We start from the raw sequence: 144,179 nt of genomic DNA on the forward strand, positions 1-144,179 counted from the left end.
TGGAGATTTTCCATTTTCTTCTTCTTTTTCTCTTCCAGCTGCCTTCTGCTTCCACTAGGTGACTTGCTATGGAGGCATGAACACTATCCATGAGAAGAAGCTAGTAGCATCTTGGAAAGAATCTTACTCGGACTCAGCCATGGCTGTTGCTCGTTCTTGGTTTGCTCAGTTGATGAGGTCGGACACCCAGCCGACGTCGGGGCCGGCTGCGGTGGCGACTTGGGAGGTGGTGGCGGCGTCGGTGGACACCGTGGCTTCTTTGCTCAGACGCTCGAACACCTTCTCCCGGAGTGCTCTCCCGGACTCCACCCTCTCCATGGGCTCTTCCTCCTCGATGAGGCCGAGGTCGAGCGGCTCTACGGTGACGGTGGCGCCGGACGCGGTGGTGACCGTCACCGGGGATGGCCTGGTCGGGGTGGACGGGAGGCTGTAGAGCGCGGCGGGGGATTTCGGGGAGCCGAACGCGTAGCCGGCCAGGTACGACGCGCCCGTCGACGCCGACCTCGGGGAGGCGAGGCGGAGCTGCCGGAGCGAGACGAGCACGTCGCTGACGGGGGACCCGACCCCGCTCCAAGAACAGCGGCGGAGCGCGCCGGCGGCGTCGGGGGACAATGGCGGGGACTCGGACGGCGGCGACCTCGGAGGCGACACGAGTGTGCTTGTCGGCGAGGACGACATGATGCTCTTGGTGAGGAAGGTCTCGAACGCCTGGCGCCGGAGCGGCGAGCCGTCGTATGACTCGGCGAGCGGGGACGCCGCCCCGGCGGCGCCGCCGCCACACCTCGGGCTGTTGGGCCCCTGCTGCTGCGACGGCAGCGGCAGGACGCGGAGCTGCTCCGGCGTGTGCGCGAAGAAGCAGACGCGGCGGCGGCACGCCGTGCCGTCCTTGCACGGCTGCGTCCGGTAGCGCGCCGGGTGGAGCCAGCACTCGAACACTCCGTGGGCGAACTCGCACGCGTCGCCGCGCTTGCACCCGCCCTTGCGGAAGTCCGGGCACGCCGTGCCGGAGTAGCAGTACCGGCGCGGGTCCCTCCGCCGCGCCTTCTCCCCGGGGTGCGCGAAGGGGCACTCGGTCCAGTCGTGGCTCCGCCCGCGCGCGCACCGCCGCACCTTGAACTCGTACATCCTGAACTCGTCGCACGCGTACGCGTCCACCGCCGCCGCCACCGCCGCGGCCTCCTCATCCTCCTCCGCAACGCCCACCCCGACCCCGACCCCCGCCGCGTCGTTCGACGGCAGGAAATGCCGCAGCGCGTCGAGCAGGTGGTACGGCGGCGAGGCCAGCTCCCCGTCCCTCTCCCTCCCGCCTCCGTTCCCCCCTCCCTCCACGCCGCTCACCGGCGCCAGGTGCTGCCACGGCGGCGCGTGCGCGCCCTCTCCCATCATCATCATCCTAGCAGCGCTCTCTTCCCTCCTTCCTCAGCTCCGGCGAGAGATGTGAGTGCGTTAGTCTCGCGTCGTCGTCGTCGTCGCCGCCGCGATCGGCCATGGAAGTGGGGAGGGGAGGTCGGGTTTATAAACCGGAGGGGGGTTAACCGCGGGTTAACCTCGTGTGTCGCGACGCTCCCAAACCATGGTTAGAAGCCCTAACCGCGGTTAGAGCGATGCGGATGCGTCTCGCATGGGCGGGGCGGCAAACTGACGCCGTCTCTCGCGTGGGGCAGCGGGGTTAGGTGGGGCCCGTCCGTCAGACCCACGTGGGGGAGGGGGACACGTGGAGGGAGGGGAGAGGCGGTGTGGGACACTGCGCATCGGGAGGTGGACCCAGGCGCGGACACGTCGCGGAGCGGAGATGGGATGGGATGGGATGGGATGTGATGGGCCGGCGTATAGCCCAAGCGGAAATTGCTACGAGCACCACCGTAGCTTGCGCTATCTATTCTTCTGCCTCCGGCGGCCGCTAGATGGGTTAAGGGGCTTGTTTATTTCACCAAATCATACCAGCGTTTATCGGATATTGGCAAATTATTTTAGTGACATATTAAAAAATCATTACATATAGATGGTATAAATCACGAGATAAATTTTTAAGTCTAATTAATCTCTCATTAGCACATGTTTGGAGTAGAGTTTAGGAGTTTTTTCATCGTAATTTATTTTCTAGCCTGTCTTTTAAATCTTTAAAAACATGTAGATAACATTTTATTCATAAATTATTTTTTATTCGCAAATATACCATTTTATTTTTTTCCTAAATAACCCAAATAAACACAGCCTTAGCAACTGCCAATTTTTATTACTTTTTATTTGAACCATAAAAAAACTGTTACTAGTAGAAAATAAATTGTTAGATGATAAATTCGAATTTTAAAAATTTAAATCTCTTCCTTTTATAATCCATAGTACTTGTGGCTGAAACGAACGGGCCGCTTAGCAACTTTAGGCCTGGATTAGTTTCAAAAACTTTACCAAAAATATCAACATCGAATCTGTGACACCTAAATAAAACATTAAATATACATGAATAATAAAACTAATTACACAATTATGAATGAAATCGTGAGACGAATCTTCTGAGCTTAATTAGAACATGATTAGCCATTAATGCTATAGTAACCAACCTGTGCTAATGATGGATTAATTAGACTCAAAAGATTAATCTCACGGTTTCCAGACGGAATCTAAATTTTTTTTTCATTCGTGTCCGAAAGCCCCTTTCAATATCCGATCAAATGTTCGATATGACTCTTTTAACAAAAAGATTTTGCAACCAAACAAGCCTTAAATGTATTAATATATATACGTCGATTTTTTCCAAGTCAATCTGTGCTCTTCGAGAAAAGAAGTCAATAGTGTGTTGTCACGTCGATTTTTTTACCCCTCTTAAACCCGTAAAAACACGAGGCTCTGCTCACGTTAAGAAACTTTTACTGTTACAGTGTAAAAGATATGTGTTCCCGTAGAGTTGAACTGCGTGGCATAGGAGATACATTTTTGTTTTACTGAGAAAAGTAAAACAGTATATTTATAAAAAAAATAATTTATAAATAAAATAATTTTAGGTTTTTATCATACATATAATTGAAAAGATGAGACCACCCCGGGGACCTTTAAAAAAAGATAAGGCTACCCCAGGGACCTTTCAAAAAAAAGATAAGGCTAATAATAGCGAGTAAAATAAGATAGGGAGGTTGTAAAAAAACTATCATATCAGATTTGTGTTTAGGCAGTGGAAGGAGAAAAGAGGAGAAAAAAATAACAATAAATTTGTAGCCAACCGGAGGATGGAGAAGAGAGATGAACCATACATTAATATTATCGTGTATCATAGTATTATCTATGTTATTATATTAGATATATATTATATTAGATATAGGCCCCGTTCGGAGGTAAGGGATATGGATTAGTTATCCGGCGTGAAAAACAGAGTAATTGATTAGTACATAATTAATTAATTATTAAAAATATAAAATACATCAATATGATTTTTTAAACAACTTTCCTATAGAAAATTTTTGCAAAAAATATAACGTTTAACCGCTCGGAAAGCGTGTGTGTAGAAAACGATGGTGTTTTGATATCTTGCCGGTGGTGCCGAACACGGGCCACATAGGTTAGTTACATGTACGAGCAGGTACAATAGCAGGCTATAAACCAACTATAAGCATATTATAAAGAGATAAGAGGAGAGAGAAGAGAGGTGAGCTACTAATTTGTAGCCAGCTGTACACGGGCTCTAAAACAAAATATGTGTATGACATGTGAGACCATGTATTGATGTTTTGTAGATAAATATTATATGAATTGGCTATTAGATTAACTATAGACGAATTAGAGCCAGTAGTTCGCTATACTACTAAACTTGCTCTACCGTTGATTTTGCTATATCGTGTTCTCTCATAGAGTAGTATTCACCTCTGCCCACTGGCACAAGAGCGTCAGTGTGCTTCTCGAAGGAAAAAAAAAGAAATAGAGTGTACTAAATCAATCGGAATTTTTCAGTGTCTACAACAGGGTTGAGATAGCTGAGGTCCCATTTAGTTCACGATTTAAAATTTTATTATTACGTCGAACGTTTGATTAGATATTAAAAGAAATTTTTGGACATAAATAAAAAACCGCGGGACGAATCTTTTGAACCTAATTAATCCTTCATTAGTACATATGGGCTATGATAGAACTTATGGTTAATCATGGACTAACTAAGCTCAAAAGATTCGTTCACATAATTTCTCCACCTAATGTAATGTCTAAAAATTTGATACGATGTTTTAAAAAAAAAGTTAAGAACTAAACGGGCCCTGAGTAATGGTCTAGGACCAGACAGATGGTCACTGACATATAAGGCTCACCATTTGTGAACCTATATATTATTAATTAAATTTCTATAAAACCAACATACGCAACAGTCGAGCAGAAAGGAATAAGATCTTATAAACAACATTTGTAACATCCTTTTGATTTTTTTCCTCCCACTCTTTATATATTTTTTGTTGTACATATTTCTTATCTATTACTCTGTTCTAAATTCTAGTTTGTTTAGCAGGATTAATATTAAGAACAAAAGACTACCGTACCTTTTAACAAATAAGGAATGTATGGGGTGGAAGGGTAGATAGGGGTAATATGAGATGAATTTTGAATGAAAAGTGAATGATGAGACAAATACTAAGAATAAGAATAGTATAAAAATACTTATATTTTGGTATAAGAATGGTAGAATGCTTATTTTTAGAAAAACAGAGTATTATGTTTAATATAGCACAATAGGAAACTCATGTTTTCTCCTAAACCCTAAACTCTACGCATAAATACACCATCACCCACACACAAGTCGAAAGAGACGGAGGACAAATGTAAATCCCTAAACTTAATAAATTCCAATTCATAGTGCAACAACATATACGTAATATTAGTGAGCATCAGAATTTAAAAAAGTAAATTCATATATCTATAATTCACCATCACCCTACATCTGCCTCTAATTACTAAACTAATACTTAATTTAATTATGACTTCGAATAATTATCATAATCTCTAATGAATTCACTTGGTGTGTGTAACCGGAGCAGAGTCAAGTGTTGTTGGCACGTTGAATATTTACCCACCTATTAACCTGTCAAAGATAACCAATAATACATCATACACCTGCCACGCTGAAAACAGAAACAATGTACTGTAAAAAGCTTGCATAGATTCACCTCGCCCACCGCCAAGACAAAGTCAGTGTGCTTCGCCATTAATTTTTTTTAAAAAAAAGATTAGTACTAAAGTCAGCCGAGATTTTCCTCCGTCTTATTTAATAACATACTTTAAATTAATTGCGAACTTTAGGTGCACAGCCATTTGTATTTAACACAAAATTTTGGCTTCGTCTTTTCTGACACTTCAGAAACATAACGGAATCATCTTTCTTTCGTCCATTCTCCCCCAACGCGTGCATCATGTCCGTCTGCTTCTTTTCACAATATGTGCGCAAATCACCGTGTAATCCAGCGTTGTGTCCTTAATCTAGCTCTCGTTCTATTCTAAAAACCTAGTCCGTTCTAACGTACGAACATGTTGCTGTGCAAAAAAACTGGACCGAACCAAAAAAAAACCGGAATCAGCAACCTTGGCGGTTCGGTTCTGCTTAAAATCGGCCCTGGAATTGAACCGGTAAAAAACTGGTGGACCATCCAGTTTTTTAAAATCAAACCAGTTTTTTAATTTTTCCTATGGCGGTATGGTATTACGAATTTATTAGGTTACTGTCCTATAATTACTTTTTTTATGTTGTAGCCATGTAATAATATATTTTACTAATTTATGATGGTTGTGTATTAAAAATAATATAAATTAAATTAAATATCAATAAATAAAAACTCATGGTTCTACCGGTGACATAGTGGTTGGACCAGTGCACCGATGAACCGACAGCCAGACTAATCATCCTCTGATCTGGTTTTTTTTACTATGGTAATGAAATATAATTAACACTCATATATATTTCTATTTTATGTAGTGTTTATATTTATAACTATGGATACATGTATGAAAAAAAATGAACTCGTTAATTTTGACACGCTTATGAAACTAGCCTATATTTCCATAAGATGGACAGCTCGTTGCGTATAGTTTAGGCTCGAATAGTGGACTCTTTTAGCTGTGGATGAGCTGATGAAACATATTTAAGAAAAAATAGAGGAGGTTTCTTACTAAAGGTTAGCCAAATGATCGGTGGAGACGTTTAGGTCACCTATTAGTCAATCGCTTAAACCATCAATCGATTTTATGAGATGTTGAATTAAAATCAAACCGTAACAAACAAAACCAAACAAATTAGCATGTTGGAATTGATGCATAAGATGATCTATATGACGACAAAGGAACATTACACCGATTTAAAATATAACTAATAATCAAACATATCAGTTTCTTACAACAAAATCTATCTCACTTGAGATGTGGCAAGGCGAGACAATCTATGGTCATTGGTGGCAAACCCAACAGCCTTTATAGAATCAATATTACCTTTTTTTTCCATTCACCTTATATTTTCCACGTCTCTTCTTTTAGCAATCGTTATGCAGCATTTTACTCAGCGTTGTTTTCAATAGATCACAATTTACTTCTTAACGCAAGGTCCATCAAATATGGAGTACCATGAGGTCATATTGGTACCACTATAACTATCTTGGAGAAATCGTAAAGTCTTCCTTATTCATTCCCTATTTTCTAGTGTCCTTGTTATTAGCCTTAAAACTCTTTGGGGCTCGTTACTTTCCCCATGATATTTTTGACACGATGTGTCTTAGCTCCACTAGTGGACAATGAGCACATCCCTAATGCCCTCCATGTGTCTACATGGTAAGATCTGGTCATGGTGCTCGTAAAGCTTTTTTAGTAGTAGCATCTAAATTGGAGCCGTTGCATAGGATCTAGGGACTCCCCTACCTTTGGGGCCTCAAATTTTACCTTCAACTTCAATTGAAGCCCTCAAATTTTTGCCTATTTTCTTATGACACATGGGACCCGCTAGTTAGAGACTCATTTCATCACTCTCATCATCATCACTATCTTTAGGTCAGGGAGGTAGAGATTATCTGGCACCTTTTTGCCATCAGGCAAGTGCTACCATAGTAGATTGTCCTTTTAGGTGGATGATTTTACTGCCACAGTTTCAACTATCTTCTCTTCATTGAAGCTAGACTCACCCTGGGATGTCCATTCTTGTCCAATGTGAGCATATTCGGAGCTCACGTTCTTATGGTACTTGGCTTTGCCATCTTGCTCCTTGTTCTTCTTAGCAATCGGTGGTGAATTAGTCGTACTTGCTGCACTTCTAGCATGCTCTTTTCGATTGTCGAGTCTTGGTCTTTTCGCCATACTTCATCTTTCCCATAGCCACCATCTGTTAGGAACTTTGTAAATTTCTTGGCAACAAGAGTGATGTCTTTTTCTTCACTGTCATTGTCGGAGCGTGAGCTCGTCTGGCGGGAGTCTATGGGACCCCCCTTGTGAGTTCCGCCTAGGGGTGCAAGCCAGGGCCAGAAAGCCTCGTCAAAGAGAAGAAAGCAAAGCGAGAGAGATTTGAGGGGGGTTCAGGCCCCTCAGTGGACTCAAAGCGATTATCCAGGTTCAGGCCGCCGTGAGGCGTAATACCCTACTCCTGTCTCTTGTGCACTATGGGAGCAAATGCGTTACAAGCTCATGTGAGAACGCTCTACTTCTCTTCTGTTATCGCTCATTCCATTGGCTAGGGCCTCTTTTTATACCGTAAGGAAACACCACAACGGTCATGGTTTTCCCCCCTGCAGTATGCATGAGATCATCGTTCTTGGGACTGCTGCGGATGTCGTCCTAAGTCAACAAGTTGCCATACTGCCACTGTTGGGTCCCATCGGTCAATGGGTAGAGGAGTAGACGGTGCCCCCCGTTTGACCTAACGGTCCAAACGGGAAGCCGTCACTCCTCTCACGCGGTCATCTGTCGCATTTAATATGATGGTGACGCGAGGGAGACGGGCTATCCCTGCGGTGATAGAGCTATCACTATGCGGTCAGGGGTAGCTTAATTGTCTCTCCCCGGTTTTTCTCGGAGAGGGGCACAGACAGAGGCGTGCGCCTGCAACCACATTTAATGTGGCCAAGCGCACGCCTGCGCCTACCATGATGGTGACATGGCACACCAGACGTCCTCCCATCGTCATAAATGCAGTGGTTGGGCGCCGAGGTTGCGTTTGATGCAAGGTGGGCCCTGTAATGGGCATCCCTTACGCCAAGGAGGCTCGGGGATGGCCCGACCCCTCTGGCGCTCGGTCATCGGCAACCTTTGGGGCCTGACCCCCTAGGGGCACGTGGCCTTCCGGGGCCCAATCTCCCATCCTGGGGATTTCAGTCCGTGGGCCCATGATCGCCAACGTGCCACACACAGGGGTATACCCTCGGGCCCATATCTTTGACAATTATCATCTTGAGTCTTCCATTTTGATCTTGTTCGTGGCCTTCAAGGCGATCTCCTTGTTCTTGGTGATGGTGGTGTTCTTGGTGAGCTCCTTGATGTGTTTGGCATCCTCTTCAAAGAACTCGTGGGAGATAATTATTGAGAGTTGTCACTTGACGTGAGTATCTTGAAGTTCTCAAATTCCTTACCAAGGTTAAGTTTCTTGGAGCTATTGCTTGGAGGAGTTACTTGACAATGAGTCAAGTGGGATGTCTTTACTCCCTAGCCCACATATGTTTTTCATAATGGCCATCATGCAGTCATACGTCTCTTGAGGTGTCTTGTAGCTCTACAACAAGAATTTTTTGATTTATTCTAACAACATTATTCTTGTCTCTCTCTCACTCTAGGAGAACCTTTATGTGCTACGTGGAAGTTTCGTAAATCTCTTTGATCTTATTGAGTTGGTTCACCTTATTGAATTATGTAGACTCAAGTACTAAAGAATCCTACTAGCGGCTTGATTATGGTAGATGACAGACTCTTGTGCCAGAGTGAGCTCATTATCGTCTTCGGAAAATCAACACTTAGAGCTCATTGTGGTAGTCCCTCGAGGTTTGTTGGATTGTTCCCGTTTGAATTTTCCTCCGTCACTGCCAAGGTAAGTACAAGTCTACGGATCATTTCATACCAACTGTCATTTATTTATTTTAGTGATTTCTGATTTCATAATCCGTATAGTTTTATGTTTATGCTAGCTCTAAAAATACCATTAATTGAATGACAAAAAAACACAGAACACATAACTTAAATTTGGATCGATGGACAAAATATAATATCCTAGCATGCCAGATATCCAAACTGATCGTCGACAAAAATATTACGAACAATACAAAACGGACAAAAACGTTATCCTGTGGCACGACTACGGAGTTACTACTATACTAGCTAGCATCGGCCTGCAGGGTGGTACGTGTATGTGCAGGGGGTGCAGCTAGTGTGTACCTAACCTGTACGTGGTTCATCACGTGATCGAGCAGGGCCGTGGTACACGTACCCCCTGATCCCGTCCGTCCGTGTGGGACCCACCGTTATCTGCCACGTCGGCGCGCGCGCCCATCCCGTTCCCGTGCACCACGCCATCATCGCACGTGGGCATCCGCCTCAGCCCCCCTCGCCACGTGGAACTTGAGAGGAGAGCGCGGCGACGCCGGCGAGGTCGAGTGGAGTGGGGGCCCACCAGGGGTACGAGAACGCGCGTACGTGGCGGCGATTTTGGGGGACCGGTGTTCGGACGGGCCGTCGGCGTCCAAACAAACCACCCATGACCCAGAAGCCCACTTACGTCTAGCATTGTTTTATTAAATCTATAGGAAGTTTTATACATTTATATATATATATATATATATATATAAACTAATATGTGCACCCCTCTTAAAATAAGCTATTCTATGCCCACTCTCTTATAAGGCCCAAACCCTCTTCCACTCCCTTCCAAAGACCCAAAACCCCTCTTTTAGCCTGGTCAAAACACTCTCCCACCGGTCAAATCCGTCATTTGACCTTCCTTCACACCTCACATTTGTCAACTCTTGTCTATCTAAAAATGTACAACAACACGAAGTAAAAAATACAGTACCATGCCTTATAAAATATAGTAACAACGTCAAAATATAGTCATGATGGATCTAGTTTTTTAAATCACATTTTTTTAACCAATGTGGTGTAACGGTTTTAAAGAATAATATAAAACACATGAGACATTGCTCTCTAAAAATTGAGAATACAATATTTTTAACTCCCTCACATACATTAGTGGTACCGTAACAACAATATAAAGTCATGATGTTACTGTACTTCTATCGTGATGTTAATATATTTCTATCACGACGTTACTGTAACTGTGCAACATACATGTTACTGCACGTATATCGCGATGTTACTGCACATCTATCATGACGTTACTGCAATTGTGCAGTAACAATACATATATTTTATAGCAACATAACGCTATTACTGTATAGGAGGCGCATCATTACTGCACATATAGATATTTCTTAAGAATTTGAACTTTAAACAACTTTATCTATCACCTCATATATTATTTTTTAAGAACTTTTGTACCATATTATTTGAAAAATTGTTCTAAAAAAGCATATCCCTCATGGGTATGTTTCGACGTTGTTACTACAAATTAGCCATCGCGTTACTATATTTTTGTCATCGTGTTACTGAACAATTCCTGTGAGACGAGATGTGAGCTTAGATAGAGATGAGAGAAAGCCCATAAAGGGGTTGACCTACGGGATTAACCCTTTGACCAGCCTTTAAACAAGGTGGGGGTGGTTTTTAGGCCTTAGGAGGAGGGTGGGAGGTAGATGGGTCTTGGGAGGCCTTGGAAGGGAGGGGGTGTAGAATACCTTATACGGAGTGCACATATTATTCTTGTCATATATATATATATATATATATATATATATATATATATATATGTTTTGATTTATGCAAATGCACTTGATTTATACATGTCAACGTTTGGAGAGATATATATATATTCTACAACTTTTCTAAGATAATACACGCATATATTCTACATTACAAACTGATTTTTAGGACGATGACCTACTGTGCTTGCTAGACAAACGTGTGTGTTAGACTGGAGCAGCAATAGTCACGTTCGGGCAAATACACAAAATACCAAACCAAATAGATTGAGATTAAGAAACAGAAATTCAATCATCAATTTGGTTTCAGACGGTGACACACTGAATTTTGTTAAGTCAAATAGGTCCAGTAGCGCAGGGTGGGCACAACATTTATATTTATGTAACGGACAAAATTCCCAAATTTTCGAAAAAAAATTGTAATAGATTTATTCATAATCTCTTTCGATTTTAGCATTTCTATTTCAAAATTTTTAAGCTGAAGGCTTGCCTCTATAAATTTGTTTCTTTTCAATATAATTAAGAGCGGCATTGGCCGACACGGAGGTACGCGCGCAGGCCACGTCCTCGCCAGCCGTACGCCGTCCTCCTCGCCGGCCACGTAGCTAGTAGCTTGGAGTAGACCGGTCTTACACATGCCCCATGCCAGTACAGCTTAGGGCACAGTGTATGTATGACTAGGCAACTCGTCCTCGTCGTCGGTCCCTAGTTAAGGGCGATTGTCAAGTGACATCCCAGATAAACTTTTTTTCCTTCTCTTTTTCTGTACACGTTACTATTTATTGCTGACAAAAATTATATATATAAAAGTTGTTAAAATAACCAGATCACTTTATTTTTCCCCAATTAATTATGCGGACTTTCTTCGTTTTACGTATTTCGATTAGACCTATGATCTCAGGCGGATAAGAACGAGCCCTAAAAGTACCGGGCCATAGTTCACGGTTTGTTTTTCTCGTCGAACCATTTTTCTATTTAATATTATTATTAGTATTATTATTATTTTGGTTTTATTCGATATTGTTGATTTTTAAAATTTATGTTTAACCATCCATTATTTTAAAATTTTATGTAAATGTTTAAATTTATAAGTTATTTTTAAATTTTTTTAAGTATAAATCAAATCATAAAAAATGAATTAATGAATATATATTGAATAAGACGATTGATTGAACATATATTTAAAAAATGGACTAAAATAAAAAACTAGAGGAAGTATTTGATTTGTATTATTTTTAATATACAACATCACAGGTTGATAAAATATATACAAATAAACAAATATATCTATTATTATATGACCAAAACATATAAAAAAATTGTAGTGTAGTAAGATAATTAATTCATAATGTCTTTTAAACCGATTCGATTTTGAAACCAGTTGTTGGCTCGACAGAAACCATCGGCTTGATGGTATGGATGGTCTTTGAGCAGAACCAGGCTAAGAAAATCGCTGATTCCAGTTTTTTGGGTTCAACTACCGGTCCAGTTCGGGTTTTTTATTTAAACTATGGTCGGTCTCGGTCACTCGGTCTCGTTAAAGCGGGTTGCCTGCCTCTCGGATTCCGTCGCCGTCGTCGGTTGGCGTGGTCGGCCGGCGTGCCGCCCTCCGTCCAGCGAATCAGTGGCTGGTTAGTTGGGGTACGACCGTGTTGTTCCCTTGAAGATCACTCTGGCTAGTTAGTTAGTCCAATATTTGTTAGTATTAATTTTGTCTGATTTTGTGTTTTTGTCCTCCTCCAAATAAAGTCAATTAAGCTTCGATGTTACGTGGTAATGAAGTCCATGCATGTATGTGTACCCTATCTCTTGATCTACCCAATAACATAACCAGAGATCGTATAAGTAATAGTATTTCTTTAGTTAATGACTATCGGCAGTACATATGAGTGATACTAATGTTACCTAGAGCATCCCTCGACCCATTCAGAAGTTGCTCTGCCGCTAGATCTACCTTGGTATCAGATATATTACGATATTTCTCGCTTAAATTTGTATAAAAAGGTTCATATCCCTATTTTTCAATTACAAGTTAATTTTTGATGACTTTATCATATACTATCTTTGCAGTGATTAGTAAAAGGTAGTTAATGAGGTGATGACGCAGCTAGCTAGCATGTGTGCACATGCGCGACAATGGCGGTGTAGAAGGCATCTGTGAGGAGGACGAAGACGACCGAAAGAGATCCTCCATTGGTGACAGATATCGTCGTCGCTTTCGATACGTTCTTAGGCAGTCCAAATGGAGTATTAATGATATTTGTCACATACTCCTTCCGTCCCAAGATAAACCAATTTTTCACTTTTTATTTTTAATTTTTGATTCTTCGTCTTATTCAAAAAAATTTTGCGATTGATATTTTTATTTTTATTAGATGATAAATTATGAATAGTACTTTACGTGTGACTAAATTTTTTTTTAATTTCCTGAAAATTTTTCAAATAAGATGGATGGTCAAACGTTGGACACGGAAACCGAAGAATTCGTTTTTTTGGGACAGAAGGAGTAAGTAAAATGGTGACATGACAACGTAATTAATGAAGAAAAAAATAAAAAACTTAGAAATGGTTTCCTTGTGAAGAAACCAAGTATTCTCTTCACCCAATACGAAATCATAAATTCACTGTTAGGAAGAAACTGATAGTTCCTAGGAGACATGTGTCACGCTCACCATTGGGAAAATAATATATAGTCAGGAGAGAGACAAAATCATTTATGACTTGAAGATACATTCATTATGGAAAATTGTTTCTGTAGATAATTTTATACTACGCTAACTGTGTCAGTTTCTTCCATCGATACTGTCCTTATACTTCCAAATATTTGGAAGGAATTAAAGTGTTAATTAGTTAATCTATTCGTACGTACACGTGGAAGATGCCAAGATTGATCATGATCATTCCTAATTAAGGTTTCTTTAACTATTAGCTTTCGTGCACACAACTTTTGACTAATCATAATCCGAGGATCAAGGAGAGGAAGGATCTTAATTAAGTAAGCAAGGGCAGTACTTATCTGTTACAAGTATAGTATATTAAGATGTTTAATAAAAGACACCAGTTTCTTTTCTTGTAAGGGTCTACGAAAATGTTAATTATTTCCTGGTAACTCAGATACTAAGTGCATCTCCAAAGATGTCTAAATTAAAACAGGTTCTTTAAAAAATAAATTTTGAGATTTTAGTCAAAAACAAGCCCTGATCCCTCCCAAATACTCCATCTGTGTCCACACAATTGATGGATTTGCGTATTAGTTATTTCCCAAAATTGATTTACATATAGCTCGTGTATCTTTAGTTTTGTTGCCATATTGGATGAATATCACACACCCAAAGCATGCATGGATACAAACTTGATGCATGGCATTTATTTAATTTGTTTCCATATGCATACAACTTCACCTTAAAATTAAAGATATGATAGATAATTTAATATGAGACAATGCATGCAATTTTGTTTTGGTCTTAATGGAAATCTAAATATGAGGATCATCTGTGTAGGAAGGGAAGTAATTTTTATGCTCGTCACATTGTACTGTCATGAGAAATAAAACGATCGAACACGAGAAATTAGGAAACGGGATCCTACTTGACTAACAGGTTATTGATATGCTGTAATAGTGGATATTGTTCTCTATGCATGCACGTGTACAAAAAATTTAAGTTGAAGAGATAAATCTTATTAATTCCATACGACTGCCCGGAAAAATAAGGTACTTTGACATACTTGCACCTCACTTTATCCAAAATATAAAGAATTATAGATTGGTTAAAAAAACTTTTAAGGTAAAAGTGAATTTATTTACTTAGATGCTCATGATTGGAAATCATCATTAGTGATTGAATCGATTTAGGACGACATTATATAATTAATACTTCAAAAATCCTTATATGTACACATAAAATTTGAACCCTGAGTATGGACAAAGTGAGAACATATTTTGGTTTAAAGTAGCTTAATTGGCTAGCCTAATTAGCTTGCCTGCCGTCACATGGGTCGACTTAATCATATGTACGACGGATCTGATCGTGATCTATCAAATTAGGCTAGCTACTGATCTTGTCTGTTAAGCTAAGCTATAGCTCTCTTCTAGCTTTGCATGCACACGCCGCGGCGTAGTCTAGCTAGCTTTCGATCAGTCGTCGTTTGGCTTCAACTGTCGCAGCAAATTACGGTTCTGTTCGACAAGCTTTTAAAATGATGAAAAGAAAGGCGCGCAATAGAAAGTCAGAGCTTCTCATACTCGGAAAAAAAAAGCAGGGTTTTGAGCTTTTGATCTGAAACTTATTTTTAGATTCTACAACTACGTATTTCAAAAATAGGTGTTGTTTTTAAAAAAGATTCTGTAGGAAAGGGTAGCTAGTTGTTAGAAGTTCTCCAAACAAACATATGACCTATTTGAAGAGTTTTAGATTCTGAAAAGCAGCTGTTTGGGAGCCAGCTTCTGAGAAAAACTCCTAAACCCAAATTCTAGATTCTTAGTTCATTTTTTAAAATATGTAACTATAGATTATCAGAAGTTATAAACTATTTAAGGCAACTTCTGATAGAAACAACTTAAAAAAAAGTGCATGCAACCTGTAGAAGCTTTCCAAATATGCCGATAAGCTTGTTGGAGCGACCTTACGCAGTGGGTGCACATGTACGTGCTACGTGTGCGTGCCCTAGAGCTATAAGCTATTATTAACTGGTATACGTTATTATCAGGCTCATTAACCTAGGGAACACGTCTCCCCATCGATGCTTAATTGCTTCAACCGGCAGTTGTACGTGCTATCTCCGTCCGAAATAAAATCATTTTTCAGTTCTCAGATATAATGTTTTGACTCTTCGTTTTATTTAAATTTTTTTGCGATTAATATTTTTATTATTACTAGATGATAAAATATAAATAGTACTTTATGTGTGACTAATTTTTTAACTTTTTATAAATAGTTAAAGCGTTGGATATAGAAATCGAAAAATAATATTATTAGAGGATGGAGGTAGTAGGAAAGTACACACCGGCTGTAGCTTGTTTTCGATCAGCTAGCCCTAGCAGGGAGCACATGATGTTTTCTGATACGTGCCACAGCTTTGCGCCTAACCTGTCGTCGTCTATAAGGTGTGGCATATATATGTGCTTTTGGTTAGTTATATTTCTTTTGAAACTATAGACCACGTGGAAATATGTAAGTTTTTTTTAACTAGACGAGTGATAAAAAAAAAATGTACATAAAGTTAATGATATATAGCATATATTAAAAATCGAATGGAGTATTTGGCTAGGAACTACCTATCAGCTTTAACTAGAACCCTCACCGCTTAATTGCATATGAATGTTACATGGTACTATCTATTTAAAAAGACTTTATTTTTCCTATCCAACACCTCGTGTCTAACATATTGTCCATATAGTTTGGAAATTCTTTATATTTTGGACAATTTTGGATCAAACTATTAAGACTTTAGCTATTAATAACATTTAAAATACTTATTTTGAAGACACTGACACATGATGTACAGATTAATCTTAGAAAGTACTTTTATTTTAAAAGAGCAAATATTTACTTCTTTTTATATATACTAGCACATGCGTTGCAATGGATTTTCTAAATAGTTAGCCAGAGCTTTAAATATGACTTGAAGATGACAAGAGCCAACATATCAATAGAAATTATAGAACTGACCTTGTCCTACGCTCCTGTCCTGTTTAAAGTTCAAACAAATGTGGAACTGGTTCTTAAAGCACATACATACTCCTCATATAATACACTAACCTCATGTAGTACGTCTTATAAAACAACATATCAGCGCTGTGGTGGTGGCAGACTCACGATCACCTTCACCTTTAGTGTCTTTGGAATTAGTATAGATTATAAGCTATAAAAGAAAATTCTAATTAGAGATATGCTCTGGAGACCGTATCATTATCCAAATTGCTGAGAATTATGGAACCAGGAGGAGTACCAACACAAAGCTACAAAAACTAAAATATCCATCACTTTCACAAACTACAATGCATTTGTCACCTTATAAACATCTATATATGTTTTACTTTCACAAACTCTTGTACGATAATTTCTTTAAAATTAAGTTTCTTTGGGTAACAAATAAAGAGGGTAGAGATCGAGTAGCTACAAGTAACAATATGCTACGGATGACTTATGCATAGATGATACATTGCAGATGGATCCACTGATCTCATGGTTACGAGGTATATATTAGATGAGATACCCCTTCGCTTTATGGTGAAAATTCGTATAGAGTAAATAAGCAATTTAAGTAAAATGCCTGTAATATACGCATGTTTAAGGAGTATAATTTCGGTTAGCCGATTGTAACTGTATAACTATTACTCCCTATTTATATTGTATTATTCTGTCGTCCCTTCTTACACTCTCTAGTCTATTCAGGAGATCGATCGGAGATTATATATTGTGTAAAATATAGAAGAAGATGTGCCATGGATATAATCATGTGCCTTCTAGAAATTCCAAAACCTTATTTCTAGAACTCACTGAAGTGTCTTTTGGTAAAGCATTTTTTTTCGAACAGGGGAAAAAAAAGGAAAAAGGACCACCTACCGTATATATGACATGAAGCCCATCACGGCCCATTGGACCCAACAGTACATGCATGGGTCTGCCAGCAAGCTAAGCCTGCAGTCCGGCTCCTTCCTGCCTCCACAGTTTCTGACATTTTTCTGCAGATAAATATTGAGAAATACTAAAGGATAAAATATTTTTCATCAGATATCTCCCAAGTTCCTTTTGAAAAAATATTTATTAATTTCCCACGCAATTTTTTTCCCTTTTTTTGGTTATTTACCAATAAAAATCGGCTCATCTCATACGCTTGTCTAATCATGGCACGTATCAACAGGATCGATTATTGGACCTTGCTCTGCTGAACTCTTATCGGTTTTTGATTTTCTTTAAATTTGATTTTAGGATTAATTTGGAGGACTTTTTGTTGTAGTACTCTCTTTTTATTTTTCTTTTCAATAATGGAAATCTCAATCTTTTCACGATTTCTGACTAGTCTCTTTTCTAATTAGGAGTAGGCAAGTGGGAAAATTACTACACGTAATATTCTTTATTCTTAGAAACCACCCTTTTAACCTTTAAAATCGCTTTGGTGTGGTACAAATGCTAGTTAGAGAAGACAGATAATTAATTACGCATACATTTCATAAATCATAGCGAAACAGTTTCAAAATGACATAAACGAGTACGATTCTCCTATCCACGCATAAAGAACATTGTTTAAGCAAAATAATTACCAACAAAAGCAAATAGGGACTGCAATAGAAATCGCTAAGAGCAATATCACGTTATCACCTGCTAAGTTTCAATACAGTATAGGTACAGTACCGCCATAAATGACCATTCTTTTGTCCACTACAACACTACTACCTCCGTTTCATAATAAAAAGTATTTGACTTTTTTATTGTAATGTTTGATCACTCGTCCTATTCAAAAATTAATATAAATATAAAAAATGACAAGTCATGTTTAAAATTCTTTTGATAATAAAGTAAGTCACAAGCAAAATAAATGATATTTCCATAATTTTTTGAATAAGACAAATGGTCAAAAATTACAAGCAAAAAAGTCAAACATCTTACATTATGAAACGGAGGGAGCAGTTATTACACCTCGACGAGTAGAAGGAGGAGAGAACATTATTGGAGAAGATATGTTGAAGAGAAAACCATGAAAAAAAAGACATAAGAGCAAGTTCAATAGTATAGCCAACTAATAGCTCCAAATCATCAATAGTCAATCTAATAGCCAATTCATATAATAGTTACCTACAAAACATTAATATATGGTCCCACATGTCATACACATACTACGTCTTGGAGCCCGTGCTGTAGCTGACTATAAATTAGTAGCTCACTACTCGTCTCTCTCCTCTCTTACCTCTTTAAAATATGTTTATAATTGGCTTATAGCCTGCTATTGTATCTGCTCTAAATGTAGTAACACATGGCATGGAGGTGTGGATAGCATAAAAGAGGAAGAAAAACTTGAACCGATGGAATACAAGGTCATTATTCCCAGTGGGGTTTTATTCTAATTAAACATATGATTATGTTAACATTTTTGATGATGTGACGAGTAGTTAATGAAAAAAGGGATAAAATGGGTTTTATTGGGATAAAACTAACTACAATGTTTTCGGTACAACTTTTCTCTTGCATGTATTGGCTAGGAAATAACAAAATGAAAGACTGCATTCATAAGAACAAGTTTAATAGTAAAGTTAGCTACTAGTTGTTACCTTCTGTTATAGTATTAACTAACTATAAGGCTGTATCTAATATTTTTCTCTAATATACATAAAAGTATAGAACTAGCTCTTATATGAAAGTCAACACTTCTTATTTTTTATTTTCTCATAGCTCCACATGTGCTCGTAGTGGCTTGTAGCATTCTATTATACTTGCTCTAAATTATTTTAATCATCAATTAAATATCTGGTTACTTACATGTCACTATTAGAAACATAAAAAATAAATCTTCCACCGGAAATTGCCTAAGGGACAGGCCAATCCTAAATGAAATATAATAAAATAAAATAACACTGAATCAATATAAAAATGGTAACATTGAACATTACATAAAGAAAATTTCACAATCTTATTTGGTACCTGTCCTGATATTTGGAATGATCCGCAACTAAAGCGAGATGCCTGACTTTATAAAGCTAGACCAGAAATGAGGTAACCCATGACTGACCGTGTGATAACTCTAGCTCACATATTTAATTTTTGCTCCATAATTTTTTAGTTACATTAGTCTGGAATTGTTGTTTGTCTCCAGATGTGTGGGCGCTCTGAGATTACTTTTTCATCAACTAATAAATCATTCAGAATCATATCCTCTCATATCCACCACGAATTGAACTGATAAAAAAGATAAGGTTACAGTGCAGAAAAATCAGGTTTCTTCCTCTATCACATTTTCATAACAACTTTCTTCATCTTGATTGATGCATAGGGGACCCAGTGACAGATTCAAATGTCAAATTCAGTAAACAGAAGTCATGCTTTCAACTTCTGCCCTGCATGAGTATTATTATACCCTGGCTGATTTCTCTCCCAATCTTCTCCTTGATGCTAGCTAGCTTTACTCTCCTCATATGGTGTCATCCTGTTTGTTAGTGTCAAACCTGCTTTATTAGGTTTGGAGCAGGATCATGGTTAGGCGATTTAAAGAGAATATATCCCCTCAACTTGCATAATTCTTGCTTCATTACGCAAGTAACTGATGCCTGCCATGTGTTAGTTCTGTACTAAAAGTGGTCTGTCAAGATGTTTCACCCAAATCTGATCCAATCTCTTCTGACAATGACATCCACTGTTGCATCTCCTGACCTAGGTGTATATGTTAAGTGATCATCAGTTAGCTTCTTGCATGTGTAATGACAAAACATGGGGGGATCAATGATTAATAGATTTTTTATTGGCAGTACACAAGCAACAGGTAAACATAACAACTTGGTATAAGAACTTCACTTTCAGAAAAACAGAAAACAAATAACTTGTAGTAGTAAAAGAACCAATTAATTTACACATTTTGGTAATTGGTTCATGCATGCATGCAGAGCTAACCCCATATGCTGTACAAGGATGATCATTTATATATGCAGTGGATAGAGGAAGAAAGAAAGTTTTGTGCAGTAGCTAGTAGCTTTGGTTTTGCCTGTCCTTGTCAGTGCCCACTGCAAACTGAATATTGTGAGCTCATCTTTCACCTTCTCCAGGCTCTGAAATATAAACCAGCAACCACCTTGCCATGCCTTTGTGTCAACATAAAGCTATAAGGTGATTTGCAAAAGTATGATATGATAAACCATTCTTCTTTGTTTTTCTTATCTTATTTCTGCATGGCAGATCACTGATTATCAGTCTAACCTTACAGTAACACCTACTTTCTGATTGAGGTACATGATCTCCAAGACATCCTTTTCTGAACCCCTTCACTTTCTGAGGAGCACTGAGGAAGAACAACAAGAAGAAGATCAGGTAACACTTATGGTCCCGAAGAAAGGCGTCCTCGGCGACGAACCGGATTGGTCAGATAACCTGGATGTTGACATCTTGAGCTCCAGGTCAGGCATCTGGAGTTGCACCTGAGGCTTTGCCAGCATGGTCAGAGAGGGTGAAGGCTGTGATGCTGATGAACTGCTGCTCATCAGGTTCAGACATGGAGGCAGCAGAGCCTCCTCCTTCACTGTGCCCACACTGAGTGACATGCTGGGGATTTGCAATTCAGATGCAGATGCTGCAATGGGCATTGCTGCCCTCTTGCCACCTTCAACCTGCAGAGTTTGCACATGACAGGGTCAATATTACATGACAGGCACACACCCTGAACACTGTCTTGGTACAAAATGTGACACAGGATAGATATCTGAAAATTGAGACAAATCATGTACCACATCAAAGAGGCTGGACCTCCTCTTCTTCTGGGTCAGGCTGTTCTGCCTCAGGAAGTACTTCTGGGCATGGCTAGCGACCTGCGTCGGAGTCCGTGTCGTGACGAAATGCTGGGAAATGCCCCGCCAATCGCCTTTCCCGAGCTTATCAAGGCCGGCGAGGAACATCCGGTGTTCGTCCTCGGTCCATGGAACTCCTGAGACAGTCCATAATTCAGAAGCTACAGATCATCATACACTTGTTGAAAGGTCAAGAAACTCCTATGTTGAACTGGTCTTTTAAGAGTTAAATGTATAGTAAAACTGAAGAAACGGACAATGACAAGTGGCAACAATAATCATTTGATAAGTGTAAAATTCAGTGAGTAATTAGAAATCAAAGATAAATAACTAAAGATAAGTAGACTAAACTTGCAAAATCTCAGAGAATAATGTTGTGACACAAGTAATTCATAGCTGTGGTGTAAATTGTAGTTAGCCCTATTCCATCAAGACCATGAGAGGAAGCAAGAACACAAACTGAAGTTTATTCAGGCTCACCTTTCTTCCTCTCCTGACCTCTGCCCATGAGCCCATCAGACAGGTACCCACTGGAAATCCTCTCAGTGTTCTCCTCAATCGACACAAGCGAAGACGACGACGATGAAACCGAAGGCGAGGCAGCAGCTCCATAGTATGCTGGTGATGGCAGGCACTCCATGCTGATGCACTTCTTCAGAGGAGAGGAGCCTCCTACCTGCAGCTGCACCCCAAACAATCTCAAGCCACCACAGGTGACAGCAGCAGCAGCAGCAGCAGTAGCAGTATAACTGCTGCTGCTGCTGCTGTTCTCTAGAATTCTTTGGCCACTGCAAGTCCTGGAGTTGTGGCCATTGTTTCCACAGCTAGAGCACTTCCTAGCCATGCTCACTGATGATGGAAGATGGAACAAAGGCAGCAACAAGCTTCAAGATAGTCTTCTTCTCTCTGCCTGTCGCTGTGGCTAGATAATTAAGCTGGTGTGTGTAAGGTGTTATACCTAGAGGCTTAATAAAGGAGCAATAAAATGTGTTAGGGTCTACATGGGAAATCATCTTGCACTCCTGTCTGAAAGAAGTGGACATCTTGGCATCACCTCCCTATTGCAGACATCTCAGTGCAAATATGGTCTAATTTGTTTTTCTAAAACATAGTCTTTAGAACCAACAGAATGAGCACAGGTGTATGTTGAGTCCATGATACTAATTCTTGCTTGATGTCACTTTCAGTACACCGTATGTATCCATGCATCACACATTTGTTTGTTGCAATATTATTGCTGTACCATCAAGCATTTCAGAGGACAGAGTTTCAATCAGAGAGGGTCACATGATTGCAACAGGATATGGTCCTTGGTAACGTGTATCTTGTACAAATTGACTGAACAAATTTGTAATCAGGTTGCTGTAGGTTGAGCTTGTGTTAAGTATGAGGTTGTTTTGGTCAGAGTGACCATCATTTAGAGAAAGAGAGAGCGTATGATTATACTAGGATGATGATGCAACAGCGAGAATCAGGACAAAAGATATTTATTTTCTGGATGTTTCTTGAAAAAAGAAAAAAATTAGAGACATTATCAGGATTCATCATAAATGATTATCAGCAGAGAAATATCGACAGTACTGAACAATACATGAGTTTTTTTTTTCATTTAGAAAATAGGCAGGAGCTGCTATTCCGTTTCAAACAGAGAGGATTACATCAAGGATGTCAGCTGCTAATAAAACATGAGATTGAGACATAAAATGAAAAAAAATATTTCGTGGCCAGAATTAGAGTTTGTTAGACAACTCTAATCGGACTATGTGAGAAGGGTTGACTCCGGTGTATTTTACTCGTAGTGGAATTTAATCCATATCGTTGATTTATTTTTATCGGATGGTTATGATTAAATTATACTACCAATAATATTAGGTGTAGTAGAAATTTAAAGAGTAATATCGTCATTTTTATTGTGAATTATTGTAAAAAACAAATTATAAAATACTGCTAATCAAGTAATTAACAAAGTAAAAAATACTTTTTTTTCTACTGGTAGTATAGTCCTATCAGTAAATGTACCGGAGATTTGCCCATTTGAGAATGGGTGAGAAGTCGTATTGCATTCTGAATTCAACCCCAAATTTGTATGTTTAACTGATAAATATTTAGTAAAATGCTTACATGACCATAAATAGTGTGCAAAGTTACCTGATAATCTCATTATTTGAAAACCTGAAGTTTCTAGCCTATTCCAGTATTGAACGAAAATTCAGACCCAATAGAGGTAAGGAAATCTATGCTTGTAGCCTCATACATTCGCAATACTCGCAAGAGTATTTATATGAACCAAGGGCTACCATCATTCCAAAAATATGGACATAGGTTTATGTGGGCACTAAATCAGTATCAAATTAGTTAGATTTTACCTTTAGGACAAACCCATAATTAATTCTCAGATTCTGTGTTATTTTGGCCGGTCCACTATGGAGAGAGGACTTGATGTAAATTACATAAGAAGTTGACATTCGGAAAAAAAAAACATGACAATAGAAGAACAACAAATGAATAAGCCAATTATCCATCCTGTTCAAATCCTATGAATGACGTGGATGCCTATATTTTTCTTTATGGAATGACTTCAGGAATGCAGTTGAAATTGTCTTGCAAGTGAACATGGTTGTTAAAGTCAAGAAAATATATTATTTGATGAATTTTACAGTGTTTGCGAGGTACTTAGATGCATAAAGAGGTCCTACAATATGAACTATTGGTCTAACGAGGGGAAGCGTTGGGTAAGGTATAGAAAAAAAAATTGTAATAGATGACAACGACATTATTACATATTTAAGGTAAGGTAGTGGCGATCTTGTTTAGTCCAATACCTTCTCCATTTTGAAAAAAATGTGTTCATCAAAACAAGGTATTGTGTATTGGGTCGGCAGTAGGCAGGGAGATCGCTGTTTTTTCTTCATATGCAAATCTTTCGTCTTTATGGTATCAGCATTTGGCTTTGCATGTGGTGTTCTTGATGCATTCTAAACTCAATTTACTAATCACATATACAATGCTCATTTGAAATCAAGCATCAGTCATGTTTCGAACCTACTAACCTCTAAATACAAATATTTTATTCTAGGGAAAAAAAATAAATCTCAATACAACAATGACAAAAAAATGAAGAAAAAAATTAATCAAATTTCGGACACTACAACATCAACCTGCATCCAAACTATTTTATTCACGTCACCGTGCAAATCTAAAAAAAAACATACAAACCATGCCGTACTTGAAAAAAAATAAAACTAGAGAAAATCATGCTAATCATGACAGTCCAACAAAAATCAATTGGTACCTTTTATTTCACTTAAACCGTATCAACGTGGTATTGTTTCTACAATTTTGACCTTTTGTCCTTTTGGAAAATTTACTCATTTACCCTTTCCGCCTAAGCACCTTTACTAATGTAAGATGTTTAACTTTTTCAGTTGTAATATTTGACCATTTGTTTTATTCAAAAAATTATAAAAATATCATTTGTTTTGCTTATAACTTATCTTATTGTCAAAAGAACATGATATGTCATTTTTTATATTTATACTAAATTTTTGAATAATACGAACGGTCGAACGTTGCAACTTAAAAAATCAAACATCTACCTTTCGTATACTATATTTCATCGTGTGGTGAACACCGAAGAAGATCTCGTTTAACTACAATGTAAAAGGTCTCAGCTCGATCATCGCGCTAGTGACTTGGGAAATCTGGTGCGAGAGGAATAGGAGGGTCTTCCATGCAAAGGAGATGAATCAGGAGCAGCTTCTCTCCAAAGTCATTGACAGATTAATCTTTGGTCCTTAGAAAAGTTTTGTAACTATCTCAGCACACTGATTGTGGCGCTGAGAGCCTGAGAGTCTCCTGCAGGAGGGCCTCGTGCCTTTCCTGTAAAAATAACATCTTTACTTCTTCTGAAGATAGTACCAGCACAAATTATCAGTATATTCTATGATTCTACCAACGAAAATTGTTGAGTTTGTAAGATCATAAGCATGATTAATATTTTCTGATGAACAATTGGCTTGCCATTTGGTTTATAAATTGAATTTGGTTTAGAAACAATTAAGGTGTTGGTGCGAGTGTGTGTAACTAATGTGAGTCAGGTTGCGATATCTGTGCTCGGAAACGGTTGGTTTGTCTCTAGTTGTGCAGGTGACTTGAAGTCAATATCGGTCAATGGCGGTGGGATCGTGACTAGGCTCAGGGAGGAGCTGAGGTCCGGACGATCGAGGATGCCAGGTGACGATATTGAATACGAGTTGGCACATGGTGGAGCAACACCGTGTGGGATGGAATCGTAACGGGCTTCACATGTTGTATGTGTAAGCGCCGAAAAAATCGGGAAGTAAATCGGATCAAAACTGGATGAGAAAAGAAAAGGAATTTGTTACAGGTTCGGACACTGTAGCAGCGCCGTTACTGTAGCGCGCGGCACTGTAGCAACCGGATCGGATTACTGTAGTGCGGCGGGTACTGTAGCAGTCGGACTACTGTAGCACGCCTGATTTTGGCATGTTGGATTTAATTAGGAAAACTAAGAGATGAGCCATATTAGTATAAGGAGTCCTACTCCTATTTGGTGATAGACTTTTCGATATAAATAGAGACCGAGGGGTATGCCCCCGGTGTGCTTTTGTGAGACTTAGTTGTTGATTCTAGATCGACGATTTTGATAGGAGTGTTGTTGGTGCACTTTGTAAATACCAGTTGATGCAATAAAGTCAAGATCATTCAATCTACGTTTTCGACTTTCATCTACTGGTGATTTTTTGGATTCCGACGATCCGATCGACGTCATAGGAGTGGCGCGATTCGATGATCTGCTCGACAGCACATGAGCGGCACGATCAAGGTAGTAGCGACACAGGAGCGACGTGATTAAGGTAGCAAGTCTTCGTCAATTTCTTCGACAGAGGTAATCCTTTATTCCGCGAAAGATTTTTGGGTTTTGTTTTTCCCTACCATTTACCCCCCCTCTGGTAGGTTTGTTTGATCTTGTTCGATCCTACAGAGTTCTTTTTTCCAACTTATGGGCTTCAAGGCAAAGCATAATATGTATCTGATTGCATATATGTGTGTACAAGATTATGATAATTCAGGTGCCATCAACAATTCCTTGGTAAGCCAAAACATGTACCGGTACCTTCTAGCCCACCTACGCACTATCTTTGCGGTATCTCTATAGTTTGCTAGATATAATTGCCTTTTGTACAATTACCTTTTAACTCTTAATTCCTTTGTACCTCTAATCCTTTTATGGAATACCTTCCGCCGTGAGCCATCGGATCTATGCCATTTTGGAAATGCATACACGGTAAATGGCCTCTTTCTTTTTGAAAATTGAGACAAAACAGAGTTTATCATGTTTCTTCTGAATTGTGACCAACTATAGAAGATGGATAGGAACAGAGAAAACAGGTAGGAGGGATATCAAAATCTGAAACAGATGGCAATCAAGTGGGAGATGGTCGTGTTCTTGGTGTTGATTGCAAAGGAAACAAGATAGTACAATTCAGACAGACATCCAACGACATAATTCTGCATGATTTGGTGGTATCTATATTGTCAGCACTTCATTTTTAGAGTACTGACAGAAACTAAGTAAAATTGTGCAGGATGAGGATCCTGTCAATTGGAATTTCAGTTTGGTAGGAGTAAAATTACATTGGGTGGCAAACATATCAATCACCATTGCCTGCTTTACTCTTTCATCCTATGGTACTGTTACCATTGGACCAAAGTAGCGCAAAACTAAACAAGGTACTTTGACATTAATGGTTTCTGCAGAAAATTCATAATTTCTTCCAACTTTCAGATTCACCTAACATTGAAATTTCCCTGCTCATCCAGTGGCTCCAAAGTCTGCAGTTTGGACAAGAAAACATATCAATTTTTTGTACTACAGCCAGACAACCCCATTGGATGCCCTACTATTTCAAGGTTAATCTGTTCCTCATTTCATGCTTTTTTGCTTCATAGTACCAATAATGGTGAACTGAAGCAGGGAAGCAGTACAAAATGTAGAACTGCACAGGTACCTCCCATTGAGAATAATCTGAATCTGACCAAGGAAGCCACAAACAATTTTGCCTGCATTCGCACCAAGTTATGACACCTTGTGAGACGATTTGTCATCTAACCATGTCATGTTCAGTCAAGGTTACAGTGGAAGACACTTTGTCGTGTTACATATTAGAGCATCACATGCAGCAGATCAAAATAGTTGAATGCACATAGACTACTTTGTGCTAGCTACGAATAAGGTCAAGAAATCAGTACTGGCTAGGAAGTAGGAACTATGCACATTTCATGACACAGTTTCAGTTGTGTGTCCAAAACACATTTTCCATTTGCCTGTTCTAATTTTCATGACATGGGCCAGGAGCTGAATAATTTGTGAAGCACATGGAGGCCCAAATGAATGCTGAGCCGGGAGAGTGGTGCAATGGCCATTTTTCAGTAGGAAAAGGTTCATTTCGTTGAAAGTAGGCTGGTTCGCCGACATGAGCCCTAACCTTTAGGTCGCTAAAAATACCTAAATAAAAATTTTCTTTATAAAATATTTTTCATTGGTAAATATATAGTTGAGCTTTTTTCTATAAAAAAAGCTGAACAATCACCCTAGCTCTTTCGGCTGCCACACTGCCTAGTGCCTACTCCAACCATGGCTATTTGTCCTGCACCTATCCTTTCGTTTATGCTTACGAAACAAAATTTAAATTTCAGATCTTAAATTTGGAGTTGATTTTCGGGGCTTTTCTATAAAATTTATTTTCCAACCTTAGATTTTAGATCATAAAAAATACATATAAATTTATCCACAAATTGTCTTTTGTTTTGCAAATATATCGTTGGGCTCTTTCGGCTGCCGTCCGACCTATTCCAGCCATGGCCATTTGTCCCAAGCACAACTCCACGAAGAGAGGAACTAGGGGAGGGACCCGTTCATGCCCCGTTGGTCGTGACTCCACCGAGCAGCCTACAGCTAAGAGGATGGAAAATCCAATGAGGACTTAATTACACGTAAGACCCATTGCGTTTTTTTTCCTTACAGACTGTGATGCCACTTATGCTAAAACCGCTGTCCAAACCGTATGTTAAGTAGGTAAAATGCGAAAGGCTAACGGCCAAGCATTCACACGCCCGTTAGCCCACACGAATACTTCATACATATATCCAAAGTCTATATATATGTAAACTTTCTATATTTAGTATATAATTTTTGTATATACTTCTTTCTAAGATGATACTTTTCTTGTAGATACTTTTTTACTAAATACTTTATATGTTACAAATTTTATAAATTTTCTATGTATAAACTTTGAGATGAAACTTTACACATACATAAATATATATAACTTTTGGTGTATGGATCTGTTTGTGCAGGTTAATGGGCCCGTTGTACCCACCTGGTGAAATGTAACGATTTCAGTAGATAACAAGGGGGTATATTTGGTTTTACGGCTGTAGGATAGGAGGATAAGTTGGACTTGCCCTATAGCTGAGGAGGAAAAACAGACTTGTTCCATTTTATTACGTACACAAGAAATTGGCCCACAGAGAATTTGAGGTTCATCCCTTCTAATATAGATGGCCCAAATTCGTAAAGAAATGATGGCTGCAATCGTTTCGTATTTGCAACTGCTTATAAGCTAAAATTTTAATTTTCAAACTTAATTTTGGACTTGATATTATGGTTTTTCATTGTGATTTGTTTTACAAATTTTACTTTTAAGTTATTATGGACACGTATATAAAAGTTTTACCTCCAAACTTTTTTTCGTTTGCAAAAACACGTTTTCGCTTTCTCTTGCAAAAAGCCAAACGAACGATGGGAGCCGATATGTCTAATCATTTTGCTCATGCAAGTCTATAGCACTACTGTGCTCTGCGTCATTCGACTAGTGAAAATGTATTTTTCTTTCACGATCATGTTTATTTGTCTCAAGTCTTAAAGGCAAGCTTACCCACGATAGGTCCATCACCACAAAAATTGTTTCTCCATTCAAAGCTGATTAATTCTGTCGGTACCATATAAACAGTGCGTCCTAATTTCCGTGTACCGCTATAGTATATTATCGGAGGCTACCCTACTAGATAAATGCTACGTTTGTGTGCATCACCAGAGTGCACGTGCACAAAAAGAAAACAGCTGACACGTCTCTGATCTCATTAAATTCTATTAAAATCCACGTAGATGGACATAATATTTGTGGACATGTGGGCTTCCCTAATGAGGTTGATATTTTGATTCCATTATCAATAAAAATACAAACTCCGATAATAAACTAGTGGCATCATCACTACATAAGTACATTTCTAGCACTTAAAGTGCAAATTAGTGGAGAGAAAAAATGAAATTGATATGCTCCATTAAGTGACAATTGGTTGAGAGTAAAAGTGTTAGGACAAGATGACGAGAAACTTGAATGATGAGTGGTTGGAGTGAAAATTAGTATATCCCTTCATGAATATAAGAGATTATATCATTTTTTTTATAAAATAATAAGAAAGTAGGAAAATCAGAAGTCATGGTATAAAGTTGAGATAATGAAATTGTATAAAAAATTATAGTTGGAGAATAAACTAGTACAAATGATTGTAGCTGGAAAATAAATTAGAACAAAACATATGCCTTGGGATCATAGATCTCTTATATTTATGGACAAGCTAAACCTCTTAAAATTTGTGGATGGAGGGAGTGGTATGGAAGTGGACTTATTATGGAATAAATTTTAGAATGTAGAAATGAACTTATTTTAATACTTAGGTAGTACGACAGGTGAAGTTATTTTTCCTATTACCAGGTGAAACGAAGTAGCGGAGGTTATATGCATACTTCTCCATAGGTTCTAAAATATAATGATTTTTACGGTGTAAGTATTGTTTTACACTATAAGTATTTCTAAAATTATTTATAAAGACTACGTATCACATCAATTACTTATTATTTAAATATCATCATATCTTCCTCCACCCATCCTCCTACCTTCATTCTTTCAATTTATTAAGTACTACCATAAACTTTTATCTTTAATCTTAATTTCTACGTTATAACTTAGAAATACTTATATTTGAAACAAATGTAGAACTATCCATAGCTAGTGCTTCCTCCGGATTCCTCCGGATATTAAGTGTATTTCTAGGATTGACAGTAGTAGTCCCCATCCTTAAAATATGTATTATTTAAACTTATTTTGGAACGGAGTAAATAGAGAGAAGAATACCCTAAGTACTCCTTATTGAATGAGAAAGTTTGAGTGAGAGGGTAATTGGGAAATACGAAATTTGAATAAGTGATTAATATGTGATGACCAGTACTTTACATATAATCACTCTGGTCCTAAAAAATTTATATTTTTCGCTCACTTCATATATACATATACAAGGCTCCAAGGACTAAAATAGCCTTCGCTTTTACAAACCTCAATGAGTTCCCTAGTTTTTCAAATTTTAATATATTTGTTGCCTACGTTATGAAAACTTAGTGCAATAGTTACTTAAAAATAAAGTCTTTGTTAGAAAAGAAACAAGAGGAAAAAAAATAAAATCTTTTAGAGACGGAGCTACTATGATAAGACAAAGATTAAGCAACATATATAAATACAATTTTTTTGAGAATGAGGTAGAAGCTACTAGCGTCCTTAGGCCCTGTTTAGTTTCCAAATTTTTTTTCTAAAAACATCACATCAAATATTTAAATACTTAAATAAAGCATTAAATATACATAAACATTAAAACTAATTACACAATTATGGGAGAAAGCGTGAGACGAATCTTTTAAGCCTAATTACGACATGATTAGTCATAAGTGCCACAGTAACCAACATGTGGTAATGACAGATTAATTAGACTTAAAAAAGATTCGTCTCGCGGTTTCTAGGCAGAATCTGAAATTCGTTTTTTCATTCGTGTCCAAAAACCTTTCCGAACATCCAATCAAACATTCGACGTAACCTTTTGCCAAAAATATTTAGCAACTAAACAAGTTCTTAGCTTTGCGATGCTAAGGCTGGTTATTGCTGCAGGTATATACGACATGTATTACAGATAATCATGTTGGCTCTGCGTCGCGTCGTCTGACGAGATCGATCGACTTGCATTCTTCAATTATTTCAACTTGGCATGTACGGCTCTACTGCCTCTGCAACTGCCCACGTTATGCACATTTCTGACTTGGCTTTCTTATCATCTGCTATCTATATTCTAAAAGTAACCATTTCTAAATAGTATAGGCTAAAAGACAAAAAAAAAGATTTTTTTTAAGTTACTTCAGGGACCAATCCTCGAATTTTTAATTGATTAGACTTTCTTGGTAAGCATCTGATTAGTGCTGAAATCACTAAAATCATAATAATTACTTAAAAAATACTTATATCATGGTATAAAGTTTAAGTTATATAAAACGCTTATATTTTGAAATGGACAATACCTGGCTATTGAGTTGATATGCCCCCTATCTAGAATAGATGCCTCCTTAGTTGTATGTACATCCATACTTGATTATTCACATAACAACATCGATCGATCTATTGATAAAGACAAAGACCTCATGTTGGTATCTGTTCCTTGTCATTTTTTTCCAGGTGTAGGAGACCCCTCATACTTCACTCCTTTGGGTCAAGAAAACATGCCGTATGTTTTGAACATGCTTTTTTTTTTTGGTCGATCTTCGAGCTTTCGAATTTGAATATCACTATCCTTTTAGCTATTTTGATTGGAAACATATTATTAGATTTGTCTCGAGAAGTACTTTCCTAACTTATAGTTTTTGTAGCATGGTCAAATGTTTTTACGGTATGATAGGCATGCAAGGTTGCATTCCAAAGACCATGTTGATATCAAAACAACGTACATTTTTTTAATGGAGGGGGCAAATTAATTGCACCCGATCGAAAACTTACATGTAAGAATGAGGAAAAAGGCAACTAAAGAGAGAAAAATTTGTTTGACCAAAACCTATATTTAAAGGGTCCCTTTCTGGTGCATTCTAGAACTAATCTCAATCATTGATTAAAAATAGTATTTTTTGTACTTTGTTAATTAATTGATTAGTAGTATTTTGTCATTTTCTTTTTTTAATAAAGATCACAATAAAAAGGACGATATTACTTCTTTAAATTTTCACTGCATCTAATATTGTTGGTACTATACTATAATCACAATCGTAATAGATGAATGGTATCAATTAAATTCTATCGCCAGTAGAACGCACCAGAGACGGACCCATGTTTAAATGTTAAAAATACAATTACCGTTTGTAAGGAGATATTGCTACAGACACGCATAATATTTAAGATATACTCCCTTTTATCACAAATATTTAACATGATTTTATCAAACTTTTAAGACTTTAACCCTCAATATATACCTTCTCAAATAATTAGTTTAAAAATAAAATTTTATAATTTGCATTGAGAAGTAAACATAAACTTATTCTAATATAAGAGATGGATGGTCAAATAGCACTCAAATTTTAAATTTTTTTACCAAATTTTGTTGTAAATATCTAATATTTATAACCGGATGGAGTAGGTTTTATGTTTGCTAGATATTAAGTTGTACTCAAGCAATAGAAATGAAGCTTGATTATTTATAGCCGCATTCATTTAATTGACTGTGAATTTAATAACTTATAACAAAATCAAACTTGAAAAATCTTTATTATAATTTTTCTATGATTGTACGCATATTTCCACACTTGCGAACGCATAAATTTCTTTGGTGGCACTCTATATGTGACGCCGTGTAGGTACCGGTTCCTAGGTAACTCCATTTAGCTATGTGCTTCTATACCGTGGCTCAAAATTATCCAGACTAAATAGCCATTAAAAGCTTTCGAAGTATTTAATTGGTAGAATAATCATAGTGTGAGAAAGCTACATGTGTATTAACTAAACCGTCAAACATCGCAGTCTTACATTTTCACTTCTACTAAAATTTAATTTTTTTAACCTTAAATTTGAAGTTAATTTTAAGGTTTTTTATCGTAATTTTTTTACCGTCTTTGTTTTTACATTACTATAAAACATGTATAAAATTTATATGCATACATTATTTTTCGTATATAAATTTATCGTTTCGCTTATTCTTTTTAATAAAAAACCAAACAACGATCACCTGATTCATACGTGGACACAACTTGTATAGAAATGTTATATTATGGTGTGCCAACGAGTTTTTTTTTTTGAAAACTATCTTTTTATTTAAGAGAGCTCGAACATCCCACGTGTATATATAACAATCGGGCCAACGATTGTTTCACAATTTTTTCTTAAAAAGAGAGAGAGAGAGAGGAAAATCCAGAGTGCAGTACATACGGCCCAGTCGGACCCTAGGCATTACATTGTTACTATAATTTATGGCAGGTAGTCCCTGCGGTGGTTGGTAATTAATTAATTAACCATTCACACGTTATCACGTGTCCTCTATTAAATCAATCATGCAGTGGATAATTTATTTGCAGCTGATGAATCACGATCCTGCGAACTAATTAAGATCGATCGATCGCGTACTCTCGATGAAGTGTAATGTTGAGGTAAAATTACTTTAGTGTCCCTGAACAGTGAACACTCCTAATGGTGTATCAACTAATGTTTATATTACGAGTTCATTTGTATCTAGATAAATTTTAAACGCTAGAAGTATATATTTATATACTGACTCCGGTGTATTTTACTGGTAGTAGAATTTAATTCATACTATTAATCTATTTTTATCGGACGACTGTGATTAAATTATAGTACCAATAATATTAGGTGTAGTAGAAATATGAAGGGGTAATATTGTCATTTTTCCTGTAATCTGTATTGTAAAAAAATAAAATTACAAAATACTACTAATCAAATAATTAACAAAGTATAAAAAAAACTTTTTTTTCTACTGGTAGTATAATACTACAAGTAAAATACACCGAAGAGTTGCCCTTATATTAATAGATGAACGGAGTATCAATTAATGTTATTTTCAGTGGTTGGTGTTGTGTTTAAATCTAGGACTAGGGTAGTTAGAGAACTTGAGCTATCGTTGGATGATTATCAAGGGCTCATAACAATGATGGAAGGGGTTGTATTTGAAAAGTGAGCCCTATAGGAATCTCCATACGGAACAAAAGATTTGGATGGACTTATACTGGAATTTCACAAAAATCGTTTCATTTCTCGGAGAAATAAAAAAGTTTTGGAGAGCCAAAAAGGGTATAATTATAAACATGTAAGGCATTATGTATATTGGAATATTGGTTGGAGAAGCTAGTCCAACCAAGCCAACCACAGATGTTTTGGATTTAGCTAGTCCATCTTCGAAAAGCTGATGGTGCCACTGTCTGTTCATGAATCTCCTTGCACAAGTTGAAATTTTCCTCCAACAACGTCCTCTCCTTTCATGTGAAAGCAGTGGCATCTATATATGTTGATATCCAAATGTCCATGAAAGGAATCAATGTGACCTGATGTGCTAGCATCAATGAGAGGCTAATGTTTGGCTCAGAAGGAATTAAAGTAGTGGTTAAGGTATTGGGACGAGTTTCCTTAGTCTCATGCCTCTTATTTGTGAGAGTTACCCTAGTGGATCATCCTGAGGTACTTTATTATAATAATGAGTACCCCATATACTCAATAGGGGTTGCTTACTGCGTTTTAAAATAAGTGACCACTTTAGCTAAGTTTGGACATACTCCCTCCTCCGTATCAAAATATATGGCACATTTTGTTTTGTTGGGACAAGAGTTTCATAAAAAAAATACTCTATGAGAATATATTTTTAATGACATAAAATTGATACTATTATATTCATATTTGAAAGTACTTTTGTGACTGTACTTTTATATCACATAAATAATATATTAATAAAATAATCTTGGTCAAACATTTGTCCTAATGAAAAAACATGGCCCATACTTTGAATGGAGAGAATACTAAAGTAAAATGACATCCTTGTTCCTATTTATTTTACCCTTTTAGTGTTTTAGTGACGGAATGTTGTACGACCATCGTGCATGTCTCTATTTGCTCTCATTTCTTTCTTTACAAGATCATCTCCAATGACATATCAAAATTCCGCTCTTCATTCACCCATTTGGCAAGTTGGAAAAACATTTTTTCTCCATATTTAATACATTCTCCAATAGCCTCCCCTTTTATGCCCTTCATTATAAGTTTATGACAGTGGGGCCTATACATCAGTCTCTCAGCCCATCTTCCTCCTTGGAGACCAACCAACCATTGCTTCACTCCAGGCTTGAGTAGAAGGGAGTGGTGTAAAGGGTAGACTACTGGCGATATAGGAGTGTAAGGTGCAAAAGGGAACAACGTCACTGATCACCCCCTCATCTCCACCTTGTTTGCAATATCGACGTCACCCATATTCTCATTGCCTCCATCTCGACCTCAACTAACAATGAGAAGGGCAGAAGAGGGTGGGTGCAAAAGGACGGAGGCATCGAGGTGCAGGAGCGATGCTGCTCTAGGGGCCGACAGGCGGAGGTGTTAGGTGCTGGCATCGGGTGAGTAGCACATGTGCTCCAAGATGGACGATGGCCATAGATGCATGAGCGCTATTGGCGACAGGCAGCAGATGGCGACAACACTCTTCCTCGGTGGGTGGATACGTCGACTGAAGCCAGCAGACAAAGGCTTTAGTGGAGTCTTTGCATTGGTCGAGTTCGGCAAGTGACTTTGGCAAGGGATAGAACAATATTGGCAAGCCAGATGGCAAGTGGATCCATTTGATATTTTGACTAGTCCGTTAGAAGAATGTTTTTCTTCAAGCTTGCCAAATTTTGGTATCAAGAGAAAGATAGCAAGGTTTTTGGAATTACTCAAGTCCTAAAATAGTCACTTGTTTTGGGACAAATTAATTTCTTTTACCAAAATAATCCCTTTTTGGGACGAAGGGAATAACTTTTTATGGAGCACTCCAAATATTATGCACTTTCTAAACCATTAGATGTATGTGACCCATAAGTAAACTATAGCCCTATCTGGGCAAGATTCCAGTGACCACGGTTTCTACCAAAATCTCTAGCCCTCCCCACAACCTTCAAAATAGTTAATATTTTCAAGATGTTTGTAATAAGTGGATATAATTAAGAAAATAAACTATAAATCAAAAGCTATGAAACTTAGATTTTTAGATTATTAAAGTATGTTTCTCAGAATCATATGCTACCCTAGCAAATCCTACAATGGGACCATATATCCTCTTTTAGCATGTTGAGGAGAGAAGGCATTATCCACCTCTTCACCATCTTCTGTAGCATTGTATTCACTCAATTCGCCACCACCACTTATCATTTACTTTCTTGTACATGGGTACGACGACACACCTCTACTCATTATGAGGACACCATGGTCCTAGCCTCAACCATCCATCAACCCTCAATCTAGTGTTTGTTGTTGCTAGCATAGTTGTAGCTAACAAGTAGAGAAGTTGAAGTATGAAAATTCACGCACACATCCTAGCTTAATATCATGTTTAATTTGATTGTTTTCACAAAATAAAATATAAGTTACTGAAAGTTAGGAAATCACTTAGAAAACAGAAGAGAAATGAGCATAGCTTTTCAGTTTTTAGTGTCAGATACTAGAAAGTGTCAGCTGGTCCTTGCAAGAAATTAAGGCCTTGTTTAGTTCCTAAATTTTTTTTCTAAAAACATCCCATTAAATTTTTAGACACCTAAATAAAGCATTAAACATAGATGAATCAAAAAACTAATTGCACAGTTATGGAAGAAATCTTGAGACGAATCATTTGAGCCTAATTACCCCATAATTAGCCATAAGTGCTACAGTAACCAGCATGTGCTAATGATGGATTAATTAGGCTCAAAAAATTCGTCTCGCGGTTTCTAGACTAGCCGTGAAATTCGTTTTTTCATTCGTGTCCGAAAACCCCTTCCGACATCTGATCAAACATTTGACATGACACTTCTTCCAAAAAATTTTTTAATCTAAACACCACCTAAATTAAAAAGATCAAGAGAGAAGATTGGCCACCTGCACATTTAATTGGCTCGTCAGAGATCATAATAAATGCACGCCTGATAATAATTGGCTGCTTCATGTAATGCTTCATGTAATATATCCACGTCATAACTATAGTCTGATTGGACAGCGGACGAATCTTCCTTCTTCTTTGTTGAACGATCTACCGAATCTACCATGAATATGCATCTACTTCTCTCGTATGAAAATAACTGGTTCTAGTATTTAAGCAATTTTAATATCCTTGAGAAGGTATAAGAAGGTATCACTGTTTTCCATGTAAAATTTAGTATCTTTTAGTATCTTATATAGAAAACAGTGATATCTCATGATGTCTACTCAAGGATAGAAAAAATACTCATTTATATATCTTAAAATAAAATAGAGAAGTAACTGTTAACTCAGACAGAGAGGAGTATTATTGTACGTACCTCCTAGTCGCAACCAATGGTAATGTTTTCATTTAAACTTTTTAGTCTCAACCAATCATAATTATTGTTTAATTTAGTCTGAATTACTTTTAAAAAGACCAAAGACCAAGATAGTTTTATTTTAAGACGGAGCGAATAATCTATTACATAAGGAATAAGTTCCATGCCTGTAGGTTAAAAAGAAGATAAGGAGAAGAGAGCAAGAGACAAAAATGAGGACTAGCTCGACAAGTCTTGCAAGTCGTTGGAACAACACTCCTCGTGGTGCTGTGATTAGTCGCAAAGTGGATCTTGAGCACTGGGCTCTCGCTCTCCCATCGTGATCCATCCATGCACACGTGTCTCTCCTGTTAGAGAAGTTCTCTGTGAGAAGACGGCAGCAGTGAGGTCAGCAATGGCGTTAGTTTCTCTCTTTCCAATTGGTGTGCATCATGTTATCAGGATATATAGCCAGTGATCGATATGCAGTTGCCTTCCTTGTCATATTGCTATAACCACATTATTAATCAGCTCCAAGCTGCAGTGATCCATGTATATGTTATAAATGTTATGTGAAATTACGGAACGACGTCGACGCCGCAATAGTACTGTTACAACTAGGAATTTTAACAGTGTTAGAGGTTGCGTTAAACTCTATATATAATCCGACAACCTCTCTTGGAGAAATATTTATAATTGAGTGAATTTCATTAATAAGTATAGTTAGAAACAGTTCCACGTTGAAAGTTTAGGGAGAGTGATACTAATTTAAAACGGAGGAGTGTCTCACCTCATGGACTATCTTTAGAAGGTGGAGAAAGGCTTTCTCCCGGTTAAGCCAGCGTCTCTCGATTTTGGACCAATAAGTATATAACATGCTTTTATCTCATAATCTGGCATGTATAGATTGGTCCATGACCAACCAGATTAAAAAAGTTAATCGTCGACCCCACGGTCTACACAGGTCACTATTTTTGTCTTATGATGTTGTCTCTATTACCCCTAGTTACAAGCCAAAATGATCTGCCTCTAATTGTGTGGACCAACCACTCGATCATATGATTTGAAGATTGTTATGGGCAAATTGTTCAAGGGGCCAGACTATACTAAAGTCATGACTGTAAATTTCATTTCGATAGCAGCTTAAGGTAAATGGGTTAATTCGATGGGTTAGGGCAATCCCACGTTCTGAACTGTGCTCCACATCGATCATCAACTTGCATGTTCTCAAGGCTGGGAACAAATTAATCATTTGGGAGCAAACCCAACCACTCAAGTCGATGATCTGGCCACATCACACATCACACATCACCCAAACCAAGATAACCAAACATTAAAAAATAAACATCCTATATACATACCTAAGACCTTTAATATAATGCATGGCCTGTGGCAAAGAGTAGAACACTTTTGTTGAGTTTGGGTGTCAACAACTTTCTTATTGTGTTAAACAACTGTAAGTGTATATGCATGTTAGTAATATAACAGACTCCTCTGATTTTTTTTAATTGACGCGGTTTACTTTTAGATTTACGTCTGACCCTTTGTTTTATTCAATTTTTTCTAAATATATAAAATTATAAATCATATAAAGTTACCTTAGTAGTAAATCAAATCGTAACAAAAAAAATTATTATATAAATTTTTTTAAATAAAATAAATAGTAAAATATATATTCAAAAGCTAACGCCGTCGGTAAAAAAAAAAGACCGAATTGAGTATATAAGTGGCGACAGAAATTAAGAGGACGTTGGCACGTTTGGGGACTATATAATATCTAAGAAATGCAAAGGTGAACAAACGTGTGAAGGGAATATATGGGACATGGAAACAGTTGCAAAGAAACGGCAGTGAGATCATGACAAGCCTAGCAAATTAAGAATTAGAGGCATGGCTGATGCTGTTCCAAAAGCCAAAATCTAAGCGAGCTACGGGCTCGTATCTGCATGGAGCTAGTGCAGTAGAAAGGGAAATGGCAAATGATGGACCCACCACTATAATCATGGAGTTGTTGCTTTGGCTGTCTGCCTGTCTACTCCTCCTGCCTTGGAAGCTGGAACTTACAACCAATTGTATATGAACCCTGTTCCATCTTATCCAACGTATAATTAAGTATTTATAGGTTGTCTAATAGAGATTAAGATTAAAAGAAAACTAATCTGGTGTCACTCGATAAACGAGATACGGTTAGTGAGATAGTATGCATATTAATTGGAACATATTTTAAATACTATATGTCTTTACGTTTTGGAACAGAGTGAGTAGTACGGACTCTGGAGTTGGCATCGCGTTTAGCACGACTAACAATTGAGACAACTTGATGGAGCAATAGTGACATTGCTTGTCAGGAGAATGCAAGGAATCTGTGTCGGTACACATGCACCCATCCAAGTTATGTTGATCGTGGCCGGTTCATCTAATACCAATACTTATAAAGGTTGGTATGGCCGTCATGCAATAAAAAAACCACAGTGAAATAGGCCAAACCGAGCAAGGCAAGTATACACTAGATGAAAAGTCCTAAGACGCTCCCTCTCTTGTATTCTCTCACTCAAATCACTTGCACCTCTTACTCTCTCAATAATTTCATTGCTCTCTCTCCCTCCCCCTCTGTTACTCCAGCCAACTCCTCGTCTCCTTCTCTGCTAGCCATTAATATCTCCCTAAGTTATTTGGTGGCCATGGTGGTACAAGGTGCAGCGGACGTGGAGTGCTAGTGTAGTGGCAGTTGAAAATATTGTCATAATTCGATATACTTTAATCTAAAATAATATGATTACATGCATGACATTCATATAGAATAATCTAACGAATCAGAGCAGAACATCTAACAACATGCTTAATATATAATAAGCATAAACCATCATTTAATCATCATCTAGCAATGAAACCATTGCTAGCAGGCAGGTTAAATCTAAGAACAGAAAGAACAGGAGAGTAGCGGTACGAGAATGACTCTCTGCTGGTGTTTGATACAGTACTGCCTCCGTTGGTGTTGTTTCCATCATTGTTGCCGTGCGTGCCTCCGTTGTTGTCATTGCCGTGTGCGCCGCTGCCGTCGTCGTCACCGTGCGCACCACCATTGCCGCCACCAATTGACATGACGAGGATGTTGTGCAGTGAGCAGTCGGGCGAGTGCACTCTCCAAAAATCTTAGCACCCGCCTACCCATGCAGGTACTCTGGCCAATGGAATTCCAGAGGCCTGCTCGTCTCCATCACTCGTGGGCGCAAGTGATGGGACCGGGGAAAGCAGAAGAGCAGCGCAAGAACTCGTGAACCAGAGAGAAGCAAAAAAATGGAGTCTTTCTTCACTTCTGGCCTCACCTCAGGAAGAAGGAGTGGATGGAAACCGAATTCAGCGCCCCACGTTTCCTTTCCGTTACGTGATCATCGCGCAACTATCGTTGTGGATGTTACTAGAGACAATCACGAAGATTCGGGTTTATTTCCAAACTCCCGGCCGTTGCAAAAGGATGACGCCTCGGACCGGACCGGACCGGCTAGCTCAGCTCGGCGCGTGCGCGTGTGGTGGTCTTCCCTCTATCTCAACTAGTCAACAAAGAGTATCCTATGCCTCTCTATTTAAGTTGCAATTCTCCACTTTAAATCTCTAATGTGGTATTATTGTCTTTACCATTTATTGTGGGCTAATGGGATTTTAATTAATTAAACTTAATTGGACCTAGCCCATTTAAGCAACAGTGGCATAGAGGTGCGGTGTACTAATGGTGTGGCGACCATGATTAGGAGTGGGTTAGAGGTGATAGTCATACGCTGGTTGCCAAATATGGTGCAAGAAGTCTGGGAACCGCTTCACTGGGTATGGTGTGGGCAATGACGATGAATAGAATACATCGAGGGTTATATTTGACTAGTTCGAGATTCAGTAATAACGACAACAACAAAGGGTGCAACCAATAGAAATGAAGGAGATATAGGCGATGACAAGGGTGGCTAACGTTTCACTTCTTTAAGGAACAAACATGTCGTTGGTGCTCACGAGGGTTGTACGACTAGTTCCTTGATTTGTGTACGCCATCATCGATGATGAATACATGTTGTCATCAACATCATCTCATTGTCTCAACACTCACTATCTACTATTCTTAGAGGATGGTCCAAGTCTGTCGTAACGTTCTTGTCGTCTCCCTCACCATTGGATCCGCACAACTTTAAGTGTGTAGTGTTTATATCCGATGCCCACATTAGGCAACATGAGACGGTGATGTGCCAAGTGTTTTGTGGGGGGATGAAATCGAGTATTACTGGGTAGTATCATTGCTAGTCGACTGATAGTGAGTTTTGACCAGTACTAATGGTTGGTTCACCACTAATACTGATAACATAGCATCAATAAATTGCTTATCTATATTATCCTCTATGGCTCTGGTTGTTTCTGCTATATTTGATTGGCCATGGAAAAATAAGTAAAGCAACTAATGAAAAAAAAAGGAATTTATGGATAACTTTATATAGAAAGAGAGGGGGGGTTAAAAGCCAGCGCTGAAAATAAGAGTACATGGAAGTCCCCCAAGTTCAATTGTAAAATTAAGTTCATTGGATATGACTGATCAACTAATAAGTGTCGAGGCTCAATATATTTAGTACTATAGATCCAAAAGATCTCAAGATGACAGCCAATTGCAAAAGTTTTAAATAATAACTTCAATATTTATTTGCAGAGCAATAAATTGGCTCCACACATAATTTGGTGACGCCGTAGTCGTCAATCAAGTTTCTTAAATTAAAAGGCATTTGATTAATCTAACTATCTCCATCAGTGGGGAAAACCAACAATCGCAATCTCCACGTACAGTCACAGAAAATTAACCTAATGCTTTTGGAGCTGTGTCCAAGGAAATAATAATATGTAACAGTCAGCCCAGTACCTGTCCAGGATCAAGGTGTTATGTGTATTGACACTGATGTGGTATCTTGGTTTGGAAAGGTTCTACAATAATTAATAAAGTGCCAAAGTACAAACAAATATGTACAAAATTATGAAAAAGGTATTTGGAAATGTAAGGCACAATGGCCTATATAATTGTCACCATGCAAAAGAGTCCACTCAATATTCAATTTGCACATGAAATATATATAAATGAAAAGCTTGTGCAATAGTAAGGCACAGTTTTGTACCTATATATCCACATCATGAACTGTCCTTTTTTTTGTTTCTCAGTGTGCACATGGTATTTTCAATTGAAACATCGCACAGTGTACATATGTCATCATTTTGTAGTACTACGGCCCTGTTCGGCAACTGAGTTGTTAACCAGTGTGAAAAACATAATAGCATATTAATATATGATTAATTAATTATTAACTAAAAAAATAAAAAATAGATTAATTTGAATTTAATATATATATAATTTTTAAAAAATATATCGTTTAGCAGTTTAAAAAACATGCATATAAAAAAATCTGGTCCAGTAGTATCCATCGCCGAACGCGGCCGTATACATGGCATTGTCAGTACTGCCTCCTCATTGTATGACACCTCCTGGTAAAATTTACTACGGCTCCTTATGATTCACGATGGCATTAGTTTAGTCACTGGATACGAAGAGATATGTACCTAAGTTGGCAAAGACACCGAATAGGAGCTATTGAATTGGTCCCTTAGTCTCTATCACTCTTTTCACCAAAATACTCCCTTCGTTCCAAATATTTAATGTTTTTAATTTTATATAAATGTTTGACTCTTCGTCTTAAATATTTTCTTATCAAATATGTAAAATATATATATATATATATGCATAAAAATATATTTAATAATAACTAAAATAATATAAAAATAATTATGTGAATTTTTTGAATAAGACAAATAGTAAAACGTTTATAAAAAAGTTAACGACATCAAACATTTAGAGAAGGAGGTAGTATTAATTAGGGGCAATTCCATTCTTGCCTCTGTTTCGGATTCTAATACTAATTTTACCTCTCTTTTTTAGGGTTTTCATTTTTACCCATGTTTTTTTAACTGACCAACAATTTGCCCCTCTTTTGGATAGACCTAATGATGTTAACTTGGGAATTAAAAGTACTCTTTTACCCTTTCTCGGGAATTTTATTTTTAGCCTTGTTTTTTTTGTCGTTTGCTTTTTTTTGTCTTCCGTTGTAAATCACACCAATATATATACAACAACCGGAAAAAAAACATGGTAAAAATAAAATTCCCAAGAAAGGGTAAAAGAGTACTTTTAACCTCCAAGTTAATATTGTTAGGTCCCTCCATCCAAAAGAGGGGTAGAGTGTTGGTTCACTTTTAAAAAATAGGGATAAAAATAAAACCTAAAAAAGAGAAGTAAAATCAGTATTAGAATATGTTTGATATAAACGAAATTGTCCCTATTAATTATTGGTGTCTGTGAGCATTAGAGGGGAAAGGAGATACTGCCCTCATTTTTTTTGGTTTGATGTTGCTTAGTTTAATTTTTAACTGACCAACGTCATGTATTTGCACACGTAGGGAGTACTTACTTTAATGCTAACATTTTTTTCCTTAATAATGAAAGTAATTCTTATGTTTTGCATCAATTATGACGTACACAATCATTAAATTAGGGGTTCTAATCCTAGGAGAGCCCAGGGACATATCCAAAATACAACATCGCCAAGGTCAACGGGGTCATTTTGATGACTTCATCTCAACTTGGTACTTTGTTCGTCCCAAAAGAAAATTGTTGTTTCAGCTCTAGAACTAGAAAAATGAAAATGAAGTTATTCTTTGATGGGGAAGTACATAAAAACATAAGAAATAATTACTATTTTACTAAAGGATCTGTCTAAATATGTATGTGTTGCATCGCCCCTAGGGGAGCTATGCATCCATGAATTTGGGGAATTTAAATATTTGCTACTTTTAGGTTTGTGTGCTCCTCTTACATTTGCACTTCCAAAATTACCACCGGTGAGAGAAACATCTTTAATTATTTGCCATTTTTAATGACGTGGAGCGCCACACAAGAGTGATAGCATGATGGTGGACATAAAAAGACCATTTTACCCAATGTATCCCCAAAAAACACAGCAAATAGACAACTACCATGTTACTATAATTTATCAATTAATCATAAATAAATCAAGTGAAATTAATGTAAGCATATACAATAGTATATTGGAAAAATGAAACACTTCAAATAATTCATGAGTATAACAGGAACAACTAAGGTCGCGTTCTTTTGATAAGTTAACTAAACCAGATTATCTTATTTTCCGCGCGCACGCTTTCTAAATTGTTAAAGTATGTATGTTTTGCTAAAAGTTTTTACAAAAATGTTATTTTAAAAATTATATTAATTTATTTTTAACTTTTTATAGCTAATAATTAATTAATCATATAGTAATCCACCGTTACAGTTTCCACACAGTTAGCTAACCCTATACCGAACATGACCAGTAAATTTAACAATGAAACAAAATGAGGAATGAGGAATTGATCAGGGAGATAACACTATTTTTGCTAGGATAATAGGGGTATCTTGGTCTTTTCACATCCCTCTCCACGTAGTCAGTCCTACATGGTGCCTCTATATGGTCAAAAGTGGCAAATAATTAAGAATTTTTTTTCACAAGTGGCAATTCTATAAGTGCAAATATAAGATGGGCATTTGAAGAGGATGCAAACATAAAAATGGCAAATAGTTAAATACTGAAGTTGCTTCCCCAAAAATAAGTAACTTAATGGCCTTTGTGGCATACTTGCAGTACCAGAAGTTTATAATAAATTATATATAGTATGGGTGCACTAAAAATACTTATATTTAAAAAGAGCATTTCACATCTATAATACAGTATAGAATCATCAGAATCTAGAATATAAACTTAAAAGATCAAAAAAAAAAGATTTGCATGAAATTCAATTCTACATCAAAAATCAGGGAAATTGGAATAGACAATATTAGATATTTTAGAAGTTTGGTTTAGTTTGCATATGAATCAAATCCATGTGCATTACAAAAAAAAATTAGCACTGTAATATTTTTTTATAAATAGCACCAAATTTGATTTGTACAAAAATGCCAAGTTGTGTCAAGTATAGGAACAAATGAAATTTCATAATGAATATGTTTTTGGTAGAGTAAATTGTATGTACACAAACTTGTGAGGTTGACATAATTATGAACTTAAAACACTCATTTTGGTGCACGAACATGGCTGAAGCGTGTGAACAAAGGCCTCGTTAAGTTTGCAAAATCTTTTTAAAAACATTATATCGGATATACGTACACATATTTAAAGTATTAAATGTAGTCTAGTTACAAAATAAATTACAGATTCCGCCAAGAAACTGCGAGACAAATCTTTTGAGCCTAATTAATACTTCATCAGCACATGTAGTTACTATGTAGCACTTATGGCTAATCACATACTAATTAAGCTCAAAAGATTCATCTCACGATATCTACTATAACTGTGTAATTAGTTTTAATATTCATGTATATTAATGCTCTATTATCTATTTAGGTCTCCAAAAATTTGATGTTATGTTTTTGAAAAAAAATTGGAAACTAAACAGGGACTTAGGTGGTGTTTAGATTGAGAAAATTTTTGGGAGAAGTGTCACGTCAAATATTTGACTGGATGTCGGAAGGGGTTTTCGGACACGAATGAAAAAACAAATTTCACGGCTAGCCTAAAAACTGCGAGACGAATCTTTTGAGCTTAATTAATCCGTCATTAGCACATGTTGGTTACTGTAGCACTTATGGCTAATCATGGGCTAATTAAGCTCAAAAGATTCGTCTCAAGATTTCTTCCATAACTGTGCAATTAGTTTTTTGGTTCATCTATGTTTAATGCTTTATTTAGGTGTCCAAAAGTTCGATGCGATGTTTTTGGAGAAAAAATTTGGGAATTAATCAAGGCCTTAGACCAAAAAGATATGACATGGGGAAAGTTACGAAATGATAGCTTTGACAAGATATTTGCAGTCTTCTGAAATTTACTCAGCTTATAAGGTGGTGTTTAGATTGAGAAAATTTTTGGGAGAAGTGTCGCGTCAAATATTTGACCGGATGTCGGAAGGGGTTTTCGGACACGAATGAAAAAACGAATTTCACGGCTAACCTAGAAACTGCGAGACGAATCTTTTGAGCCTAATTAATCCGTCATTAGCACATGTTGGTTACTGTAGCACTTATGGCTAATCACGGACTAATTAGACTCAAAAGATTCATCTCAAGATTTCTTTCGTAACTGTGCAATTAGTTTTTTAATTCATCTATGTTTAATGATTTATTTAGGTGTCCAAAGATTCGATATGATGTTTTTGGAAAAAAAATTTAAGAACTAAACAAGGCCTAAATATACCATCACGATTGTTGCCAACTTAATACTTGCTATTTTGGACAGGGTTACGACTTACGACTACTATAGTATTCCCTCTAGTCCCATAATATTTGCCATTTTAGACAGGGATACGGTCTCTAAAGACAAATTTAATCACTATTTTCTATTACAATATATATGAAAAATATCAACCAAGATATTATTTTTGTTGAATTAATTTGCTATATATGTAGTTTACATGCTTCCAAGTGAATACTTTATAAATCGTCCATAGTAAAAAAATTTAAAAATTGAACTTAGCCACCTCATTTGAAATGAAAACTATGAGTAAAGAGAGAGGAACTATGAGTGGACAAGCAGGTAATTTCACCCCTTAGCATGGAGAACGTGATGGCACTAATCAATGACACTCTCCGGTGTTGTTTACGCCATATCGATACGAGAAACCTCTTTTTTCCAAGCTGTGTTCCTCTTGAGTTTGTGCTCGCCAATATTTACTCAGAAACGACAAATTAAGAGCTGTGTATATATATATATATATATATATATATATATATATATATATATATATATATATGCTATTACCTATGTCCCATAATAACGTTATTTTTCGTTTTTTCATGTCTAACGTTTGATCATTCGTCTTATTTGAATTTTTTTGATTAATATTTTTATTGTTACTAGATGATAAAATATGAATAGTACTTTAAACGAGACTAATTTTTTTAAGTTTTTGTATAAATTTTTCAAATAAGACGAATGGTCAAACATTAGACACGAAAAAGCGAAAAATGAGGTTATTATAGGACGGAGTAGTAAACCTTAAGAGGCAGAAAACAATAAAATAAAAGGCAATAAAAACCAATAAAAAAGAGTGGACCGATACGCTAAACCTGCGAGCTCCACAAAAGAAATCATTCGAGATGGCAGCGCATCACTGATGAGCAAACCTCACAGGGACAAACCCAATCGCAGCAATGGCGTCTCATCTTGGCACCATGCAAGGTAGCTGCTAGCTAACCTAACCAAATAAACAATTTCATCGCCATCAAGCTAGTCATCCTCTCCTTTCATTTCTTGGCCCAATGAAGCATGATCGTATATATTTTTTTAATGCTTGAAATTAATCTTGTTCGTGTCTTCTTGGCAGCATCATTGCAGTTTATTTTATCGATGGAGCTGTACCATATCTGAGCAAGTTTTGTTTTTTGTGTTCATCTGCAGGGTTGTTGGGTTGGTCGATTGCATCGGCATGTGAGGTGGATCTCAGTGTGGAGCAGGAATCTCTGTGCTTCCATGCCAACCTGATCGATCTCATCAACGTTGTGCTCTTCGTCTTCTACCTCCTGACGCTGGTGATCGCTGCCTGCAAGAAGCAGTTTTTGGTTGGCGCGAAGGACCTGCCATGGCTGTGCCTCGTTGCTTCGTCTTGCTGCGCGGTTCTTGGCGTCGCGTGCATCTGTCTGGGGGCGTTGAGACCGTCGTCGTCTGCTTCTTCGCCCGGAGACGGAGTGGCGGAGCTCCTCGTGGGAGGTGGCGTGTGGGTGCTCGTCTCGGTGTCTGTGGTGGTCCGTCCGACGAGGCTGTCGGGGGTCGCCGCCATGGCGTGGTGGGCGGCGATGGCGGCGATGAGGACGGCGTTCGGCTTGGAGGTGGTGGCGGCGAGGGGGGTCAGTTCGCTGCCAGTGGTTGATGTGGCGGCGTGGCTCGTCAGCGTCGTGCTTCTCGTGTGCGCGTTCGTTGTTGGCAGAGCCGGGCGCCGTGCAGCCGCCGCCACCGCCGGCGGCCGCGGCGGCGAGACTGAGCCGTTGCTGGCGGCGAGAGGCGGGGAGCGGTCGGCGTTGTTCGGCGAGGCCGGGTTCTTGAGCCGCCTGCTGTTCTTGTGGATGGACCCGTTGCTGCGGCTGGGGTACTCCAAGCCGCTCGGCCTCGGCGACGTCCCGCCGCTGGACGCCGGCGACGAGGCGGCGCAGGCGTGCAACGCATTCCTGCAAGAATGGCACCGGCGGCGAGCTTCGTCGTCGCGGACGTCGGACGGCGAGAAGGGGACGAGCAGGCTGGTGCTCGCGGTGCTCGCGACGTGCTACAAGAAGGACCTGCTCGTGACGGCGCTGTACACGCTGCTCCGGACGCTGGCCTTCGGCGCCATGCCGGTGATGCTCTACTGCTTCGTCTCCTACTCCTACCGGCGGCAGCGGGACCTCGCCACCGGGATGGGGCTCATCGCGACGCTGGTGGCCATGAAGCTCGTGGAGTCGCTGTCGCAGAGGCACTGGTTCTTCGAGGCGAGGCGGCTCGGCATGCGCATGCGGTCCGCGCTCATGGCGGCCGTCTTCGAGAAGCAGCTGCGGCTGTCGAGCGAGGCGCGGCGGCGCAACTCCGCCGGCGAGATCGTCAACTACATCGCCGTCGACGCGTACCGGCTCGGCGAGTTCCCGTACTGGCTGCACCTCGGGTGGAGCATGCCGGTGCAGCTCGCCCTCGCCATCGCGCTGCTCTTCTGGACCGTCGGCACCGGCACGCTCCCCGGCCTCGTCCCCGTCGCAGCCTGCGGCGTGCTCAACGTCCCCGTCGCCAAGATGCTGCAGCGCTACCAGTCGAGGTTCATGCAGGCGCAGGACGAGCGGCAGCGCGCCACGGCGGAGGTGCTCAACGCCATGAAGGTGATCAAGCTCCAGTCGTGGGAGGACACGTTCAGGGAGGCGGTGCAGCGGCTGCGCGACGTCGAGGTCCGCTGGCTCACCGAGACGCAGGTCAAGAAGGCCTACGGCAGCGCCCTCTACTGGATGTCGCCGACGATCATCTCCGCCGTCATCTTCGCCGGCACGGCCGCGCTCCAGAGCGCGCCGCTGGACGCCGCCGTGGTGTTCACCATCCTCGCCACCCTCCGCGTCATCTCCGAGCCGATGAGGATGCTGCCGGAGGTGCTCTCCGTCATGATCCAGATCAAGGTGTCGCTGGACCGCATCGGCAAGTTCCTCATGGAGGACGAGTTCCAGGACGACGCCGTCGACAGGACGACAAGCTCCGGCATGGTCATGGCCATCGACAATGGCGTCTTCAGCTGGGAGCCCAGCAAGGCCATCGCCACCCTGAAATCCATCAGCATCACCGCAGCGCAGGGCGAGAAGATCGCCGTCTGCGGCCCGGTTGGCGCCGGGAAATCGTCGCTGCTCTGCGCAATGCTGGGCGAGATACCAAGAATGTCAGGATCAGTATGTTGCAGCAGATATATTGCACATTTCTGAATGAAAAATTCTCTCCAAAAACACGTCAATCATCTCACCTGACGACGATGATGAACCGCGTTTCCCTCTGCCCGTTCATGTTTATTCAGGTAGCTCTGCGTGGATCGATCGCCTACGTCCCGCAGACGCCATGGATCCAGAGTGGCACGGTGCGCGACAACATACTGTTCGGCAAACCGATGAACAGCGAGGAGTATGACAGGGCCATCAGGTGCTGTGCATTGGACAAGGACATGGAGAACTTCCCCTATGGTGACCTGACGGAGATCGGGCAGCGAGGCCTGAACATGAGCGGAGGGCAGAAGCAGAGGATCCAGCTTGCGAGAGCCGTCTACAATGGCGCCGACGTCTACCTCCTCGACGATCCTTTCAGCGCCGTCGACGCGCATACCGCGGCAACCCTGTTCAATGTAAAGAATGTTTCATCTCAGTTTCAGTCAGCCACTGTCACAGCTCAGGATCACTCTATACGTGTGTTTTTTACCTTCTCTCTGTAGGATTGTGCCATGGCAGCCCTTGAGAACAAGACAGTCATTCTTGTCACACATCAAGTTGAGTTCCTTTCCAAGGTTGACAAAATCCTGGTGAGTTTGGTGTCTGCACATTAGTATACTGTAAGAAATTACATAGCACTAAATAATGTGAAAATTGCTCTCTCTTCAGGTCATGGAAAATGGGGAGATAACTCAGGAAGGAACTTATGAGGAGCTACTGCAACCTGGCACGGCATTTGAACAGCTTGTGAATGCTCACAAGGACTCAAAGACAACATTGGACTCTGATGATCGCCGAGAAGGAGCGAAAGAACTCGGCGCGTTTCAGTGCCAGGTATCAGTGGTACAGCAGAACAGCGAGGCAGAAATCTCCACTGGTAACCTGGTATCAGTCCAGCTGACACAAGAGGAGAGGAGGGAGCTGGGAGAGATTGGACTGAAACCATACAAGGACTATGTTTCAGTGTCAAAGGGCTGGTTCCTCCTTGGCATGATACTGGTCACGCAGTGCGCGTTCTTCGGCCTGCAATGCCTAGCAACTTACTGGCTTGCAATGGCGATTCAGAACCACCAGTTCAGTGTTACAGTTGTGGTAGGAGTTTATGCAGCGATGGCAACTGTTAGCTGCCTGTTTGCTTATGTCAGGAGCCTTATTGCTGCATACTTTGGATTGAAAGCATCGAAGGAGTTCTTTACCGGGTTCATGGATTCAATGTTTAAGGCACCCATGCTGTTCTTTGATTCCACTCCCACAGGGAGAATCATGACCAGGGTAAAGAAAATGTTCCACCATCTTCAATTTGTCAATGTCATTTCTTCAGACATTGTTGTAAACTTTGGTTTTCTCTGTCTGAATTCTGCAGGCTTCGTCAGATTTGAGCATCTTGGACTTCGACATCCCGTTTGCGATGACCTTTGTTATATCTGGCTCAATCGAAATAGCGACAACCATACTTATCATGATCCTTGTTACATGGCAAGTTGTACTTGTTGCTGTCCCTGTCATAGTTGCACTGTTGTACATCCAGGTGAACACATCATCTCTTTTAGTTCTGAACTCCTCGTTGGGATCCCTGTGCATGGTTGTCAAAGGTAATGTAAACAATGCTAATGTTGCAGAAATACTACATTGCCTCAGCAAGGGAGCTGGTGAGGATCAATGGAACTACAAAGGCACCTGTCATGAACTACGCAGCCGAGTCGATGCTGGGAGTGATCACCATAAGAGCCTTTGCTGAAACAAAGAGGTTTATTCAGACAAATCTTCAGCTCATTGACACAGATGCGACACTGTTCTTCTACACAAATGCAGCACTGGAGTGGGTGCTTCTGCGCGTCGAGGCCCTACAAATCTTGGTTATCGTTGCATCATCCATCCTCCTTGTCTCGCTTCCGGAGGGAGCAGTTGCTCCAGGTACATAATTCAGTGCTGAAGTCTTGATTTCCAAAAAAAAGTGCAGACTACTCATGCGGCCATGCCTGAGGTGTCATTTGTATGATTGCAGGATACCTTGGGCTCTGTCTCTCTTATGCATTAGTGCTTTCTTCTGCCCAAGTGTTTGTGACAAGATTTTACTCAAACCTGGAAAACTACATTATATCCGTGGAGAGAATCAAACAGTTCATGCACCTGCCATCTGAGCCACCTGCTGTTATCAGTGACAGAAGGCCTCCCCCTTCATGGCCATCTGCAGGAAGGATAGATTTTGAGAATTTAAGAGTAATTATCTGAAATTTTAAAGGCAGCAAATTAAATGTTTGCTCTCATATATTGCACAATACTAATACTATGTCCTTGTTTGTAAGGTCAAGTACCGCGACAATGCGCCTACGGTTCTGCGCGGAATTACCTGTACATTTGCAGCAGGGCATAAGATTGGAGTTGTTGGAAGAACCGGGAGCGGGAAGACGACTCTTCTGAGCGCATTGTTCCGCCTTATCGACCCTTACAGCGGGCGAATTCTCATCGATGATGTTGACATTTGCACCATAGGGCTGAAGGACCTGAGGATGAAGCTCAGCATCATCCCACAGGAGCCAACCCTTTTCAGAGGCAGTGTGAGGAGCAATGTTGATCCTCTGGGTCAGCACACTGATGAAGATATCTGGGAGGTGAGCAAAACAATTTTTTGTAAATCCTTTTATGGCATGTTCACAAAACCGATTAGGTGACTGATAGATAAGAAAAGATCAGACAACTGAAAAATAGAAAAACTGATATAGTTTTGGGCCTAACCCACATTTCTCAATCTTGTTTTCTGATGAATTAGTTTATCTCAGGCTTTAGATAAGTGCCAGCTGAAGAAGACAATCAGTGCCCTTCCTGGACTTCTTGAGTCACCAGGTGAGTCCAGAATCAGATTCCCTCGTACTGGGGTGATTATTTGGCTTTTTAATAGAAAAGGTCGAGCGGTATATTTGTAAGCGAAAAATAATTTGTGAATAAAACTTTTATATACGTATTCTTAGTGATCTAGAAAAATAAACTTCTTTGAAAAAAACTCAAAATGAACTCTAAATTTAAGGTTGAAAATTCAAACTTTGGCTCATAAGCAGATGCAAAAGTCATCACCTTCTGCATCTGAATATATTCAGAGGTTTGTCAGAGAAAGTGTGGCTGCACTGAAAATCCTCATTTTCTGTCTACCTTTCAATTCCCAGTGAGCGATGATGGGGAGAACTGGAGCGCCGGTCAGCGGCAGCTCTTCTGCCTGGCCCGCGTTCTCCTCCGGAGGAACAAGATCCTGGTCCTCGACGAGGCGACGGCGTCCATCGACTCCGCCACCGACGCTGTCCTGCAGAGAGTCATCAAGCTGGAGTTTTCAGGGTGCACAGTGATCACCATAGCCCACAGGGTTCCTACTGTCACAGACAGTGATATGGTCATGGTTCTTTCCTATGGTAAGCATCTGTCTCTGAAAGCATCACATGTCATTCTGTCAAGAATATCGATTTGCCATGTTTCTTCAGAGAAATGCTTGTGTTGAAGCGATTCAGCAAATGGATCATGAGTACTTGTCTTTGAATGAATTCGGTGGCCTTTGTTTGATTGCAGGAAAACTTATAGAGTATGACAGACCATCAAGGCTGATGGAAAATGAGGACTCTGCCTTCTGCAAGCTTGTAGCTGAGTACTGGTCCAACTATAGTTGAAATGGCCAAGGAAGCTGTCAGGAGCATAAAATGCCGACGATTCTTCGTCAGATTTACCGCTGGTAATTCTTCAGTGAATAAGTGGAACTGGAAATTTGGGCATTGCTTGGGTCACCAATCATAATTCAGATGGATATATATATATGATGCAATAATGACCTGGAATGTATGTATGAAGGGAGCTCATCAAAACCAAGGGGTTCATGCAATGCAATAGCAAGCCTTCCCAACAAGACAAAACAGTAACAAGATATGATACACTTTGTTGGTATAAAATCTGAAACCTAGGTTGATTGATTCTTATTGTCTGTCTCAAACTATTCTGGAACGTACATTTTGTGCTGATTTCTGGCTACAAAAACAAATTGAACAAAGAACCACCCTGATCACAATCCCCACTACAGGTTTCCCTCTGTTCTGTCTTGCTGATGTAGAACTGTATATTATAGGCTATATACACAAACAAAAAAAGGTTGTTTGCGAGGTACATACTCAATGCACGAACAAATTTTGCATCTCTACACTCAATCCAACTAGCCCAGGCCTATCTTTAGTTCTCTGAGCTGTAAATTGAGTAGTTCATTCTGACCGCTAAGATTCGCCTGTCCTAGAAATCCACAGCTATTCGAGTTTTGATCGGCTTCAGCTTTACTCCCATGCTCTCAGGAGATAGTAACTCTGGTGATATACAACATGGGCTTAGTGGACTGCGTGGGCTGCTATTCATCTGGTATGGTCTGTAAAGTCCATACCCCATGAGGAAGTACTCCATTGGCATCAGCATAGCATATGGCTGCTCTTCAGTTATAAGGGAGCCACAGCCCTGAACCTGCAATCAACACATGAAGCAATCATGAGTACATTTTCCATTCATGTGTGTTCCAATCGATAATGGCACATAATGGATCCATATATTACCTCAACTAGGGCACAATATTTCTTGTCCAACCTTGTGGTCATGTGGATGGCATCCTCATGGAATTGCGAGTTTTCTCCTACGAAAATCAGTGTTCGACACTGCAGTTTCCTCAGTGCATCTGTTAAGTCATGCCTCCTGACATAGTGTAGTTTATATGAGTTCCCAGATATTAATTATTCCCACTGACTAGAAAATAAGATGAAAGGAGATAATGCATACTCATTTATCGAGTGAAGAAACCGCCAGATATTTTCGCCCGGCCTCTCGTCAAGCAACTGCATAATAAAAATAAATAACACCTTGAGTTTATGATTTGAAATGACAAAGCATAAAGGAATTTTGTGATTTTGAAATAAGGAACTAACACTTCTACACGCTTGTACAATGTCTGATTCAATATATTGACCACTGCCACGCACTTCCTGTGGAAAATGTATCAGCAAGACAGTGAACAAAACCATGATGTACAAATTGCAAGAAGACAAACTGAGAATAGTGAGCTCTGAAGTTACCTTGCTGAAGTACCGCTGAAGCAAGCATTCCTTGACCAAACCTCGAGTCCCGTAATAATAAACCAAATTTAATAATACCTGGTGCATCAAATGCTACACTTAATCATTTGCATGACTTGGCATGAGTGAAAATGGTCATTCTTACTGAAACATGAAGGCACCTTATTATATAACCATTCGCTCCAAGATGGGGCTCTGCATACAGGGGAGACCAACATCAAGCCTATTACCCTCTCCCGGTATTTCGTCTGTGACAATTTAGAAAAAGCAAATTCCCTATTAGCACAGTCTCAAAGGTAAGATTTTGTCATAAATTTCATAGTGTACCGAAACACATACTGCAAACAAAGTGAGAACATAGGCACCAGCTGTGACACCCAGGCACATCACAGATCCTAAACTGAAAAAAATGAAGAGCAGCTATATGTCAAATGCCACTAGTTCAAAAACAATATGAATGAACTTGGACTATGGCGCGACACAGTACCCGAAGAAATCGAGCACATCTGCGACCTGATCGGCGAGATCGTCAACAGATGGCACCGGCACATTGGATGGAATTGGAGCCGCTCCTAACTGCAGGAATCTTAACAGATGTCATGAGAATGATCATGTGAGCAACCAAACCAACAGTAACTCAAGATCACGCGGTCCCAACACACAGACACTGCCGACCTCGTGCCCCTGAGGATTGATGTGGTATATACAGAAATTGTGGAGCAGCAGCGACGCGGCCTCCGGGCAGAAGAGCAATCCTTGGAAGCAGGACATGTCTGTCAAAAAAACAAAAGAAATGGGACAGCACACATGAGCCCTCACAGTGATAGCGTGACCCGCTGAATTCTGATCAATTCTAACCATTTCTTGGAAGAATCCAACGAGAGCGAGATATGGTCCGGTGTTTGTTACTCACGGTTCAACGCGACATCCGGGTACGTGATGAGCGCCGGCTTGTCCTCGTCCCCGTACACCGCGACGGACAGCGAACCGCATCTCGTCCTCACCTGATGCTCCTGCAGAATTGGAGTCGCATACTTGTTCATCAGTAAACAGCAGCAACGGGAATCAATCAATCCAAGAAAAAGGGAACAGCTTGGGAGCAAAACGACCGCAAGCCTGAAGCCGAATTAACAAAAAAAAAAGTTGAGAACTTGTCGGTGAAGAACATGAGAGAAACAAACACAAACACTGTATCTTTCCGAGAAGTAAGCGCAAAACTCAAGCCCAAAACCAAAATCTCTCGAAAGCAAACAAAAGAAGAAAGAATCCCCGAACGGAGAAGAACCAAGAAACGGAGCAGGCACGGACCTTGCCGGCGAAGGAGATCCGCTCGACGTCCACCGACACGGAGCCGCTCGAGCTGGAGTCCCCCATTGCTCGCTCCTCCGCTTCCCTTCCCTCTCCTCTCCGGCTGGCCTCTCCCCGTTGGCCACACGCGCGGAGGGGTTTTATACGGGCGGGGCGGCGCGGCGCGGGGCGAGCCGCCCACCGACGAGGAGTGGAGGGAGGTCAGAGTCACCGGGGAGGTCAGCGCACACCGGCCGCGGAGAGGAGGGTAGTTTTGGACGCACTCTTCCTTGTGGACCCACCCTGTCATCCACTGGTTCCGTTAGGGGGTGGGTCCCACGGAGTTGGGTGCGGTTCGGGTAGCTGGCGGGGCTCGCTTCGCTACGTGCACACCACACGGCTGCTCGACGATTTGCAAGCGGTGGGGCGCGTCGGTTTGGTTTTCTTTTTCTCTTTTTTTTTTTCGACGGCGTCTCTTTTTGAGAAACAGTAAAAACAATGGGGCAAAAAATATCAAAACTTATCAGTTTAATTTTATATTTTTCTTTTTTAGCAAATATAGACATATTTTGAGGAGAACAAACAAACTATATGGGGAAGGTCTATTGCCTCGATCGTTGAACATTAGGTTAGTGTCGCCAAGGTTCTCTGCTGGCCACTTGCTTTAACACTAACTCTAGTCGAGCGGCGACATCTCATTCTCACAACTTTTCATCTCTGTTGGTGGAGGTTTGTTTGCATCGTGGTTCCGCCGTAGGTCTGTGCCTCTCGTGCGGGCAGCCATGCATAGGGCCGATCCTAGAGGGTCGAGAGGTGCGGTAGCTTTAAACCCCTAAATCTTATGGGCCTCTATCTCTAAATTTTTAAGGTAACATGTATAATATTTTCTATATAAATATTATTTTTAATGCAATTTAAATATTGTGATAATTATTCATAATATATATATATTGTATGATAAAGGGTCTCTATATTTAGTTTTGCACTGAGACCCTAAAAAGTCAAAAGTCAGGACCAGCCCTAGCCGTGCACCCTGAGAGGTTTATTACTTTGTTGTATTAATCTATCCTATTAGTTAAATAATGGTTCAGAGATGATGACGATAGAATCACAACAAAAGGCATAGTGATGGGGTGGATTGCAAGTTGCGGCATTGAGAATTAGTGCCTTGGTGGTACATAGGGATAGGTACTGATATTCAGCATGGTCGAATAATGTGGGTCTTATGGTCATTGCTAGGATCCGGTAGAGAACTAGACATATGATCAGAAGCCCTCAGAGATATTGTGTGCGAAACATCTTCAATTTTTAAGAAGCGAGTATGACCAAAATACCAAAAAAAACGAACCACAAAAAATTTTGACTAAAAAGGGAATCAAAGACTAAAAAAATAACACCTAGTTTAGATTTGGATTGGTTAAGCTTTGGTGATTTTGTGCCCACCAGGAAGGATTGCCTACACTCCAATCATAGGAGTTGTGTGGTGCACCTCAGATGGACCAGGATCCTCTGCCATATTGTCTTTCATACTGCTTACTGATATGTCCAAGATAAGGGGAGTTAGAACCAATACTATGTTAGTTAACTACACCCTACTGACCCAATCATGGAAACATATCGTTTTAGTCTAAATAGTAATAAGTGAAATACTAGCCTTCTTTTCTGAGTTCGACCTAATTTATCCTCCCATGGTAATTACTCTATTCCATAAAAATATCACGAACACTTAATCTTTCTTGAGGGGGCACAATTATACAAGATCAGTATCCATGCTAGAATGTGTGAAATCTTTAAAATGCAACCATTCTTCTTATGGACACAGTTATATAAAACATAAATATAAAATCTATTAATCAAAATACAAAAGATACTATTGAGAAACCATGAGCTATATTTATAAGAACTCGAATGAAGCACTCTGCGGGTGTGGGTCTTGTTGAACTTAGGGTGTTCGATAGAGGCCTTGTCACCCAAAGTTGGACAGGGCCTTATTTTTACAATTTTTCTTATTTGATATATATTGTTTCAATTTTCAATTTAAATGGTATTATCTTTTTAACAAATAGAATTACTCCAACTAGAGTGGGTATGGTAAAGCCAAAGCATTCATTGCCATCATATATCTACCATAATATTTTTACTTCTACTTACACTTATAAGCCAGATTTGAATTTTTAATCTTATTTTAAAGTTAACTTCCGAAAAATAGATAGACACAAAAATGTCTTTATGTCATTTTCTCATCAAAACATACACAATCATACATGCAGAAAAAATAAGGCACTGTCTAGAAAAACCCTTACATGTGGATATACATGGCATAATCCTAATAGATAAGAATGTGAAGGAAAGGAGAGACACTGCTTTTGTTGGTCGGTCTGGACCTAATATGGGATTGGATGACACAAACCCAACAAAGCTACATGAACACAGCCACAAACCATATGAGTCTCTAAGAGTAGTGGTGCTGGCACAAGTACGACACTTGTGCACTATCCGGGAAATGTCACTGTTAAGGAGCTATATATCCTCCTAATTCTTTCTTTAGTGCTGCCCTATATGTATGTTGATCACTTGGTTGGATTGGGTTTGATTGGTGTCCACTTGGTGTGATATAGAGCATAGATAGATAGAGTTTTCTTGGATATGATGATGTTGGAGTACATGACACAAATACTCTAGTACATATGAAGAGAAACTTTTATGTGTGCATACTATTTACTTTAGCAAGATATTTTTTTAGGTGCTCCAAAAGTGTAAAGCATTTTGGATTCAGTTAACTGCTCATGACAAATTGGATTACATATCTAGAATATTTAGGCTCCATTTGAGATGGTTGATATTGATGGATTATCTAAATTTATGTTAGCTATTTATGGGTATAGACGAATCAATTATATATTTGAATGTTGAAATGTTGTTCTAAAAAGAAAATTTTATATATAATTTTCGGCACAAAACACCTTGTTTAGGAGTTTGGGAAATATGCAAATGAATTCAAAATTCAGAATCAGAAAAAAAAATAGCTAGTGTTAATAGTTTTATGTATCAAAAGATTCAACTTTACATTATTCTTCTAATATTTCTATATGTACACGTACTAATAAGATGTAGAAATGATGTAAAAAAATGTTTCTAAGTCCAGTCTCAATGCATAGTTTTATGGCATAGTTACCAAGACTGTAAACTAGGTAACCGAACCAGATGAATTTTATGGGGATGAAACCCCTCTCTCATCTTATGAAACTCTCTCATTTAATGACCCTGTCAAGTCGGTAATTTTGTTGATGTGACATCCTATTTAATATGTATGACACCCCATGAAACATATATTGAGACTGACCTAAGAGCATCCCAACAACTCTTCTATCATATCCTATATCTTAAAAATAGAGGATGAATGGTAAAAGTGGAGCTTCAACAGAATATCTATCACATCCTTTACCTGTCATCTATATCCGAAGAGAGAAATTCTATATTTAGATGTTTTTTTATCCTCTAAAGAGATACAGAGGATGTCATATATAGATGATCTGTTGGAGTACAAAGAGATATAAATGATAAAACTGTTTTAGATAATCATCTAAATAAAGATATGGATAACCAAATTTAGATAAGGTGTTGGAGACTTACAATTTACTGCCATGACTCCTACTGACAAGCAAGCTGGAAAAAACATAGCATGACTTGGCATGAGTCCTTGCAGCTCCAAAATAACTGAAGGAAACCGAGAGCATTTATATTTGTGTGCACATTTTGAGATAGGCTACTGTGTTTATGAGCCATTTATTTCAGTGAGCTAGAGCAATGTATTCGTGCATGTTGGTGCGCTCGAGATGGAGACGAATTATTCAACGAGTTCAGGCTTATCCCGGCATGTTCCTCTGCCGCCTTCACTGACCGCTTTTGAACGAAACAGAAACTGATGGTCCAAAAAAAAAAGATGATTGTTTGGGTATTAAAAAAACTAAATAACTTATTTGCAAACGAAAAAAGTTTGTGAGTAAAAATTCTATATACGTATTCTTAGCGATCTAAGAACTAAGAATGAAAAATAAAGTTCTGTAAAAGCAACTCAAAATGATTTAAAATTAAAAACTTAAATTATGACAAATAAGCATAAGCATAGATGAAAAGATAGAGGTTTGTCCTAGCAAGTGATCAAGCTCAATTTTTGCACATAAATTTGTTGTTATATGTCTTTATCAAAATGAAAAATCATATTGAGTTGTGTTAGATTGTTACAAGTGGGATTCACGGTGGTTTGAATGACAGGAGACGCCATGGAATTTGATTGTGTTTTCCGAGGCCGAATAGTTTATCTTGATAAAACTTCGTAAAACTACGAATACATTGATTAAAACATCAAAAGATATAAATTTAAGAAGGTGCATACCACATATTGAAATAATAGGTTTAACGCCATATCTATCACGTAACTGCATATTTAAATCAATGTGCCGCAAAAATATGTGTTTAATAAAAGAAGGTGCCGTAAACCTACATATTTTAGAATTTAAATACCTATAGCTAATTCTACATTTTTGAGTTATATATAAATGTCATAGTTTTGTGATTAAATTAGCACTAAACCTATAGTTTCATGATAACTTTATTATTAAGCTTGTAGATACTAAATTGTAAATCTGTAGTTTTTTAATAAAATTTGTGGAGGACCTTAAGAACCGAGAGATCAAACACTTTTCTATTAAAAAGTTTGATATTTTGAGATATTGTTTATCTTCATATAGTCAAATTTTGAGCGTAAATTTTGATACCTCATAATTTTTCTCAAGTATGTTCTCAAGTATGGTAAAATCCTGAGTGATAAATATAGCTCCATGATACATTGTTTTAAATATATAGTTTTACAATAAATTGTTAAAGTATTTGCAGGTTTGTAAAATGTAAGGTATTGAGATTTTATGATAAGTGGGGCATTTTTCTTGTTGTTGTTCTCGTCAAGTCACAATAATATTTATATATTTCACAAAATAAAAATGGGTGTACAGCGTGGTGCAGAAGTGGATCCCCAAGTAAAAAATATAATAATTTTGATTCACTGTTAAGACTTTAAGGTCAGTTCAAACTTTAAAGAAAAAGAGTCTGCTATAGACTACTACTGTATATAGAAAATAGTTGAGATGGTAAAAGTTTTTAATCATTAATACACTGAAGCAACTTTTTTTATTTTTCTTCCACACACATACGATAAAATTTTCTTTGATAAATGTTGTGAGTACGTATTAATCTCCATGTTTCTTTCTCATTTTCTCTCTTATATGTCAGCAAAATTATATTTGTAATAACTTTAGAGCAATTTTATAGTTCTTGAGAAAGTATCGAGAGATACCAAATTTTATACTGAAATTTTAGAACCTTTCGGTACCTATATAAGAACCGTAAAATTGCTCGTAACTTTAAGAGCCACCAGATAATTGTTGTTGTAGTAGTAGTATGCGCCATGATAAATAATCCTCCTCTTTCCGTACCACACAGGACATAATAAATAAACTAAGCTAAGCTCCAAACCAAAGTGAAAAGGTAATTAAGAGCAAGTTCAATAGTATAGCTAACTACTGGCTCTAATTTACTATAGTCAATCTAATAGCCAACTCAGACAATAGTTACCTACAAAACATCAATACATGGTCCCATATGTCATACGCACATTTTGTCTTAAAGCCTATGTGTAGCTGGCTATAAATTAGTAGCTCACACATCTATTCTCTCTTTCCTCTTGTCTCTTTAAAATATGCTTCTGTACCTGTTCTAAGTATATATCTCCCTGATACATGGCTAAAGAATTGGCACCATTTCTGAGGAGATAAGCCTTGTGTGATTGTCTACTTGGATTCTGCAGTGTGGTCACATGCCGGACCCCTTTGACCAGCTGCCATGAAACTGAAGAAAGAAAGAAGGCCATGACAAAACCAATCCTTAAACTACGCGTCGAATTAAGATTGTGCAATGCTACCCAACTCTCTGCCCACAAAACGGGACGACACCGCCATACCGGTCGGTCATAAACTCTTCGGACAAAATGCACTAATCTTAGACAACTTGCAGGTGTTTAAGATCTTGTTCTTTTCCTCTCCTAAGCTACTCATTTCAGTTCCATAATTCTTGTCGTACGTTAAACTATTAAAACATTGGTTATCAATAATAATATTTAGTTTGAATATACCAGAATATGAGGTACATATTGGTCCTAGAAAGTACTTTCGTGAATATTTATTTAAATTCTACATATTATAGTATAAAATTATAGTCAATGATTGTTTTGCAAACTATGTCATTATCTAAAACGTCAAGAATTAGAGAAATGAAGGGAGCATAGGTTATCATTGTCAAAGTATTAGATATATGGCATACCTTATGATCATAGAAACAGTCATCAAGAACATCGGAGGTCACGGACAATGATAAAAGGTTATCATATATTGGAAGATATAATTGTCTGAACCAAGTACGATTAAGACTACTCTACCCATATTAAGATTGGGAGCACCAAATTCTATATGAAAAAAGGTAACGGTATAAACACCAAGGCCTCCTAGCAGGCAAGGGCACAAAATCTAGACCTAGACAATCTAAGGCACATCAAGCTAGTTGCTAGGGATATAGCCTATAGCGTCCAACGGGTTGTCAACTATAACTTTTGCTTCTCGCCAAGATTAGTTAGTAGGCTAAGGTAGACAAATTTTTACATTGTGCTTATATTATTTCATCATTCATAACGACCCATATAAATTAAATTATGGCTTTTATCCACCCTTGGAAATAAACTAATATAAATATTTTTGTCTCTCTTTTTTAGCATGTTATCACCAATAACTTGTTATCAGATGACTCTATGTTCCCTAGCTACATACTTTAGTAAGGATGCTATTTCCAGTAATTTAACGGCATTTTTGCACAAATCAAGCTGACTCCTATAAAAATTGAGCGCAATTCCTGCGCTTCGCCCAAGCCCTAAAATCTTGAGAGACCTACATAAATTTGGTAATGAGTACCATAGCTTAACTGTTCCACACCATCTATAATCTACCAACACACGTACAATTAACTCACCTCGTTTCTCAGATACTGAAAAAATGTCCACACATACGGCCACATGCAAGTCACATCTATCAATTAATCAGTCCTTATATACCCTTATTAACACACGTAACAGTAGGGCGATTGTTTGGTTTTTTTATCATAATATTTATAAACACATAATAATTTATGAATAAATTTTTTATATATGTATTCTTAATGATTTAAAAGTCAAGATAAAAAATAAACCACGGTGAAAAATCTCAAAATCAATTTTAAAACTAAGGTTAGATGTTTAAATATTGGCTTATAAGCATAACCAGAAGTGAAAAGATGGTGTGAAAGATCGCAAGACCACCTGAAGCCATAACAAATCCCGTTAGTTGGCATGGTACCGGATTTGCAGTGGCCATCACCAGCAAAAGAGTTTGGCGATGTTTAATCGATCGACCGATCGATGATGATGGCTTGACCCCAGCGACCATCTTCTTCCCCCTGTCGTTTCTCTCTTCGAGTTAGGATTTGTTTGGTCCATCGCCAAAAAACACACACACAGGAGTAGTCGTTGCAGCTTTGACAATGGCGTTTGGCCTCTTGCAGACTCTGACGCAGCTTTGCATGTTCTGCTCTACACTGTCTCTTCTTGGAGGTTCTGCAAGTTTTTTTCTTCAGATACAGGAAATTTTTCATGCAAGAAAGAGGAAACTGATGGCGAATTCTTCTTGTTTCAGAGAGCTGCGAGTTTATGCAAATTGTCGGCAATGCTGAGAGAGATGTCGTTGTTGCTGCTGCTGTTGAGAGTTTGGGACTGATTGATGAGGCTGTCTCTCCCGTTTCTTCAGGGATGGATTGTCAATGTTGTTAGGTCCATCTCTGTCCAAACAAGAAGAAAAGGAACGTTGTTAGGTCCATGACCAACAAGGCCTGAAATGCTTGATGCTGACCTACATAGTTACTGCTTCATCATATCTCATCTCACAATCTAATCGTTATATCGACTTGTACGCTCGTTATTCGCACCCTACTTAGACCATGTTATTTCGTGAAGATGAAGATTTTCTGATTTTTGTGATAGCTATTTAATAGTATATAAACAATAATAGTATATAAACAATAGAACTAACTACTACAAAGCTAAAAATCTATTGAGATGATGAACTTTTATGTATATATATATTTTTTTGCAAAAAATACATCATTTAACATTTCAAGAAACAAACAAGTGAAAGCCAAGAAAAAAAAGAGAGAAAATCTATAGAAGGACGCAGCCTTAAGATCTTTCCTTTTTCTCCTGTTGAAATTCAGATGTCAACTACTGACAGCCTAGGCTCTGTAACATCTATTTCCTGCGTCATTTTTGGGTAAGAGGCTTGGAACTTTTGCTTTAGACTAGATTTCACAATCAGGAGTACAAGTCTAGTTAGCTGACATGTTAGGGCAAGATCAACATGTTCAGTAACTTTTGATAGTCAAAGAAATGATGGCAGTTCTGATACCCCTACTCAACATAAGCAAGCTGACAATTGAACAAAAAAGCTTGGGTAAGAGGCTTGGAACTTGCCTACTGACAATTGAACAAAAAAGCTCCCAAATTCACATTTTGGCTAGACCGTCGTCCTGTTACTTGAGCAGCAGTAGGCTTGTGAGGATGAGCAGGTGAGCTTGTGATGCTCCTGAAGAATCATCAGCACAGCAGGTTGTCAGTGCCATGTTTCATGTGGGGGCTAGTATTCATGCACACAAATACACAATCAATTAGTCGCATCCTCCATTTTTGCCATGGAAACCGTGCTACCATCAATCTTATGTTCAGTTGATTCCGGTTAGAGTTCTAAGCCAGGCCGCGTTCGCTTTTGCTGTTGGCTCAGCTGATCGGTCGCACGAAAAATGAGACAGCTTATTAGACTATAATGGATTATGTATTAATAATTATAAACTTAAAAGCTAGATGAACTGTTTATTTAATGGAGACATGCTCACACGAAGGAACGGAATCGGTTGATAGTTTATAGAATTCAAACGATTTTTTGGGAACGGATAGTGTCAAACGGATATTTTTCGGAAAATCTCAGAAACAGAAATGGATTTAAATATTTTTTTCCTCTCAAACGGAAATGTATACGATAAGACTAGTATCCAGTAGAATTCGGATTTGGTCATAAACTATTCGGATATTTGTCTAAATAGTTATTCGGATAATTCTAGAAATGACTCGTTTCATGCTAACTTATATTTTAGGCCCATAAATCTAGCCTAATTAATTCATCGGTCAATTCTTTTATTTCAAAATATGGTATCTTACTACAAACTAAAAGTAATGCACTAGCATTATCTTCTTGTTTTATTTTAGAATTAAATTATAAAATAGTAAGTTGTGATTTTAAGATGGAGACAACTTCGTATGTGTTAATTCCAAATTTAAAATTATTCATTTTGGGAAAAAAATAAACTAAAATCCATGGTAATAAATACTAAAGAGTCATGTTACAAATTTTTAAATATGATATTCTATCACAATAATATAATAATTTGTAGTAACCGATATTTCTTTGTATGAAGCCAAGTAATACTAGTTTATACTTGTCTATATGATATATCCATTTTCATATATTTGATTGCTATTTTTAAACAATTTTATATATGCTTTCATATACCATAAGTTCATGACTCTTCACTGATTTGAAGAGTGTCGTAAGAGACTCTTATGTTTTAATAAATATTCGTATCTACTCCTATTTGCTTTGTATCTATATTTAATAGTATTTTATTTTGTTTTCGTTTCCGGGGTTTCTAATTCTGATTCTGAAAAAAATAAAAAATAAATATAATAGAGCTAGTTCTGTTCGTTTCCAAACTGTTTTCATCCCTAATCACATTGAGTTGCTAAGCTAACTATCATAATCAAATGGTGCCTACAATCATCCATGTCACCTAGAGCTACAAATAGTTAGATATATAGCTGGAAACCTTGACCCAAGTAATTGGTCAAAATATTAATTTCTATTTCTTTTTTACTGTTTTACTATCCTCCCTAATCTCCTTGCAACTCTCGCCTGTATCTTATATCATGTTTCTCTGTTATTGCGTTCGCTCTCTCTCTTCCATGATACCGAGTAGCATCGAGCCTTTGTAATTCAGTGCTAAAGGCTAACTGATTTATTACCTCTTAAGTAGTAGTATAAAATTGTTAGACTTCCCATCCAAAAGAAAACAATTTCTAGATTTATTGTAGGCACATCTAGATTTGAATGTGGACAGTGTCTAGATTTTAAACCCAGAAGTTAGGGTTGTTTAGATAGGGTTAAACTTTTTAGCCCAATGTCACATCGGATGTTTGGACACTAATTTGAAGTATTAAACATAGACTAATAAAAAACTAATTTTATAAATGAGAGCTAATCCGCGAGATGAATTTTTTGAGCCTAATTAATCCATAATTAGCAAATGTTTACTGTACCATCACATAGGCTAATCATGGATTAATTAGGCTCATTAGATTCGTCTCGCGAATTAGTCTAAGATTATAGATATGTTTTATTAATAGTCTATATTTGTTATTTATAATAAATATCCAAACATCCGATGTGACTATGTGCTAAAGTTTAGCCTCTAGAAACAAACCTTCCCTTATTTGTTTGGGGAAGGAGTGAATATTGTAGATCATTCAAATAAGAGAATATACAGAACTTGTATCCAGGGTTCCCCTTACCGCGTAAGCCGCCAAAACCGCGGTACCGCGCTCCCGCGGATCCCACACGGTAACCGTAAAAATCGTGATGAATTTGAATCCAAAAAATTTGAATTTAAATTCGTGCGGTTTTCGCGGCTTACCGTGCGGTTTGCTGTGGCTACCGCGCGGTAAGGCGCGAAAACCGCGGTAACTACTTACTGGAACAACACATGAGAACAGCGGTTACCGTGGCTTACCGCGCAGTTTTTTAGCCAAAACCGCGGTTACCGCGAGGAGACCGCGGATGTGATGTCAAATGTAAAAAAAGCTTTAAAAAATCTAAAAAATACATGAAAAATAGGAAAATATTTTGTGACTATATTTATGATAATAGGACATGTTATAGGGAAAACAAGAAAATTTCACATGACATTTTCTAAATTCTTGATATTGCAACATACAAACATACACCGGCATATCACCCTTCACCAAATGATTCACTCCAATAACAAGTAACAACAACTTCATTTTGATTACTGCGTCACAACTATACCTATTATTCATTATTACAAATAAAACTATTATGTATGTACTAAGATACACGTATAATTTTTCTCTACATATATTTTTCATATATCCATCGTGGTATATTTGTATTTCAACATTACGTACCCAAGTGTCTAGTGTAAATTAATAATGACTCAACACAATATATTCTTGACCATCTTCCTATAAAATATTACTTGCAATAGGCTATTTTTTTATTTTGTTTCCCGAAATACTCGTTTATGATTTTTAATTACGCCGGGAATACATTTTTTCCATTAATTTTTTTGACAAAACTACACTATATATATCAACATATACAACATATATTTTTTCATTAAATTTTCTCAAATTTTTTAAATTCTCCTTAAATTTAAACTTGGTTACCGCGGCTTACCGAAACAGTGCCTCGACGGAGGTAACGCGAACCCTGCTTGTATCACTGAAGGGAGTATGCTGTATGGCAGCGTAATCGATGTGGACCTTCAGATTAGATATCTCTGTTTCCTATTTGCCCCCCTAAACTCCTAGATTAGATCAATTTCATCTAAGCCTACATCAAAATAGACCGTGAAAGCCCACATAACATCTCAATTTGCATCCAAAGTTAAAAGCCCATAACTGCTAATTTTCGTAAGGAAGTCCATTTTACCTCCCTCAAGTATAGACTTGGTTTGAATCGAACCCTCCACAGCAAAACCAGACGTGGAGTCTCCCTCAAGTTAAACCCCCCCCCCCCCCCTCCTCCACCGTATAGAGGCTGATTTCAACATGGTATGTTGAGTAGGTCAATCCGTAAATATAACACTACGTGGTGCTACAAGTAGAAAAAATAAATAAAATATCTCAGCGAAATACAAATGTCAATAACATGATCGCTACTTCTCTATTATCTTTGTGTTTCTTCTACCCAAACCAATCACAATGGTAGCAGAACGAGGCAAAGAGGGTGTCACCACCACTCGAGCTAAAATAAGCAAGGCATATTGACGGCATAGGCGGCAAATAACAAGGCCATATAAAGGATTAAGAGGTGAACTAATAAGACCATATTCACCGGCCACTCACTGCCACCGGTCTGAAGGTGATCCTATAGACACCCCAGCCACCCCTGTGATGAGCTCTCCCTCCTATTCCTTGTAACCATTGGCGGAGCTAGAGGGCGGTCCCGGGACCACCCAAAAATTTCAATTTAATTGCATGTATATATATACATAATAAATACAAGAGTAAAATATAATTTAACTATGTAAACACTTTTGATTAATTTTATATTCTTATTATATATATTGTATATTATATTTATGACAATTATATAAACTATGTAAGTTGAACCACCCAAATAAAAATCCTAGATACACCACTGCTTGTCACCGCCACCTACTATCCTTGCATAAGCATAAGAAGGGCCATATATGGCAATGAGCCCACATGTCACTTAAAACTAATAATAAACATTATAAGGCTCATATGTGGCGGTGATCCGGCGGCCCAGCAACGACCACATCGTTTCCGCTGCCTTTGCCTGTCATAGTGCCAACGAAGCCCTGCATCGTTGCTCCTCGTGCTACCTCCATTGGTTGTCATCAACTCCTATCCCCTCTTCGGCATTGCTTCCGACACCCATGCACCTCATATGGCAAGCGTGCCCACGAAGGCATGGGGAGGAGACAATGGGCGAGCCTATGTTGAGGGTTAATTGCCACCCTGGTTCAATCCCAAACCCGAGTTGTCCCTTCTCTCTTCATTGACATTGCAGGCAATGGGTGGTCAACAAACAGAGGGCCATTGCGACAACGGAGAGAGGCGGATAAGGGAGAGCTCATCACCACCTAGGCTGCTCACACGCTTTTTGTGTTGCTTGCCTTGCCGCCAAGATTCACATGGCGTGCCTTGAGCTTAACTAGATTCATGGCAAGAGAAGAGAAAGATGAATAGGGAAAGAGGCGAAGGGGATACGGCGGCGGTGATGTCCACCTCATGCTCCCTCCTCTTCGCTTTCTTCTTTCCCAATCTTGCTTCTCCTTGCTTAGCCATTACACTTACCCAAGCATGATCAACCTTCTCTCCTTCACCCTTCATCTTGCTGCTTGGTTTCGTCGATGCATCATCTGATTTGTTCCTCCTTCCTCTATCGCACGCTCCAGATTCAATGATGCATTCATGGTGGTGAGCTGATGAAGCGAGGAGGAGGAGCAGAAGCACCAACGATGACAAATGCTTGGGCTTTAGCTCAAGAGCTAACCGCTCTGGTCGAGCTTGTGGCGATAACAAGTGGTTCGCCGGATAATAGGAGGGCAAGGGGAAGAGATGGGGTCGACATGTTTTTTCCTATATGACATATATGTGGGCCCCGCTAATTTAATTTTTATGATACATTCACTGATAGGTAGGTCCATTTGTTTATTTTATTTGCATTGATGATTGTAATTACATGTAAGCGTCACGTCAAGCGAAGACTAGGTCAACCTCCCACGTAGATGAAACATACTACTCTGTCCTAATAAAAAAAATTCTGAGTTTTCTAGGTCGAGCGTTTGACCATCTTCTTATTTGAAAATTTTATTAAAAAATTTAAAAAATTAGTCACACGTAAAATGCTATTCATATTTTATCATGTAAAAATAATAAAAAAAATTAATCATAAAAAAATTTCAAATAAGACGAAGAGTCAAAAATTCTATCCAAAAACTCAGGAATTCATTTATTTTGGGACGAAGGTGGTACGATGTATCCGCCATCTAAACTGTTAAGAGATTTGATTTGCACTGATTTTAATATTTGAGCCTTATGGCTTTTTTGTGTGAGCGATGCAAATCAAATTCTACTCATACTCATAGTTGAGGGACGTCAAATGGACTTCTTCCTATGGGCTTTTGTGTTGAACTACTCCCTCCATCCCTAAATGTTTGACACCGTTGACTTTTTTATACACGTTTGACTCTTTGTCTTATTCAAAATTTTTTGTCAAATATGTAAAGTTATATACATGCATAAAAGTATATTTAACAATAAATAAAATGATATAAAAATAATTAATAATTGTGTAAATTTTTGAATAAGACGAATAGTCAAACGTATATAAAAAAATCAACGGCGTCAAACGTTTAGAGCATCCCTAACAGCTCATCTAAATTTGATCATCCATATCTTCATTTGGATGATCATCTAAAACACTTTCATGTTTCATATCCCTTTGTATTCCAGCAGATCATCTATATATGACATCCTCTATATCTATTTGGAGGATTGGAGAGAGAACATCTAAATATAGAGTTTTTCTCTCCTAATATGAATGACATCCAAAAATAGATGATGAGATAAATGTTCTGCTGGAGCTCAATTTTTACTCTTCATCCTCTAATTCTAGGATGGAGGATGAGATGGATGAGCTGTTGGGGATGCTCTTAGGACAGAGGTAGTATATCCCCAAGCTCATACTCCCTCCGTCCCAAAATAAACCAATTTTTTACTTTTTACATTTAATTTTTGACTCTTCATCTTATTCAAATTTTTTTGCGATTGATATTTTTGTTTTTATTAGATGATAAATCATAAATAGTATTTTACGTGTGATTATTTTTTTTAATTTTCTAAATTTTTTTAAATAAGACGGATGATCAAATGTATAGGCACGGAAAGAAGAATTCGGTTTTTTTTACGACAGAGCGAATACTTAGCTCAATTTCACTGTGGATGTGGGCCAACACACAGGTCCCAGCTCAACGCGAGGCAGCTGGATAACTCACGAGACTTCGAGACCTAATCACCGATCCATTTTCCTGCGTTATTTTCTCACATGCGCTTTTATCTAAGAATTTATCATGTGTAAGCATAAACAAAATGTTACATAGCATATTCAGGAAAGAACATGAAGAAAAAATCGTGTAAAATGAAATTAGCCATTAAAGTATGATTAATTGTGTTTTAATTGTTATAAACATAAAAAATAAATTTATTTTATTTTTAAAACAACTTCATATAAAACCTTTTTTTTTTGCAAAAGAAAAATGCATTGTCGCTAACGAAAACAAGACGCAATCTGCCCAGTTTCTTTACTTTTTCGTATGGTGCTACCAAACAACATTTTACTGCAAAGTAGTGCGGATTTTATTTGTTGTCGAATTTATTGTGGAGTGATATCTTACATTTATGTGAATCCCCTGTTCCAAATATTTTTTAAATTCATGTGGTCCGTTAGAAAATAACTATTGTGCTGCTATATCCCTGGGAGGATTCCAGGGAAGGATCATTAATACTATACTTTTATACATACTGACACGTCACACCTTTATTTATTCTTTAAGAGAGCATGAAAGCTGACCGTTGGGCCCCACCAGGCTACTCCAGGATTTCTTCCTTCCTCTACCTGCCATCCATCCATTACCACCCCCATCTCCCCTAATTATCAATGTCTCATCTACTTGTGCCACCGACTAATCAATGTGCCTACCTACTATAATACCCCAATGACAAAGTAATGCCCATGGTTTTGACCCACAGATAAAAAGCCAGATAGTTTATCCTCCATATTTTTACCTTATTTACCTATACAGTTATAATCTATAGCAGTGTAGTAGCAGTGAATTATTAATATTGGTATAACAGATGTATTTATGCAGTGGGCTAAAAACTGCTTTAGGTTAACATGTAGGCACCTCTAATGCAGTACTAAAAAGAGGTGCTTGTGTAAAAAAAATCAGTATAGTGCTTAGTTTAATCATGTTGTTAAGCACCCTACTGTGGAGGTGCCCTTAGTGCACCACTGTAAATATAAAGCATATAAGGGTTGCGTAATATATACATAACATATTATATTATTTTTAGAAAAACACGGTATGAATACATATGCTCATGACACGTACACATTTATCCACATCTTAGTTATTGTATAAATATTTATATATTAAGAAATTTATGAATAACAGTTAATAAAACAATATAAATTCAAGCTAAAATTTCAAAACCTAGACTTTATACGGGGTGATTGTTTGAGTTTCTTATTAAAAAAAAGTAAAATTTGCAAAAGGAAAATAATTTATGAATAAAACTTTTATGTACGTATTTTCAACTACCTAAAAGCCAACGATGGAAAAAAATTCAGTGAAAAGACTCTAAAATTAACTCCAAATTTAAGGTTAAAAATTTAAAATTTGATTATAAACGTAAGCATAAGAAAAAAAATGGGGTAACCAATGATTATATTGCCATCCTTATCAATTTACCATTGCGGCCACTGTTTTATTCACTCTAATAAACCGTTATTACATGATAATGCTAATGCCACGTCTTTATATTTATCTAAAAGTTACCATTACCACCGCTATTTATTCCGATATTAAAATAGTACTTCTCATATTCCAAAACAATCTAGACGAACCGATGTCCAGCTACGTAACCAGAAATACCTTATCTTAGAACAAATAAAAATCATTATCATATCCGGATAAAGATAGTAAAAGACGGTCTATAATTATACTACTTGTTTAAACAAGCAAGCAAGAAGAAGAAAACCAGCTAACCCAAACCCAATACAACCCAACCCAACCCACAGGATTTTCTCTGCAACACATCTCCAAAGCCAAAAAAAAAAAAAAAAAGGCCACACTGTTGTCCCCAACCTGCCTCTACTCTACTTCATCCATCTCTCATCAACTCCTACTATTTCTTCTTCTTCCTGAGCTGACCTGACCTGACCTGGCATAGCTGCAGGAGGGGAGGTGAGCAAGAACCAAACCCCAATCTCACCTCACCTGCACAGATCCCAGGCGGCAGCAGCAGCCGCAGGGACAGAAAGAACTTGAGCCGGTGAATCCTCCAAAATCCTCTTTCCCGTGTCCACGCAAAAATCCGTTGCTGGATCTTTTTTTTTTCTCTTCTATACTTGAAAATACTTCAGATCTATGGAGGAATTTTAATTAACGATGAGGTTGGGATGATGGATTGATTGATGAGTAGTTGAACGCAGGTCGGTCGGTCGATCGAACGAACGATGGATTTGAACAGGACGGGTTGATGGGGCTGGATCGATCCGGCACGGCCGCGCAAGAACCGGTAAAATCCGCCCCCTCTGTTCTTGCTTGTGCATGTCCTGCTGATGATTCTGTTCGTGGGGATTTCCGATTTGTTCTGTTCATATGTAGATGCAGTGGAGTAAATTTGAGGAAAATTTGGGGATCTATATTCGTAGGCACTTTAGAAGATAAGATGTGCTTGGAGAGGAATTTGTTGGGGATCGATTGGGATTCATGTTGTTTGGTCTCGATTGATTTAGGGCAGATCGTCAGATTTGGGGATTTTTTTTAGGTCGGTAGAGTTGTAAAGCAACAGGGTATAGGGTGAGAAGTCTCTCTCTCCAGGGCATCTGGATCCCTTTCTTTTCTCTCTTCTCAAAAAATGACTGCATTTTTCGATTTGATCTATGGTCACTGCGATAAATTAGTTGCTTTATAAATAATAGTAGAATATATTCTTATTACTAATATTGTAAAATCGTTTTAATATTTTGTTTTGTTTATCGTTTTACTTTCAAATAGATATTTAAATTAAAACATCTTTTGTTTTAATAATATTAGAAATTATTGATAAATAAGAGTACGGCGCAAAATAGTTGTAAAAACCATAATTAGTAGAGTACATGGCATGCGAGTACCGGTTCTCTGTTATACGAGTTACACGTAACCCCGCCTTATCTAATAGAGGTAAAGGACATATCTTAAAAATTATTAGGAAATAACTAAGGTAATAGCTTGTATTAGAAAATTAATAATTAAAAATTCCATAGACATTATATAGGAGATTTTTTAAAAGCAAATGTATGCTTAACCTATACAAGGGCAAGGTTTTGTTACATCTTATGACCACAATACTTGGTTTCTAAAATTTACTTTATCATTTAAAAAAATAGTCAAATCTTATATTACTATTATCACTTTATATCCCCATAGATTTATACTATAATTTTCAGAATTTTCAGGGTGACAATTACGACTGAAATACTTGATTTTTTTCTAAGGAAAAATAGCAGCTTAAACTTAACACATAAGTAAAAAAAAGATTAGTCAGTAAAAAAATCAAAAAGAAGAAACCTAATTGTGACTTAGAAAAAACAATAATAAAATCGACTCGAGTATATTTCTTGTCCAACGGACACTAACAATTTACTATAATACCACTATATAACAGTTACTAACGCTACGCTTAGTTCTTAATTTTTTTTAAAAAAATATCGCATTAAATCTTTAAACATCTAAATGAAGCATTAAATATACATAAACATTAAAACTAATTATATATTTATGAGAGAATCATGAGACGAATCTTTTAAGTCTAATTAATTAATACGTAGTATATGATTAGTTATAACTGTTACAATAATTAATATGTATTAATGACAGAATAATTAGACTTAAAAATTCATCCTGCAGTTTCAAGTCTTTCGAAATTTGTTTATAATTAGAGTCCGTCGATGTGAACATAGCCTAAATCATAGCATCACTCGTACTCTGTGATGTGACTTAATAAATCACCATTGTATACTCGGAACAAAACTTTGCAGCCACCTGAAAAGACCAAAATACCCCCGTCCTCTTGTATCGATCAATCCCCTGATCCTACTATACAATCTCTCTCTTCTCCGTCTCCTCTCTCCCGTACGCGGCAGGGAGACCGACAGCCTCTCCGCGGCCGCGGCCTCCCTCGCGTCGCGGCGGCGCAGGCCGGGCTCCTCCTCGCGGCTTCGCCGGGGGCCGCTGTCGTGCTGCGTCCATCCCCACCTGTGAGCATCCGTCCATCCATCCGTCCACATCCTCTTTCCCCCACCTCTCTCTGGCCGCGCACGTCTATTCGTCTTCTGGAATCTGCGTCATGAACCCTAGATAGGTTCTCCTCTGGATCTGGCTTAGTTTGCGTTGACGATAACCTTAAGGGAGACTAATAAGCTAATAGCAGTTCTTTTTTTTTTTTGTCCCCAAAGAGTTTGGGGGTTGAGCGGAACCCTCGTGCCCCCAGGGGTTCGGACTTGGTTTGATCTTTGTGCGTGTTTGTAGTTAGCTGCTCAAATTCATGGGCAGATCGGCTGTATCTTTCAAGCAAAGGATTAGTGGCTGATGTTTTAGTTGGAGACTTGGTTCAAGCAAATGTCTCTTTCTTATCTTCTGACCTCCTTGATTGATTCTGCTTTGAGTTCATGCCTATTGGTTTCTGAAGGAATCATGTGTGAGCACTCTGATGAGCTTCACATAGAAAAATAATAAGCCAGTATAGTTACAACATGTTACATCTTAGTTGGATTAGTAATGATGTGTCTTTTGGTCTAAGATACCTGTTCTTTGCTGTAGTTGATCGGTATCTGCAGTTTATGTTGTCTCATTGATAGACAAGGCTGATCTTAAACCACATCAGCAACAGTGGCTTATGTGTTGAATTCTTCATTGCCCCAATCAAATACAAGATGCTTAACAATTTTGTGTTATTTGGATGCTAAGCTAGTATTGCTTTTAGTAAAAAGAAGACATAAATGTGATAATGTGCACTATCTTTACATATGTAAAACATAGAACTGTTAAAGTTTCTTTCGACACCTCAATTAGTGAAAAGTGAGCAATTTCTTTGGTATCCTGATGAAAGTAACTTTCTTTGGATGCAGTAATGATGGGGACAGAGTGCATTACCGCTACACTCAACGAGGACAATGAACCCTCAATTCCACCTGGATTTGGACCTTTTGCTGCCCTTCCACTATGGGAAATCCACACTGATGCCAAACCTGCTGATACTCACTCTACTTCTGTTCAAGCAATACAAGGCATCAGAACAGAAAGTGAAGAATTTCAATCCAGTTCAGCCGCATCTCGGAGTGACACGCCTTGCAGTACTTCTGTAAGCCAGACATGTAGAAAATCACTGCGTAACAGACCCCCAATAGACTATAGCCGCTTTGAACATATATCAGATGAAGATTCTGATGTTGAAATAGTGGAAAAGGTTGTAGTACTATCAAAAGCTACTCTTTGTCAACATTTACCTGACATTTGACACAATGTTAATGCTTGCCATGGTATTGCTCTATTCTTTGGAGACAGGATGTAAGTTCAACGAGACGCAGACAACTACCAAAAGGAGTACTTCGAGGATGCGCAGAATGCAGTGACTGTCAAAAGGTTCAAAATCTACTACCAAATTGCTATTCTACTTCTTTGATACTGTTGTTTTGTTTTCTTATTCGACTACACACTATTCAGGTTATTGCAAAATGGAATCCTGCTGGTGCACGCAGGCCTGTTCTTGATGAGGCTCCTGTTTTCTATCCAACAGAGGAGGTACCTTTCCTTTGCTAACTGTTGTACCATATTGTATTTAGGACTGTGACCTTTGTGAATTTATCATCATACCCCCAGATTTGTTACATTCTGTCTCATGGATCAGGAATTTGAAGACACTCTAAAATACATTGAGAGTATACGGCCAATGGCGGAACCATATGGTATTTGTCGTATTGTCCCACCATCTTCATGGAAGCCTCCATGTCTTCTTAAAGATAAGAGTATATGGGAAGGCTCTAAATTTTCTACTCGGGTACAAAAGGTTGACAAGCTCCAAAACCGTAAATCATCAAAAAAGAGCAAAAGAGGCGGAATGATGAAGCGAAGAAAGCTTTCAAAGCCAGAAGAGGACAGTGCCATTGGTGACACTCAGATTGGGATGCAGCAAAACCCAGAGAGATTTGGATTTGAACCTGGGCCAGAGTTCACATTACAGACATTTCAGAAATACGCAGATGATTTCAGCAAGCAGTATTTTAGGAAAGATACATCGATGGATTCAGTACCATCAGTGGAAGAGATTGAAGGCGAGTACTGGCGCATAGTTGAGAGGCCCACAGAAGAGATAGAGGTACTGAGCTCATGTTGACTCTCAAAAGATTATACCAATGTCCTTGCAATTTATATCTCAGTTAAACTGTCAAAAATGTTCTAGTCGTAAGTTTCACATATGTGCTCTCAGACTATGGCCCTGCTGAAGAATTTCCAATTAAGTTATGGATTGCCCTGCTGTATATGCTATCAATTAGTGCTATTTTTACATGGTGATATCATTTGCATATAGACTTTATGAGCTGAACTGTATTACTGTAACTGCATAAGTGTTGTATTGTGTAGGATTGTCTCTGTGCAACTACATATTGTCTTGTTCTTACTTATAAGAGGATATGTTGTATCATCTAGGTGATATATGGTGCTGATCTGGAGACTGGAACTTTCAGCAGCGGCTTCCCAAAGTTATCTCCTGAGACAAAATCTGATGTTGAGGATAAATATGCACAGTCTGGTTGGAATCTAAATAACTTGCCTAGACTGCAAGGTTCAGTTCTTTCTTTTGAGGGCGGTGACATTTCTGGTGTTTTAGTGCCTTGGGTGTATGTTGGCATGTGTTTTTCATCATTCTGCTGGGTAAGACACGTGTGATATTGCTTTTCATGACTTGCTGTTCTAGTTATGCTTCTTGATTTTTTTCTTGGTAAACTGTGCTACTTGATGTTTCAGACATTCCAAATTTGTTATTATTATAGCCTAAGGTTTGTTACACTCAACTGTGTTATGTGTACTAACAGCATGTGGAAGATCATCACTTATACTCGCTAAACTACATGCATTGGGGTGCCCCAAAGATGTGGTATGGGGTCCCAGGAAAGGATGCCGTGAATTTGGAATCTTCAATGAGGAAACATCTACCTGACTTATTTGAGGAGCAGCCTGATTTGCTACACAACCTGGTGAGTTTCTTGATTGGTAGTTTTCTGTTTATGCCTTGGGAAGGAACCCTTTTACATCTAGTAATAACTAATGCTTGATAGACTGTGTGATATCAGTGAATACGGGGAGCTACTTAAAATTGTCACATGAGATGTATTTATGGAAGTTATATGAGAGATAATTTTCTATCGTTCTGTACAAAAGATGGCATATTTCCTTGTAACATCGTTTTCCTATGTCATTCGTATTATGGTAGTATGCCAGCAGCCAATACCTTTTCAATTCTCTCTATTTACCATATCACCACTAAATCATCTAACTGTAGACATCTTTCTAAGGCAAGAGCTCACCATGTGTAAAACAGCACTGGCATGTTAATTGTCTCTGTGTGCCATAAAGAAATGATTTGTCTGATTGTCTAGCATTATGTTCTATGAATATAGACAGAAGATTATGAAAACAATGATGTGATATGGGTTGTGTTTGCTATGATGTCTATGAGTGGCATTTTTTATATGTTCTGTTGTGACAACCTCTACTTCAGGTTACCCAGTTTTCACCATCACTACTGAAATCTGAAGGAGTACAAGTATACCGATGTGTTCAGCATGAGGGCGAGTTTGTCTTGACATTCCCAAGGGCCTATCATGCTGGTTTCAATTGTGGCTTCAATTGTGCCGAAGCTGTTAATGTGGCTCCTATTGATTGGTTGCCAATTGGACAGAATGCTGTAGAGCTTTATCGTGAACAAGCTAGGAAAATAACTATTTCTCATGATAAGTTATTGTTAGGGGCTGCAAGAGAAGCAATAAGAGCTCAGTGGGATATCCTATTCCTCAAGAGGAATACTGCTGACAACGTGAGGTGGAAGAGTATATGTGGAGCTGATAGCACTATATGCAAGGCTCTTAAGGTAAAATCCAGTTAAAATATGTATAATGTTGTTTGTTTAAAACTCAGAGGAATCTTATTCTTAATATTCCCTGTTCAGGCACGAATTGAGACAGAGCTGGCACAAAGGAAAACTTTAAGCTTTACATCTCAATCCAGGAAAATGGATGCTGAGTTTGATTCCATTGATAGGGAATGTGCTTTGTGCTACTACGATTTACATCTTTCTGCTTCTGGCTGTTCATGTTGCCCAGAGAAATATGCTTGCCTTGCACATGTGAAGCAACTTTGCTCATGTGACTGGGAGAAAAGGTTTTTCCTATTCCGCTATGATGTCAATGAGCTAAATATCTTAGCTGATGCTTTAGGGGGGAAATTAAGTGCCATCCATAGATGGGGTGTCTCTGATCTTGGATTAAGTTTGAGCTCATGTGTCAAACGAGAAAAGGTTCAAGATTCCAAAACTGTTCGCAGAATAACTGATGGTCCAAGAAGGTCATACATGTCACAGGCATCAGCAGTATCCTTGGTTCCCTCTTTTGCTTGCAACGAACAGAAAGATGAAGGAAACAAGATCACGGAGATAGCTAGCCCGCAGACAATAAATGTGTGCCCTTCTGCGGAGGAAATGAAATCAGAGAATATTTCAACATTAAAGGAGCCAGGTGTAAGAAATGAGTTACCCTGTACAGCAAATTCTGATACTAACAGTTTGCAATATAATGGAGGACATGGAGGCCATCAAGGATCTGCACCAGGCTTGTCGGTTTCTTCTAGCCAATCATTCCCTTCCAATGGCACAGCAAGGCTGTTTAGTACTTCAAGTGCATCCATGAAAATTGTGCAAGGCTTGGTGGCATCTAAAGGTTGTATACAACCTTCCTCTCGAACTGGAGATGGTAGACCATTGCTTGGTGGGCTTCAAAATAGATCAACCACAACGATTCATGATGGAACCAGCATGAAGTCTAGTTTGGAAAGCTCAAACAGTTCTCATAGGTTGATGGCATCTGACTACAATGCACATTGTCATTCATCCAGGGATCAGGTCTCAGTAACACCAGGGACTAATGCATCAGTTATGACTCTGAAAGATGGCAGCCAGGTCCATACCGTGTCAAGTCAGCAGTTTGTCAGAACTGGCCCATGGACGCAAAGTGCTTCTCATGGAACATCACCTAGTGCCTCTGCTCCAAAGCCTTTTATAGATCTTCCTGCTGTGAAAGATCCATATGGGGGTTTTACTCAAGGCAATGCTCATCTTGGACCCCCATGTTCTGGTAATCAGCAACCAAACGATGGACGTTTTCAAAGAACATCTGAACCTCTACCAGGTGTGGAAGCTAGAGCTAGGGGACATCCAACTGTCATGGCACAGCCTGCACTAGAAATTCATGGCAGGAATGGAGGTGCACAGAAGGGTCCTCGTGTAGCCAATGTTGTGCGCCGTTTCAAGTGTTCTGTTGAACCTCTGGAAATTGGTGTTGTGCTGTCAGGGAGGGGGTGGTCTTCAAGCCAAGCAATCTTCCCTAAAGGTTTGTATTTCATGGAGTACCTCAATAAAATTTTGAGTTTTTAGGTCAGAATTTCCGTCATCCAGGAGCTTAGTGTTATGTCTTTGTGTCTATGGATATTGCTGTATTTGATCTATAGCAGTAGTCAGTAGAAATATGTTGTTGTTTTCTGCAATGGCTGTACTCACAAATGATGCATAGTTTCGTACGCTTTGTAAATGCAGGGTTTAGAAGCAGAGTAAAGTACTTCAGCATTGTGGATCCAATCCAAATGGCATACTACATATCTGAAATATTGGATGCTGGGATGCAGGGGCCTCTGTTTATGGTAAATTTAAGTGTTTTTGCTGCATCTATATATCTCTCTTAGCATCTATTTATCTTATTTCTCAATGCATTTTTGTAGGTAACATTAGAGAACTGTCCAGGTGAAGTTTTCATTAATTTATCTCCAACCAAATGCTGGAACATGGTCCGTGAAAGGCTGAACATGGAAATAAGGAGGCAACTTAATATGGAAAGACAAAACCTTCCTGCATTGCAGCCTCCAGGATCAATTGATGGTATTGAAATGTTTGGGTTATTATCACCTCCGATAGTTCAGGTGGGACATTGATGTCTGTTATCCTCAGTATCAATCTTATGTCTTAATGGTATCATATCAGCATTGGCAAAGTCCCTTTTACAATAGTTATTTCTGCTCTTACCAGCGAAAAGAAATATATATATATTTCAGGGTGTTCCATCTCTTTTATCTTTTTAATATTGCTTAAGATGGCATGAATGACTGGGACCAACCCTGCTGTGATAGGCGGCTTGTTAACCGTTTTTGATTGCCTGTAGCTTTGCCCCATGGAGTCGATTTGTTGAAGCCATCGGTCTTTGACATTCTGCAACTTAACACCTGCCATTCTTCTGTAGGCAATTGAGGCACGGGATAGAGATCGCGTCTGCACAGAGTACTGGAGATCAAGGCCACATGCTGTCATTGAGGATCCAAACAATCGGCATATGTTACCCCAGGTTCCATCTCACCTTGCCCTGAGGGGCCTCATCCAGAGGGCTAACCGGGATGAATTGCAAGTCCTGCGGAGTTTGATGATGAACAATAATAACATGGATGATAACTCTAGGCAACAGGCTGCTCACATGATCGAAGAGGAGATTGCAAAACAATGGAACTAACAAGGGTAAATACCAGCTGGGTGATGTTGTACTTTAGATGGCATGAAATTTTTCTGACGGCGTTAAGCAGTTGTAAAACTGAGGCTTTGCTTCTCCCGTTGCCTTCATGCCCATTCTTTCCATTCTTGTTTTGTGTCATACCATAAGATCTGCGGTTCAGGTGACTGATGGTTCAATGACTGACTTGTGTACATACAGGTGTGTCCCTAAATGCTAGCCAACTGTCTCATACTTTGTCAAAGCTCATGTTGTGATCATCTGGTCTAGTTGAGTAGGTTTGCTTCTAGTTCAGAGATCTCTTTGGACAGTCTAATAGCTGTCCCTTGTTAGATGTATCTGTAATTCATTGTAACAGTGATTTGGTGATGCTGCTAGCCTGCTAGCGGGCACTCAAGTTATTCTGTTCCTTCATGTGTTACATTATGGCTATGAAGCAGCCACATTCAATCCAAGCTTTTATGTTGTTTGTTCTTGTATTCCCGAATAAAAAGTTTGTTCTTTGCTGAGAGCAATTTCCACTGTTAGGAGAAGGTACCCTCACAAAGAAGAATATGCAGTATTTTGGTTTCTACCTCAACATTTCCCAATAGCACAACATCACTGCTTCCCTTGGATGAGTTTCATGGCTGGGCTGTTTCTGGTTTGCGGGAAGTAGATCTGTATTTTGGGTTTCAACGGTCCAAAACATTAGCAAAGCCATGAGAGCGAACACTTATTCCTATTTATTACTCCGTGCAAATTTAATAAATAACACCATTCGTTTTTATTAGAAAATTTAAATGTTATTTGTGTTTACAGCTCTAATGAGAAAACAAGCGATATATTTCTACTAAGACAAACAGTCATGATATCTCGAAGTTCAACCGTGTCATATATCGAAAACCAGAGGGAACGCTTAGTTAATTATCACAAGATTGTTAATTAGTTAAATACAAAAATGGTTCTTGGCTACATATGTCAAACATAATTTTTGGCACATGTAAGACAGATATGTGTCTTCCTAATTAAAGATCAGCATGGTCCTATAAAGATGATTCTTGTGTCACCTGTGGGTGAAAGTCTATGCTCCTTGAAAGTCAGACCACAATTTCCACAAAGGCCGTTTTTTTCTCATGGATAAGGGAGAAATGAATGAATTCATGAAGCTTGGCCATAACCCTACTACAGTCAATAAATTCGACTGGGAATCTCATCACAAATTTTATGCAAATCATTTGGAGTACTTCCATAAGTCAAAATAGAACTGAAATGAGAAGCCATTGCTAATCACATCCACACCGCTAACATCAGAGACTTTTTTAATAATGGAAAAAATATTCTCACGTTTGTAACTTGTACATAGTCATAAGCATTTAATGTTTTAAGATAAATATGACCAAACATTTAAAGTTTTGACAATTAGTTTTATTTTTGTCACATAATACACAAGTACACATATCACTACACGTAGCCGGTCTCAGCGGGGTTTCACATAGGATTCAATCTTATTAAATGACATGCCACATAGGCAAAAATGGTGATGTGGCATAAATTTTTGATGAGAGATAGAGTTAATTTCATAGAGATGAAACTTGTGTACATAATTACCAAGATTATGAAACTAGATTGAAGCATACACTAAGAGTAATTTGTTTCATCTTCATACAATTAATCAACTCCTATTGATCACTTAAATACAACATTTAAGTGCTATGTTAGTCTATGAAATCGTGAAGTAAAATTTTGCATTGAGAGCAAATATAATTGTAGGCTGTAAGCCATTTAAATGATGAGGTGGAGGAGAGATGTGAGGAAAGAGAGAAGAACGAGCTGTAAGCTTACAACTAGCTCTACCATAGGAACAAAGAAACTATACGAGCGAGACAAGTTTTTCTATATTAATGATTAAGAGCTAACTTAAATCGAGAAAATGCTACAAAGTGTCTTATAAAACCAGCTTGCTGGCTATATTATTAGCCTTGCTCTGAGAGCACATGTTTCATGCATCCACTTAAATATGTTCTGATGACATGGCACGATTGAAAACAACGCGAGAAACCGTACACTGAGAATGGCCTTAGAGCAGGTACTATCAGACTCTAACGCAAACTCTAAGATATTATGTATGATTAAATGGCGAGATAGAGGAGATAAGAGAGGGGAGAGAATGAGCCACCCCTCGTGCAAGGAGTAGCCTCCACAATATGCAGGATAAAAAGATAAAGAGTAGATTGGTTAATTAATAGTTAAAATTAGTGCACTCAATATAGAGTAGAGTTTATGTGTTAACTCTGAATTTATAAGTTGCTTACCTAGATAAAATTAGAGGTCACATTCATATCTGCTATAAAACATGCTGAAATGCATCTGCAAATGCACTCCTAACGCACACTAAAGAGACATGCTATTTACGAACATACATCATGAGTTAAGGTTATATGGATTACGTTATACGTACACGACACCACCACATAACACTTGTTTTCCCTTGACCATCAATATTATATTAAAAAAATAATATCTTAATATTATTTTCAGAAAATCTGTCATAATATTTTTTTAAAACCGAAGTATTTTAAGAATTGGTAATTTCAAAGTTTTAGATATCAGACCGGATGCTATCTTAAACTTCAAATAAAACCAAACATTTTAGATATTATTATAGGTAGTTAAAGTTTAACCAAATCTGACCCTAAATTTCATATATTCATGACTGGAGGCAGCAATTATCTATAATATTCTAACCCTAAATAGATGGCTAACCTAATGTTGATGGCATATTGCTTTCATCCTTAAATATAAGAAATTCCAGCGATAAATCAAAACTATATTTATTCAGATTTATTGTCCGAATCTCTTATATCTATGTACGGAGATAGCACTTAGTAGTAATTAACAAATGGTGTTCAGCCTCACAAATTAAAGAATTAAGCCTGTTAAAATACAAATGCAAGCCTAACCCTTATGCATATATAATAAGTACGTAATCCAAGCATGAAATCGCGCATGACCTCAGCACTATCCCAATACATGACCTTCGTAAAGCATCTGCGTTGGACGATACAATCGGGCAGTAGCTACCTACCTACCTCAATACATATATATTATGGCATTTGAGTTACTCCCTCCCTTGTACCGGAATAAATCAACTTCTCGAAATCAAAATAAATCAATTTTTATCTTGTTACCTCTCTTCAGTTCAAAAATCAAACTTTTTTTTTAAAAAAAATCTCTTCCATACATCTTACACATAGGGGGCCGAGCTTGAGCTGATTCTATTACACTTTTGAGCCGAGTTCAAGCTCGGTAGCTGAGCTTGATTATCACTGCAAAAGTATTTATATTTTAATAAGAATAAAGTATATGGTCGGTCCTTAAACTTGTGGTATTATACCACTTAGGTCTATAAACTTAAAAAATACACGTTTAAGTCCATAAACTTGTTTTAGTGTACCATCTAGGTCTATGATTTTATACGTTAAAACGAGTTCATGGACCTAAACATGCAATTTCTAAGTTTATGGACCTAAGTGGTACCGCGCTATAAGTTTAAGGACCGGCCATCTAAGTGGTACCGCGCTACAAGTTTAAGGACCGGCCATGTACTTTACTCTTTTAATTATAATCTCTTGATAAGTACTCTCTCCGTTTCGCAATATAAGACTTTCTAGTATTGCCTAGATTCATCAATTAATGAATGTATATAATTTTTATATATGTAAAGATTCATTAGCATTCATATGAATCTAGGTAAGGCTAGAAAGTCTTACATTATGAAACGGAGGTAGTACAAATTAACCATATTAATAAAAAGATTAGATAAAAGACCAATATAAATATATGTTATTAACACATGCTAATTGTACAGATAGATACTAATATTTATTTGTATATTAGTTTATTAATAAACTAGGCTAATAAACAATAAAAGCTATGGAAAGTCAGAAGCTTGAGCTAGGCTCAGCAAAACTCATTGATATTGTTGTCAACACTCACCATATGACGGCATTTATCTCCCTCACAGTATATAAATAAATAATTATTGTATCTAGGTTGGATAAATTTCTAGCAGTGTTGGCTCCAGTTGGAACCTATTTGACCTTAAAACATTTTAATTTTTATAAAAACGATTAATTGCATTGCAAGCACACAACCTATGCATGAACAGTAGTGACATCTCTCTGTGTTCACACACGCATTAGCCAACAATGCAAACACATCCACACTGATCATGCATTGTCACGCATACCTTATGTCACACTTTACAAACTTAATTATAGGCTCTAGCGCACTCACCAAAAATCCTTTTTAGATTTGTTCATACATCATGCATATCCTACAGACGATTGATGCGTACAATATACATGATTCAAATTAATAATCAGACGAAAATTTTGTCTGTGTTGCTTTCTTAATTAATTGTCTGCCAAAGTTTCGGACGGAGCAAGAGCAAGTTCAATAGTATAGCCAACTGCTACCTACAAATTATCTATAACCAACTTAATAGTCAATTCATACAATAGTCATATACTACACATTAATATTCAGCCCCACCTGTCATACACACATGTATGCCTTGGAGTCTGTGCTATAGCTGGCTATAAATATGTAGCCCATTGTTCTTCTCTCTCTTTTTTTATCATTTTAAAATATACTTATAGCCTGCTATTGTATCTGTTCTAAGAGACTCCTAAAGTTAAGCTAACTGAATCACACACGATTTGGTGCATGTGTGGTTGTTGGGCAGACAGAAGGGCTTCTTGTTATGCCAAGCTAGCTAACTTCAATCGCTGACAAAATTATGTAGTTGGTTAGGGCCAATCGGGTCTTGATTTTTCAGGCTTTCTTGGAGCTCCAAGAATATGAATAGTAGCAGTTCATTTGTCTTCTTTCAGAAGACCATTGACCACTATATATGTGGACATTAATTTATTCTAATATATGGTCAGCATGAGCACCCTCCAACACTGCCAAGATCATTAAATTTTAAATTTTTTCTAATAAATTTTTCTTCCACTCATACTTTTGTTTCTTTGCTATCAGTAAATTTTAAATACTTAGTTGAAAACGTAAAAACGATACTAGTATGTGTATAGATTTTCTTGAATGAACTATCTTAATCTTATAATCTTACTACTATTAGATTTTATAACTTATTCCAATGAATAAATATGGTCAACGTCACACCTCAAAGACGTCATTATTTTTTAGTGAGGGCAGTAGTATATACGGTGGAACAATCTAAAACTAAATCAACTTTCGTACTTTTCCCTAATAAAATTAAGCTAGAGAACATGCGTGTATCCATTATCAAATATGCAGTGTCTGTGAAATACCTCTGCATGCACACTCTCAACTAAATTGCTGCACAAGAATCATCACAGGTACAACTTTCAAATCTGACAAAATTACAATTTTGAGACAACCAAAGCTATATCAATTATCCAAATTGAACGTAACTCAGCTCGTTAGGGCACGTACAATGCCCGAGACGACAATTGTTTCTGTGTTGTCACCGAGACAAAAGTCGCTTACATGAATAGCATTGAACGAAGAAAAAGATGGTTGTCATCGTTTCGTAGCGATGGCAGTGACGTGTGCTCCCACACATGGAGTCAACAGTCAATTGTCGTTGTATGGAGGAGCTGCCGGTTTGATCATGTATGCACGTATGTATTTTGTCTAAACAGATAACAATTGTCTAAACTGTTATACAATCTATGTATTTTGTTGTTGTTGTGTGCTAAATAGACAACTGCAGCCTGAGTCGTTATACATGCTCTTAGTTGTGATGAAACATGTTCATCTGGCTAAAGTCTTGGACTTGACATGGGTGCTCGTATTTATGACCAATTATATATTTTTAGTAATATGTTACACACTCATCGACGTCATGATGTTTGTGTTGTTTTTGCTAACATTAAGATATCTAAATGTACTCGTAGGGACAGGGTGTGTGTGTTTGTTCAGAAGGATAAATATGCATGCGTATATATAAGCTCATATGTTTGCACAGTGTCTAAAAAAATATCTATATCAGCTCTCACAATTGAACTTTTCCTAAACAAATTGACAAACAATAAATAACAGAGTTAAACAGCTAGTAGCTAGTAACAAAGAACGAACATAAACCTCCAGTACCTTTCTAAACCTGTGGTAACTGGTAATAGTATGGTTATGGGTAAAATGAGTGTCAATGAGTGTGAGCGACTATACGAGAGGCCATAACTGCTTCACTAAACTTGGTGATCATTTTCACTATGTGATAGCTAATTTGTCTGAACATTGTTAGAACAATTAACGTGCATTCTAGAGTAGAGTGACAGCTAGTTCGTATTCTGTGGCTTATTTGAATATAATTCATGTAAAATATAATGGAGTGTAGCATACAATTGTTCGATCCAAGGCTGATAAATTATGAAAAAGTAAACTAAATGACCAAAAGTAATTTAAGCGCAAAACTTATACCTTAGTGACTAAATGGACTTTACTGGAAAATAAACTATAATTAGAAACAAATCAAAATCAATTATACGGACAAAGTTATAAAATTAAAATATTAGCTGCGCCTAGCCAACCAGCAAATTACTCCCTCAGTTTTTTTAGTTGATGCCACTAACTTTTGGACCATCCATTTTGTTAAAAAAAATATAGCTATTAATTGTTTTATGGTGATTTGATTTAGTATAAACAAATTTAAGCATAACTTATAATTTTTATATCTATATGAAAATTATAAATAAAATAAATGGTCAAACATTACTACAGAAGTCAAGAAGTCAAATAAAAAATCGGATGAAGTAAAAGACACGAAGTTCGTATGTCTCCTTTCCATTAAAAAAAAAAAGTATATCTATATGTATGTTCTTGCACTGTTGCACATCCATGTAAGCACAAAAGAAATTACTACAGACGAACCAAACTAAGAAAGTAAAAATTGCATGTATTCAACAGATCACGAATTTACAAAATTGATGTTACCATCATCAAAAGAATCATCCAACATCCACAGATATATCATCTATCGAGCTTCACTTCTCCATCATCCCCATAATGAATTTCAAAAAGAACAAAAATCAAGATACGTTTAACCTCGTCTAATTAAAAAAATAATTATTGATATTTTTGTTATGATTTGATCTATTAGTAAAGTAACTTTAGGTATGATTTATAGTTTTGCATATTTAGACAAAGATTTTGAATAAGAAAAATAATCAAACGTAAATTCAAAAGTCCACTGCATCAATTAAAAAAATCGGAGAAGTATGATAGAGTATATTGTTTTTCTTGTGCGTGATTTTCTACTGCGTTATTGGTTTGTTCCATTTGCTGATGAAGCAGCTCAGTCTATGGAGTGCGACGTCGAGCGTCTCCAAGCTCATGTTGGCGAAGCACAGTCTGAACCACCCGGCCTCCTGGCAATGGCACGACGACCCCGGCGAGATGTTCAGCCTCGCCTCCGCCACCACCCGCCGCCACAGCCTCAGCTCGCCGGCGGCCGTCGCCTCGTCGAGCAGCCGCCGCATGTCCACCCACCCGAACAGCCCGGCGTTGCCGCGCAGGCACGCCACGCCGGCGCGCTCCAGCCGGGCCACCACGTGGCCGTGCCGCTCCCGGAGGCGGCGGCGGTTGGAGCGCACGTACGCCACCGCGAACGCCGCGTCGGACAGCATCGCGGCGAGCGTCCGCTGCGTCTGCGACGACACCAGCGTGAAGCTGGACATGCGCCTCGCCGCGGCCACCACGGCGTCGTTGTGGGAGTACACCACGCCGACGCGGAACCCCGGGAGGCCGAGGTCCTTGGAGAGGCTGTACACCACGTGGACGCGCCCGGCGATGTCGCCGCCGCCGCCGTCTTCTCCCGCGCAGCGGCGGCGGCGCTCGTCGACGAGCTCCGCCACGCTGACCAGGTCGGGCGCGGCGAACACCGAGCCGGAGTATATCTCGTCGGAGATGAGGTGCATGTCGTTGCGCGCCACGAAGTTGAGGACGCCATCGAGGGCGGGGCGCTCCGCCGTCGTGCCGAGCGGGTTCGACGGGTTCGTGATGACCACGCCGCGGACGCGCGTCCTGGCCGCCACGGCCGCGTCGTACGCGTCCTGGAGCGCGCCGGCGGTGACCTGGAACCCGGCGGTGCTGTCGCACCGCACCGGGACAATGCTCACGCCGGTCCTCCACCTCAAGTCCCTGTCAAACCTGCACCGAGCGACGACGTGCATCCATGTCAGAACACGACGACGACACGATCCACACCCAAGCCGCAGCCATGGCGATCGATGGGTCGAACAGCTAGTGTTCACGAGCTAACTCCTATATATATATACACATCACCCTGGGTAGTAAGGGGTAGGGACGAGGAGGGCATCGCCGGGGTTGGCCAAGATGCACGTGAGAAGCTCGTTGGCGGCGGTGGCGCCGGCGGTGAGGACGATGCGGTCCGGGTCGAACCTCACCTTGCCTCCCCTTATCGTCTCCATGAAGCTCGCCATTGCCTACCATCACAAGTCACCTCCACAGTCAACAACAAACACTTATATCTCACCGATCAAGAAACCATGCATTCACATACAAACATATCTTCACATACAAACATATCATTCCATGTTCTTCCTTTGATCTCAATTCACATCTATACCTTCCTGAAAGATTTCAGGCCATGGTAATCCTGGAACATGGCGTTCTCTCTGAACCCGGCGCTGCAATCCGACACCTCGGGGTGCTCCTTGAGATACTCCTCCAGAAGATCAAAGGACACCTGCACCATGAACACGCGTCTTAGCGATCGATACGCCTCGAAACGATGCGTTTTTGGCTAAGCTTAAATGCTTAATCACACAGCAAAGATCATGTATGTTATCTCACCTGGTTTTCTGCGAGGCCCATCTGGATGACGCCTCGAGGGTTGGCGATGGGGTCGTAGGGGTCCTCGTCGTAGGCTCTCCACCCTGCGAAGTAGGGCGAGTCCTCGCCGTGCGCCGGCGACATCGCCATGTCTGACAGTGAGGGCTCCGGGGAAGAAGGAAGCAGCCTGCCACCCATGGGGTTTTGTGATCGGCAGAAGGGTACGTTGACGTACAGTAGTTGGGAGTAGCTGCTGACACCTCTTCTCTCCAAGAAGGTTGCAGGTTTTGGGGTTAAGAATTAATGGTGCCAATTGGACAAAGGCTGGCTGTTGCAAGAAGAGCACTGGACTTGTGATTAGTACATATATAGGCATTTTTGTGTGTGTGAAAATGCCAAGATTGGGGGTGAGGAATTCATCAGCTGAAGACTTCCAATTTTTAAATGGATTAAAAAGTAATGGTAAGGGAAGTTTTGTGTTGGACTTCTATTATGCGTCAATGATTAGATGGTCATTTGACTATACATTTTTTTTGTTTTTTTCCTTTGACTATAATTAAATCTGATTAATTAGCAGCTCTGTGAGTGCATGTAAATCTAGATTTATATTTACCATGGAATCCGGGCGCGGATCTAGCGAGGGGCTGGCGGGGCAGCCCCCCTACATTCAGAGGGAGGAGGGGAGAGAAGAGAGGGGGCTGAAGAAGGAAGAAGGTAACCAGCCCCCTAACCTTCGGATCTTGGATCCGTCACTGAGTGGAATGTAGAGTAAAATATCTTTTTGAGAGTAAAATTAATATACATATATACTTGGAGGTTAGAGTATAGCATGGGCCATCACTCCAGTGCTAAAAGGGATGCCACGTCATTGCCGAATCACAAAGGTGATGAAGCTTACCTTGCATGGGCTGGCTTTGTCCTTGAGGCCATTCACAGTGTGGGAACATGGCGTGTGGTCTCACCACACCACGTCCCTGCCGTTCGCCGCGGAGAGGAGAGGAGCGTGGGTGCGTACCTTCGTCAGGCTTCATGGATCTTTGTCAAGATGCGTGCATCCTCGACAGAAAAGGCGCTATGGCGTGGCGGGGGCTTGCACTAGGAGGTTGTTCCTCTGCCTCGGGGTGCCCTAGCTGGACTCCACGGTCTTCGTCGTCCATTTGCGCCACTGGGTCCCGACAGTCGACATGCCATCTCAAGCCCCGTTGTCGATAGCTGCTCGGATCCATGCCATCCTGAGCCCCCGCCGACTGCTGGTGCCCCGATCCGCGATGTTCCCAACTGCCGCCGCCCCGATCCGTGCCGTCCCGAGCTCCAACGGCGACAGCTGCACGGATCCACGCCATCCCGAGCTCCGCCGGCAGCAGCTTCGTGAATCCATGTCATCCCGATCCGCGCCACCCCGATCTGCGCCGCAGATGGAGGGGATGGGGAGAGGGAGTGGCGTGGCGAAGGAGAGGGAGCGACGCCGGTGAGATTGAGGGAGAGGGAGTGGTGCCGACGAGGGTGAGGGAGTGAGCGCCGGATCCACGCTTGCTATGAGGGATGGGGAGAGTTCGAGAGTGTCGGTGTCTGATGGGTAGGTCTGGGGGATTTTTGTAAATAGTATATAATTCTTAGGGTCCTTAATGTTATTTTTAGGATTTATATGCAAATTATAAAACTAAACAGATTCAAATGCAAAGCACGAAGGGATGACATGCATATTTCAAGCTACTCCTTGAGGGCACTTGCACTGTGAGAAAACAACTTTTTAACCATGTTGCATCATCCTACTTGATGTACTGAGACCACTAAATGAGGCTCCATGCACTATGAATGCCCTGAGCTCCATGTTGACGATACGGCTGATGGCGCTGTCAAAACATGGCCCAAGTGAACTTTTGACATTGCTGTCAATAGTAGGGAAGAAATGGATCGGATTCAAATCAAATAATGACAATATTAAATAACACAAGATTTGGTATTTGGTAAAGGTTTCAAAACTTGAACCATCAATAATTTTTCAAATATTTAATTTTTAAAAATAGCAGAATGTCACCTACATTTACATTGCAAAGTACTATCATAATATTATGGATTTGTTCTAATATAATACATAAAGTTAAGGTTTACAATTTTGATCAAATGACGCCTTAAATATCAAATATTTATGATTACAGAGAGTATCGCATTTTTTTTTCTAAAATAATTGATTTAGAGAAGATATCCTCCGTTTGCCCATATGAAAAATGGGTTATTTCAGACGGTGTGAAACTGCAGGGATAGAAAAAATGTTAAAACTGGTTGACCAGGGCCGCTCTACAATTTCAAGGAACATAGGCAAACTCGTGCTATGGGCTCTTTGGATATTATTTTACATGTAAATTAATATACTGCATAAACCATATATGCTCCGAAGTTACATGAATAAACAATACTAACATAATACAACAAGTAGTAAATTTGAAGTGTTAGCTGAGAATATGGTTTTAGTTCTCAACATCGATAAACAATAGTAATCCTATGGTATTATTTGTAATTTAAAGGCTAATCCTAGAAAATAGACTATAATAACACCCGCTCCCTAAAAAAACAATTCTAAATTATATTGTAAAATTCTAAATTTGGTTGTACAATGAGAGCTAAATTTCTCTCTCGTCTCTTCTCGATGGGCAAGCCCAGTATTACTCTTGCTCTTAGGGCATTCCCAACCCATGACACTAGATATGGTTTCTATATAAACTTTCTATCATCAAGAAACTAGTACTAGACACTACTTTTTCAATGCAAACATTACTATTCCACACTTAAATTTAATGCTACTTATCTCACATGATATCTTGAATGATGTGTAGAAACCATGTCTCATGCAAGACATGTTTTCATTCTCTTTCCTCATTTATTCACTTTCACATCATTTTTCATCCTAGGTGGCAACTTATTTAATGCTATAGACACCATCCTAGTCATTAGGTTGGGAATGCTCTTACTGCAAGTATAACAGTGTAGACAGATGCCGTCTCTTTAGCATAAATAGACAACATAAATAGATAGTTTGTACAATGAGTCGTCTGTTTAGCTGTCTGCAAGATGTTTAATTCAACCTTTGACACAGAAATCATGATGATCTATTGCATATTTGATCTTTGTTAACTATTTTGTTGCATACACGAGAGAATGCATAATATATTGAAATAATTCACACTTGATATATGATAGTTCAAACTTGATATACTTAAGTTCACGTGCACACAATAGAGTTCACGCTTGAAAAAAATGGTACTTGAACCGTTCACACTAGGCAAAAAAAAAGAGAGAGAGAGAGCGCAAAAGCAACAGGTGGATCAGCGCACAACAAATCCTTTGGTTCTGCCGTTTCTGGCAGCGTGGCGTACAACGGTCGGCTTCTTCGGCGATTTGCCTGGGAACACGAGCACAACCCGTAGACAAATGAAGCGACGGCTGGGCAGTAGCTGCACGTCGTGGGGGTGTTTTTTGCAAAAAATCATTGCATGTCTACGGCTAACTATGACGCCTTGTACGTGCCCTTATCCCGTCATCAAGAGCGGGGCCACCTCCCACTGCCCAGAATTAATCGCTGGTGTTTTCAATGTATTTGCAGTGTAACACGGGTAAAAGATTGTTGATCATGAACAAACATAAGCACTTCAATGTAGGGCGGTCAACAAGCCGAGCTCAAATTGAGCCTACTAAAACTTTGAGCCCTTCTACAGGCTCGGCTCAAGCTCGGTTATGCTCGCGAGCTCGGCTTAAGCTCGATTTGATTTGATTATAAGATATAGTTGTTTTGATGATAATTTTTAACAAAAGCAATAATTTCAAGTCAATCACATTAAATAAATTATAAATAAGATTTAAAATCAATATATAATACCAATACAAATTAATTTATCATTTAAATATATAATATTTATTCTTAATATAATTTGCGAATGGATCTTACTCTACATTTACCTAGGCTAAATGATGCGCATCAACTTATTGTACAAACATGGATCAACACTTTGTAACCTGATTTTTTGGGTCTTCTGACCCTTTTATTTATAAAATCCCTTTACTATGGAGGCTTCCCTCACTGTCTTCCGATCAAAAAATATACTATCTTATTAAGTAAAAAATAAAGATAACATATATGTGTAATCTCGTGAGAAGCTCGAGCTCGGCTCGAGAAAACTCGCGAGCTTTGGATTAGGCTCAGCCTCGGCTTGTTAGGAGCTCGAGTTGACAGCCCTACTTCAATGCCTTGGCTAGACAATGATGCTGGCTCCGCCACTGTCTGTCTGCCATATATATATATATATATATTTGTAATTTTTTAATAAAAACTCGTATATTTGCGTGCGACTGTCATGGTTGGTGTTCTCACCGTGTGATGCTTTCAGGGGTGCCAAGATGTGTTATATTGCTCAGGCACAGCTAGCGATCGATCATAGTCACGTACTGGATCAATGTTCAATGCATGTGTGTCTTATCCTATTGAAAAATGTATGGAATTAAATCATAAAAAATGTACTTTTAGCGGAATTTTCTTGACTTTATAATACTTTGTTGATTATATGGAAAAGGTCAGAGCGTTTTCAGATGTGGCCTTATGTGTTCACTGGTGCAAACCTGAGTACAGATTGTTAGCTAGCTATTCTTTGGTCAGAAATTAAATAAGCTGAATATATATTAGGTGCTAAAATTATAAACGCGTAAGTTATGCATCTTGGATATAATATCACGCGGTCTGAACGTGTTAACATATGTCCTATATACTTCCACAGATATGACCCTTGCTAAAGTAATTTGAATTGGGTCATTCCAACTGAGATGCCAACTATCTTTAATGAGCATTTTTTTTATCCTTGAGTAAGATACCATGACATACCACTGTTTTCTATGTAAAATTTGATAACTTCTAGTATCTAAGGTATCAAGATATACTAAATTTTATATGAAAAACAGTGATACCTTCTGGTACCTTCTCAAAGATGATAAAATTGCTCTCTTTAATGGTTTTATTCTTTTTTTTTCTGTTCTAGGCTAATAGAACTCATTTGATACATATTAATAGAGGTTATATGGTATACTCCCCTGGCCTTTCAGGCCCTCTTCAAAACAAAGGAATTTTATTAATTTTCAGAGGAAACAGTTCAAGTCCTCTATTTTTTCTTCAAAATTCTTTCAAAGCAAAGAGGCCCTCAGTGAAATTTATTTGATGTTGGAAGAATTGAGCTTAGTTCTCTTGATATCAAATACTTTTTTTATTGGAGAAATTAAAAGTCAATGGAAAAAAAACGATGGTGTAAAGTAGACGAAGATAGTAGCGTACTAGCAGCTCATAGAAGTATGATACATTTGATGCTAAATATGATTGATTTTTCTACAACATTTTCTTTTTATTTGCAAGGTCCATTTATTATCTGTGAGTATTTTATTTCATATTTATTACTCTTGACACAGCACACAGTTTTGAATAGTATATACCAAAACAGTTGGCAACACACAGTTAAGTTACAGCTGAGTTTCAAAACACATCTTCTAATATATTCAAGCTTTATTTAGGATCACAAGATAGAGTCAAATCCATCAAGGCTTCTGTAACAATCAAGGAATGTATGTGTCTGAATACTTCCTTTTTAGAAGCAAATTAAGCAAGGGTGGTGCTTAACTGTGTTTTAGAAGCTTCCATCTTGCTAATTGACTTGCACACTAATTAAGTATGCTCTATCATGCATGCTACCTATAGCTGCTGATGGTAACCTCATGCCGACCAGAATCCGTGTTGTCTCGAGTTGGCAAACGTGCAAATTTATATATCTTTTGCATACCGTGTTTATCTCTTAATTTGTATGTATATATATCCAAGCTGGTAGATAGGGTTTCCAAGCTCAACTTGACGAACCTCATGAACTGCATGTAGCCACTTATCTAGCTTCTTGCAGCTAGCCCTCCTTCTTCTTCTAGAAACCCCGGTATTAGGATTATATGCATGTCGATCTGTTAATTTAGCCTTATTAAAAAGAGATTTGCTCTGGTCCAACAAAATATACCTCGAGGTACCAAATTATTTCTCACCGTTGGATCTAGCTGAGTATGATGTGCACTATTAGATCCAACGATCAGAAACGATTTGGTACCATAAGATACCGGTACATCAAGATATTTTTTATTACTTTTTGTTGGACTGAAATAATTCTCTATTAAATGACCGAGAGTAGCTTCAGAACATATTTACAATCAATTACACCATTTCGTCAAGGTACACATATGCATGTTTCATATGTTTATACTCCTTGTACCTGGCAAAAAGTGATATTTCACAGCCATTGATTTTTTTTGCTGTAATATATATCCAATACTTCAAAACACGTTAAGTTTGGCGTGCTCTATGGATGACTATTATTCACTCCTTTTTTTTCAACCGTTCGAATAATCTCATATCTATCTACGGAAAAACCAGCTATCACTTCTGTCAGGCAAGTTGTGTACCCACATTAGGCGCTTGCTTTGACAGTTGACATTCATAACATGCTGATGATATACGAGTAGCAACCGGCCAGAGTCTCGAAACAATGACGAAAAAGAACAAGTACTTAATCCCAGGCCTCCTTTGAAACGTATTGTGGATGTATCTAAGTGAAAACTTTAAAATATTTTCAATGCCAATATTTATGTTTTTAGTGAGAGTTCAATTTAGTGCACTAAAGCGAGTATCTTATACGAGAACATTCCTTTTTTTTATCATAATGCATAGAGTTTTTCAGCTTCATAAGTGGAGTTACATATTGATATCTTCTATCTTATTGTAATAAGTGATTGTAATAAGTGGCTGCAGCTTCTTTTCAAGTCAAAGCCGGATTATCCATGCATTATCTAAAAAAGATCTTACTGGGAGATAACATGTAAAAAAATATCATGTACCCTCTTAAGTCCAGAGGGTTGCAAAAAGCTCTAGAGCCGAGGCTCCTTTTCTTGTATAGTTGATATTGTTCATGTGATATGGTGCTATATTCTCCATGAATCATCAGGAATAGGGCACAACTAGACTCAACATTATACTATTCTTAGGCATTCCCTTTGGTTATTTATTGGGCCTGGCTTTTTTTATGGGTTGTGCAAACCAAACTATATAGCAATGTTATATTGGGCCATAGATCAAAAAATTGTTATATTGGGCCAAGATAAGTTTATTGGGTTTGAGGGCACTTGGGCTATACATTGGCCAATAAATATGGTTGTGGAAGGAAATAGCAAAGTGCCCTACACTTTAGGAAGGAAAGGATAATTGAATTTTGGACCATTGATGTTGATCAAACGGTTCACAACCATCTCCTCTTTTCCAAACCCTAAAGTAACCTACCCCACCACTCGTGCACCTAGACAATCAAGATACGCCGCCTCACCCTTCATCCGACCACTCTTCCTTCTCCTTTCTTCCATGTTGCCCCCCTCCTCTATTTGATTCCCCATTCCGCCTTCTTCAACACCAACAAGAATCCCCTATGCCTCCTTCCTCCATGTTCCCTTGTGGCTCCCACCATTAGATTTGTTCTTGACTCTTGACCATCTTTTCTTTAATTGGTCTCATAGACAAAGCACTCACTATTGGCTTATTCATACTGGGCCTTGGCGATGCCATCATCGTCTCAGTGCCATCAGAGTACGTAAGCCTAGAGGAAATTTGGCTCCGCTGTCATCACTGGATTACAGATCTGATACTAATATTAAGGTTAGAATTGATTTTTTTGTTGCAATTTTAGCCAAAGTGTTGCTCAAATAAGGGCCCACTTGAGTTAGATGGAATGTGGATGAATGCTGATGGATGGTATGATAGCTTATTGGGATGAATTGAATACAATACATTATAAATCTAATTTATAGCTTGGAAAGGGTTATCTAAACAAAGTTTATGAATACCAACTTTTGGGAAAATTGTACGTTTAGAAGCATGACACAAATAATCTACGATAATGCAGCCCCAATATTCCATACTGAATGGGGGCCTAAATCCCAAGAGCATTTTATAATGAGGATTTATTGACATTTTAGTGGTATCAGTTCTAAATTTTAGGTTCAACCCAAGATATTTCATAATTCTTACTATATATAGCATATGTTTATAAATTTTCCATGCCACTGCTATGTTTGCCATTTACATTGTTGACATCATGATACATATATATTCCTAATAACTATATCTATTCTACATTTTGGGTAAATATGCAATCGGTACTTAAACTTGGACAATAATGTCATGTAGGTCGGTCAACTTGTAAAACACATAACTGGATTCCAAATTTTACCTTAGTGCATCATTTGAGATTCAAAGTGCAGATGATGAACTTTAGGTGTTGACATGGCTATCCATAGCAATGAGAATTTTGCACCTAGGACCCTCCACTACAATATAGCGTTGAATCTACTTGCAACACTCCCAAATTATACTCTTACAATGCCCTAATAATCGTTACCTTGCGCCTAATCCAATTTAGAGTGGTGGTAGCTGTTTTGGGGCATACTATAATACCTTGACCCAGCGGTAGTTTGGTTCAGCCCGTGTGCATGTTCTAGTACTGGTTTTAGCAAGTTAGATCCAAATGTTCATTTGGTGATAATAGTCCGACATAAAGAGTTTAGATAGACTTGTGTCATCTTACATACGTAAATTTCTTCAACCATAGTCTCTCTAGATTAACCATTTTGCACAAAGCGAGTGGAAAAGTGTATGTAAGATATTGTGTGATTGTGAGCCCATTCAACATTTATTGTGGGTATGCAAATTTAGGGCTAGCTCATTCGAGTTGGTATCAAAGCTTCAAACCATGATGTAGGGTGTACATATGTGTTGTCCCATAAAGGGTACGCATCACATTGCCATAGTACCAAGGGGAGATTCGAGGTATTCGTCTAGCGATTAACAATAAGGAATCAAGAGTAGAATAGTTCTACATGGAGAGTTTAAATAGCTTTAGACTAGTTTATATGAATAGTTTACTCTAATCATAATACCTTCGGGTTAACTATTTTACACGAACGAAGCACCAAGTATAAGTGGGATGCTATGTAAATATGGATCTACTCAACATATAGAGTGAGTTATGCGGATTTAACTTTGGGAACATATAGAGTGAGTTATGCGGATTTAACTCTGGGGTGTTATAGTAATACACAAAACCAAGATTAAGATTCCATATTTACATTCTACAAGTTCGTAAAACTCAGTTTATGTCTAAGTAACAACCATATATCTTACTCATACAATTATGCTTACTTAAATCTTACCTCCACCCCCATAATCTTGACCTATCACTCACCGTCATCCTCTCTGTCACTACCATATCAACTCTTCCCCTCTTGCCTCCTCCGTCACACCCATGTACTCTCATCATCATCTCCTGCTTCCCTCTTCTCTCACCGGCAGGTTTAATTCCTATGTACTGCCCTCTTTCCTTATCTTTTTGCAGGGAAAGATGATTTCCATAATGCCATGTTTGATTTAGCTTGGGATTGTTATAATTTGACTTATTAGAAGTAAGCTGAAATAAACAGATGGATTATTATAACAAATTATTATAATCTAGAACATGTATTGCTATAATCTGGTAAGCTCATCCAAAGATGCTTATTTTAAATTATGGGGTGGCTTTAGGCTTGCTAAACTTGGATACTTTGAAATAATAATTCACCTTTGTTATTTCTTTGTACTTTAGCTTGTAATAATCTAGCTTATACTAATCTGACTTAATAATCTTGATTACAATAATCCCTAGGTGAAGACAAAAAGACTGAGTTTCATGGCAAGACAAAAAGACTGATTGCACACACAAGCTCACTAAATTAATTTGCTAAGAGTATCTCCAACTGTGCCCAGTATATGTCCCTAAAACTTACTTTTTCGGAAATATTGTTCCTAAATGCTGACTAAAAAACAAGCCAGATATAGGCCTCTTTGATGTTCCCAATTGCTCCCACCAGTAAAAGTAAAAGGACTATTGGAGTTAGGAAAGATTTAGGGAAGAATTATTTTGGGACAGCTCAAAAAATAATAATTCGGGACTTGATTTTCTTGGCGCTCTCTCTCTCGTAGATACTGTAACGCATCATTGCGACTAATTTTCCAGAGTCTTATGGTCTTGCATCGAGAGATTATAAAGAAAGATCTTGCACCAATCATGGATGCATCTTCATTGGCTAGCAGAGCCTCCATTGCCATCTTCAATACTGTCATTTTGAGTATTAAATCAAACACCCGCATTCAGTTATATATGCACTCTGTGTTGAGGTCGTCGCCGGCGCCGGCGCTGGAGAGGAAGACGAGCAAGAACGGATCAATCAAACCCCACGTGCGTTGATGAGGCCGATCCAACGGCTACGAAATGCGAGCAAGATTTAGGGCGTGGAGGTCCCGGATGGCGCCCCGTTTCATCGTCGCCTTCGTCTGTTTCATGCCAAAAGTAGTCCGGCGACCAGCAAGACGGCAGCGCCCATTTTTGCCTCCAATTAACGGCCGCCTTCTTCCTCCTCCGATCGACGCCGACCGTATAAAAACGGAGCCCCTCGGCATCGATGTCCCCCGTCGGAGCTCCATTTCTTGGCTTGGTCGAACACCGTCGAGCTCCGGCCGCGGCCTTTGCCTCCTGTCCCCATGCCCACCTTCTTCTTGATCGATCGCAGGTAGTGGAAATGATGGGTGGGGTTGATCTCGCGTAAATATTTGGTTTTGTTTAAAATCGGTGATGGTTTTCTTGATTTGTGGTTCTTTTCTTTTGGTTTGGATTTCATTGGTTTTGATGCTTTGTTGTGTCGACCGTGCAGATCAGCGGCGTCGTCGCCGCCGATTGCGATCCTGATCGAGAAGGAGGAGGCGGCGGCGAGCGGGGGAGCTGGGAATGGCCTCGACGGACGCGCCGGATCATGCGGGCGGCGGCGGCGGCGGCGGTGCTGCTGCTCTGCTCGCGGTGGCTGCTCTGCCCGCACCGGCGCCGGCGCTGGAGAGGCAGGCGTCGTACAACTGCAGCCGCGGCAGGGGCGAGCCCATGCATGACCGCCGCAGGCTGTCCCACTCCTGCTCGTTCTCGTCGGCGGCTGCGCCGCTGCCGTCGCCGGCGTCGTCGACCTCGTCCAGGGGCTACCGCGTGGCGGCGTCCAACAAGTCGTCGTGCGAGAGCATCCCCGTCGTCGTCCCGGCGGAGCTGGAGAAGCAGGCGTCCTTCTCCTCCTCGGCGTCGTCGTACGAGAGCTTCTTCCAGCTCGAGGAGGCCTACCTCAACCGCGTCGACCCTGCGACGGCGATGACGCAGGCGCCGCCCGTCCAGGCGATGGTGGTCTCCGGGGAGCAGCAGCAGCCCGCGGGGTACGACCCGAGGAGGCTCCCGTCGTCGATGTTCCGGACGGAGTCGACGAGCCCCACCGACATGGTCAACTGGAGCTTCACCTCCAACGACTCGCTGTTCAGCATCCAGGTCCCCAACTCCGGCGAACTCAGCTCGCTCTACAACGACAACAGCGGCGACCTGTACTACGACGCCACCGGCGGAGGGTTCCGCCGCATCCCCTCCGCCGCCGGGGCCGGGCACGAGGAGGCGTTGTGGAGGCTCTCGTCCGTCTCGGAGAGGTTGTCGGGGACACCAGACACCACCGCCGGCGCCGGCGGGGGCCTGTGCGCGAGCGACGGCGCCTGCGCCAGGTGCAGCACCGCCGGGAGGAACAGGAAGTCCGTCAGGTTCGCCTCCGCCGCTGAGATCGTCTCCGGCGAGAGCAGCCACTCCGACGTCTTCCTCACGTGTGTCAAGCCCCACAATCCCACCACCTACACCCAATCACCTCGTCGCCGTCGGCGCCCTGACGCCATTGACTGACCTGGCACCGGTTTTGCAGGCTCGCGGACGCGCTGGGCCGGGAGGCGCCAGCCACCACGGAAGGGGAGGAGACGAAGAACCCCGACACCGGCACGGCGGGACAGTGGTGGTGCGCGTTCCGGTGCTGCTGGCCGTCGCCGCCGACGGTGTGGTGGTGGCCGCGCTGCGGGTGCGGCGGTGGTGGCTGCGGCGCCTTCCGCTGCGGCGAGTTCTGCCGGTGCTAGAACAGGTGGACGGGCGTGAAATTTGGCGGGAGAGTTGGGGGGCATTGCGCGCCATGTAGAGGAGGGCGATTTGAACGCGGTCTTGGTTCGAATGTCTGCGACTGGGTGGATCAATGTTTGAATAGAGAGAGATGGTTTTTTTAGGCATATTTGTGTGTGAAAAAAGAAAAGGAAAGCAACCGTGCAGTTGTGCTCTGTTCTTGCCTCTGTTCTCGTCAGTTTCTTCTCTTGCTGTGTTTGTGCCGTCGCTTTGTTTTTGTTTCTCCTCATCGAGGTTTCACTTATCGTTTTTCATGATAATCGTGGAGAAGCCTTACGAATTTAAATTATATTTTTTGATGATAATCGTTTTTCATGATAATCGTTTAAAATAGGGTCACTTATCGTTTTTCATGATAATCGACCAACCACGTCTTCGGCGAGCGCACCATCTTCTCCACCGACCCAGCCTTCAACCGCGGCGCCGAGGGCCGCACCGTCCACTCCAGCTACCCGTCCTCCATCGCCACGTCCTCGGCGCGCGCTCCCTGCTCCTCACCCGCGGTGCCGCGCACAAGAGGATCCACTCGCTCACCCTCACCCGCCTCGGCTACCCCGCCTCGCCGCCGCTCCTCGCGCACATCGACAGCCTCGTGCTCGCCACCATGCGCTAGTGGGAGCCCGCCGCCACCATCCGCCTCCTGGAAGAGGCCAAGATCACCTTCAACCTCACCGTCAAGCAGCTCGTCAGCATCGAACCGGGACCGTGGACCGAGAGCCTCCGCCGCGAGTACGTCAACCTCATCGACGACTTCTTCTCCATCCCCTTTCCTTTCGCCAACCGCCGACGAGACGGTGGCCAGCGTCGCCTCCCCCACTGCCGACGGCCGCCTCCCCCTACAGTGCCGCCTCTACTGCCCGACGACGCTGGCGGCTCCCCCATGCGCCGGCTGCCCCACACCGCGCCCACCGGCGCCCAGCCGCCCGGGCTGGCTCGGCGCCGCCTCCTCAATCCTCCCTCGGGCTTGGTCCTGTCAGATCTGAGACGGATAGTGAGTTGAGAGATGGAAAATATGACTTGAGGGCAAAATAGTCCATTCATATTTAAAATTTATTTATTTTAATTCATTCATCCTAAACCCTAATGGCATGTCTCAACCAGGCTTAGACGGCTGATTCGCTTTTAAAAAAGAGGGTCAAATTTGCAAAGTTGAAAAAACAGAGTCAGATTCATAATTAGCATTCAAAGTAGGGTCAAATATGCAATTGTCCCTAAAAATAAGGTTAAGTGGATCTATGCCATTATAAAATTTTCAATCTATAAATATGCTATTATAATTCATGAAATTTAAGTCATGTCATTATGATTTTACATGTATTCGATATGTACTACTACTTACACCTTCAAAGTACTATCAACATTTTCTTGATCAAAATACCCCTTCTTCCTTTCCTATTCTCCCACGAGAGGTCCATCTGGAGGGTAGAAGGCCAAGTCTGTTCGCTTAGATGGACTTGTCCCTCTCTGCCGCAACACACTCTATGATGTCATTGGCATATAAGATAGTTAGAGGATGAAGATGACGGTGAAGGACAACAACGAAACAAGGGGAGAGAAAGTCTTAGAGAGAAGGGATGAGACGAAAACCAAGGGAGGAAGGGCACCGATGGTATGCGAGACCATTTTGCTGATGATGGCAGATTGGAGAGAAGACGACAACAAGGGGAATGGGGGAAAAGAGGTAGGCATCAATGATGTAACATAAATAGAGGGATGGTAGTGGCAACACTATATTCTTTCACCGGATTTAGTGTTAGATGTTACGTGGGGTGGACACAATTGACAGCGGGGCATGGCCAGGGCAGAGGGGCTCGACCTCCCGAGCCTCGAGAAGGAGCTTGCAAGCGGGAGTAGAAGGGGTAATGAAGAAGGGAGAAGAAGGGGACATTTTAGTCCATAAAATTTTAATAATGTTTCGAAGAAGTAAGAATTAAGCAGTGACACATCTTGGATACTTTTAGAATTATAATAACATGATTTTAATTTCATGAATTGTAATGACATATTTTGAAATGGGCAAAATTACGATCACATGAATCAAATAACCCTTAGAGCTCTCAATAGATCATCTATCCTATACTTTATCTTAAAAATAAATGATGTAAGGTAAAAAAGAAAAGGTTCAACCTGTCATCTATCCTATTATCTAAAATTAGATCATCATTTATAATGGAAAGAGAAACTCTAAATATGAATGTCCTCTCTCCTCTCACCATATCTCAACATTCAATCACAAGAGAAGAGAATAATAACAATACGAGAAAAGATGGTTGTAAAATATTACTAAAATATATATGAATGATGTAACATGAATGTTCTGTTAGAATAATAATTAATATGAATAGAAAATCTATTTTATATGACCATATGGACGATAAAATTTAGATAAGTTCTTACGAATACGGTTAGAGATACCCTTAAGACGTGATAATGCATAACCACAAACGAAACAAACCGTCAACAAGTCTGAAGCACGTGTACAAATGTGCAATGGTTAGCGCACCAAAGGCACCAAACGCAACCGCTCTGAAGCAAGTGAGCGGTCGGCTTACGCTCCTTCCTTCCTTCCTCACTGCTCGGCCCTTCTTCCACGATCCAGAAGAGAATCATTCCTTCCCGCACAACGAATCCCCACCCTCACTCACCGACGAATGGGCCCCACCCACACCGACACGTGGGCCCCACCCCGGACGCGTACTCGTACCCGAATCCAACGGCGCCCGTCCTCTCTCTGATTCGTCAGCGCGCCACCGCCTCGTCGTCTCCCGCCTCCTCCGGCTCCCTCCCTCCATCCGTCCTCATCTCTCGTCTCCCAAATCCCAAGGCCACCCCCCCGACCTCCAGAAACCCTTGCGCCCTCTCGAATGGCGGACGCCCATGGCGGCGACGGGGAGACCCACGTGCCGCCGCCGCCGCAGCCGCAGGCCGTCCAGCACCGCCGGTCCCCGCGCCCGCGTGGGGGAGGAGGGGCAGCCGCTGTCGCCGAGAGGTTCGCCGTGGCGCTGCGGCGCAGGCTGAGCTCGGGCGCCGCGGTGGCCGCGCGGGCTAGCTTCGGGGGCGACTCCGGGGACGAGTCCGCCTCCGGGGAGCCCTCCTCCTCCTCGTCCTCGCGCCGCCGCGACCCCAACGGCAACGGGCAGGCCTCCTCCGTCGCTGGGGGTGGTGGTGGCGGTGTCGGAGCTGGAGACTTCTCCGCGTTCACCTTCCGCGCGGCGGCGCCGGTGCACCGGAAGGCCAAGGAGAGCCCCCTCAGCTCCACCGCCATCTTCAAGCAGGTCAGCCGCGCCCCTCCCAATCCCCGTCGAAATGCTCTACGCGAAATTCGGTTGCCCTCCTTGTGTTTGATTTCATTACCATTCATGCATGTCGTGCAACGATGATTTCAATCGTTTCAACGTGATTGTGTTCGTACGAGCTACAGGGTGTTTCCTTTTTTGTTCGCCCTGGTCTTCCTTCGCTGATGACGCGTGCGAGAATCACGAATCTAGTGCTGTTGTTCGAAGATTCGGAGAGTTCATGATGCGCTGTAGGGCGATTTGGACACGCAGCTACTTTGGTCACGGCATATCATCTCTTGATTACTGACCCCAGCAGCAAAAGTCACACTGAGTTTGACACTGGTGGTTGTGGGATTGAACCACGTGACCTTATCTAGATACTACCCATATAAAACTGTGTTGGTATATAGGCATAGACCATAGTTAATACTCCCACCTTGCAAGTGCAGTGTTACATATGAATGCTTCAGCCTTCGGGTCACATGGTTTGGCCTAATGGGAAAAAAAAGTAGCTGTTCTTTTTATCCCCCTTTGAACTGAAGCCTTTTGTCTCTTTGTTGTCCACATATTGTAGAGCTAGCTTCATTTTCTGGATGGCTTACAGCTCATGAAACCTCTGCGACCTGATACTTCTGTTTTGGCATTTTGAACAGAGTCATGCAGGTCTTTTCAACCTATGCATTGTTGTTCTAGTTGCAGTGAACAGCAGGCTTATTATTGAGAACTTAATGAAGGTTTGTAGATGTCTATTCTCATCCACAGATTGATACTCTTCATTTCACTTGCTGATATACATGATACTTTTCTTTATGGCCGCTTTTCTTCTAATGTTTTTTTTCTTGTGCAGTATGGCTTATTAATAAGAGCTGGATTTTGGTTTAATGATAAATCATTGCGGGACTGGCCACTTCTAATGTGTTGGTAATATATAGTGACGATATATTGGCCACATCTTTAATAGCCTTTTTTTTCCCCTTAAACTGATGAACTTTACATTTTTTTCACTTGCTCCAGTCTTAGTCTTCCTGTTTTCCCTCTGGGTGCATTTGCAGTTGAGAAGTTGGCATTTAACAATCTTATTACTGATGCTGTAAGCAGAGGACCTCTTAACCCTGTACCTGAATACTATAATAATCTACAGTACTTATATAAATGATTTATAGGTTTTACATATTCTCTATGGATCTTTCATGGCTTTTGATTAGAATAGCCAGTGATTTGCCTTTTGTCCGATCTATTAAATCCCTAAAATTCTTTTCTTGAGCCATGAATATCAATGATTTATCCATTTTCCTTTTGCAGGTTGCTACCTGCCTCCATATCATTCTTTCAACAACTGAAATCGTGTATCCAGTGCTTGTGATTCTAAAGTAAGATACGTAACCTTTCAAGTATATGTTGGATCATGCAAATTGCTGTGCAACAAGATAATATCCGGTGCATATATGTTGCATAAAACACGTGAAAGATATTTCTACTATCTCTGTCCCCAAAACAAATGAAAGTCTTTGTAGGATGGAGGTAGTAGTTCTTTTAGAAATCAATGCATTTCTATTTTTTTTTATGCTAAATCTTTTATGAGATATGATACCATTCTTTCACTATCATTCTAATACCAAATCATTTCCTCTCTTTAGGTGCGATTCTGCTGTTTTGTCTGGCTTTTTGTTGATATTTATTGCCTGTATTGTTTGGCTGAAGCTTGTATCGTTTGCTCATACAAACCATGATATAAGGCAGGTGACCATAGGCAGCAAGAAGGTACATTTTATATTCCACCAATTTTCTTGTTTTCTTTTGTTGGATGTTCTTTAATTGCCTGTTTGGACAAGGGTTTATACCACGAGGGTATTAAATTAGCACTTCTCCCTTTTATTAATTTAATATATCCAGGATGCTACCTGATGGAATTACTATTCTTTTGACTGGGAACTTGCTTTGAAAGTTAGTTGCTTTAATTCATCTACCTATTGATTTAGTTCAGAAGATTCCATAACATAGGTGGTAGTATTTCTGCTATAGTTTGAGGACATCGTGCTGAGGTTCAATGGTTTTAATCTATATATAAGTTTGTATTTTCTGTTTGGTTCCTAAATATCATGTATTGCTGCTTCTCTTCCTTGGCCTTGTTTATTTGGTAGTACTTTTACCTTATTTAACTCTTATAGCAAATAACAATCTGTTTATTAGGTTGATAATGAACTAAGCACAGCTGATATGGAGAATTTACAACCTCCAACGTTAGGGAGTCTAATATACTTCATGATGGCTCCAACACTTTGTTATCAGGTAAAGTATTTTTTTGGTAATTTTGCATGTTGATAATTTTCAGTGAATCATGCAAACATCTGAAAGGTTTTTGTTCTGATTAGATGTTTAGATGCAAGCCACAGCATACTCAAATCATGTTAGATTGAGGATTTTGTTACCATTAAGCATTGTTCGTTTCTTCCTGTTGCTATACTGTGTTTATATCCCACTATTTCAATGGACTTTTATGGCACTTGCCTATATGTTTTTTCAAAAGGAGGAAAATTTCCACAAAAAAATGAATTTGAAGTTCATGAGTATCATGGTTATAAAAGCGTCACCTAGGTGTCTGAGTAGTCGTGCAAGGCAAAGCGTCACCATTGCTCAGCCTCTCCAATCCTCTCTGGTCTTACTCTTCCTTCCTCTCTGCTCTTCCTCTCCTCTCTGCTCTGTTTCTTGGATCTGTACTCTACCTCTTCTCCAATCCTCTGCTCTTCCTCTTAGATCTCTGCTGTTCCTCTTGTTCTCTTGTGTGTAAGGTGTTGCCTTGAACGCCTAGGCGTCGCCTAGGCAATTGAGTGGTGGTGTGTCGCATTGCCTCACCTTAATGCCTTAAGAACCATGATGCTTATTAGCTAGGCACCTTGAAATTAGATTTATGCTCTTCTAAGCCTTTTTATGGCTAGTTTTTACTTCAGCATCATTCTTCCAGGTTTTTCCATTGTTTATTCATATCCTTAGCCGATTATTGCTGAGTACTCATCATCATCTCATTAGAAACCTTTGTACACAACTGACCCGAAGAGGCTTTGTATTAATCATGCTCGAGAAGTTCCTTTTACATTTAATGTCAGAACATTCAGCAATAGCCCAGTCTATTAGTGATTAACAACAATATTCTATGCTCATATTGCTGAACTTGCATCTTGCTGTTGTGATTTTGTTTTTAGTTTTTGTGGCACCTAGCTTCAGAACATAACAAACTGTCTATTAACCACATGGTACATTTTGCGAGTTCTTCATTATTGTAAATGAACTGATTTTTTCTGTTATTCATGCAGCCAAGCTATCCTCGAACTTCATGTGTAAGAAAAGGTTGGCTGATTCGTCAAATTATTCTGTACTTGATCTTTACTGGTCTCCAAGGCTTCATTATTGAGCAAGTAAGTTATTATGTTTGTGTCTTGTAGAATACCTTCATGAAATTCTTAATCATTTAGTAATTTCATATGTTTGCAGTACATCAACCCAATCGTTGTGAATTCTCAACATCCATTGAAAGGAGGACTCCTAAATGCTGTAGAGACTCTTTTGAAGCTCTCAGTACCAAATGTTTACCTCTGGCTTTGCATGTTTTATGCCTTTTTTCATCTCTGGTAATTTTCATTTTCTACTTATTCATAATCAAGAAAATAGTCAATATGAGACTCTAATATGTTCAAAATCAATTCTTTTCTGAATAAGTAGAAAATCAAAATCAATACTTGAATGTGCGTATATTCAAGTATGCAAACAAAGAATTACTCTAACAGCAGACTTACAATTTAAGCACTGCAAATTGCACAGGTTAAATATACTTGCTGAGATTCTTCGATTTGGTGACCGTGAGTTCTACAAAGATTGGTGGAATGCAAAAACAATTGATGAGGTGAAATAAAATAATTTTAAAGCTAGTATTGCTTCTTTCTCAAGGCTCACAGTTCTAACATTATATATGATGTTTGCTCCTGCTACATGTGCTGCCATACTTGGATGGGATCTCAGTATTGGAGAAAATGGAATATGGTATGCTTTATTTTCGTTTAAAACCATTCTACTTTTAGCATATGTGCATAACCAGACAAGACATGTGCACAGATTGACAGTTTGTTTGCAAGAAAATTATAGCCAGTACCCATTTTAAAGCAACATCCAGGAAACATGGCAAGCCAATAGGAAATTACTAAACAAAGTGAATTCCTAACACCATGTTTACTATTCGAAAGTAAACGAAGCATCAAGTTGATATAGCCATATAGGAAATATAATCAACAGAAATACAATTAATTTGATGAATCTATTATGTTTTATGTTGTTTTCATGATGTTGTTTCGACCATTATATCATTAATGATGCGTATTTTTCACAGCCTGTGCATAAATGGGTTGTTCGCCATATATACTTTCCTTGTATGCGAAATGGCATATCAAAGGTAAAACTTCTTTTATGAGTGCTTTTTTATATATATATATATATTTGCAGTCTATCTACATTGTTTTTGGATCATGGAATTCATTCCAGCCTGTACACCTGTCCAACATTCTATGAACTGTAAAATACAAACTTACCTGCATTACCAATTGCCTTACAGGAGCACCAACTTAATAGTATTAGTTCCCTTGATTGTGAAATAAAATCTGGCTTTGAACAACTGAATTGTTCATCATTTGCCAGTTGGAATCCAGTAACAACTAACAAGAGGATTCTTTGAACTATTTAAGAAATTAGGATTAGTTTATTTCACATGCTGATACTATTTTCTATGTTTGCTGCCATCTCTGTGAAAAGGATTAGCTCTACTATATGGGTGATACGCATTGAGTCTCTCTCTCTCTCTCTCTCTCTCTCTCTCTTGTTTTTTGCAGGAAGTTGCTGTTTTGATATCATTCCTTGTTTCTGCCGCACTCCATGAGGTAAACTTTCTCCCATTTGTTTTTTGCGGCAATTTGCACGTATGGGATACTTATGTGCTATTCTTTATTACTGAGTAAATTATGACATTTTTCATAACTGTTCTATATCAGCTATGTGTGGCTGTTCCTTGTCGCATTCTCAAGTTCTGGGCATTCTTAGGAATAATGCTACAGGTATGTCTTAAAAAAGTTATACTGGATCTAGGATGCTGTGAAACACGCACCGATCCGACTGATTTTCTTGCTGTTTAAATAAAGAGGTTTTAGGTTCTTGAAAAGTATTTAGAGGTATCAAATTTTTAGTGGAAAACTTTGGTATCTCTAAGTAACTAACTAGTATACAAAAGTGCCAAGTTTTTACACTGGAAAATATGATACCTTAAAGTACTTTCTAATAATGGTAGAAAAACTTTAAATAATTTATGAATAAAAATTGTATTTACATGTTTTTAGGGATTTAAAAACCAAGAATGAAAAATAAACTATGATGAAAAAAGTTCAAAATCAACTCCAAATTTAAGGTTAAAAATTAAAAATTTTGCTTATAAACGTAAGTAGAAGCAAAAAGATAAGGTGCAAATATGTGCCCATTCTGCAGCATGACATACCGTTCTCATGCAATCTCTTGTTTTTTTTTCCCTTGTTACCAGATCCCCCTTATCATATTGACAGCATACCTCAAAAGTAAATTCAGAGACACAATGGTTAGCCACGTTTTCCATGATTGCTATCGAAACAATTCTGTTTTGGTGTAAATCAATTCTGACTTGTGTTATTTTCAACAGGTTGGCAACATGATATTTTGGTTCTTTTTCTGCATCTATGGCCAACCAATGTGCGTTCTCTTGTACTACCATGATGTGATGAACAGGATTGAGAAGGCAAGATAAATGCGTGCTGCTATCTCTTTTTTCTCTTCCATTTTGTTCCAGGAGTACCACAGAAGCAATAATCCATGTATTAGTCATGAAAGCGCATGATCCCCAAAGCTGTGGTACAACCCTCCTATTATATTTCTTCGCTGTGTTGTAGAGTTAGTTGTGAAGTTGTGGCTAACTGCAGGAATGCCTGTACATAAGCATCTGTCATTCCATCTGGGGATGTTCTACTTCTAAATGTGTAGAAACTGTTTTTCAAAAACTAGATCTGGAATCCTGGTATGTCGTTGGCGAACATAGGACTTCGTGTTTATTAAACTGCTAAACTGTTCTTAAAAAAAACTGCTAAACATTATATTTTTACAGAATTTTTATATAAAAGTTTATTATCTCATATTTTTAAAGTTTATTTTTAATTCTGTGATAGTTAATTTCATCACTTATACCATTAAATAGCTATAAAAAATAACGTTTCAAATTATATCTTACCTAAGAAAAAACACAACGGTAAGTCTTTTGTTAAGCTTAGTTTGTAGTACAACATGGAAAATACAAAAGGACCATATGGAGTTGTGGGGAATCGGATCATCTGTTATTGCATAGTAGTGGCAGAAAAGAAACCGTATGGTAACATTGGAAGAGTGTTTTTTGAGATAAATGACTATGGGCCCTTCTGCTATAGTTATTATGAAACATAGATTTATTATTATTTTGCTTATAGTGATTTGCTACAGTACAGTTCATCTGCTGCAGTAGCTGCCGTTTATCTCGTGAACTCTACAATGTCAGACGTTTGGAATCCGAGTTTCAGCAAGTTCAATAGTATAGCAACTGATGCTCTAAATTATTTATAACTAATTTAATAGTTAATTTATATACTAGTTATTTATAAACATATACTATATAATTAATATTCGGCCCTACCTGCTATACGTACGTGTGTTTTGGAGTCCGTACTGTTATTCTCCCCTCTATTTATCTCCTTAAAATATATTTATACCTGGTTACCTGCTCTTACGGATGTCTGACACACTAACATAATCGGTCAGGTCAGGTTGCTCATATTTGGGTCGTAGTTACGAGTACATTGCGTTCCAATTTGTCTTTTTTGTGAGGTCTAGATAGGTCACCTCCGTTCCATACCATATAAATAACAAATATTGCCAAGGTTTAAATTTTATACCATATAATATAATTTTTGCATCGATTCTTATAATTTTAGTTGTTTTAATAATTTTAAAGCTAATCAGATGTTTATAAAAAGAAATCTAACTAATTCATAATTTAAAAATTGATCACTAAAATAAATTTAAAAAAGTATATTTTGATATCTTCTTAGTCTGGACTAAGCAGCCTAGACATGGTTATATTTTGAACCTGAACTATAAGTATGTACGATATGAGAGGTTAGCATGTGTCAAAGTCTTAATTAGACCTTATTTGAGGGTAGCTGTAGCTTCTCATAGAATCTTCAGAAGTCAGAAACTATCCCAAACAACACTCACCTTGTGAGAATCTGGAGTTATAGATCTAGAAATTAAACTAGAAGTCAGAAGCTGAAAAACACACCTTTTCTAGATTCTAAGAAACTAGTTTCTCACCGGCTATTTCCCATAATCTTAAGCTCTCCAAACAGGTCCTTAACACCAGTCTGGCCGGCGGTTACCCAAATTTAACCATACCCTTGTTAGTATTTTCTGGATTCAAATATTATCCTATAATAAATATTTTTTTGGACTGTTTATGATACTGATGACCCTACCAACTACATATTTAAATTTTCATCTAACCATCACCTACTCCATCTTAGTCAAAGTCTTTTGTCTTAAACATTCATCTAAAGAACCTAGAAATACTTATATTTTAAAATTTATGAGGTATTTGCTGTGGAAATTTTCTCTTTAATCCCTTCAGTAAACCTGGGTGATTGACCAAGGTAGCTAGGGATGGGCATCCTCTGACATCCTAGTGCTTTCTGACATGGGTCACTAATACGTGGGTTCATGAAGATATAGAGCCCACATGTTAGTCACTTTTAAGTCAGATGATAATAAGTTAGATGAGTTGTTTTTCGTAGTTGGTGCTCCCCTCCTTATGCTATGTTCAATTGTAGGAGTAGAGAACTTCTCTCCATGCATGAAAAAAATAGATCGATGGATTAGCGGATGATAAATTAAGTATTAGCTAGAAAAGTAGAAGATATGTTACTATAATTTTTAAACAATGATTTTTTAAAAAAAAATACATCATTTACTAGTTCGGTAAACACATGTATAGAAAATGAGGACTTGAGGAGTATAGGTTAGAAAAAAGCTTCTGCCAAACACACCATGGTGAAGTTAATTTGTTAAGTTTCAGAAAAAAATATGACCTTCTTTTCGTATGATAAGATGCTCTATTTTTTATATTATAAGATGTTATAGTTCTTGTTAGGTTCTAATGAGTTTAGACACATATAAAAAATATATATTAATATAATATATGTATCACAAAAATATTTTATACTATGAAACAAATGATGCAGTAATTTCTAGTTAGTCTTTATCTCTTAAAACACGTGTTACAAAGTTCACTTGCGATGGTATGTAAATGTGTAGTGACGACGTATACAAAAGACAAAATTTGCTAAAGGGCATCGAAAAAACGCGTAATTAGCCGGTGGACACCATAAGATCACGAATTTACTGTAGAGCATCATAAAAGTGTGGTAATTAGCTGTAGGGCGCTCCGGCCAATTTTTTATTATTTTCGGAGTCAAAAATTCTAAAATGACGAGTTTGCCCTTGGCTGCCAACCCGTTATGTCGACTGGGTCCAGTCAAACTAGACCCAGTTGGTCTCGACGCCACACCACACCCGAACCCTAGCCTATAGGACGAGTGAGCAGGCGGCGACAATGACAACCCAGCGGCGATAAGGGCGCATAACGGTTGACCACCAAGGGCAATCTCGTCACTTTTAGAATTTTTGACTCCGAAAATAATAAAAAATTGGCCAGAGTGCCCTATAGCTAATTACCACACTTTTATGGTGCCCTGTAGTAACTTCGTGATCTTACAGTGTCCACCGACTAATTACGCATTTTTAAAAATGCTATGTAGCAAATTTTGCCTATACAAAATGGTGTGTGCGCATATGTGTTTTTTATGTATGAGAAACGGACTAGTGCGGTGGGACCCGTTTTCTTGCAAAGTACTACCCAAAATCCTGCCTTAAAATGCAGTCTTCTGAAGAAAACTTGATACTTGGAACAAGCAACACTATCGATACCTGAGACTTAGGAGTACTAGTAGCGTCTTATTTCAGCAGACCTGAAGAATTAATCACGCAAATACTCAATCGGTTCCACAATGTAAAACTAAAGTATCAAACGGAGTAAGTAATATTTTATATATAAATTAGGTGCAAAGATGATTATGGATTTATGGTTACGTAGACAATGTAAAACTAAAGTATCAAACGGAGTAAGTAATATTTTATATATAAATTGTCAAATTTCAACAGTTAGGGCGAGTTTTTCTCCCCTTCTTATTAGCCTATATTCTCTCGTTTTCGCATACATTTCTTTAAACTGTATGTTTTTTTAAAAAAATTCTCTATAGAAAAGTTACTCTCAAAATTATATTAAACCATTTTTTATATTTTTATAACTAATAATTAATTAATTATATACTAATTTTCTACTCATTTTTTCGCGCTGATAATAAACCTAACAAACAACGCAGCCTAAGGCCTGCCTAGCTTCCATGTAGATTTTGTTTTAAAGAAACGCTTGGCTTCTTTTAGTTTGAACATGCATCACATCGTGACATTAAAATACAACACACTCATAGATAGGAACGAGATTTTCTACGGTACAATATATTTCCTCGTTTCATATATATTAGTATAAGGCTTTCTGGTCTTGTCTATATTTATTTGTATGCTAATATATATATATATATATATATATATATATATATATATTTATTGATATATGGATGAATATAAAAATCGAAATAAAAGGAATACGTGTGAGTAATGTACCGAGGACGTGTGTGCTCACAAATATGCTCTCTTAAACACACTTAAATACATGTTCATGAAATGTGGCGGGGTGGCCTGAAGATAAATCCCAGAATAAAATCCTTTATAGGGTGGCTAAGTCCAATAATCAAATAGTACTTTTATTCATGAACACGAGAATTCGAGACTCGCTCGGAGGTGAAGTGGTGCCTTTCCCATACCGCTATGACTTTGCATAAATAGAATATATTATTGACGTTTACTATTACTTTTTTTAATAGGACGCAGTGAAACTTTAAGCTTTACTAGTAGCCATTTGTCTTATTTAAAATATATATAATTACTAATTATTTTATTATAATTTAATTTATTATTATAGAAACTTTAAATATGACTTATAATTATATATATTTAAATATTTTTTTAATAATATAAATGGTCAAACGTACGCCCTCGATTACGTCGTGTAAAGGAGTGTTATTCTTGGATAATATTATGTCAAAGCACATAATTTTGACTTGGATATATATAGTATTACATGACCATATTTCTCGGTTTCATCCATGCAAACGATTATTCCATGGCGAATTAATTATCCAGCAAATCATAATTACGTTAATTCTCCACAATAACTTTTTTAAAAAAATAATATTAAACCGAATTTAATATAAGTTGTGTTCATCAAGTCCGGTGGAAGTTGGCTCTGATCTTGTCGACGGTGCCCTCGTCGGTGAGGAGCGTCTTGGCGAGGAGGTCGCCGGGGAGCGGCGAGGCGAAGAGCGCGTCGCCGACGAGCACGAGCCCGGGGTTCTGGCTGCTCAGCGACGCGTACAGCGCAGCCGGCTCGCTGCCGTTGTTGTAGAGGAAGTGGACGAGCCCCTGCGGCACGGCGAAGACGTCGCCTCGCCGGAGCACCTTGGCGAAGACCTTGTTGTCCGGGTACGAGGAGACGAAGCCGAAGTAGACGGCGCCCTCCAGCACCACCGCCGTCTCCGACGCCCTCGGGTGGTAGTGCGGCGGGAACACGCCGCCGGGGGCCACGTCGACGCGGGCGTGTGACGCGCCCAGCGTGTTCAGCCCCGGGATCTGCACGGACAGCGCCGTGAACCCGTACCGCCGGCTCGCCGTGCCGCGCCCCGGGGCGCCGACGCCGGAGAAGAAGAAGTCGTCCGCCACCACCGCCGCCGGGTCCTTGCACGGCAGCCCGTTCACTCTCACTGCATGCACACATGCATCCATGTTCATCAATTCGATCGAGCGAGCGAGCTAGCTCATGCACGCGTGCATGCATCACCATGGCGCGCGGTACCTTTGGATGTCGTGTCGGCGACGCAGAAGTCCTGGAGAGGGTTGGGGTCGAAGGCAACGACGACGACGACGCCATGGCCGGCGGCGAGAGCTAGGAGAGCGACGACCACCAGTAGCAATCTGCTGCTAACCATGGCTACCTAACTACTACCACAGGCAGCTAGCAGAAGAAGAAATGTACTCCAGAGTTGCAGGGAGAGACGAAGATGCTGGTTCGAGACTTGGAGTGATTCACCTTTACATATATGTCTGTTTATATATATATAGTCAATTTTATCATCCTTGAGATACAAATTAACTAGAGATACACCAATGGATTGATTACTTAAGGGTTCACATATGAGTCTTGCTCTAAAATTGCTTCAAATTTGTTTTGCATAATCTTTACTCCAAAGATTTAGGAGTGTATATTGTTAAGCGTCCATACATTCTTCACGTTGCAAGAACTGAGACCCTCCAAAAAATACAACTCAAATTTTATTGATCCTAAACTTCAGACCAACCAAAACACATAGAAGTTCCTAATTAATTGCGAATTTTAAGATTCTTAAATCATGAAAAATATTTTTCTAATATTTTTAAATATAAAAAACAATAGCGGTGCAATGCTTGGGTTGGTGACCAGTGTACACTAATCGATCGAGTAAGGTTGCGTTCTTTTCCCTTGATTATTCATCGACTTTTATGCACGCACGCTTCCTAAATTATGAAACAATGTTTTTTACAAAAAAATTCTATTATACTATTCATTCTCTTACCTTTCTAAAGTATATTTTTAACTCTATAGTATTTAATTTCATCGTTTGTACCATTAAATATCTAATAAGAATTTGATAATCCTTCATCTACGGAAATAATATACGTCCCAAACTCCAGCAGACACCGAAGCTATTTCCTTATTCAATTCATGATACAAATGGGGCATTATTTTATATTTCTATTTTCCAATGTTGTCCCTAGATAGTAGACACTGACCGGCACTAGCTGTGGATGGATTGATCTGTAAAGAACAACCCTGTCTGGAGTAGGTTGTATCATTGGCTCATTTTAGTTGAAGATTGGGAAGGGTATTGCCAATGATATATGTGAAATTAGATATATTTTTGTATTGAGCATATTGTTCGATGATGCACATGTTGAATGTGTTATTATATAGAGAGCATCCTACAGTGAAAGCTAGCTATGGGCCCGTTTGGCACAACTCTAGCTCCCAACTCAAACTTATTTAGAGCCGGAGTTGTGCCGAACGGTACAGATTCTACTTTTTTTGGAACGGAGCTGGCGGAGCTACTCCTAAAAAATGAAGTACAGGGGTGGAGCTGGGTTTTTGCTGCTCCACAGCTCCACTCCATACCAAAAGACCCACTATCCTTTGTTATTTTGTTATAATTACTCGAATTTACCACTCACGTAGGACTACATATTATTACTAAACATTTATATTATATGTTAACTGTCATATAGGATTTTGTAATTTGTGTTGTTCAAATTAAAAAAAATAATCGATATTTAATTATATGAAAAAGAAACATAATTAAATTATGGCTTAATCATGACTTCGTATGATCCACAAGGGTATTATTGTTAATATACTCCATATCCTCTCTTTTAGAAGTTCTGGAGTACACCAAGCTAGCCAAACAGTTTTGATCTGCTCTTCAGCTCCCATAGAAACAACTCTTATTGGAGTTAGAGTTTGGAGCTAGGTGGAGTTCAGAACTCTACCAAACGGGCCCTATATAACAGAGGCTGCAGCGAGTAAGTAGAAAGCAAGCAACTGTTACCCATGCAGTGTTGCCGTCATGCCAACTTTGACTTTAATCTCCTCTACATGTATGGTCGCCTCGTCACAATAGTGTTGGCTCCATCATCTTCAACAAATTTACGTGAATTTATATATGTTGATTCAAATGTTAATGAAATATATGTTGAACTTGTGTTGAATGAACTAGCCATTGGGATTTGAAGAATTTTTGGGTAGTGTTTGGTTTATCACCTCTGTTGGGTATGCTTTTACAATTGGTTCATTTTTTTTTTCAAAAAAGGGATGACACATAAAACATGTAATCCATACATGGTTAGTACAAAACCTGGCTTGTTTTGTTTGGCCCAGAAGGCCCACATGTCCTCTCATGGTATATATATTAGCCAATTCCAAGGCCCACTATATGCCTTGGGTTTCCTTAGCTGAAGACAAAATTTCACAATTTTGCACATGATATATTCAGCAATAAGTGGTTGGTTTTTGGGAAGAATGCCTAATGCATCATCGGTGATTAATTGATTTTGTTATTTCTGTCGACACTGTCAAATACTGCCATTGCACATCTAGGTATCAAAACGTCTGAACCTATATATGACCCAAGTTTTCATAACACCTTTCTTGTATAATGCAAGAGTTTTCTTTTTACTATTTCTAGAAAAGCATTTCAAGGTATCATATTTTTCAGTATAAATATTTAGTATCTTAATGTACTATAATTTTATGTTAAAATTGTTGGTACCTCAATATACTTCTCAAGAATGATAAAAAAGCCCGTAATGTAGTCAATGCAAACTATGGCCAAGGACTTTCAGGTCACACATGTAAAATAGAGGACAAAATATCCCAAGATCTGTACTATGTTTAGGATCAAATAATTAATGTTGCATGAGTCCTAAAAATGTCATTGGGTCTTTCATCGAGTCGGAGTACAGCTGGGATGTTGTTTTCTTGTTTGGTTATCAGCAGGGGCCTCTTGTGTCGTAGGAGTGTGGTGTGGTTTGTTGTGTGTTTTTTTTTTGCTGATTATAATCTCCTAAAGCTATGATCTTCTATTTTTTTTCTGCTATATCAATATAAAACATTTCACTATCGCATGTGGTTTGTTTAAACAAAAAAAAAAGAATAATTCGAATCCTTTTTCCTGTGAATCATTTCGCAGCCCTTCAGAGTTTAACACGTGATCTGCACATTTCATTTCTGTAAGAACTACGGAAAGTGACACATCTAAGAGTAGGTACAATAGCAGGCTATAAGCCAACTATAAGTATTTTTTATAGAGATAAGAGGGAGGAGAGAAGATATGTGGGCTATTAATTTATAGCCAGCTGCACACAGACTCCAAGACAGAGCGTATATATGATATGTGAGACCATGTACTAATGTTTTGTAGATACCTATTATATAAATTGGTTATTAGATTAGATTAGCTATAGATGAATTGGAGCTAGTAGTTGGCTATAGTGTTGAACTTGCTCTGGAGCCAACCAACCTGTCCAGATTGGAGCGTAAATGGAATCTCGATAGCAAACAATAGCTACATGACACTATGACAACTGGGCAACAAGCACATCTCTGCATCAATACACAGTCGCTGTTTGGATTTCGCAAATTTGAACAGCAAAGTTGAATTTGTTGAAACATGAAACCTTTTTGTTTCAGACCTTTTTAATTCATGAGAATGCTCTGACTAAGTTTTGCACGAAGAAATTGGATAAAAGGCTGCAGAACTGGTCAAACCTTTTTAGCAGCCTCGGAACTGGACTAAAGTTCTGAACAAGTCTGAAGATAAGCGGCAGCCTAGGTAGGCCGTTGGCTCCGGTCCTGAGGGTTTTGAATAAAATTGTCAATAGATAGGAAAAAAAAGGACTCATACTTCAATTCGAAGACTACGAATATCACACGTAATATCGGATAGTTTCAACTTTGAAGTCATATGACAATTTCAAACTTCACTCTGATCAGCAATTCATTGGAGAACACACATACTGAAAGAGAGAACAACAAAGTAAAAGCAGACCCAGCATTGTCCCTTGAATCTGTAATCTGTGCATTTTCTTTTGTTGCCAAGAACATCTATGTGTTTTATTTATTAGATTTTTTTTATAATGGAAATCGGTCTACCCTCTAAACCGAGGCGTAAACCGTATAGGACCTAGGCCGCGTTCGCCGGGGCAACAAGTTAACTTAACTTCTCTCGTTTTCCGCACGCACGCTTTTTGAACTAGTGCATTTTTTGAAAAAAAAAAATTCTATACGAAAGTTGTTTTAAAAATCATATTAATCTATTTTAGATTTTTAATAACTAATAATTAATTGATCATATATTAATCTATTATTACATTTTCCGTTTAACTTATCCCTACCCTCTCTGAACGCAGCCCTATTTTGTTCACTAGATATCACAATCTCTACACCAATTCTATTTCTCTTAATGCAATGACGCGTAAATCTTCTCCGTATTGCTGACAAAAAAAATCACAACCAATCAACCATATCCATGTGATATAGGTTAAGAGGAGTTTATGCTTCTGCTCATCTTATGAACTTTAGAAAAAATAAATTCCTCATCTTTGCTTCTTTCTCGTCTCAAATAATTTACATGAATCCGTTGTGTACATAGGTACATCTAACTAAAGGAATAACTGGAGTATGAACAAAACTGACAAATTGTACAATCTGAAGCAACTACAACAAACACTGAAGAAGAAATAAAATCAAGAAATCTGCATGCTGCTAGCAGCAAAAGAATCGCTGTCCTCGCAAAATTTTTGGACCAGCTGTTATTTGTTCTTTCTGATCAGCTAAAAACTACTGAAATTAAGCAAAAATTGCTCAATGCACTCTGCTCCTCTTGGAGTCCGGCAGCGTCAGCGCCACCACCGGCGGCCGGAACCCCACCGACGCGAGCCGCGGCGACACTATTATCCCCGGGCTCGGCCGTGGCGACGGCACCGGGTCCCTCTTCCTCGACGCCGGCCCGGCGGCGAGCCTCGGCGACAGGTTGACGTGCTCCAGCGCCATCGACTGGAGGTCCTGCGGGTAGTCGCGCACGCACCGGATGCGCGGCCCGGTGCCCGTCGACCACCGGCACGACAGGTGGTTCTTGCTCGGGCTCTCGGCGGCGGCGACGACGCTCGCCGTCGGTGCGTGCTCCTGCACCGCCGGCGACCTCCTCACCTCCTCCGCTTCTTTCGTTGCATCGATGTCTTCGTCCTCGCCTTCGCTCATGCTGCCATCGTCGACGGCTGCATGGTCCATGTCGCCGGAGATGGTGTCGCCTAGACGCTCAGCTGAAGCTGCCGTGGCGGTGGCGTGTTTCTCAGTGTCCTTGGCGGCAATGGCGACGGTGACGTCAGGCTGAGCTGCGTCGGGCCTGCTCGGCAATGGGTAGTCGTCGTCTTTGCCAATGGGACATCTCTGAAAGAAAGAAGACGAATCACATGTGATCAGCCATTCAAAGCTGTAATTTTTGTGTGATTTATGCTAAAATTCTGATGAACAGAAAAGATCATGTGGTGAGAATTTTCTTACATTTACCTTGACATCGGCAAGGTCGACGCCGTTCTCCTGAAGGTAGCTGATGAATTCTCTGAAATTCTCCTCGGTTGGAAGGTAGTGACCACTGTATGGCCATATTGCCTGAAGAAACATAAACACATCAAATTTTTGTCAGATAAAAACTGTTTCTTTAAACTTTTAGTACTCCTCTTGTGGTATGAAAAAACATAATTTGTTTTTCATATGAACAAACCTTGAGGATTCCGTCTTTGACCACTAATCTTCCAGCAGATGTGATGGCTCCACCAGCCAGAAAGCTGGAGTGCTGAAATGACCCTTTCTTCTTCTGCACCGAAGAGTCAAAACCAAAACAGAAATTCAGAACAAATTCAGAGAATTGTGCTGTAATGATGTAATCAATATCCGGTTTATATGCGTGTCGGTGTGAATACAGATTGCTGGCTAATGAGCTGGAAATTTTCAGTTACCTGGCCAACATACAATGCCTTGGTTGTGCTGAGGACAAAGATCCACTTGGAATCATCTGAAGTGTGGACAACTCCTCTAGACTGTCTGTAAACAAGCCTGCCACTCTCCACAACAACTTCATATTCCTGCCTCTCTTTCTGCAATTCAGAACAATATGCACAGAGCAGGTTCAGTTATTCAGTATTTCAGTTTGCCAAATTTCAAATCATTTTAAAATATTTCGTCTATTTCCTTAAAAAAATTGATAGGGTTGAGGAACATACTGGTCCAAGGTACTTGATGCACTGGCTTTGAAGTTTGGTCCTAGGACACTTGTCAAGATTTACTTCTTTGCCCTCCCCAATGTCCAACCTGTTAGTTGATCATGTATAACAATTGCCACATTGTTAGTCAGAGGCTTCAAGTGAACACAAAGTATGGAGCTATGGACAGTAGGCAGAATATGTTCAGGTCATTTACCAATAAAAGAATGGCTCTGTGCTCTCACTCCTGGACCAGACACCATAATAAATATGCAAATTGTGGCCATATCGATGCCTCGGATCAATCTGTCCAGACACAAGAAACGGCAGAATTAGTAAACTAACATCAGCAACAATCTCACTGAAGCATAGTTTAGTATCAGAGTTAAGAGGCATGTGACTTACAGCTTCGAGCCAGTGCTGCAATGCCAGCTTCTGAGCCTTCCCGTTCTTCGATAACCCCTTTCCAACCTAATCAAGCCAAGGAGAATTGACATCAGCAGCTGCAATTTCGATGAGAATACAGCAGGCATCTCAAGAGCATTTTGGACTAATCAACAACTGTAAATCTAGTAGTAACCAGAAAACAAAATTCAGTACCTTGGCTGCTCTTGTCCTTGCTCTTGCCCACCGGGATGCCGCGGTTTCGGGCTTTTCGCCATTGAAGAATGATATCGAGCTGTGCTTCAGCGATGCAAAGTCCAGTGCTTTCCACCTGCACCAAGAACACCAAAAATTAAACAAGTCTGAACTTCTGAACAAAAATAGTTTAACTGTTCAAATTAACTGAAGAAGATGATTTGTACCATAGCTCCTCGACGACGACTGCGCAATCGGCGAGGTTTCGCCGCGTCCGGTAGCTCTTGTACACCTTCTGAACCTTGACTGCTGCAGCATCAAGCTCGCATTTGGGGCTGGAGGAGACAATGGGGCTCGATTCCATGAACATGTCTGAATTTCTCCGGCCGTCGACGACGACGTTTATCCGGCTAGGCCTGTTCTTGTGATTCACTGAATTTTTGGTTTCTTCACCCCCTTCCCATTCTTTGAAGCTCGGGCACTTCACCAGTGTTCTCAGGGCCATCTTCTCTTGTTCATTCCAAGGAGCAATTTTGTTCACCATGGATGTTATATCATTGGACCTTGGGCTGAAGATCTCCATGCCAACTTCAGCCCATGCATGCTGATGCAATCCCATAAAACTGAAACCACTACCGCTCTGCAAAAATTCAGAGATGGAAAAACTAGATTCAGGTGAAAGAGTCATCACAAAACAGATCGCAAGATAGAGAAAACGAATAATTCAGCTCCTGTGATGCGGTCAAAGTCAGAGAGAAGAACCAAACACTAAGTTACAACCAGTAGCCGGCAGAAATGACCCGAGACCAAATCCGTTCATGCATATGCTGCAACTAGCACTACATCAGCATTAAAAAAGGGTTGAATGCGAAGTAGCCGCCATGCCTTTTAAACATGCACTTTTGCCAGCAAAATAATACTACAAAGTTGCTTTTTTTTTTTCATTCAGGATTGCTGCATTCATCATCATAAACAAACGTGCTCAGGAGGTGGTGTTGTAGATAGCCGGCATTATATCCAGCTGAACAGAATCCAAAGATCTCAAGAACAGAAGAATCAGTAACCCTCCTTTTGGCTCCAATTCTTTGCAATGGTGAACTCATCTTGAGTAAAAACAGGGGAATTGCAAGAAGGCACAAACTTGAACATCTCTTCAGAGTTAAACAAAAAAAGCTGGATTCAGGAGAAATTCTCCATAAATGCATGGACTCCGTTGTTCTTCAAGAAAGAGCAAGCCAAGAAGAGGTAAACAGATTTGATAAGAAATTTGATATGCATCACGTCAGAGCGCAAGGGAGATGAAAGATTTTCAGAATGGCTTCAAAGATCACATTTTGACTGAAGAACTCTGCATATCATAGACAATTCTAATCCATGGCAAGAACCCACAGACCAAGAACGGAGAAAAGATCAAGCTTTGACAGATTCAGAACAAGCAACGCCAAGCTCCTCTCACCTGTGTAGTCTGCGATTAGCCACCTCCAAGCAAGAACAGAGTTGTTCTCCCAAGAGACAGAGGAAAGATCACAAGAAGAGAAGAAGGTTTTGAGAGCTGAGAGAATTCTCTGAAACTGGGAATGGAATGAGATATGGCTTGATGGTTGTTGCTGTACACCTCAGGGTTGGTCAGTGCTTCCCTCTAATATATATACTGAAATCTAGCGTTCTACCTCCACCATGAGCGGGTCCTACTCCTATCAGTCTCAGCAATTCTTGGAGAAACAAAGTTTCATGAATAATAATTTATGAATAATAATTTCTTGGAGAAACTCAGGCTGAGATTTCTGCCCCGAGAAAAAAAAAGTGATTGTTTGGCTTTTTTATGAATAATAATTTATGAATAAAACTTATATACGTACTCAATATAAACTTTTGTAAAAAAATTCTTAAAATCAACTCTAAATTTATAATTAAAAATCTAAATTTTGATTTATAAACTTAAACGGAAGAAAAGAGATGAGACGAAAGTCTTCGATACTTGGGTCACTGCTGAAGTAGCTGCAGGCCTGCCTCAGGTTGAATATTTGCAGTTTACACCTTGTCAAACATCTCTTCTAAAGACAGGTCCTACTTGGACCTGATTGTGGGGAGTGCCAAGTCCATCATAATTACTAATCCAATTATCCTGAATTATGCATAAAGATGATTCTCTCCCAGAGCCCCGGCACTGCAAAAATTAACTCCCTGATTTTTTTCGATACTCCCATGAAATTTCCAAAGCCTTATAAACATAAATAAACTCTGACTTAGGTTGCAGATTGTCTCAAGAAATACAAGGTAACCATAGTTGTTTTAGGTTAATCTGTTTTGAGGGGGAAAATCAGAAAATAAAACTTTTAAATAGAATTTTTTTCTAAAAAAGTTGCTGATTGAATAAAATTGTGTTACCATAGTGGAGTGAACATCACAAATTGGAGTGAATGCATGCATAGTGCCCCTGGACCATGTTACCATAGTGGCTCTGAACATCAAACAAGAAAGGGCCAGAGACGAGACGATGCATGCATCGATATCGTCCGCCCTCGTGCTGACTGCTATTTTGCTATGTTCGATTGATTCCTGACGAGAGACCCTCATGCGTACACACACCATCATCTTTTTTTTTTGTTTACGAAGACAAATTTAAATTTTCAGACTTAAAATTTATTAGAAAATGATTGTCAAATAAACGATGAAAGCAATAGATCAATCATACAAGACACAAGATTTAACGTGGGAAACTCTCCTAAAGCAAGTGAGAAAAAACCACGGCGATAACCAGCAAATATCTTTATCATCTAATGATGAAGTTACAGAGCCCGCACGGTAGCTTACAAGAAGTATATATAAGACGAATCCTAGAATCCAACCCGCGAGGCTCTGTCCCCGCACCCCAGGCATCGTAAAGCACATGGCCCAGTAGGCCACTTCACCTCTGCTTGCTTCTTTCGTTCGAAGTTACTCTTTATACTAGCACAAATAAATTTGGATCATAACTCAATAAAATTGTGTTATAGGTCTTTAATTAAGCATTTATTGTCTCTGCTACCGTTAAGCCCAAATTATGGCTTTAAGCATGAACTGAATCACTCTCTGTCCCACTCTCCATCAATCACAAGGTTGTCTTGCTTCTGCACCTAGTGTGCAGTGATTGCGCACCCCTATTTTATGGAACTCTTCCTGATCTCAATCTGGAATATTTAGAAGGAGAGAAATAGACTTGTTTTTTCAGGGTATTTGACCGACTGTGAAGAATTGGATATGTCAGACCTGAGTCTACATTTAATTAGACTCAAGTCTGATTTCGAGAACCTCTCATGCAATCATGGATAGATCAATTGTAATCTTCTTTTAATTCTCCTTTTCTCCCCCCCCCCCCTCCTGCTTTGTAAATATTCCTTGAAAAATTAATATATAACGTGGGGGCATCCCCCACTGTTCATGCTAAAAAAACTACTAGCTAAATATCCGTGCTTTGCTACGGACAAATATAAATTAAACACATGTTACTATTGTTTAAAACTTATATTTTAGAGATGAAAAATAGAACCAATATATATGATTATTTTTAAATATCTTATATACATAAAGAAATAGTTGATAAGAAATATATAATATAGTTTATGGATAGTAGATTCACTGTCATTACCATTATCTTCTTTCGGAATAGTATATGTAAGAATTTCATACGAACAATAGGGATGAAAAAAACAGATAAAAATTCTCATACGGTCATACCATGTTTATTTTTACATTATTAGCTAGATACATAAAAAAGAATAACTTTGATAAAAAAAAATAAATACGAATTATCTAAAATACAAATAAAGAGTAAATATGATTATACAATGACAGAAACAAATACTAGCAACATGAAAAATCACCTAAACGGCCAATAGAAACAAATACCATTAATTGAATATGCAATGTTAACTGAGTTCAACATCATCATAAATGCATATCTAATTGATAAAAACATATAATATAAATTGTAAAAATATTTATATGTTTAAATAATATTAATAACGTGGACTTGTATTACATAGCCGGGCTACGATTAAAGTCTGAAGAGGTGACTGAAGGTATAAAGTTGGGAAGGGAAGTGGTATGTTTCATGGCAAATATCCGTATAGCAATAATATTCGAATATTTGTATTATTATCTGAGTGAGTGATTGTTTGGTTTTTTTTAAGAAAAATCCAAAAAACATATTTAAAAAATAATTTGTGAAAAAAATGATTATAGAAGTATTCTTGGTGATCTAAAAGCCAAGGCTGAAAATAAACTATGATGAAAACATCAAAATCAACTATAAATTTAAGATTAAAAATTTTAATTTTAGCTTATAAGCATAAACAAAAATATGAAAGGGTTTGTATTCATCGGAAACTGCAGTTTCTTGTGCTGTAGTACGACTGGATGCCTAACCAACTATTCCCAAAATCCTAGAGAAAAATAGGGGCTGTTTAGTTTGCAAACTTTTTTTTTTGCAAAAACATCACATTAAAACTTTAAACACATATTTAAAGTATTAAACTTAGTCTAATCATAAAACAAATTTTAGATTCCGCCTGAAAACCGCGAGACGAATCTTTTGAGTCTAATTAATCCGTCATTAGCACATGTTGGTTACTGTAGCACTTATGACTAATCACGTCCTAATTAGACTCAAAAGATTCGTCTCACTATTTTCTACATAACTATGTAATTAGTTTTAATATTTATATATATTTAATAATTTATTTAGATGTCCAAAAATTTGATGTGATGTTTTTGGAAAAATTTATTGGGAACTAAACGGGGCCAACAGCCCTACCCTGGCATTGCATTTCACACATAAAAAATGCACATGCCACCAGTATCAGTTCAGTCCCAGCCTATTTCGCTTTTCATACACCATAGCTTACATATAAAAACATCACAAATTGGAGTGAATGCGTGCATAGTGCCCCTGGACCATGTTACCATAGTACTGGCGCCAAACACCAAACAAGAAAAGAGGGTCAGCGACGAGACGATGCATGCATCGATGTCGTCCGCCCTCGTGCTGTGTACTGCTATTTTGCTATTTGCTATGTTCAATTGATTCCTGACTGAGAGACCCTCGTGCATATACACGGTACATAAATATTGCACACACCATTGTTTTTTTTATTTCTGCTATGTAACCCTCGTGCATATACACTATACACACAATTGCACACACCATCGTCTTTTTATTCCTGCTATGTTCCATTGATTCCTAACGAGAGACCCTCGTGCATATACACTGTACACATCATTTGCACACACCATCGTTTTTTATTTCTGCTTATGCTAAAAGATAAAAATTTAAATTTTTAATCTTAAATTTGGAGCTGATTTTGGTGCTTTTTTTATCGTAGTTTATTTTTCAACCTTTGTTTTTATATCGAGCAGAACACATATAAAAGTTTTATTTAATTATTTTTCATTTTCAAATATAATATCTAACAATTTTTATTGAAAAAGCCCAGCAATCATCCCATGGTATTACACTAGGTCAGCACCGTATCGACACGATGAGGCTCCTCTGATGTGGGTCACTGATATATGCACTCGTTTGCTAGGGTGTGGTGCCCATAAGCGTCAGAAATTCAATTACTCGGCAATAGGTAGCAGAGACGGTTGTGAGAATGGGTTAGGGGTTGAGTTGGTGGTTGGCAGCCGGACGTGAGAACGAGTCGTACGTGGGTGTTGGACTCGACTTGATGGTGGCTGCAGTGCATTCAGTGTGGGCGGTCAAAGGCGTTTCATCCGGTCGAGACCTCATTAATCCCTCCTGTTATATTGCTTTTTTTTTTTCTTGCAAGGGCTTCTTGATTATTTTTGTTCGAGTAATACTTGTTCTTAATTTTATTTTTGCAATCCTGAATGTCAGTGAAAGTGTAAGAATTAACCGGGCCAGGCAATATTCAACTTTGAGCGTTTTACACCGGGTATACTTACCAACCTTGATCCAATCAAATGTGGTTGTATATGATCTGGCATTGACATGGCGGGGGGTATCTTTTTGGGTTGGTGGTGGAAAAAGCCAAACAACATGCTGGTAAACAAAAAATAATTTATAAATAAAACTTTTATATATGTGTTTATAGTGATTTAAAAGTCAACATTGAAAAAGAATGGTAACAAAAAAGTTTCAAAATTAACTTTAAATTTAAGATTAAAAATTTAAATTTTGTCTCATAGAATAAGTAAAAAGCCAAAAGATGGGGGCGATGATATGTTGTGAGCTCTTTTTTTTTTAAGTTTCACACTGTGTTTTTGGAATCTGGATAAATTTCGCTCCACATTGGATTTGAGTATGTTTATATGTAAAACTTATTTTATATGATCCAATTATATATTTTATATTGCTCGTAGAAAACTTATTTAGATTATAGGTAACCCATGTAATCAACAAGTTTTAAGAATTATTTAGAGACATTTACTAACCTTATAAACTATAAATATCTTTATACTTACGTAACATGCTGATACGACTGGGGATGCACTAGATCAAACATAAAAGCACGAGATCCAATCTACTCCCTCCGGCTTTTTTTTTTTTTGACGTGGTTGAATTTTTTATTTACGTTTAACCTTTCATCTTATTCTTTATTCAAAAAATTTATATATTATTGACTATTTTATCAATATATATCAGATTCCTGGTAATTTCTTTTGGGTTCGTCACTGTATATATAATTTTTTTTTACTATCACGTCATCACGGGGACTATAAAAAGCAATGCCAAATTAAATATAGACCGAAAGGAGTAATAATCAAAGTGCCATTTGTTTAAGTTAAAGGTCGTGCACTTAACTTCTCGGAACAGAGAAAAAAATTAGTGTATATTAACTATTATTGTAACCAAGTCATAAACTAATTAGGAGATGCATTACGTTGTGCCCTCCTCTAAATGACACCTTGTTCAAATGCAGTTCGTCCCTAATAGTAGTAGTTAATTAATTGAAGGAGTATACAAGTATATATTTGTTGTTTCAGTAAACTGCCATATGCCTGCAAAACAAAGTTTGACGCGTCTACCAAGCGTCATGGGTGACACGCATTTTGGGGTTAATTACCTATTCAATTCTAGCTGGTTCATGTTTAGCTCACCAGCTAGCCAAATGCAACTTATACAAGATAAAAGATAAAGTCTAGATGCTGTTCTGCTAGAAGAAAAAAAACACCATAGAAATTAACACAAAAAAGCATTAGTTCTTTGGGATGAACAGACCAGTGCATATATTCTGATCTATAACAGCTTCCAGATGCAAAAGATTCAGTAAAAAGAAAGACTGAAAATTAATTAAATTAAGGAGTCAACATTCCAATTTGTCTGGACAAGAACAGGATCGATGGAGACTGTTTCAGAGTCAAAATAGCCATCAAATTCAGGGGGCTTTCTGCAATTTGACATGGACACGTAGGATGACCGTTCTATGGCGAGGTGATGACGTATGCGCTGAGCTGCTCTTTTGTAGTATTTGCTTGCAGCTCAAGCCCTATCGATCAATCCATCCAGCTGGCAGGCAGACGAAGAACATTCCAAAAAACTTGGATCATTGCTACGCGTACAAAGCGAATTATTAGCAGCTACCATATTCAATTCCTGGGAGCTTCTAGGCAAAGGGATTTACAAGAGAATATCTAATGCTGTGCCCTTAGGTACCAGTTTAAATGACGATTACATAGATAATGATGATGTTGTGAACGTCATAAATACGTATACATGTATGAGCAATTTTATAGTATTTACGTAGGTACCGAGAAATATCAAAATTTTAATATAAAATTTGATAATTTTTAGTACCTAAGAAACCAAGATATATCAAAATTTACGTAGAGAAAAATGTTACCTCGTGATACCTTCTCAAGGACAGCAAAACATATAGACATACCTACGTACACCCTTCTTGGCGCACATGACCCTGGTAAATTATTCATTTCTAATTAATTTGTATCATGTTAATTGCTATATTAATCAATAATTAGATCATCAGTATATATCATATTCCTGGTAATTTTTTTGGTTCGTCACTGTATATATAATTTAAGTATATGCATAGCTAATCACCTAGGTCACCATGTAACCGTCTTTTGGTTTGTTTTGTGATGCTTTGATCAGCACAGGAGAGTGCCAAAATGGTAGTGTTTCTCGTGGTCCACATCAATGGATTAGTGAGGTTTGTGACTGAATTTGTTATACGCACACCAATAGTTAGATTAATCAAATAATAGGTGAATAGACCGACGTGACGGCAGCTATCTCGAGCTACGAATAGTACGTAGTGTCTTGTGACATGCATGACATGTCAAATAGGAGTAATTGATATATGAAGTTAAAAACACTAGCGGGGAAAAGCGCGCTTCGCGCGCTGCATCCGTGGCATAAAAAAATAACAGTCAGCGATTAGTTTTGGCTTTTTTTTAAGAATTTGTCATCGTAATTATTTTTATAATATGGTGAAGAAAGAAGTATTTTGTTATGATCTATAACTTATAAGTTAATAGTTGTGCAATATATGAGGGCTAATTTATACCATAAAATTAAACGGTATGAAGAATAAAAGCGTTATAAGTTAGGATAAATATTCCAAGTTCCTTGGCCTAACTATTCTATAATTAAGACACTAATTTAAACACAGTAGTTTGTTGTATGAAAGATTTATTAGGTTGATGCATGGTGGTAATTGTTTCAGACTTGGCAAGAGAAAAATAAAGAACATTCAATAACAGAAGATCAATTTTATTAGATTTTAAAATGTTATCTGAGATACATTATGAGCTTTTTTTACCGAAATATTTGTATATTAAACCATTGATATTTATGTTGTATATATGATATACAAGTTAATCAAAATTGAATTTCTAGCAGAATATTAACAATACATTAAATTGATTAACATGAGCAAATTTGAACAGAAAAAACATGAAATCACTAAAACATAAAAGAAAAAAGCAAAGAGCAAGTCACACCAGTGACAAAGCACAGGACATGCAAAAAGGCACATAGCGGCAGAGCAGGAGGAGCCTATATTTTCAGAAAGGACCCTATCTTTCCATCATTCAGAGCGTGGTCCTATTTTGCAAATTTTCTCTTCTTCATATAGAATATTGCAGAATGTTGGGGGCCTAAACACAAGAGCACCAGACCAGGAAAAGTTCTATGAGGAACCTATAACAAAATACGAATAAACATGAGGGCTTTTATGCAAAATCGCAAGTCTGCCCCAACTACCTCGTGGGTGACGCGTCGGCGTCCGCTCGTGGCCACACCAGTCCGAAATCGTAAGGAGGGCCAAATCCCATATCCTTTTAATGTAGTAGATTCCTATTATGAGCCATCTTTAATTTGTACACCTGAATATATTTTTTTAAAAAAATAACAGGAAGATAGAGTTAGTGGCTGTTTGGATCAGGGACTTTTTTTTCCCTTGTCACATCAGATGTTTGGACGTTAATCAGAAGTATTAAATATAGACTGATAACAAAATTAATTACATAAATATGGGCTATTTCATTTGACAAATTTTTTAAGCCTAATTAAGCCATGATTAGCAAATGTTTACTGTAGCATCACATTCACTAATCATGGACTAATTAGGCTCAATAGATTCGTCTCACAAAATAGTCCAAAATACCGGTTGGGTTTTATTAATAATCTATATTTAATACTTCTAATTAGTATCTAAACATTCGATGTGACAGGGACTTAAAAAAAAGCAGGGGATCCAAACACCCCCTTAGCAATATATTTAGATGAATTTTGATTTCGAAATTGGCAAAATATGCACTTAACATATACCAACACAGAAGTAATAATACAAGTTCCCTTGTCAATTAACAAAGTGATAAACCGGTAGTAATACACTAGTATATATGTAACATGAACCGATCGACTATGATAACTCAAATGCCAAATATTGCTTTTTGGATTTTTGGCATCCAAACCGTTATCATTGCTCTAGCTACTATCACTCCTGTTTCATATAGGCCATGTTTAGTTCCAAAAACATCATATTGAATCTTTAAACATCTAAATGAAACATTAAATATACATTAACACTAAAACTAATTACATAGGTATGGAGGAAATCGTGAGACGAATCTTTTGAGCCTAATTAGGACGTGATTAGCCGTAAGTGCTACAGTAACCAACATATGTTAATGACGGATTAGTTATACTCAAAAGATTCGTCTCGCGGTTTCTAGGCGGAATCTGAAATTTGTTTTGTAATTAGACTACGTTTAATATTCTAAATATGTGTCTAAATATTTGATGTGATGTTTTTGCAAACTACCATTAAACGGGCCGTTATCGTCCTCTCTGTAGTGTGTATGAGTGTGGCTATTTCTTATACTCATTGTATTTTATTCACTTAATCAAAATTATTTATTTTCAAGATCTTCCATATATTAACACTTCACATAACATGATAATAATTGTTTTATAACCTTGAAGTAATAAAATTCTAAAGATAATCATAATAGTTCATTTACCATCCTTAAAAAGATACATAAAGTTAACATATTTTTTAGTGTAAGTAGTATCTCCTAGTACAAAGTATCCAGAGGTACTTAAATTTTACCTAAAAATATTTTTAGTACATTTACATATCTCAAAGATCATAAAATTTCTCTATTTTTAAAGTAAAATATAACTTGTTGGGAGAAATTAGATATAAAATTTTTCACAATCTAATTGGTATGTATAAACTTATTCTTAAATAAAATATATATTAGAGTGAGTCTACATGGCTCCAAATTTTTACAAAGAGTGCACAAGAATGTGTTTCGTACACTTTGTATAAGTACTTTTGGGTACGTTTGATTTTAATAGAAATGTAGTGGGATCAAAGATTTTCTTTTTCTTTTTACTTGGCTCTCCATCTCATTAGACTTCTACCTTCCCAAAATAAGTAGATTCCTAGCTAAAATAGTAAGAAAAGACTAAAATATCCCTTATATATGAAAAAAGTAATGTTGCTCTGTGGTTAAATATTGAAAAATACTTGTGAAGTCAAAATCAAATTATTTTCGGACAATTTTGAATTCTAGCAATAAACATATGTTAAGTCAAAGGGAATGCATGTTAAAAGAGTGCACACGATATCGCGGATAGATATGGTGATGTCCATCTTCGATGTAATTGAAATGAGTTACATTTTTACCATAGTATAAATAGATCAGACGAATTTTGTGTTGAAAAAAAAAACAGAAAGGGATGTACTAATACCCAAGAGTGATACCACAATCGTATTATACTGATCCTACCTAGTATCCTTATGAGTTCATATCTTCTTCAGTACTACAGATATATACTGCAGAGAATCCTATTTACTATCCTGATACTATCCCATCTTACTATTCACTTATATGCTATACTACAAGATTTTATGTTGTGTACCAATTCTATTGATTCCTACGATACTAACTTACACGGTATTACTCAAAATAAGTTGGAATAAAAATAATGTCAATTAATCTGCTTACAATTTAGAAAATAAATTGAATTTATCAAAATTAACGTTATATGCTTTCATGTATGCAACACATTAAATCTTCTAAATAAAATATTGCTCCGTTTCATATTATAAAATATCTTATGACTGCTAATGAATCTGAATATATACAAACCATATTTATTGATCCACGTAATGAATCTAAGCAGGGGTAATAATATGGAAGGAGTGAATCAAAATTTGATAGAATCCTAATCCTAAGATACTTAATTTGCGGCAAAGAAAAGCCTATTTTTTCGCTTATGTTTATTTTTATAAACAGAATTTAAATTTTTAATAATAAATTTGAAGTTGATTTCTGTTTTTTTATCATAATTTATTTTTCAATCTAAGTTTATAGATCGTTAACAACGTACATGTAAAAAAATATTCATAAATTATTTTTATGTTTGTTTAGTTTTTTTCGCTGGAACGCTCAAAAGAGGACCCCAAAAGCGATCATGTGCATGGTGACAGGGACTGCTCCAGTAGCTAGTACCGTGCGTGCCACGGAATTTCCCGAACAAAGCACGGCCACAGCCACGGCCCACGGCGGTAGAGAGACTACGCACGCATATACTCCCACGGTCCCAAAAAAATATTTTTCAGCTTTAGATATAATGTTTGACTTTTGTTTTATTAGAATAATTTACATTTAATATTTTTATTTTTATTAGATGATAAAATATGAATGATAAAATATGAATAGTACTTTATTTGTGACTATTTAAAAAAATTAATTTTTTTAAAATAAGATAGATGGTTAAATACTATATTTTTTTCATTAACGAAGGGAGTATGTATATACGCCGATTACGACAAGAGAGGATGGGTGGACGAGCGTACGTGGACGGATTGGACTGACTGACACACCGACTGATGGAAATTACAAATTAGGCTGCGTGTTCTTCTGTTACCTGAAAATAAAACACCAAAAATTATTTGGTTATTATGATATATATTTTATATTACAAGTGATGCAATTAACTGCTATAAAAATTTAAAATCTGTTTTAGAAATACGATGGTGCCCATCTTTTAGCTTTTAAATGAATAAAAGAAACAACATATTTACAACCAATAAATAATCTGTGAATAAAACATTATATTTATCCCTTCTTTCTATAAAGGCAATGCCCACTTATTGTAATTAATGTTAATTATCTCTTCTCTCATGAAGCCACATTACCTTAATTGTTTTTAGTATTTGGACGATACATCAAGAATGTAAATTGTATCCCTTCACATCATCTTAATTGTTTTTAATCTTTGGATGATTTATCAACAGTGTAAATTACATCTCTTCCTCCAAAGGTACACCATACAACCCAACCATTTATAACATATGGATAATTGATAAAGGCACAAAAATATATAAACACATGAAAAAATCATATAGTAGGTAAAAAATTTTTTTAGAACTCATATCTACTATGTTATCCCACCGTAACGCGAGGGGTATCCATCTAGTATCTAGTGATCTAAAAGTCAAAACTGTAAAATAAGATATAATAAAAAAAACCCCAAAATAACTCTAAAATTAATGTTGAAAATTAAAATTTTGGTTTATAAGCATAATAAACTAAAGACGAGGATGGAGATGACCAACTTATGTACTTAAACATTTTATAAAAAAAATCTAATGTTTAGTAGTAGTTCTAGAGCACGTGCAAATGCCAAAAATAATCTAACAGCAAAAACGCATGCTTAATTTTCACAGCAATAGGAATGGTCGTGGGTTGACTCACGGGTATTTTAGAATCAACTTTAGATCACTTAAATAAACTATATTTTATTTTATAGTGAAACTTACTTTATTTTATTAAATTAGAACTGAGACTAAATTAGCTGTGAGTCGAAGCATGCCCATCCTATACGCTAGCTAGGTTACCTAGGTAGGCCACCAATAAAAAAAAAAGACACACATTCAAATTCAATTCAACCGCACGTAGTACTACTGTCTTGTAGAGTAAATAAGCTCGATCGATTCGGTAAGTTAATAGTTGACCAGACCAAATCCAACTTTAAATTAAAACTCGCTAGCCAACTAATCCGTTATCCCCTCGCCCCGGACGACACGCGGTCTGCTTGCTGAAAAAAGGAGTCAGATCGGTCGAGATTAATTAAGCTATCGCTGACTCTTCTGCATGCCTGACCATTAGACTCTCCTCCTCCTCCTCCTCCATCTCCTCCTCCTCCTCCATATATGCTTCGCTGCAAAGCTTCGCCTTCACTACTACTTCTTCCTCACGCACGTTACGTACGTACGACTGCTGTTCATCATCATCCGCTGGGATAATACTTGGGCCATGTTCTTCTTAATAGATAAAATGGTCAAAGATTTTATGATTCTTTGATAAGGAAACAGAATTAACTACTGCACAGTTGAAAAACCACTTTAGAAATGCAAAATGGCACATGATAAATTTCTATATAAAAGTTTTTTCGCACAACAGGTATGATTCAGTAATTTAGAAAACGTACACGTAAAAATAAAAAAAAATTGTAAAAAAAACATAGCCTTAACAAACAATACGGATTCATCTCGCCAGCTATAGATAGATTCTGCCCTGCTGCCCAACCACCACGAGGAGACAATAAAAAAAATGCATCAGACTTCCATATCCTAGAAAGAAAAACCCACAGGGGGGATTTATGGGTAAGTAACCGACTTTGTGGTTTGATTTTTTCTTACCATGAGCTTGGGGCTTCTTTGTCTTTCAAATTAGCCGCTGCCTTTTTTTAATTTTTAAAATCTAATCCTAGGGTTGATTTTTAGGGTTTTTCTATTCTAAATTATTTTTCAGTATTATCTTTTAAATTATTAAGGACATATGTGTGTGTATATATATATACACTTCTTATTCTAGAAAATACTTTTTTTGTCGGTGATAAGCTTATGGCTTGTAATTAGATGTAGACCAAACCAAACCAAAATAATACCCCGAATGTTGACAGGGAGTTTATATTGCAGTGATCGTATTTTTCAAAATTATGTTATAATGTCACTGTTACGAGGTATTCGTTGTGTATATTCTTACTACCTACGTCCATAAATATTTGACGCCGTTGATTCTTTTCGTTTCTGGTTATATCTATAAGTCAAAATTAATTTTTAACCTTAAATTTTGATTTAATTTAGGATTTTTAATCATATTTTATGCTATAGTTTTTGTTTTTAATTAGATCCCTAATAACATATATATAGAGAGAGAGAGATTTTTTTGCAAATTTAACATTTTGATTTTTTTTTCACGAAAAAGGCTATGACCCTGAATTGTGAGGAGGACTCGCACAACGGGAGATGCCCGTACGGTACGCAGCAATAGCTTGGAGTGCCGGCTACAAGAGGGCAGTGTACAGTGGATCCACTTCACAGGAGCAGCATCATATCCTGATCGAGCTACCCAAAATCAGAGCTTAACTAACTCTTCACTGCAAAGCATGCAGCACCATGCATTGACAAACCGTGGAACTTCAGTTTTGACCACCCGCTCTTCTCTTTCTCTCTTCTCTTCTGCTCCCCGCGCAACACCGCTGCCGGGTCGTCGGGGAGCAACCCCAAAAAACGCGTCCAGATCCACGTACCGCAGCAACCACAGCCAGGCCAGCTCCTCTGCTCCATTTTCTGTCCATGTCTCGGTCTCCGATCGATCGTCGTCGTCTCGTGCAACAAGCACTCACTCTCACTATACATGTCAAACCAACCAAAAAGCTTCTTGTCATGGGGAGTGGATCCTCTCGTTTATTGCATACTATCTAAATTGTCATTTAAAATTGTAAAAAAATTGTGAAGATAGATTAATATAAAATATATCACTACACAAACATACAAGTTCAAATATGACTTCTACAATCTACAACAAAAATAACAAATATAAATATGACTACGAGTATACGTATGCTATTTAGAGTTCAATTTGTTATTTTTGTTGTGAATTGTAGAAGTTATATTTAAACTTGTATATATGTTTGTGCAGTCATATATATTGTCATGCATGCCGGAAGCGTTCAACAACCGCGCGAGCGGATTGATACGTACCCGCGTAGTGTCGCTGTTGCTGGGCGCGCACGCAACGACGTCGCATTTGCAGATGCACACATCGATGCTCAACTCACCTTATAATTCTGGCAGCGACCAGCTAATTAATTAAACTGGACTGCTACTACTCATCAGGTTTGCACTTTCAGCAAATACTTACTACGCAGGGCAGCATATAGTCAGTCGTCGGCGTGGTCAGCCGGAGAGAATTGGGAGATCATTCTTTCGGTCTTTTTATTACTCGAAAAAACTGAAACGGTATATTTATAAAAAAATATTTTAATAAAAAAATTATATGTGGTGTTAGCGATCTAAAAGCAAAATCTAAAATCAACTTTAAATTTAAGGTTGAAAATTTAAACTTTGGCTTATAAGCATTAGCAAAAAAGACAAGGGTGTTTGCTACTGTTATTACCCGAAGAGCATCCATCAGTCCATCGTTTGGATTAAAACTAACAAGAAGACAAGTTACCACTTTTTTCTGGTTGAAACTAATTAATCTCACTTCAGCTTACTTGGACCGGCTGGTGGCAAGCCGGATGGCTGCTGCTTCGATCCACTTGGACCGGTTGGTTGCATTCAGCATGCATGACGGCTAGCTAGCTTGTTCAAGAGCACAACACACACACATATATACTGGATTTTCTCTATGAAGGATACTATATATTTAATTAGTTAATTAGTTAACCCTGCCATTGTACTCAGGATTACTAAGTAAATGAACACGTTGTATGAATAATCTAAGTTATAGGACTGTGTCTGATGTAAAGAATACAAAATTATGAGGTTTTTTTCATGTGTATGTATTATATATATATATATACACACACACACACAAAAAAAATTGTCCGTGTGTCACAACAGTCAAGTTAATTTTAATTGAGCAAATTAAAATAAAAATTAAAAATATGTTTTGAAAATAAATTGTCTGTTGAAAAGTGTGTATAGATTGAGAAACGTATAATTGAGAATAGTAAATTATGTTCAATATCCCAAATAAATTAAATAAGATAGGCGATCTTTAATTTGACAACCAAGATATTAGCACACTAAACCCTCCTATGTTACTTTTAACCAAGTTCTCTTAGTCCTACTCCCATTGATTATTTTTATTTGATGTAAGTATTTAATTTTAAATAGTGCACAGTGACGGCTAGTAAGAACTTTTCAATTTCTATTTTTTAAATATTTTATAACAGTGAACAGTGATGAGTTGCGGTGGTGTTGATGGGTTGGGACTGAAATCAGAATTGACCATGAATTTCATGTCCTATTTAGGTGAAAAATCTACTTTTATCTTTTTTAAAAAAGTAGAAATGGAACCATGATGCTATTGATATTTCATATTTGTTGTTAATTGAATTTTTACTTGGTTTTTTTAAAAAAATAAAGGTAAATTGCGTTCTCACTTTAGTTGTTCTAGATTTATATTTGATATAAAAGGAAAAAGTAAAAAAAATAAAACTGCATTGGAAATTAAAAGACAAAAATAATTAAACCTATAGTTTTGAAGTGCGACTATGGATCGAACCTAGCATAAAAGTGCTTTTCTGTATTGTTGTCGAGTGCGACTCCTATTAAACCTATAGTATTGAACCTATCGATCCAACAGATGACGAATTGTTCAAATTAAAATAAAATTTTAAAATAAGATTTGAAAATAAATTATATGTCGAGTTAATAGTAAATTTTGGTAAACATATAATTAATTTAAAAAGTGTACGTTGCATCAGAAAGATTATAATTGAGATAGTAAATTATATGCAATATCATAACCAAATTAAATAAGATGTTATTTCGACTGCAAAGTAAGATGGAGACCCACTAAACCCCTATTAGGTAATTTCAACCAAAGATGGATTGCTACTAATAAGCCTTTTAATTTCCATCTTTTTATCTTTATCCTTATTTTATCTTTTCTCTTCCCTTTTACCGTTTATTTCATTTGTCCTTCTTTTCTTCTTTCCTTTCCTTTTTCTTATTTTCTCCTCTCTTCTTTTCCCTTCTTATTTCCTGTATAGGCTCTTATTCTCCCCATGCAATTTTGGAACGGTGGACCGAAATCCGAATTGGACGTGAAACTTATGTCCAATTCAAGCGAAACATCTGGTTCATTTCTTTTTTTTTTTTGAAAAAAAAGAATCCTAGCACTATTGTAATTCCAATTTTATTGTTAATTGTGTTCTACTTGGATTGGATTTTTTTAGAAAAATTAAAGTAAACTACATTTCTATCTTACTAGGATTTTTGTTAGAAAATTTAAAGAAAAAAATACGTTGGAACCTAACACGACTATACGACGTCCGTGTTGTGCACCTGCTAGCGCTGCATATGCAGCAAAAATGAAAATAAATGACAACCGTGTTGTGCGCCTGCGCTGGATCAAACCAAAGGCCTCTCTGGTTTGCACACCAACCATCTTATCCATTAGATCATGTACTCGTTTGTAATTTATTCAGCACGTGTTAGAACAAATACGCGCGCGGTCAAGGTAGACGGTTGACGTGGTCGTGGCCAAACAATATATTTGTAAATGAAAAATAATTTATAAATAATTTTTGTATATACGTATTTTTAGTGATCTAAAAGTCAGTGCTAAAAATAAACTACTTTATAAACCCTCAAAATTAACTTTAAATTTAAGACTGAAAATTTAAATTTAGGCTTACAAACATAAACGAAAAGCTGATGTGTAGCTCATATAAATGTCTCTTATTTATTTTTTCTTTTTTGGGCAAAGCACGACACATTCGATTAAATAATAGAAGAGATTACAACCCTTGTTATATTGATAAGATCAGAAACATATATGAAACCTGACAAAACAAAACAGGCAGGGTTCGCATTTTGGATTGCCACAAGAAATGAGAGCAGCCGAGTGTAACCACAATACCAATCAACTTTGGCTTACACAGAAGACTACAAACGAGCATATATCATCCAACATCTTTATTCCGTTTATAGATCAAATCGGCGTAAGTCGGCAACCCAAACCCTAAAGCCAACACCATCGATTGGATTATCATTAACCCTAAAGAAGAACTCTTCTAATTAGATCTTCATGGAGGATCTTTTAAATGAAGTAGTCATCGAGTTATAAAACACAAGAAACTATAAATAGACCAAACTTCATAAATAAAAGACAAAATATATGTGAAACTTTGTAACTTATTTAAGAAAACCCCTAAAATACTTATTACCTCCATCCCTAAATTTTTGACGTCGTTGACTTTTTTATATATGTTTGACCATTCGTTTTATTCAATTTTTTTGTTAAATATGTAAATATGTATATGCATAAAAGTCTATTTAACAATAAATGAAATGACATAAAAATAATTAATAATTATGTAATTTTTTTGAATAAGACGTATAGTCAAACGTGTATAAAAAAGTCAACAGCGTCAAACATTTAGGGATGAAGGGAGTATTTAACTAATATGAGAGACGAATCACCTCACCTTCGTTGTCACTGATCACCCAATGACAAGAAAGGAATTACATTACACAATTTACACAAATACTATTAACTCGGATTGGTTGATAAGTCATAGAAAAAATAAGTGGGGCAATAAAATCGGCGAAATTTTTATATTGGATTATTTGTAGTTTATTGGCTAGGGTGAAAAATACTCTACGATGAAAAACCTAAAATCAACAATAAAATTAATTATTTTTTTCTGTAACTTATAAGCCCCAAACAAACTATGAGAGCCGCCATGGGCCATTTTCCACCCGACAAAAAAAAAATCCAAAACAGCCTCCACAGAACAAATCGATGATCTTCCTAGAAGGTACTAGTCCTTCCATTTCAACTTCGAATTAAGATGGAACATGCCTGAAGTCGTACACATATTTACGTTCCTCTTCCTCCAGTGATGAAGCTGCTGTACATCTTCATGGAAAACACTGGGAATTAATGTTGTTCACTGTCGCAATCGCGTTATCTTAAATTGTTCAGTTTCACACATCAGCATCAGATCAATCAGTGTGTACGTACACACATCGATCTCTATATATCTTCGTATTCAAATATTTGAATCAAAAATCAAGCAAACAGCTAGGTCGTCAATCACGCTCACATTTTGCATTGTCAAATGTTACCGTACGCACGCGTACGAACTTTCGGATAAAGTTCATCGTTTCCAAATTTCAACAGAGATACTGAAATTTATCAAGGGTTCGAGACTAGAGACGTGGTCCCAGTCTGTCCGGCCTGGTCGACGAAGAAGCATTCAGAGTAAAAGTTATTGCAAATTAATCAAATTGGGGGTTGTTTCTACGTCAAACTAGCTAGGGTTCACAACAGCCATGTCCTCTGCATTTTGGCACCTTGCTGTCGTCTTGTGCAGACCAACAAACAGGTCTGAAATATGCATAATTTCTTTGCCCACAAATTCGTAAATATGAATGCTTGCAGAAGCACAGAAATTCATGTAGGAAGTACAAGCATCAAATTATTGTGCATATAAATGCGCATTTTGTTAGGAATTTAGTATGGTTCACGGATTTGTCATTAGTCTTCTCTCTTAGGGCTAAACACATGGATGGTTAATAATTGTTCC

At 38.6% G+C, this 144,179-nt stretch overlaps 10 protein-coding genes across 12 annotated transcripts in view; 4 read left to right on the plus strand and 6 right to left on the minus strand.

Annotated features, from left to right (window-relative positions):
* LOC102715665 (zinc finger CCCH domain-containing protein 35-like) overlaps positions 1-1,477 on the minus strand; it is a 1,761-nt gene extending 284 nt beyond the window's left edge. Inside the window, exon 1 of the mRNA XM_006655006.2 lies at positions 1-1,477. This exon is cut by the window's left edge and continues 284 nt beyond it. Within this exon, the coding sequence (XP_006655069.2) occupies positions 166-1,392 (1,227 nt within the window). The 5' untranslated portion in view covers positions 1,393-1,477 and the 3' untranslated portion in view covers positions 1-165.
* An 18,761-nt stretch (positions 1,478-20,238) lies between these two features.
* Positions 20,239-22,376, minus strand: LOC102719385 (transcription factor MYBS3-like). The gene is made up of 3 exons (XM_006654074.3): positions 21,778-22,376; positions 21,238-21,434; positions 20,239-21,120 (listed from the first exon to the last, which is right to left on the minus strand). The coding sequence occupies exons 1-3, from the start codon at positions 22,139-22,141 to the stop codon at positions 20,821-20,823; spliced, it is 861 nt and encodes a 286-aa protein (XP_006654137.1). The 5' UTR covers positions 22,142-22,376; the 3' UTR covers positions 20,239-20,820.
* A 25,495-nt stretch (positions 22,377-47,871) lies between these two features.
* On the plus strand, positions 47,872-54,146 carry LOC102715942 (ABC transporter C family member 8-like). The gene is made up of 12 exons (XM_040523838.1): positions 47,872-47,985; positions 48,205-50,195; positions 50,318-50,638; positions 50,726-50,812; positions 50,892-51,494; positions 51,586-51,750; positions 51,842-52,136; positions 52,228-52,442; positions 52,529-52,834; positions 53,003-53,066; positions 53,384-53,623; positions 53,778-54,146. Exons 1-12 carry the CDS (start codon positions 47,958-47,960, stop codon positions 53,873-53,875), a joined length of 4,413 nt encoding a protein of 1,470 aa, XP_040379772.1. The 5' UTR covers positions 47,872-47,957; the 3' UTR covers positions 53,876-54,146.
* On the minus strand, positions 54,147-56,810 carry LOC102719672 (protein NDL1-like). Its single transcript, XM_006654075.3, has 11 exons — positions 56,615-56,810; positions 56,220-56,319; positions 55,982-56,079; positions 55,794-55,882; positions 55,646-55,706; positions 55,468-55,554; positions 55,307-55,384; positions 55,160-55,216; positions 55,014-55,069; positions 54,794-54,929; positions 54,147-54,704 (listed from the first exon to the last, which is right to left on the minus strand). The coding sequence occupies exons 1-11, from the start codon at positions 56,678-56,680 to the stop codon at positions 54,483-54,485; spliced, it is 1,050 nt and encodes a 349-aa protein (XP_006654138.1). The 5' UTR covers positions 56,681-56,810; the 3' UTR covers positions 54,147-54,482.
* Positions 56,811-73,419: 16,609 nt separating this feature from the next.
* LOC102719955 (lysine-specific demethylase JMJ703) lies at positions 73,420-82,646 on the plus strand. The gene is made up of 13 exons (XM_006654076.3): positions 73,420-73,658; positions 73,819-73,904; positions 76,498-76,835; positions 76,934-77,011; positions 77,093-77,170; positions 77,277-77,744; positions 78,077-78,301; positions 78,463-78,624; positions 79,149-79,517; positions 79,596-81,030; positions 81,234-81,337; positions 81,416-81,613; positions 81,931-82,646. The coding sequence occupies exons 3-13, from the start codon at positions 76,500-76,502 to the stop codon at positions 82,192-82,194; spliced, it is 3,717 nt and encodes a 1,238-aa protein (XP_006654139.1). The 5' UTR covers positions 73,420-73,658; positions 73,819-73,904; positions 76,498-76,499; the 3' UTR covers positions 82,195-82,646.
* Positions 82,647-89,474: 6,828 nt separating this feature from the next.
* LOC102716218 (1-aminocyclopropane-1-carboxylate synthase 7-like) lies at positions 89,475-91,215 on the minus strand. The gene is made up of 4 exons (XM_040523911.1): positions 91,036-91,215; positions 90,809-90,928; positions 90,505-90,665; positions 89,475-90,369 (listed from the first exon to the last, which is right to left on the minus strand). Exons 1-4 carry the CDS (start codon positions 91,210-91,212, stop codon positions 89,475-89,477), a joined length of 1,353 nt encoding a protein of 450 aa, XP_040379845.1. The 5' UTR covers positions 91,213-91,215.
* Positions 91,216-102,035: 10,820 nt separating this feature from the next.
* LOC102716503 lies at positions 102,036-103,316 on the plus strand. Its single transcript, XM_015837022.2, has 2 exons — positions 102,036-102,781; positions 102,877-103,316. Exons 1-2 carry the CDS (start codon positions 102,036-102,038, stop codon positions 103,079-103,081), a joined length of 951 nt encoding a protein of 316 aa, XP_015692508.1. The 3' UTR covers positions 103,082-103,316.
* Positions 103,317-105,943: 2,627 nt separating this feature from the next.
* On the plus strand, positions 105,944-112,461 carry LOC102716784 (diacylglycerol O-acyltransferase 1-1). Its single transcript, XM_015837023.2, has 16 exons — positions 105,944-106,396; positions 107,053-107,133; positions 107,247-107,320; positions 107,414-107,489; positions 107,702-107,769; positions 108,037-108,160; positions 108,590-108,688; positions 109,711-109,812; positions 109,889-110,025; positions 110,216-110,297; positions 110,414-110,434; positions 110,778-110,840; positions 111,274-111,321; positions 111,433-111,495; positions 111,972-112,025; positions 112,107-112,461. The coding sequence occupies exons 1-16, from the start codon at positions 105,986-105,988 to the stop codon at positions 112,209-112,211; spliced, it is 1,608 nt and encodes a 535-aa protein (XP_015692509.2). The 5' UTR covers positions 105,944-105,985; the 3' UTR covers positions 112,212-112,461.
* Positions 112,462-116,675: 4,214 nt separating this feature from the next.
* LOC102717068 (germin-like protein 5-1) lies at positions 116,676-118,549 on the minus strand. The gene is made up of 3 exons (XM_015837493.2): positions 118,487-118,549; positions 117,513-117,651; positions 116,676-117,420 (listed from the first exon to the last, which is right to left on the minus strand). The coding sequence occupies exons 1-3, from the start codon at positions 118,547-118,549 to the stop codon at positions 116,885-116,887; spliced, it is 738 nt and encodes a 245-aa protein (XP_015692979.2). The 3' UTR covers positions 116,676-116,884.
* Positions 118,550-121,844: 3,295 nt separating this feature from the next.
* On the minus strand, positions 121,845-125,678 carry LOC102717344 (IQ domain-containing protein IQM4-like). 3 transcript variants are annotated; one of them, XM_015837414.2, is made up of 10 exons: positions 125,541-125,678; positions 124,312-124,724; positions 124,106-124,220; positions 123,911-123,976; positions 123,723-123,811; positions 123,527-123,614; positions 123,263-123,400; positions 123,028-123,120; positions 122,814-122,915; positions 121,845-122,693 (listed from the first exon to the last, which is right to left on the minus strand). In XM_015837414.2, exons 2-10 carry the CDS (start codon positions 124,701-124,703, stop codon positions 122,109-122,111), a joined length of 1,668 nt encoding a protein of 555 aa, XP_015692900.2. In that variant the 5' UTR covers positions 124,704-124,724; positions 125,541-125,678; the 3' UTR covers positions 121,845-122,108. The 3 variants fall into 3 exon arrangements, with proteins under 3 accessions (XP_015692900.2, XP_040380242.1, XP_040380243.1); XM_040524308.1 differs by having other exon boundaries at positions 122,808-122,915; XM_040524309.1 differs by lacking the exon at positions 125,541-125,678 and having other exon boundaries at positions 122,808-122,915; positions 124,312-124,730.
* Positions 125,679-144,179: the final 18,501 nt, after the last annotated feature.

This window comes from Oryza brachyantha, chromosome 5, assembly GCF_000231095.2.
Source record: "Oryza brachyantha chromosome 5, ObraRS2, whole genome shotgun sequence".
NCBI classification, from domain to species: Eukaryota; Viridiplantae; Streptophyta; class Magnoliopsida; order Poales; family Poaceae; genus Oryza; species Oryza brachyantha.

Bases quoted from the DNA above. Each gene is read 5' to 3' on its own strand.
- LOC102719385 (XM_006654074.3), bottom strand. From the start codon at position 22,141: ATGGCTAGGAAGTGCTCTAGCTGTGGAAACAATGGCCACAACTCCAGG. The intron at 21,435-21,777 runs GTGAGCCTGAAT...GGACTGTCTCAG, and splicing joins AGGTCAGGAGAGGAAGAAAG to GAGTTCCATGGACCGAGGAC. The intron at 21,121-21,237 runs GTACATGATTTG...CAAACTCTGCAG, and splicing joins GGTCCAGCCTCTTTGATGTG to GTTGAAGGTGGCAAGAGGGC.
- LOC102715942 (XM_040523838.1), top strand. From the start codon at position 47,958: ATGGCGTCTCATCTTGGCACCATGCAAG. The intron at 50,196-50,317 runs GTATGTTGCAGC...ATGTTTATTCAG, and splicing joins TACCAAGAATGTCAGGATCA to GTAGCTCTGCGTGGATCGAT. The intron at 51,495-51,585 runs GTAAAGAAAATG...TGAATTCTGCAG, and splicing joins CAGGGAGAATCATGACCAGG to GCTTCGTCAGATTTGAGCAT.
- LOC102719672 (XM_006654075.3), bottom strand. From the start codon at position 56,680: ATGGGGGACTCCAGCTCGAGCGGCTCCGTGTCGGTGGACGTCGAGCGG. The intron at 56,080-56,219 runs GTGAGTAACAAA...TTTTTTTGACAG, and splicing joins CCCGGATGTCGCGTTGAACC to ACATGTCCTGCTTCCAAGGA. The intron at 55,217-55,306 runs GTAACTTCAGAG...CATTTTCCACAG, and splicing joins TTCAGCGGTACTTCAGCAAG to GAAGTGCGTGGCAGTGGTCA.
- LOC102719955 (XM_006654076.3), top strand. From the start codon at position 76,500: ATGATGGGGACAGAGTGCATTACCGCTACACTCAACGAGGACAATGAA. The intron at 76,836-76,933 runs GTTGTAGTACTA...CTTTGGAGACAG, and splicing joins ATGTTGAAATAGTGGAAAAG to GATGTAAGTTCAACGAGACG. The intron at 81,614-81,930 runs GTGGGACATTGA...ATTCTTCTGTAG, and splicing joins TATCACCTCCGATAGTTCAG to GCAATTGAGGCACGGGATAG.
- LOC102716218 (XM_040523911.1), bottom strand. From the start codon at position 91,212: ATGGGTGGCAGGCTGCTTCCTTCTTCCCCGGAGCCCTCACTGTCAGAC. The intron at 90,666-90,808 runs GTATAGATGTGA...TTGTGATGGTAG, and splicing joins GCCTGAAATCTTTCAGGAAG to GCAATGGCGAGCTTCATGGA. The intron at 90,370-90,504 runs GTGATGTGTATA...CGCTCGGTGCAG, and splicing joins CCTACCCCTTACTACCCAGG to GTTTGACAGGGACTTGAGGT.
- LOC102716503 (XM_015837022.2), top strand. From the start codon at position 102,036: ATGCATGACCGCCGCAGGCTGTCCCACTCCTGCTCGTTCTCGTCGGCG. The intron at 102,782-102,876 runs GTGTGTCAAGCC...CCGGTTTTGCAG, and splicing joins CACTCCGACGTCTTCCTCAC to GCTCGCGGACGCGCTGGGCC.
- LOC102716784 (XM_015837023.2), top strand. From the start codon at position 105,986: ATGGCGGACGCCCATGGCGGCGACGGGGAGACCCACGTGCCGCCGCCG. The intron at 107,770-108,036 runs GTAAGATACGTA...TCCTCTCTTTAG, and splicing joins CCAGTGCTTGTGATTCTAAA to GTGCGATTCTGCTGTTTTGT. The intron at 110,026-110,215 runs GTAATTTTCATT...CAAATTGCACAG, and splicing joins TATGCCTTTTTTCATCTCTG to GTTAAATATACTTGCTGAGA.
- LOC102717068 (XM_015837493.2), bottom strand. From the start codon at position 118,549: ATGATACAACCTACTCCAGACAGGGTTGTTCTTTACAGATCAATCCAT. The intron at 117,652-118,486 runs GTCAGTGTCTAC...GGTAGTAGTTAG, and splicing joins TCCATCCACAGCTAGTGCCG to GTAGCCATGGTTAGCAGCAG. The intron at 117,421-117,512 runs GTACCGCGCGCC...GTGTGCATGCAG, and splicing joins CGCCGACACGACATCCAAAG to TGAGAGTGAACGGGCTGCCG.
- LOC102717344 (XM_040524308.1), bottom strand. From the start codon at position 124,703: ATGGGATTGCATCAGCATGCATGGGCTGAAGTTGGCATGGAGATCTTC. The intron at 124,221-124,311 runs GTACAAATCATC...TTCTTGGTGCAG, and splicing joins GTCGTCGTCGAGGAGCTATG to GTGGAAAGCACTGGACTTTG. The intron at 123,977-124,105 runs GTACTGAATTTT...TGGCTTGATTAG, and splicing joins CAAGGACAAGAGCAGCCAAG to GTTGGAAAGGGGTTATCGAA.